The sequence below is a fragment of the Drosophila mauritiana genome, chromosome 2R (genome assembly GCF_004382145.1).
Source record: "Drosophila mauritiana strain mau12 chromosome 2R, ASM438214v1, whole genome shotgun sequence".
NCBI classification, from domain to species: domain Eukaryota; kingdom Metazoa; phylum Arthropoda; class Insecta; order Diptera; family Drosophilidae; genus Drosophila; species Drosophila mauritiana.
The window spans coordinates 23,385,125-23,529,303 of record NC_046668.1 but is presented as its reverse complement, the minus strand read 5'-3'; the positions used below and the strand labels follow the sequence as shown (position 1 = coordinate 23,529,303).

The following is a 144,179-nucleotide window of genomic DNA, read 5'->3' as shown; positions in this document are numbered from 1 at the left end:
GCGAGAGGAGTCCCAACATATTGTCATCTTCGAATTTTTGGCAACCCAAAATGGCGGCGGACGAACGAGATGACAATATATTCTGTAGTTACGCCCCGCGTTGATGACAATGAGAAGGAGGAGGAGTGCTACAGGCACACATATAAGCGATCAGTTGCACAAAATAGGCGCTCAAAAAATAGGCGGATCAATAGGTGTAAAAAGGGCGCTTGCAATGCTTGACAGCGAGAGCAAGAAAGATATTTAAATTGCCTCTAATTTTCTCTCCCATATTACCAAGAATGATCGCTTATGCGAGAGGAGTCCCAACATATTGTCATCTTCGAATTTTTGGCAACCCAAAATGGCGGCGGACGAACGAGATGACAATATATTCTGTAGTTACGCCCCGCGTTGATGACAATGAGAAGGAGGAGGAGTGCTACAGGCACACATATAAGCGATCAGTTGCACAAAATAGGCGCTCAAAAAATAGGCGGATCAATAGGTGTAAAAAGGGCGCTTGCAATGCTTGACAGCGAGAGCAAGAAAGATATTTAAATTGCCTCTAATTTTCTCTCCCATATTACCAAGAATGATCGCTTATGCGAGAGGAGTCCCAACATATTGTCATCTTCGAATTTTTGGCAACCCAAAATGGCGGCGGACGAACGAGATGACAATATATTCTGTAGTTACGCCCCGCGTTGATGACAATGAGAAGGAGGAGGAGTGCTACAGGCACACATATAAGCGATCAGTTGCACAAAATAGGCGCTCAAAAAATAGGCGGATCAATAGGTGTAAAAAGGGCGCTTGCAATGCTTGACAGCGAGAGCAAGAAAGATATTTAAATTGCCTCTAATTTTCTCTCCCATATTACCAAGAATGATCGCTTATGCGAGAGGAGTCCCAACATATTGTCATCTTCGAATTTTTGGCAACCCAAAATGGCGGCGGACGAACGAGATGACAATATATTCTGTAGTTACGCCCCGCGTTGATGACAATGAGAAGGAGGAGGAGTGCTACAGGCACACATATAAGCGATCAGTTGCACAAAATAGGCGCTCAAAAAATAGGCGGATCAATAGGTGTAAAAAGGGCGCTTGCAATGCTTGACAGCGAGAGCAAGAAAGATATTTAAATTGCCTCTAATTTTCTCTCCCATATTACCAAGAATGATCGCTTATGCGAGAGGAGTCCCAACATATTGTCATCTTCGAATTTTTGGCAACCCAAAATGGCGGCGGACGAACGAGATGACAATATATTCTGTAGTTACGCCCCGCGTTGATGACAATGAGAAGGAGGAGGAGTGCTACAGGCACACATATAAGCGATCAGTTGCACAAAATAGGCGCTCAAAAAATAGGCGGATCAATAGGTGTAAAAAGGGCGCTTGCAATGCTTGACAGCGAGAGCAAGAAAGATATTTAAATTGCCTCTAATTTTCTCTCCCATATTACCAAGAATGATCGCTTATGCGAGAGGAGTCCCAACATATTGTCATCTTCGAATTTTTGGCAACCCAAAATGGCGGCGGACGAACGAGATGACAATATATTCTGTAGTTACGCCCCGCGTTGATGACAATGAGAAGGAGGAGGAGTGCTACAGGCACACATATAAGCGATCAGTTGCACAAAATAGGCGCTCAAAAAATAGGCGGATCAATAGGTGTAAAAAGGGCGCTTGCAATGCTTGACAGCGAGAGCAAGAAAGATATTTAAATTGCCTCTAATTTTCTCTCCCATATTACCAAGAATGATCGCTTATGCGAGAGGAGTCCCAACATATTGTCATCTTCGAATTTTTGGCAACCCAAAATGGCGGCGGACGAACGAGATGACAATATATTCTGTAGTTACGCCCCGCGTTGATGACAATGAGAAGGAGGAGGAGTGCTACAGGCACACATATAAGCGATCAGTTGCACAAAATAGGCGCTCAAAAAATAGGCGGATCAATAGGTGTAAAAAGGGCGCTTGCAATGCTTGACAGCGAGAGCAAGAAAGATATTTAAATTGCCTCTAATTTTCTCTCCCATATTACCAAGAATGATCGCTTATGCGAGAGGAGTCCCAACATATTGTCATCTTCGAATTTTTGGCAACCCAAAATGGCGGCGGACGAACGAGATGACAATATATTCTGTAGTTACGCCCCGCGTTGATGACAATGAGAAGGAGGAGGAGTGCTACAGGCACACATATAAGCGATCAGTTGCACAAAATAGGCGCTCAAAAAATAGGCGGATCAATAGGTGTAAAAAGGGCGCTTGCAATGCTTGACAGCGAGAGCAAGAAAGATATTTAAATTGCCTCTAATTTTCTCTCCCATATTACCAAGAATGATCGCTTATGCGAGAGGAGTCCCAACATATTGTCATCTTCGAATTTTTGGCAACCCAAAATGGCGGCGGACGAACGAGATGACAATATATTCTGTAGTTACGCCCCGCGTTGATGACAATGAGAAGGAGGAGGAGTGCTACAGGCACACATATAAGCGATCAGTTGCACAAAATAGGCGCTCAAAAAATAGGCGGATCAATAGGTGTAAAAAGGGCGCTTGCAATGCTTGACAGCGAGAGCAAGAAAGATATTTAAATTGCCTCTAATTTTCTCTCCCATATTACCAAGAATGATCGCTTATGCGAGAGGAGTCCCAACATATTGTCATCTTCGAATTTTTGGCAACCCAAAATGGCGGCGGACGAACGAGATGACAATATATTCTGTAGTTACGCCCCGCGTTGATGACAATGAGAAGGAGGAGGAGTGCTACAGGCACACATATAAGCGATCAGTTGCACAAAATAGGCGCTCAAAAAATAGGCGGATCAATAGGTGTAAAAAGGGCGCTTGCAATGCTTGACAGCGAGAGCAAGAAAGATATTTAAATTGCCTCTAATTTTCTCTCCCATATTACCAAGAATGATCGCTTATGCGAGAGGAGTCCCAACATATTGTCATCTTCGAATTTTTGGCAACCCAAAATGGCGGCGGACGAACGAGATGACAATATATTCTGTAGTTACGCCCCGCGTTGATGACAATGAGAAGGAGGAGGAGTGCTACAGGCACACATATAAGCGATCAGTTGCACAAAATAGGCGCTCAAAAAATAGGCGGATCAATAGGTGTAAAAAGGGCGCTTGCAATGCTTGACAGCGAGAGCAAGAAAGATATTTAAATTGCCTCTAATTTTCTCTCCCATATTACCAAGAATGATCGCTTATGCGAGAGGAGTCCCAACATATTGTCATCTTCGAATTTTTGGCAACCCAAAATGGCGGCGGACGAACGAGATGACAATATATTCTGTAGTTACGCCCCGCGTTGATGACAATGAGAAGGAGGAGGAGTGCTACAGGCACACATATAAGCGATCAGTTGCACAAAATAGGCGCTCAAAAAATAGGCGGATCAATAGGTGTAAAAAGGGCGCTTGCAATGCTTGACAGCGAGAGCAAGAAAGATATTTAAATTGCCTCTAATTTTCTCTGAATGTTATTGGAACATATATTGGGAAATTCAAATTATTTGGTCTCATCTTGAACCAATCTTCTGTTTGATTAAAATCTAATTGACAATTGAATTTCTTTATGAAATCAATGCCTAATATTCTATCACATGGGATTAAGAAATGTGAATCTACTTTATGAAAATCGTGTGGAATTATGTAATTGTCTGTCTGTATCTCAATTGAAGTTAATCCTTTGAATTGAATAAATTCTTGTCCTATTCCTTGAATATTAGTTTTATTGTTTCCTTGAATATCATTAAAGATATCAGAATTTTTTTTAGAAGAGTAATATGTGCACCTGTGTCTATTAAAAAGATAAGTTTTTTATTTGTTTCTACATTGACAAAACTAACAAATATGTTTTGGATAAGATTAATTGTGTGAACATTGTAACTATTTATTGTTGAGCAGCTAAAGGTTGTTCGGAGTTTCCCAAGTTATTTTGGGCTACTCTTACATTTCCTTGATTATTGTTATTTTGGCCTGGGTTCGAGTTGCCACGGCCTCTAGAGTTTCCTCTATTATTATTATTATTGGAATTGTAATAACGATGACCGCCTCTGTAATAAGGGCGGCCCCTTGTATTATAACGACCGCGGTGTCGACCACGGAACACCGTTGGAATGTCTATTTGCTTCTGTGAAAATGTCTTTAAATTTAGATATGGCATCGTTCATGCTGTCGAACGTGCCTGCTTGCATGATAACTTTTACCTTATCAATCGAGCAATTTCTCGTTATTGCTTTGACGCCTTGGGTCGTGCTGTATTTGTTTGCAAGTTCTGGTTTCAAACCATCACTAATATAAGCACCTTCTAGACCTTTAGTTAATTGCTCCACCTCTTGCGTGTAGAGGTTGTCTGTTTGTTCTTTTGCTGCAGATTTAGCAATTTTGCAGAGAGTGCCTCAACAGATTTTCCCTTTACTGTTCGCGAGAGATTATCTTTAATTTCCTGTATTGTGTTTTCTGTGCTAATGAGATTCCTAGCATGAACTTTTAGTTTGGTCTTAATGACATTGACTGCTCAAGTCTCATGTTTTCCTTTTATCGAATCTAACAAGTTTAGAGTGTGTTTGAAACTCTGTAGGTTTTCGGCTTTGCCGTCGTACTCGATTAATAGAGACGAGGCTGTCTTTAGGAAATCTACTACTGATTGTGCCATCTTGTTTACTATCTTACTTTCTGTTGGCTTACTATTTCTTTCATCAGCAATTACGTCTAGTAATCAGCTGAGAAATTTAGTGTATTCAAAACAAGTACTTGTAACTTGTGTCTTTGTGACACATATAATATGTTCTCTTTTAATCGAGATATTATATATTTTACTTGTGTCTGCTGTAACAAAGATAGTTTCGTATTCTGGTCAAGTGTTATGACACGGGCCTCGTTTTATTTTCCTAATAGTCTCTCTAACTGTTTTATCTTTGTATCGTTACTTATTGGTGCACTCTTATTGAGGCACTTAAACGATCTATCAAAGTCTTCACGCAGTTTCTTGATTTTAGCTTTTATATTTAGGCAATCCATCAAGTTAGAAACTGGGGTGTTAATCAAAAGATTTATTTAATTATATTTTATATTCTGTTTTTATATTTATTTATATGTTCATAACTAGGGTTGTTTCTTGTTTTCTTTTTGAAGCTTTTGACATGGCAGTTTTATGCTTGCTTACTAGGGTTAAATTTTTGTTGTTTTGTTTTTCGTTTTATTTATTGCCTTGCAGCTATCAAACCCTGTCCAAGTCTTTAGCTCTGCTTATATATCTTTTCTTAAGGCATTTACTACGCATTTTGTATAGTTTATAACATATATTTATCAATATAATTATTGTCATAAGAATTAAACAAATTATTATGTAATCCAGGTTTTTTTTTGTTGTTGTTAAGACGCCTTGCGGCGTTGAGAAATTTAAAATTAATTCATCCGTATGAATTTACAGGTTTCCTACCTACATTTTCGTTTGGCTTTACAGGCCGAACTTCTCATCGGGCAGAAAAGGTTCCGCTCAATGTTACAATTGGTTTTTATAATTATTAAAAAAAATATGCATCGCAGTGCAATCAGAAAAAATGTTGCACATAGTGCTCTTACAAAAATTTGCGCTCTTTGAAGCGCTGTCGGTTCTCTCTTGTCAGTTGTAGTTGTTGCTGTTTATTAATTTACTTACTTATAATTTACTTAGAGTTGTTAAATGACATTTACTTATTGCTTATATATTAATTTTGTCTTTGATTCGCTTTTTTTTTAATTTTAAAATATCCAATTTGTTTTTTGTTGTTGTTAAGACGCCTTGCGGCGGTGAGAAATTTAAAATTAATTCATCCGTATGAATTTACAGGTTTCCTACCTAAATTTTTGTTTGGCTTTACAGGCCGAACTTCTCATCGGGCAGAAAAGGTTCCGCTCAATGTTACAATTGGTTTTTATAATTATTAAAAAAAATATGCATCGCAGTGCAATCAGAAAAAATTTTGCACACAGTGCTATTAAAAAAATTTGCGCTCTTTGAAGCGCTGACGGTTCTCTCTTGTCAGTTGTTGTTGTTGCTGTTGGAGATCATTGATTCACCGTTGTTGTTGTGAGCGGATAGCGCACCACAGTGTGAATACTATTCCCGCGTTGACGTAGTGGGCGGGCTGCACACCACGTTATCCTGTGTCAGCTGGGCGTCGCCGGTGTTGGCACGCTGACACTCCCTCGATGACGTAGTGAGCGGGCTGCTCACCACGATAATGATGTCTTCTTATTGGGGTTATGTTCCGGGCCTGCAATCCCTGCACGTATGTTCACAAAGTTTTTAAGATAGATAAACATATTTAGTTTAATTTGTCTTAAAAAATATCTTATATACAAGGTTTTGGCACCAAACAATACTTCAATAATTATTTTGTAAATTTTAGTATTAATCGTCACCTAATTTAATATTTAATAATTTTTCAGTTTAATTTGGTTGTTTTTGAACGGTTATATTCAATAAAAGTTCAAAAAAGATTTCCAGAAGGAATAAGTTAAAAAAACACAATTTATAATTACAATTAAATGACTTTTACTTACATTTAATTAATCAATTTCACCAAAATATATATGTACAGCACATACGCGTCGTTACATTTTCGCAATACTTTTTTTCCCGAAAAAAGACAGAGCTAATCAGCGCACTTCCGCCTCAGTCAAGAACCGAAAAACAATTGAAAGCCGATCAACTGGACTAAGTTCTACATCGCAAAAAGACGACAACGAGCTATGCCCGAAAGCAGGCAGAGAGAATCGTCAAGCACACAAATTTCTAAGAGCCCACATTCGTGATATACCGTTTGTTATTACTTGTTTTTCTTTGCGACTTCGGGTTCTACATCACAAAAAGACGACCACGAGCTTTGCCCGAGAGCAGGCAGAGAGAATCGTCAAGCACACAAATTTCTAAGAGCCCACATTCGTGATATACAGTTTGTTATTACTTGTTTTTCTTTGCGACTTCGTTTTGCACGAAGAGCAGGCCCGAGAGCAGGCAGAGAGAATCGTCAAGCACACAAATTTCTAAGAGCCCACATTCGTGATATACCGTTTGTTATTACTTGTTTCCCACATTCGTGATATACCGTTTGTTATTACTTGTTTTTCTTTGCGACTTCGTTTTGCACGATCTCAGAGAGCGTGCAACGACTTTTTGAATTACATTGCTAATTCTGCCTAAAAACAATGAGCGCATTATTTGATATTCGTTTTGTATTTTGCCATCAGCATATTGGGTGAAAAGCTTTGAACTCAGAAATATAACGCACAACGTAAGTCTCAAAACAAGGATGCCCGATTTATGAACTTATGTACAAACGTACATATAAAAATATGTGTGTATGCGAGGCCAACATGAAGAGTTAAGCAACTTCCATGGCTGAAATTGTATTTATTCTGGGAAAGGGGGACAATTTTGTTCGTGATTAGGGCGTTAGAGTGGGCGTGGCAAAACGTTTTTTGGCAAGTCGATAGAGATTTACAAGACTAGTAAAACTATTAAAAAATATCCAACAAGTTTTCAAAAATGTGGTTGTATCAGTTTCGGGCAGTTGTAGGGCGTTAGAGCAGGCGTGACGAAAAGTTTTTTGTATATCGAAAAAAAATTTACAAGACTAATAATACTATATAAAAATATCCAAACAGAATTTCAAAAACCAGTATTAATATGTTATTTCACAAATATTAATATATATATGTATATAATATATATATATATGTATATAAAGAAAATTAAATTTCTAGTTACTACGAAATTTTATTATGGAAATGTTGTTTATCTATAAATTTGTTATATTTTTTTCTATATAAATAATCGTTTTGTTTTTCCGGTGTATAAAAGAAAGAAATTGCGTTTGCTCTTTTGAATTTGTGTGTTTTCCTTTGCCTGCTTTTGGGCAGAGATCGTTGTCGTTTTTTTTTTAACTAGATCTTCGTCTAGTTGATCGGTTTTCAGTTTTTTTCGGTTCTTGACTGGGGCGGAAGCGTGAACGCTCAGCTCTGTTTTCTCGGGAAAAATTACAAGCGCGAACTCCGCGTCGTGTTAAGCACATCTATTTTTTTAATCTCATTGATCTTTTTTTGCTGTTCTTTGCTTGCGGTTCTTTTAGGAATTAATTGGATTGGAAGTGTGTGCGTTCGGTTCTCTGTTCTCAGTTTTGCGTTTTGTTTTCATTCTCTAGTTCTTTGCTGAGATTGGCAACAAGAACATATTGGACTTTACCGTTAGTTCTCTAACACCAATGTAATTTGTTTCTGGATGTTCATCAGTTCTACATTACAAAAAATATTTGTAAAAATTATTTATTTTTAAGAGTGGCCAAACGAAAAAAACTAATTTTAAAGGATGGGCAAACGTTAAAATCTAATTTTGAAGGATGGAAGCGTGAACGCTCAGCTCTGTTTTCTCGGGAAAAATTACAAGCGCAAACTCCGCGTCGTGTTAAGCACATCTATTTTTTTTAATCTCATTGATCTTTTTTTGCTGTTCTTTGCTTGCGGTTCTTTTAGGAATTAATTGGATTGGAAGTGTGTGCGTTCGGTTCTCTGTTCTCAGTTTTGCGTTTTGTTTTCATTCTCTAGTTCTTTGCTGAGATGGGCAACAAGAACATATTGGACTTTACCGTTAGTTCTCTAACACCAATGTAATTTGTTTCTGGATGTTCATTAGTTCTACATTACTAAAAATATTTGTAAAACTGCATTTACAACATTTTAATGCCATTATTAATATGTTCTCCTAGGAAGATTGCAAAATTTTGTTGCCATTATTAATATGTTATATCACAAATATTAATATATGTATTTATACATATATATATGTATATAAAGAAAATTTAATATCTAGTTACTACGAAATTTTTATTATGGAAATGTTGTTTATCTATAAATTTGTTATATTTTTTTCTATATAAATAATGGTTTTGTTTTTTCCGGTGTATAAAAGAAAGAAATGACGTTTGCTCTTTTGTATTTGTGTGTTTTCCTTTGCCTGCTTTTGGGCAGAGATCGTTGTCGTTTTTTTGTGAACTAGAACTTAGTCTAGTTGATCGGCTTTCAGTTTTTTTCGGTTCTTGACTTGGGCGGAGGTGTAAGCGCTCAGCTCTGTTTTTTCGGGAAAAATTACAAGCGCCAGCTCCGCGTCGTGTTAAACACAACACTTTTTTGGCGATGAGTGCCTATGTAATCTCGTTGATCTTTTTGTTTGCTGTTCTTTGCTTGCGGTTCTTTTAGGAATTAATTGGATTGGAAGTGTGTGCGTTTGGTTCTCTGTTCTTTTCGGTGTAAAAGTATTGCAAACTTATAACGACGCGTACGTGCTGTGCATATATATTTTGATGAAAATGTTTAATCATTAATTAAATGTAAGTGAAAGTCATATAGTTTTAAATTGGGTTTTTTCAAACATTATCCTTCTGGAAATCTTTCCTGAACTTTGATTGAATGTAATCATACAAAAACAACCAACAAAAAACTAAACTAAAATTTGAAATATTAAATTAGTAACGATTAATACTAGAATTTACAAAAAAAAATTGATGTATTTTTTTTGTTCAAAACCTTTGTTTATAAGATATTTCTAAGACAAATTAAATTCAAAATGCTTATACACTCAAATAACAATAAAATAATAAAATAATTAGTACATCGACAAGTTTTGCAAATTTAGGTTTTTTTTGTTTAACATTAAAGGTAATTGAACAAGCTTGTCATAAAATATATATTTTTATAAACAAAATGATTCTTTCAATCAGACTTTATTATACTTTTTTTCATTAGTATGTTGTTAATTAATAATTATCAAATTTAATTTTAACAATACTCGAATTTCAACAAACTTCTCTGTTTTTTTATCTATGTCTTTTCATGGCAACTCGATTTCCATAGCTCAAAGAAGCTGGGTTCGGAAAAATCGAATTTTTAAAATTTAAAAGCTGGAATCGTTTGCCCATTTTTTGCCCATGTTTGCCCACCAATTAGTTTTTTTTGCCCACGTCCAGTTTTTGAGATATGAATTTTCAAACAAGTTTTGTCGTTTACGTTTTAAAAAAAATTTTTTTTGTTTGCCCAATTAAAAATTTAAAAAATATTTTAAATTAGATTTTAACGTTTGCCCATCCTTCAAAATTAGATTTTAACGTTTGCCCATCCTTTAAAATTATTTTTTTTCGTTTGCACACTCTTAAAAATAAATAATTTCGTTTGCCCACCCTTTAAAATTAGATTTTAACGTTTGCCCATCCTTCAACACTAGATTTTAATGTTTGCCCATTTTTCTAATTTTACATTTATGTGAATTGGCGCCACAACTTACAGTTATTACATACATATGTACAAATTTAGTTTTAATAGGTGGAAAATCGAAATTATTTATTTTTAAGAGTGGCCAAACGAAAAAAACTAATTTTAAAGGATGGGCAAACGTTAAAATCTAATTTTGAAAGATGGGCAAACGTTAAAATTTAATTTTAAAGGGTGGGCAAACGAAATTTTTTTGTTTTAAGAGGTGGGCAATCGAAATTATTTATTTTTAAGAGTGGGCAAACGAAAAAAAATCATTTTAAAGGATGGGCAAACGTTATAATCTAATTTTGAAGGATGGGAAAACGTTAAAATCTAATTTTAAAGGGTGGGCAAACGAAATTTTTTAGTTTTAAGAGGAATTGGTTTTAAGAGTGGGCAACAAAAAAAAAAATTTTTAAAGGTATTTTTAAGGGTGGGCAAACGATAAAAACTAATAATAATGTTTGGGCAAACATTTTTTATGGATAATATTTTGTTTTAATAGATGGTCAAACGCTTTATTCTCTTAGTAGACCGAGGTAAACTTGAATGTCTTATATTTTTTAAAGTATAAATTTTTTCAACATTCTAAAGGGTGGGCAAACGATGTTATTGCGATTTAAAAATAAATAAATACTGGACGTGAGCAAAAAAAAAACTAATTGGTGGGCAAAAAATGGGCAAATGCTTCCAGCTTTTAATTTTCAAAAATACGATTTTTCCGAACCCAGCTTCTTGATGAGATGATTTCCAGCGCCCATAAGCCGCTCAAAATTGTCGCGCCCCGCTGTTATTTTATTATTTTGAATACCGAGTCTAGACTTTGGTGCTACATAGGAATAATTCATATTTACTGTCAATTAAAATCTGTTTAAATTGGTTTACTACTAAAACTTTAAAATCAAGGGTGCATGTCAAATTTGTGAACGCTTCACGTGTGTATGGAACCCAATGCTGACAATTTAGTTACCATTATTCCTTGCTTGTCATATAAGCTTTACTAGCTTATATGCCCGTTCATCGTAAAGAAAAGCGTATACTATATTCGTTAAAAGTATGTCACAGGCAGAAGGAACTGTTTTCGACCTTATAAAGTATATATATTTCTGATCCGGATCATTAGCCGAGTCGATCTGGCCATGTCTGTCCGTATGAACACCTCAATCTCAGGAACTATTTAAGCTAGGAAAATTAGACATGAATATTCCAGAAGCATAGGCGCAGCGTAAGTTTGTTTCTAAATCGCCCAAAAGTTCCACACCCACACTTTTTAAAAATGTGTTCATATTTTTCACATTCTTATTTTCCAAAAAATCTTTTTGCCACGCCCACTCTAACGCTCTAAAGCCGCCCAACACTAAAGTATTTAGATTTTTCTTCGTTTTATTGATTGTCTTGCCCATTTGTATCTGCATTCCAAAAACCCTGTGGCTACGCCCCGCCTTTCACCTTCATAACGACCAACCAGTCACGCCTACACTTTTAAACCAATTTTAATTTTTTTCATTTTGTTCCCTAATATCCCAGACAAATAATGAAAATTCGCGTTCCCATTCATACTTGCTGAGTAACGGGTATCTGATAGTCGGGGAACTCGACTATAGCATTCTCTCTTGTTTTATTTATTATTTATATTGTTAAAGCTGATAAGGATATACGGGATTGAAATATAGGATATTCTTAATTAATTTTAATCCATAATCTATAGTTTTTATGTTGGCTCTAATCTGAGGATTCCATTTTCAGTACAAATTTCTCCATTATCGCGTTAAGACGCTTACGTTCTTTTAACTGCTGCTGCATTAAATCGGCTATCTGCGTACTCAAAGCAAATAATGCTTCCGTGTTAGCTTTAGTTCGCTGGGCGTTTAAGCGGGATTGCCTATTTAAGTCACTAAGCTCCCTTGCTATATCCAAGAGGACCGGAACAGAAAGTTCCTGTTCAATTTCGAAAGTAGTTTCTTTAAACCGCTTTCTTTTTTTAGGAGTAGTCTGTGATGTGTTAGCGCTAGAACTATGCTCTAACTGACCACCCAAACGTCTAATATTGATGGAGCAATCCTCATCTTCATAGTCTTCTGAAAAATATTGGTGATAAAAAAAGACTTTATTATAACACTTCCTTACGATCTGTCACCGTGGAATCGTCTTGGTCAGTTTTTATGAATTTCAAAGAAACACCGTGGCTCATTTCAGCTTGATCCTTGGGGCAGCCCTCGGTGATGGTATCTGCCATATCGTACAGGTCGCAGATTACAGCAACTGCATCCTCCAGCGGAGTGAGAGTATCTTGGTATAACGATCCTTTGCCAGTAGCCTTAGAGTTCTCTAGCCGATTATTAGTAATTTTTTTTCGAATGCAACTTTTCCAGTCTTTCCAAACCTGTTAAAATCGTTTCAAAGGTGGTAGTCAGTTCCATGTATTTTGTTTAGTACCTACCCGCTTCCATTCGCAGACCTCCTTGATAGGCGGACCTACACTATTTAGCTCATTTGTCAATCTTTTCCAAGCTGCCTCCGCCGCTTGCTTGTCGCCTTTAAGATAATTTTTAGAGATGATTGGATGTCGTTCCATGAATGCTACGAAGATTGCATCCTGTTGGGCTGTTCTGTGCTTACCCCTGAAACAATCAAAAAAACACAAAAATTTAAGATTCAACACAGCAGATTTTCGCATCAAAGCTTTTCGCAGTTGAGCTACTGACATTTCACAGGGATTTTAATTTCAGACAAATAATGCCTTTCCTATTTTAGATGATAACAAATTTATTATATTATTTTATTTTATATTCCTTATTTTCTGTTGTCATTTGCGGCCGGTGTGGCTCTACCTCTGACAATACAAAAATACCACTAAAAATGTGTTTAAGATACTGAAATTGAATTATTGCGCGGACTTAAACCATTTTACAATTGTTTCGGAGACTCAAACCGTTAGAATGAAATTAGTGTTTTACTTATGAAACTGATTTTACGTAGAAGCCTTGAAACCCAAACCACATGTCATTTTATACCCTTCACACTTTATTGGTTGAAGAGTATGAAACAGGTAAAAAGAAGAGTTTCCAACCCTATTCGCATATATATTCTTTATCAGGATCTCTAGAAGAGTCCATCTATTCGTCCGTCTGTCTGTGTGAACGATTCGATTCTGCAAACTTTAACAGCTAGTTAAGATTAAGGTTGCAGATTCCAGAGTTATACCCACAGTGCAAGTTTGTTTTCAAATGTTGCGCAACAAACCGCCAAAAGATTGGCACGGCCACACTTTTAAAAAATATTGTAAAATGTTTTCATAATTTTATTCTATCGTTTTGCCAAACAAATTTTTGCCATGCCCACACGCGATAGAGTTAACGCCCAAAAACTACCACGCCCACACTTTTCTTCGTTTTATTGTTTGTCTTGTCCATTTTTATCTGTATACCAAAAACACTTTTGTCACGTTCCTCCTTTCACCTATAAAACGCCCATAACACCCACACTTTTAAATAATTTTTTAAATTTTTTCTCATTTTTTCCCTAATATCTATCAATATCCCAAAAAATGATTAAATTTCGCGTTCACATTCACACTACCTGAGTAACGGGTATCTGATAGTCGGGGAACTCTTGTTTGACTGTTTGTACGTGACCGTTTTGAGGAGTTTGTGGGCGTGTCAGCATCAGTAAACTGCTGCGCTGCGTCTATGACTCTAAAACCCTCATGCTTAATCTTAACATTATATCTTTTATAGTTCCTGAGATCTGTTCATACGGACATACGGACTGACATGTCCAGATCGTCTCGGCTCTTGATCCCGATCAAGAATATATATATAAAGAATTTTATATCATTTCTTCGCTGTGGGACGTGCAAGAAGTTTTCTCAGCAGAGCAAAGGGTTTCTAATTGGCGACATGCTTGACATATCATACATTGATCATACATATGTTAAAAATATAGGTTATACGTTCAAATACTACCTTGAGAATGAATAAGTATTTTACTGAACTTGGTACACGTGCCCTTGTATGTTCATCATCCTTATCTACATTTCTGATTCTCGTCATGTTGTGGTAAATCCATTTAAGTTTTTAAGTTGTGTTTTATGTACTTGAGCACAAATTTGATGCCCGCACGTAATGGGACGTTTTCCTCCCCGTTGGTTTTTCTTCTGGTACCTTCGAACTTTTGAGTTACACAGTCCGGCGGCCATCATTTTATTGCACTTGAAAACTTAATTAGGCCAAAATGCGGTGTGAAAGCCTATTGATGGAAGAGAGAACTTTCATTTCGACAGCTGTTATGGCTTTTTATTACACACATCAAATGTAATTCGTTACAAATTTGATGTGTTTCTATCCGTAAAACGGGAAAATATGATAATATATCCTGGGACTTGGTTGGTTTTAAATTAACCTCGTCTGTATATATTGTGTATGTATTTATCATTGAACTGTATTCGGCGGAAATATTTTAATCATTTCTTGTCCGGTAATCTAGTTTTTTTTTATGATTTGATAACTCAGTATGTTAATAATTTCTCAATTATTATTGCGAAACTTTCCACTAGAAGTGAATTTTTCAAGATAATTTTCTGTGCAAAAATAACTGCACCCGTTACTCGTAGACCAAAAGGGTGTACTAGAGTCGCTCATTCAGATTCGAGAGGCATAGACGCAGCGCATGTTTGTTGACTCATGTTGCCCACCACCTCCCACAAACGTCCCATTGTTTCGACGCTCACACTTTTGAAAAATGTGTTGATTTTTTAAAACTTTTCTAAATATCTATGGATTTGCCAAGAACATTTTTCAACGCTCACAAACATTTTAAAAATTAAATTAGTAAAAATAAATTTAATAAATTAAATATGTAGTATTTATTCCTAATTCCTATCGATATGCGAGAAAACTGTAGAAATTTCTCTTTGGCACTACCACTAGATATTTAACGGGCATACAATAGTCGGGGAACTCGAATCTTTTGTTATATATAGATTTTTTAAATAATTTGTTTTTAAATTTAAATTTTAATTTATACAGTTTATAAAATTTTAATGATTACTTTTGGTGACAGCATTCGAGATGGTTACATATTTTACAATAAATTGGTGGTAAGTTATTGGTAAAATGGTGACCAAAGTATAATGTTTATTTTATGTTTAGCTTGCTTCGTTAATAAATCTCCAATTTGCATTGCAAAAAAATAAACATTTTGTGTTTCCTGATTGGTGTTGATGTTATCCCCAATCTAGTTTGTCTTATCCTTACGCATACATTATAACTGTTGCGACGAGGTTGGCCCGTGGAGAATGCAGATAAATTTAATATTTAAATTTTCGTAGCTGATTTGGTTGCATTTGTTATTCAATGTTAAAACCATGAATTTGGCATTGTTTTAATTCACTTTAAACCACATAAATTCAACTTAACGTGCAAGGCGACAGCTCACGTGCGCCTGAGTGGCGTCAGTGGGCAACTGCGTAATCGTTGCCTTGTGCGTTTGTAAGTGTAAGCTGCTCGCTTATTGCTACGAAAATGTCGCGAGAGAGGGAGACTTTAGCTAAGCACGCTTAATTCAATCAAAACCACGATCTACTGCCTGTTGAATCGATAGTAGAGCTCTTGGCTGCAGCAACTACAGTTCATTCAAATCCAAAACATTGTATAATACCGCTCTAGAGATGATTTACTATAGGTGTTTTGAGAGTTTCGTATTATTGCTGGTGTGGTTATTGGTGCAGTGTCCTTTAATTATTGCAAAGCTGCGTAAGTATCCAATTGCACTTAGTGCAAAGGATTGTTTTGTAACGCTTTTTAATAACGTTTTTAAATGCATTGAACGTAAAATAGTAATTTTTTATTCCATATAAATATTTTTCTGTTAGCGTCCACAATTACACCATGCGCCCGCAATGAACCTCTTTTGGAGCGCTGTATCATTAACGCTGTGTACCAAATAAGGCCTTTACTAGTGCATGGCAACCTGGGGGATGGCTTCACAATACCTTCATTAGAACCGTTGTCCCTAGATAATATTGAATTCAGACTAAGTAGTCAATTTCAAGCTGTTTTCACGGATATTGAAGCCAACGGAGGGAGTAACTTTGTCATTGAACGCCTTATGTACTTAAGACTAAGCATTGTTAAAATGAAGATTCTATGATATTGTTTTTTGCATGAAGTGCCAAACCGTTAGACACATCGTACGATCTCTGGATTACACTTCCGCGCATAGACTTTAGAGGGAAGTACTCGCTGCATCTGAATTTGCTACTCCTAGACATAAAAGAAATAGGAAACATGCACGGAAATTGCGGTAGGTTTTAACTTAACATAAAAACTAAAACAAAACTCATTTGTTTAATATCAGAAAACGCAAAAGCATTCGTTAAAATACGTGGCTCTCGGTATCTGCGAAATGGCAAAGACTATGTGAAATTTACCAAGATGACCATGCGCATTGATTTTAAGACTTTTAAATTAAACCTGGCAAACCTGTTTACCGGCGATAGAGTTTTTGGTGACGTAGGAAATAGACTTATTAACAACAATCAAGAATTATATCTGAAAGAGATTGAGACAAGCATAGAGCACAGTCTTTCGAAAAAGTTTTTAGATGTGGCAAATAAAATCCTTGCCAGCGCCACATTCGATGAGATGTTCCCCCACGGAAAGACGTTTATCAATCCGATTACACACCCGCCCACATTACCATCATCGGGAGTCAGTCCAGCAATATTTGAAGTTCAAAATCCCGAAGGAAGTATTTCACATAAAGTGTCCTTTTAAAATGGATTTGAATTAAATACACATTTTCTAGGTCAATATTAGGGATAATCACACTCTATAAAAAAAAGATTGATAATTATAATGTGTTTATTGTGTTTTTAAATTGTATCAACTATTTCTAAGTTAGATGAAATTATGAAAAATACAACATATTTGTGAAATTATGAAATAATATGGTCAGAGCTATGAAAAAGTTTTAGATCCAGTTCCAAGTCTGTTTTTGAATTTACATATCAGGCTCGGACTTTTTAATATGTAAATTCACATCTAACTGCACAATGGGGACAGCTTGGAGAGGCACACATAGGATACACTCCCAGCAATACACCTTCATCAGGGTGCGCTGTACTATTTCTTGTGCTTCTTTTGCTTTTGATTAATCACCGGCCACGACAAAGATGAATTTACACAGATTTTTCCCGTAAAAGTTTTTACTTCCGTTTCAGGGAGGAGGGCAGTTAATTGCGTTGGATGGACCTTAGGTTGCCAAAAAGTGTTACTGCCCTCGTGATATTCAGCTGGCTATAATTAAATTCATGCGACGCAGCTGTCACTGGCAAGAAAAAGCATTATCGACTTTTAGGTGCTTAATATTTCAAATGAAAATGTTTTTGATGTAAACAGAGGGAAGCCAAAAAACCTTGGCTACATCTTCCACTTCCGTACTGACCAATGCCTTGCAAAGTGTCGTCGGCATTAATTTCATTTATTAATTTTTAACTACGCCCGCGCACCAAAATAAAAGGAACTTGATAAATGGAGAGCTTGCAGGAGAAGCATTACGTAGAGCGTGCGCTGGGAGGTGGTTTGAAATCTTTTTCTTTTCTTCCATTGTGCGAGTACCCATTTGTTGTTGCTTTTTTCCACTTCTTTTTTTCGACCTTTTTCTTGCTAATTTTTTTTTTAATTCTTTGCTTTTCACTTGAAAGCCGCTCAAAAACGTTGAGATGCTCCGAGGCCCGTTAATGTCCTTTCTTTTATCATTAAGTAGAAAACGTGGGTGTATTTTTTGGGGGTTGTGGGAGGGAGGGTGCTTCATCTGGGGCGTGGCAAGTCTGTTTTGTTGGAATAAATGGGGGTGATGGGATACACAGGTATTTTTGCTACCATTAGAAAAAGCCTCTCTGGCGGCTTAAGTTCTTGTTTAGTAAAAGAAAGAAAAAGAGCTAATTTATATAAAGCAAGTAAATAACATTTTAAAAATGAATAAGCAATTTATGTAAGGAGCTTACTGCTTTTTATATGTACATACATGAACTGCAACTATACCAATATTAATAATAATATTACAAATTGTTATCACATATAATTTTTTTTTAATATTGATTTTGCCAAATTTTAACAATCAACTTTGAAAAGTTTACGGTCAAAAAGTTATATCTGACTAATATTGGTTTCGTTTCTGGCAACATTTTCGCAGTCGCAAGTGCATCCAAACTCAGCTCTGGGGTAGAGGTCTACAATTGTTGGTGAAGCAAAGCGCTCTTCGCAGGACGCGTACTGTCGGTGATGGTGGATAAAGGCAAGACTGACCCTGTCATTGAATCTACGATGGGGCTTATTGCTAAAAGCTTTGTGCATTTGAAAAAGTTTTCGCATTATTTCGTTTGGGTACTTAAGATAGTTTCGTGGAATCGGATACGATGTTATTACAGTATTACAACGTATATTTGGTTCATCCTGTACCACCGACGTCTTTAAATTATCATTTTCCCACATCCCTTTTTGAATTTGTCCCGTGTGCATATGATAGAAAACACCCTCACCATTTTTGTATCCGCGTGCAAAGTGTCCTTCGTACCGGTTTCCATTAGCTGGTTTAAATTAAAATGTTAGTCGGGAAATTCTATTAACAATTATTATTTACAAACCATAAAACATTACCCCAAGTCCATGCCTGAAATCTGTTTCCCATTCGCCCGCATAAATATTCCCATCGTTGTACCACTGGATGCCCAAACCGTGCCGTCGATTTTTTATCCATTTTCCGAAGTAGACACATCCGTCGGAATAAAATTGCTTACCTTCTCCACATTTCATGTCATCGTACCATCTTCCCGAATATATCAGCTGTACCTCAGTTCCGCGTTTGCGTAGCATTGATCCGACTCCCTGCCGTTTGTTCATCACCCAGTCTCCCTCATAAATGAGCTGACCTTCAGGATGTTTTTTACCAAAAAAGTACTGGCAAGTTCTCTTTGCCGTCTTTTTGACGCCCCAGCCCTGGTGTTTGTTGCATAACCAGTAGCCCGAGTAGGACCCACCTCCAGGATAATAGAAAGTGGCTCTTCTGCCCGAGCTGCAGACTGGTTTGTTAGGACAGAAAAATCGTTTCAGGCAGGTACTCATACTTTCAAAAAAAACTTTGACCTGGACGCTTAAAGATATGCTAATGTGAGAGTTTGTATATGCATGACAATTGAAAATTGATTAAATTGATACAGAAAGAAATGTGATGTTAGCGAAGACTGGATTTATCTTTTATAATAACTCGACCCTTGAGCAACTTAACAAATGGACAGAAAACACCAAACGACAGGAGTACAATTTACAGGTTTTTCCGAACTACTTTACAATACATTTTAGGGTAAGTTTTATGTTTAGGATTTGCGTGTGAATAAACCGTATTTAATATGACTGGAAAGCGAAAAGGAAAATGATTGTGTACAAATTGTGGATATCGAATGGGTTTTTTTTTTGTGACACTTAAAGTTTTCGATGAATGTAAACTGATTTACCGATGGTTCAGAAAAAATACACTTGACTTAGAAAAGAAGATTATATTAAAATCAACCTTTTGGGACTTTGTAAACTTTCCTTAATTTTTCTGTAGATATAACGAATCATTTTAATTGTCAATATCTTTAAGAATACCTATATGTGTTCTTAGTTTATATAATTTATAAATTTTTGTATATGCTATTACAAAAAAAACTATAAGCTGACATTGGAATAATAGAAAAACACAAACATTCGTTGTTTTTCATAAAAAAGTGTTAAGCTGCGGTGTAATAAGCTTTTAAACTAAATACATATAATTTCAGTTTTAGTTTGATCAAAAATATCATATATCTGTCCTATGAGCAGTCATAAAGTATTGTTATTCAGTATACAAAAATGGTTCTATAGGCATATTGCCACGTCCACTTGTCCACAGTCCGCCAAAAACTGGAACGGTCACACCTTTAAAAAATGTTTTGGTACTTTTTAAAATATTTTGATTAGTTATTATCGTATTATCAATACAAATTTTTCACTCCCACTCTGACGCCTACAAAGCACCCAATACGACCACACTTTTAAACCATGTTTACCTTTTTTCTTATTTTAATCCCCAATATCTATAGATAGCCCGAGTTGGCATTCACACTAGCTGAGTAACGAGTATATGATAGTATATGACAGGAACGCGAATATAGCATTCTCTCTTGTTTGTTATTTAATTTATTGTTTGTGATAGCCTGTAAGTAGGTGGCTATAGAATAGAATATCCGTCGTATTGAGATTGTTTTAAACTATTAAACCAAACCTATTTCACTTCGACACTACACTAATCTATAGGGCTTTCTTGAGCACTGACATTCATAAATGCCAAGTTGCTAAAATTATTTCTTAGACTATTATTAATCAAAAGAAAAATGCGATTGCTTTCCGTGCAGTTTACTGAAGCGGTTGATCAGTTCGGGTAATTTCTTCTCTTTTGGGAGCAACAGAAAAGAAATCAACCTACGGGCTAAATAATTGCAAGTGACAGGAGCTTTAATTTTTCTTCCTGTTCGACAGCTTGTGCTTGGAATGTATATGATAAGCTTAATTAAGTTGGTTGGTTCTTATTTTTTTTTTTAGTGAAACTCCCAGTCAACGCAATCATTTGGTTTTCCATGTCGTCTTCCATCCCCTTGTATTGATAAACTTCAAATAAAGAAAACATTGACACAAAAGAAAAAAATATATAACTCAAACAAACAAGTAAACCTTTTTGGTTTTAGGTTGAGTGAAATGGAAAATTTTAATTGCTTTGCCCATACATGTATATCCATAACAGTTACAGCGGTTTTATTTAATAAACGTGTGCTACTTTTAAAGCAACTAAAAAGTGAAACATTTCTATGTTTATTAAGCAACAGACAATTAAATTATTAAATTATCATATATAATTGAAATGCATCGCGGGTTAATGTAGTTCAAATAGAAAATTTTAATCTCTGCAAGGACCCACAAAATTAGTTTAAAAAAAATCAAAAAAATGAACTATTATCCATTATTAAGACAAACAACAGGAAATTTTAATATTCCCAAAATAACCATTTAAAACCCGCTTTAGGACTACGAAAGATGAAACTGTCTGTATATCTTTCCGCAATTCGATCTGGTTCTTTGGAACACATCACTTATCCTCGTGACATTGTCTAAATCATGAGGGATGTTCAATTATAGCCATAAAACAAAGTGTATGAAAGAGTTAGGTCCGACGGCATAAAATACATATCATTTATGTAGGGTTGTTTTCTCGATTGTTGAGCTAGACATCGGGGTAGAAAGCTTTTTGTTTTAATTTAACCCTTTTATCCAACCTATGCCTAGTGGGCAGTGGCCAAACACCCAATAAGGGGTCACCACCTAATTAACCCCTTTTTCTTAATTAAGGGTGCGAACTACTACTGCCACACCCACTATAACCACCAACGTTGAGAGTATTTTAAATTTGAAAAATGTAAACATTTTATTTACGAAGTATTTTGTCTTTTGGTGTGGGTAGTCAAAACTTGAGTTTCTTTGATTTGCATGAGCTAAAGATTCTTCAACTGGAAAGAAAAACAGAAAACGAGCGCCAACAAAAATTTGAGCTTGAAACAAATTAACAGTCCAATGATTATTTTCAAAAGCAAACGACCAGAAAGGCAAAGTTGGGGTCTATGGTACTTATCATATCCCTCCCTCCTCCTTTCTGGGGCCAGTTCAAAAATTAGAAGAGGCCATAATTTTAATGAACTTTCTTTTGGAGTCGCGACCTCCAATCAAATAAATACTCCCTGGTATCCAAAGCAGCTGTCGAAAAAGGACTTATTATTTTTCATTCTGCTCTGCCCACTTGTCTTGGGTTTTGATCCAAGTTTTATCCAAGCCTTGATGAAAGTTTCTTTGCCAAAAGAATTTTTGTGAAGCAAAGATAGTATACAGCTATAATGTTTTAATATAGACAAGTTTACATAGTGAAACGAATAAAATCGACGGCCAGAGCATACGTTATTTATTAATTCGAGTTTTATCGCCTATTTAAATAAGTTGTCGGTTCCCTGCTCATTTAATCTGAAATCTTGACGAGCTGCGAACAATTTCGGAGACCCGCAATAGATTGCTCTTGAACAAAGGCTAGCAGTAACAACTCAAATCAAGACTCATATGTAAAAGCATGTATGTATAGTTCCATAATATCTGTACATAATAATAAATCGAAATTGCTTTGTGTTTCACAAAAAAATATTTTTTATTGGGCTTATAAAACAAAGAAAATTTTTCTTTAAAAGCTCCATATGTATTCAGCGATATTAACACTCACTTATTCTTCATTAGTAATTAATATGTTTTATCTACAGACCCAACGCCAAAATTATCATTACTATTTTTAATATCTCTGCGAAGCCCACAAACAAAAAAAGATAGATCTCTATTCTCGGAGGAGAGACAACCCCGAAATGATTGATTAAAGGCTTGGGGTTGGACAGTTAGGTAGCCATTTAAGACCTCAATGTGCTCCTAACTCAATCTTGCCTAATATTTTACGCTCATTTAGAGCATTACTGGAACAGACAGTGACGTACCCTCTTCTTTACAATAGACTTAACTCTTGAACGGGCCCAAAATGAATTGCAACTGTGGATCAAAGGATCACAATGAAGCGGATGGAAAAAATAAAACCAACGCCCGCTTGACATTTGGCTGCTAAACAAACAAATACTGCAAAAAATGAGAGATGCAAGGAAAAGAAAAGGAGAAAAACGGACAATCTGGCAAGTACCCATTCATTGCGGGGGTGATACTCAGGTCAATCAAAGGCTGGGATCTGACGTGTGCAGTTGCACTACGGTGTTGCCTTTCGTTTTGAGAAAGGGAATATGAGTCTACTTCCTTGTTAAAAAATGGAAACTGAAATTGAAATTGTGTCATTTCATGCCATGAAACTAATGGGGAGGGGCAATTCCAAAGGACACATATACACCTGGTCTTTACTACGTTTATGCCCTTTGTGTAGCCTTTTTCCTTTTAACTGACATTTTTAATTGTTTGCGTTTAACGGTTATCAGAAGAATAGCAAGGAATGCAAGCAATACTAAAATTTATAAAAATTTTTATTTTCCTTTGGGCTTTTTATGACCTAAACTCTTGTCTTGGCCAGTTACCATTAAGCTTAGAAGTATCTAAGTGTCATTCAGCCTAATTCTTCCCAACCTCTCCACGATTACTCCATAAAAGCGCTTTGCACTTCAAAAATTTGCGCATGCACAGCAATTTTTGCCTTGCTTTTCATTTTGATTCTCATTTTCATTTCCTTGCTTGCCTTCTCCTTATTTCAATCTTAATTTTTTTGTTGGTGCTTCTTTGGGGTTGAAAATAATTCATTTATGCAAATGAGGGGTGTTTAAAATTAAGCAAAGAGCACGTAGGCTAGCAAAAGCGGCACAAAAAACAACAACAAGAAGCGGCAGAAATAATGAAGGAGGTGACTAGCTAAGTGGAATGAAAAAGGGAACGAAAACGGCCCGTGCAAGGAGAGTAAGGCCTTTAAAAATGTTTAAAACAAAGGTTTTCCCTCCCTCTCTTTAGAACCACTCAAACCCCTGGGGTCCACTGTATCTCCCAGCTATTTTCCATATATTTTTTGTTAGGTATAAGTTACAAGTTTAAGGTTAATATCGGCTTTGGTCAAAAAATAGCGAAAAACTGCACGTAGCTTGAAATAGTGAATATATCAAAGCAGGATTAGCTTGAATATATCTGTTAGCTTAAGAAGAAGTTCGTTGTTTTTTACATTTAAATACAATTTGGTATACTTTTAAGTAAACAGCTTCTTTTTCCAGCCAAAAGGCGAGAATTGCCATGGATGCCCTCCCCCCCCCACTCCTTTTCAACACAAACTACAATGGAAATTCAAAGCACTGAAAGGAGTAGCTTAGACGTATCATAAAAAACATGACATTTATTACGGTCTATTAGCGATGAGAAACGAGTCGAAGAGGGGCTGGATAACTTGTATGTGTTGGAGGGAGGTCATGCGAATCCTTTAGTGTTTTGAGGGTGAAGCGTATGTGCGGTCGCAGAAGGTGAAAGGCAATGATTTGTAATGTTTTCTGTGTAAGATTTTTATGCAAATATAACACACATGTATATGGGCACGGAAGTAAGACGGGGAAGTCAGCACTAAATGCTTACGCGTGCCGCTTCTGTGGCCACATACGCATATGTGACGACTGAACGGAAAAAGAGAGCTAAAGTTCAAGCTAGAATTGGAGTAGGAGGGAGTGCTGTACCGAAGGGCTGTGCCCTCGCCTTAAGCGTTTGTGTATGGTTGTTTTTTTTTTTTCTGTTTCACCACGCTGAAAGGTTAAATGTTGCCACTAGGCACATAATTTTGTCAAGTGCTGTCAGGGTGCCTTACACTCCATCCTAAGCTCTCACTTATTTGTGTTGTTTCTGATTGTTACGTGCAGAGCGTATAGTGCCTAATAGGAAATTAACAACTTAATTAATTCCATTGCCATTTATCTTCAGTCTGGAAACATACCTATTCGCCACGAAAAACAACAAAATTCTATTGGTCAAACTTTAACGTGTTTGTATCGTATTTTTTCTAACTTTAACGCGATGTGGCATTATTTCAAATAAGATATATTTATGCGAAATTTTGGGCAAACCTCATATACGTTTGGCTGATCCGACTCACCTTCTGAGGCACTATGAAATATAACAAAAAATAACTCTTTTGCCAAAGTCACAACAAGTAGCTTTCAAAAGTTTTTTACATTGATAATCTAATTGTGTACACAATAAATTTAAAAGTATACGGTTAACCTTTAAAGAGTCTAAACTACGAGTAACGGGTATAAAAATGTCACATTTATATAGAAAACATTACTTTAGTAACACATATTTTTTGTGTCCTAATTAACGCAGTTCCCCCTTTGAATATGATTAAATACAATTTTTACATAATAATCGACTTTAAAAGCACCAAACATATAATTTGAGTAATGTTTTTTATAAGGAGGCGACAACTAACAAATTAAAGGAAGCTAACTTCGACCACCTTATAAAAAAAGTCAAAAATAGTCCCTTGTTGAGATTTTATTTCGAACATGTCAACAAGAGTTTCTTTATTATACCCGATACTCGCAGAGTATAGATCAGATTCCTTTAAAAACTCGACTTTACCGTTCAAATAAAATTTCAAAATAGTTTGTTTATATTTCATTTGACATTGATGAGCACACAAATTTCTTTTCATTAATTTCTATCGCAAAACCATGTTTCATGTTATGAACTGTAAAATATTCATATGTGTTTTTGTACCAAGAAAACACATTAACAAAATTTGCCTGCGTCAAGTGAAACGTTGTCAAATCTGAATTATTCCTTGAATTTTCGGGCACTCACCTAATTGCATTAAAAGAAATGTCTGTATCAGGGAATGTCCAAAGGGCACCCCAAGCCCGAGCGAAGAAATTTGCAGATCCTTGCTTACTAGGCATATGTTGCTTCATCTTTTCTGACCCCGCATCCCCTCTAAGGTTGTCTGTCGCCTGCTTTCAAATTTTATGACATTTTTACTCGATGTGGTTCGGAGAACACGAAGGAAGGCGAAATAGCAATGTACTTTTAGTGTTCTTTCCTTTTAAAACAAAAACATTCTTTATTATTTTCTTAATTCTTCGTGTTGGTGTTTTTATGCATTACCTTTTAAGTTTTTATCTCCGTAATAATAGGCGTAATTGTTTAGGTAGTTTCACTATAGGCAGTGTCTAAAAGCTTTTTATTGTACGTAGTCAACGAAGACCACTTCAATATTTGAAAGCACGTATTTTGTCATAAGTCACTACAGTATATTCAACCAAGTTAAATGCTGTTGCACTTCGAGATCTAAGGAACTAAAAGCTAGACGGTTGATATTGAGCATACAGATTCTAGAGTCATAGAGTGAAATTTCGCGTATACATTCACACTAGCTGAGTAACGGTTATCTGATAGTCCGGGAAGTCTACAATAGCATTCTCACTTGTTTTTAAACGAATAGTGCAAGAAAATATAACTTATAAATCACATAGCCAGAAAGGAAGTTATAGGTGCGGATCATGGAGAGATCCAAAGGGCTTCAAATAAATACAAGCCGCTCATACTTAACTCACAAACTTAACTCAACATCCTTGTCGAAAAATGTAAAGTCTTGCTTTATACCAATCTACGGTAACGACATTGAGTGCGGAAGTACAAGGAATAGAAACTTGCGAAAAAATAAAATTAAAATATCGATCAACTGTGGTGGTAACGAACTCCAACCCTTAGCTTTGAGAATAATCAAGTAAGGCAGCAGACGAAACGGCATTATTGACGAACTAACATTGAGGAATGGCAAAAAAAGATGTGAGACATTATGCGGTTTTGTAGTTAAAGGAACGTATGTGTCAATATCCGATATATTAGGCGTGTTTAAAATAAAGTAGGTAAGTTGCCTAAATGTTATAAACCCCTGGTGCCGAGATAAATTTTAAAAAAATCTTTTGTTATGTTTCCTGCTATTTCTGTTAAGTTTATTCACCCTTTACAAATGAGCTAGATACTTGGCTGAAATAAGTGGGAAGCATGGGCAAGAGCACAAGGAGAAAAACACAATTTTCCACATTATCTCCCGACGCTGACGAAGGCTGCGCACTCGAAGACGTCGTTGGCGCGAGCTCATTCAAATTTTCTACTCTTGCTTTACACGCGCGGTTTTCGTTGTTTTCGCTTTTATATTTTTAATAGGTATACAGTTTTTTTCCTACCCCAGCTTCGAGGGTGGCACCTTTTTTTCAATGTCCCCTTTTAAATGGCGGCTGTGCCAGCTACTTTTGGCTGTGTCGGTCCGGTTCTTAAAACGGTTGCCAGTAACTTTCTGTGTATGTCGTGAACGTTGCTTATTCCACACCCATTCTTGGTTCCTTACGCTGTCTTCCACTTCTGCGTATTCCCATCTGCACTTGCCGGTATTAAACCTAATGTTAATTGTGTAATATTATATTTGAAAGACAACAAAAATGTAGGGTTGTATTTGACTTTCTAATGGAAAGACAGTTTTTTCTTGATGGGCAGCTGTCGCTGATTTTTTTTTACTTAAAAGTAAGATCGAAGTTTGTTATTTATAATTTAATTAATAGGAAACACCGTTAAGTTTCTGGGAATTTATGTTGTTAGACTATTAAGATTATTTAGTTTAAAAATCAAAAAGACATAATGCATGCACTTTTTAAGATGATTCACAAAAAAAATGTTGTTTTCGAAGTTCTGCGGTATCTCTTTGATTAATTAATTAAAGACTGTGACACTCTAGTAAAGTTTAAACCCTTTTAGCTTTTAATAATTTTTTTAGTAAATCTGATATTCCAACATTATATTGATATGATATGATATGATATATGATATTTCGAACATTAAAACCATACCTCTTTACTCCAGGAGTAATGGGTATAATTACCGCATCGATTTTTTCTCTTTTGCCATTCCTTACTTGAAAATTGGATTTGACGCTTACTCCCAGAGAAGTTCCCCTCTCGTGACTTTTGCTGTCGTTTTTTTTGGCTAGATCCCGCAGCCACTAGACAAAAAACCTTTGACACAACTTTTTTCAGAATTTTTAGGGGTAGTTCTTATTTTCTTTCTTACCACCCCTTTCACATCCTTTCATTCCGGAGCTTTCCTAATAAAAAGCCACCGTCAATTACAAAAAAGTCACGCGACTAAAAAAATAAGTTAAATTACTTGAGATTTAAAAACAGAAAGAAAAAATTCCATAACCTATGTTAGGTTAAATCATGAGTAGGCAAACTCGAGGAGTGATACAAATCCTTTAATCATCATATGTTCAATTTTAATAAATAATTATTCATCCAAAGATATATTGGAAAAAAAGATATAATGAAAAATTGCAACGCCTGGACTTTAAAGCCTTATTTAACTTGCAGTTTTATTTTATGTTTTCGGTAAACATACATATATGTGTACATGAGTGCTGTTTTTGATCTTATAGCCAAACTAATGTATTAAATCTTAGATACTTAAGATCTACATGCGATACAATGTCAATGTATTAACAATTCAAACTATGTGTAACTGTGATCTAAGTTTTAAAATCTCTTAATGTGTAGCTCGCATTGTTAATTTGTTTTTGGTCTAAATTACGATAAGGCAGATTGGTTTATTGGTACAAAAATGAAAACTCGACAAAAAACAAGAGTGTCGAAAATAGGGAAAAATTTGAAGTGTATAAAAGTGTGGGCGCGCAGTTTTGGGCGGTTTGTGAGCGTGGCAAATCATTTTTTGGCAAATCGATAGAAATACACAAGCCTTTTAAAAATATGAAAAAATATCAAAATAGTTTCCAAAAGTGGAAGCGAGGAAGTTTTGGGAATTTTGTGGGCGGTGGTCATGGGTCAACAAGTTTGATTTGCGTTTATGTTTCTAGAATCTGTATGCTTAATCTGAACCGCCTAGCATTTATATTTACTCTCGACGGACGGACGGACAGATGAATGGACAGGGCCGGATCGACTCGCCTATTGAGCCTGATCAAGAATACGCTTTCTTCTACCTTTTACATACTTTTAAACGAATCTAGTATACCCTTATACTCTACGAGTAACGGGTATAATTACAAATATGTTCCATATATATTCATATATATTTTATGTATATTCATATTCTAGTGGTAGTACCTGGCCAGCATATGTAGCTTTATGTAGCTTTTGCTTGATATTGATCAAGACCATTTTTTGTGTTCCTGCTGTGCACGTGTGTTTGCCAGTTTTTCATATTTACCTGAAAAGATGTCACGGAAGCAAGCAGATTTCTTATACAAACTAAACTATTGGAGAAAAAATGGGGCCGAGGGTGTGTGTAAGCAAGTACAATTTTCGGCTTGTTTGAACATGTGTCCTTTCTTTACCGTTTGACCGTTCTATATGAAAAAGGTATTTGGATCAGGATATGCTTGAAGCTGGCAAGGGTCAGAAGGAGCAATAGCACCGCGGGACATGCCAACGTAAATGGCAGGGGAAACTGTCAATACCAGAATTTAAGCCCGCAAGCCTTTCTGTTTAACCTGGGCGAGCAGCTGTCTAAATTGCTAATAGGCGTAAATGAGACGCCCAATGAATGCCAAAGGAAAGTATAATTTTCCTTTCTTAGAAATACAGAAAAGAAAATGACGTGTGCCGGTCGCATTCTTTACGCAAAATCCGTTGTTGATCTTCATCTGCATGTGCTGCCCCTAAATCGGGATTAATGCGAATGCAAAAAAGGGAGAAGGGAAAACTATATGAAAATCGAAAACCGAAACCCTTTTAAAATTCCATAAATCCCTATTGTGAGGTACATGCCGAAATCTGTCTATACCGTTTTTTTTTTACCAGCAGCCGGAATTTGCATACCCAAAAAATTAAATATTCAAAAAAGTGAGGCTGTGCCTGGCATGGCACACGACAAAGCACCCCTCATAGAGATTTTTTCTGTTTGTTACCCAGGCAACATTGAAACTCCTATGGCTGGGATAGCGACAACCCTTTTTGCACTTTTTAAAAGGGGTTTCCACAACTTTTAATTTGCATTTTGTTGCTTTGTGTTTCTGTTAGGACTTGAAAATCAAGTTTTAACTTACCCCTAAAGCTGACGGCATCAGAATCTCCCCATAAAACACAAATGCCTCATTTTTTTGGTACAGTTTTTTTTTTTTTAATTTTACAAGTGAATATTCAAGTATGTTCTGTAAGGGTTAAATCCGAAAAAGTGCTTGGGCATTTCAATAAAAAAAACGTGGGTCCCTTAGCATGTGTTCAAGATGATAAAATTGGGCTGATGTGGTAAAAAGACCTTGTACTGATGAAAAATTTAAAAATATATATTACATTATTTTTTGTTATGGTAAACGAAATTAAAAAACCCTTTGCAGTACATATTTATAATATTGAAACTGTCAATTTGGTTAGATGATTCTAATAATGTTTTATATAATGTATACAGTATTAAGTGGAAAGACAAGCATTAAAATATTTTTTTAGTAAAACCATTAAGATCTTGAAATTAGAAAATAATATAACGGCAGTGCACTATGAAATTCAAAAGCATCAAAGGGGTACAAAATCGCTGCCTTGCACGCAAAACAAAAGTTAATCACAAAATACATTACGGTGGATATAAAAAATAAATGAGAAAAAAAATAAAGCAGACGTGGGGTCGTTTTTTTTCCTCCCTTGATAGGGGTTAATTTAAATTATGCGCAACTCCAAACTGAAAGCGTGTCAGCTCTGATGATTGCGGCAGTATATGCCATTCTGAAGCTGATAATAAAGTATGCACGCATAGAGAAATGCGTTTTTTTGTCGATTGTTTAATTTGCAAAATATGCCTTCGTCTATGAAACACGCAGCGCTCACGCGTATGTTGCATGCATCACTTCTGTTAAATGTATTGATTCATGCTCGTAGTGGGTGTGGGACGCATTTTATAATAAAGTATACTAAACGGAAATCATTTTTTGTGTAACTCTTTGATACCAAATATGATTCAATTAAATTTTGTAATAAACTGCATGCAGAAAAAATTCACAAGGTAGAAATTCGTTGTTAGGCGCACTAAAACTCCAATTAAAAATTATAAGCAGGAGTTCTTAAGAAAAATTTTACGCGCAGTATCTGTAATACCACTTTGATAAGAATTTGTACATTAAGAAAAACTGCGTGGCCACCTGCGAAACCCAGAGCCAAATGATGCCGTTAAGATGCTTATGGCAAACGAAGGGCGCCAACTAGGGACACAAATACTTCAAAAGGCGTTTAAAAAAAGGAACAAAATGAAAGCTATGATACCCCATGCCGCAAAGAGGGTGGCTTAGAAGGGGTGGCAAATTTAATTTTGTACTTCGCATAAACTTAATTACTCGTCTTGGGTGGCTGGATGAGACGGGTGGAGAGGGTCGTCCAGCTCTTCAATTTCCTTGGGAGAGTCTGCGCAGTTCAAGACCTGCCTTTGCTTCGTTCATTACTGGTCGCGCTTAATGGAAAATATTAAATTATGTCCGCGGCACTGTGCTTTTTCTGGCTTCGCTTTGGATCCTTTGCTAATTTAACCCTCAGCTAGCCAGGATGGTGAAAAGCAAAGCCTTTTGTCTCTCCACTAGGATGCCGGCTTTCATTTGAGTGTCAAACAAAGTCATTTCCACGTTAATTGCACGCCATTTTGTTGATAGGCTGATTATCCTTTCATTTATGCAAAGTCGTTGCTGTTGTTAATTCATTTATTCCTTGCCTACATCCTGGTTATGGGTTTGTCTATCTCTTAATTAATGTTTTCGTTGTTGTTGTGCTAGGGAGTCATCTGATTAAAAGGATATAACGTCAAGCCCTGCTTTGTGCCAGGCCACTTGGGCGGATGTAAAAGGTAATTAAAATTTGTTCTTTGGAATGTTTAATTGCGTTTTAAATATTTAGTGGTGAATACCTCAGACGATTAAATTAAGTGGGTTATATTGAGGGCATATATCTCTACATATTATGTAGCTCGATTGATTCGATTATGTGTCTTGCATCGATGTCGATTCAATGTAAATTATTTGTCAAAAAAAAAAAAAAAACAACTGACGAGCCTATTCCTAAATTCAAGCGTCCTGATATTAACGTTCTGATTTCGGGATTTAACGTTTATACATTTCCTATCATTTTTATAAAGGAAGCCGAATGGATTTAAATATTCCGTGATTTAGTTTTGTCCTGTTGTATAGGAGACGTCATCACAAAATCTTTTGTTTCTTTTTGACACTAAGATTACTGCTATACATAGTTCAAAGACTTCGACGAAAATGGCACAACCGAAGCTGGAACCTTTATTATATAAGCGAATTACAAATCCATTAGGACTGTCTAGCAATATCATACGAGTACGATGGGCATTCGTAACGAAGCTTAATGGAACAACATTTAATAAGTGTTCTTAGAAAATCCTTTTTGACCCAAACTATCCAAAGCCCACATATAGGTAAAGCTTTATAATTAAATTGTGAAACCCAACTGAAACCTTTTGTTCTCAAATTGTATCTCTCTCAAAATTGACCGTTTCCACTTACCTTCATTCAACTTGCTATGATACATCTGATATGTATGATTCAGTTTTCATAATTTGATTAAAGCCCCCGTTGAATATACAAGTCCGCGAAAAACCACACACAACAAATCGCTAAAGACGTATCAACAGTTTGCCAAAACGCCCTCGCCCACACACTCAAAAACACATTCAAGTGTGTGTAGTGAATGATAGGTCGTTGATAGCTCACTTTCCATGGAACACATAATGTCAACAAGCCACACTCCTCCCTGACACGTCAGAGAACCACACCACCCATATAATTTTCAAACCTTTTTCACTTGATTTTTTCTAAACAAATTTTGCAAAAAGTAAAAGGGGAAGAAAGGGTCCACAACCTTCCCAAGGGGGAATAGAAATGCTAAACCGCATGAAAATTGCGTGTGCAGTTCGTCGTCATTGTTGGAAAATTGGCATTTCCGCTGTCAAAGTCCTTGCGGATTTTGCATGTAAATTTGTCCAAAATTGCCGAAAATTTGCGGTAAATAAAAACATATGGGTTAGTGCGTAAGTAATTCACCGAATGTTTATGTATTTACCAGAACTTTTGGTTTACAATTGGCAGTAAGATTATTTTGCGGGGTTAATAAAATTTGTAAAAAGGAAATTCATGATTAAAGATAAGTTATGAAGGGTGAATAAAGAACGCTAAAGTTCATATGTGCGAAGGAAATATATTTCGAAATATATTCTATTGTTTGGAATTGCGTTTATAGTCAAAATTACCATCATTTTACTTATGGATATTTTATAGCCTTGGCAAGTACACTTCTAAAGTCGTTTGAACCAATGTTTTAAAATACCATGTAGAGTTACCCGTTTTTGCGCTTCTCCTCTCCTGCGTACGACGTTAATTCCATGAATAATATACGCTCATTTCTTAAGCTTTCACGCTGACGTTCTTTAATACTCACTTTCTTGGCTTCATTTGTTTCTTCGTTCCTTTGCATCTAATTCAAAAGGGGTTGTTCCTAATTTTCGTTAAGGAAAAATGTCGTTTTGCTTATACATAGCTTTTGCTGAATATCTGAGAGTCTAAAATGAAAAATATAAATGAGTCGAAGAAATCGCTGAGAGCCGTCGCTTGAAAAAGCTTTGCTGCACGGGGTGCTGGGCGATGGGAAGCAAAAATGGAAACGTCTCAATGAGTTTAACGCTCGCTGCTTGATAATGAGTAGCGAAGGAAGCGAGTAAGCAAGCTAACCAAAAGCCGGGAAGCTTTGCCCCATTCCAGGTCGACGCTTTTCTTGGCTCTAACTGCGTTATACCAGGATTAAACTCTTTGATATGAAGGCAAAGGTGCAACAGGGACGCACGCAGGCTACCCTCTCTTTCCGACGCAGGTGGCCTCTTGCCGCCATGCTTCAGAATGAAGAATTTGAGGGATTGGTAAGGAGAAAAAGCAAAAGCACTTCGTATGCAAATGAGTTTTTCGTTATCGTTGCTGCTGACGCCACGGCAGGCTTCGCAGTCGCTGCTGTCCTGTTTGAGAGGGTTGTTTTTCATTTTAACTTGCCGTAATTTTTTGTTCTTTCTTCGCTTCTTCTACGTGTACTTGAAGAAGGGCCAATCTCGAAAATTTCCAGCGTAATTAGTATGAGTAGAATTGTAAAATTATAATGAGTCTTTTTTCGCTTACACACTTTCTTGGTGTGTACCATTTTCAAGAGATGAGGTAATTTCTTCCTACCTATATTCTACCATTTTGCAAGAATTCGGTTGTAGGCAACGTCTCAGATAGTTAGTCTTGATCCCGATCCCTTGCTAATTGTGTTTGTCCAAATTTGCATGACCTGCGAAGGTCCCGCTGGCTTAGATTGACCCTTGTCGTTCGCATGTGTTTTTGTTTCTTTTTACTATTGTTTAAAATAATACTGTTTGTCCCTAGGTGGTAGACTTATGCTTCTGGTCTACAGAAATTTATTTTCTATGCTAAAGGATGAGCAAGATATATACAAATTTGTGGATAAGCCTAACCTTAAAACATAAGAAAGAAAACTGTATAACGAACTCTATTCATGTAAATTAAATTTTTTACAGAAGGAACCACAAAAATACTTGAAAGTTCAGTTATGCGTTTTATAACATGGCCAAAACGTTTTTCACATATCTTTAAAAATTAGTACAAATTTTATTTGTTACATGTGTTACCCATTTTTTAACGAAAATAGTATACCCCTTTTTCTCGAGTAACGGGTATAAAAAAATAGTTAACACTTAAGTTGTAAATTCAATTCATATGATTTTGACTTTGGGACTTATAGAACCATCGAGTTCGAAAAGTTTGAACTATGGAAGCTGACAAATAAAGGGAAGTATGAGGTGACCCCTCCCACACCCAATCCATATTTCATTCTATCCGTCCGTTTACTTTTAGGGAGCATATAATAATGTCTTCCTTGGATAGGCGTCAGTCGGAGAATTTGCGAGCAGAAGTCTGCGTCCTAATTCTTATTTTCGGACGTTGCAACCGAACCGCGTCGGCGGTTTTTATTTTTTCATTCCTTTGCGGATTGGGGGTTCAAAAAAGATATATGTACATGTACACCTCAAAACAGGTATTTACCAGTTTCTTCCCGTTTCTTATTTAAACTTATTTATAATAAGCTTTTATTAGTAAAATGGTGGGTAAACAGTTTTATCATACGTTTTATTTGTTTAACATTACGTTTCACTTTTTAATTATTGAATTGTTTTTATATACGTATACGCTCATAGAGTATGTTTACAGAAGTCTAAGCGAAGAAAGTCTAAAATGCTAATAAGCAGCACAAAACGTGAGCATTTGTCCTGCGTCTCACTCTTTTACACCGTTGTATATAAATGTGTAAGTACATAAGACGTTATTTATGTAATACTTGTACATACAATTTTATATATAGGGGGCTGACAGGATGAAGCCTTTTTTGGCTGTTGAAAGGGGCACAAAGAAGAGAAGGCGTCAGTTCCGCGGCATGGCTGAACGGGAGGCGATGGGTATGAGTGGGTGGTGTCGACTTTCTTTCATAGCATTGTAGATGTTTGCTCTCTCTCTCTCTCTCTCTCTCTGGAGATTAAATGGAAAAAACACTGTGACATTTTCTGACTGCGCGGCGCGATTTTTATATTCGTTTTTGCTCAGCTGCTGCCGTTGCCTGCAGACGTAAATTTAAATTCCAGTGAAGGGATGAATAAAGGGGCTGGGCGTGGGGAGGAACGTGGCGACGGTATTAGTGGGGCGTCTTGTGGCAAATGTAAAATAATGCGAAAGGGCTTCGTTTGCATAAATTAAAAATTTATGTAATGCTGCCCGTTTTCGCTTTTACGAAAAATCGAAGAAAGCTGTGGGTAATTTTCTATATCGGGGTTGCTTCTTTTCGAATAAATAAATTTTTTTGCTTTACACAATATTCCAATATGTATATATATTATATGTATTTCTTGTTGGGTTTTTCAGACCGCATTTTTAAATTTAACATAATATATTTTGGTTTTTAAGTAATACATAGTTAATCAGTATGCATACGTATGTATTTATTATTGAAGAAAGTAAAACATTAAATTAGAGAAGAAATAGTTATGACAAAAAGTAACAGTTTCGTTTACTTATTTTATGGTAGACTGTCATATCTAATGCAATCATGTACCATAATATACATTTTCTAGTTTATATTTCCTGACGTATTTTACAAGGTGTATGAGTGTATCATATGTCTTTAATGGGTTTAATATTAAAACCCCATAATTAACAGATAACTCTTATTTTTGGATACATTGCACATCCCTAGCCACAGTTAGGGTTATAATTTATTTACATAAAAATTGACTTGTGATTTTATATATTTAATTATATCTATCGGTTTAAACGTCGAATGTTGCTGTACACAATTAATATGATGTCTTTCGGGCGCTGACTTTCAAATGATTAGAAGTGCACTCTCTATTTTTGTTTATAGCTCTTGTATTCTTTTAATCTTGAGGAACTTGTATACCATACATTTGAATGAACAAAGAAAATTACATATTAATTTGTTACATTATTATGACTACAAAGTTTTTAAATAAAAGCAGTAAGATTATTGGCTTACCAATGAATAGAACCAAAAATTACACTAAAATTATTTCAAATTATTATTGTTATATACAACCTTAAATACTTTTACATCTAGTTTGAATTGGCCTAGTATTCAAAATTAATTTCTTACTTAGGTGCTTTTAAATATGCATCAAAATTGTAATACATATAAATTTTTTATGCTTCTTAGTTTATATTCCCAAGTGTTGTATATAAATTCAGTTGAATTGTACGATTGCCAAATTGTTGAATGTATATACTGTTTAGCTCACAACAATTTCGATACAGAGGTATTGGAGGTATTTGGTTATAGCAATTTCTTCCTGTGTATTTGGTTCAAGTCTTACAATTAAAACTAATAGTCACGAGTGTTAAGACAAGTGGGATTACTATACTTTCAATACTCATTGATCTACATAAGCTTATGATTTTGGAATATATATTAACGTTTCTTATAGTTTGCAACAAAAAAAAAAAAAAAACGATTTTCAAAAATGGATGCGTAAACGGTGTTTAAGTTTTTGAAATATCAAATAAAAACGGAATCAGTTAAATATAAACGTTACCATTGTTTTTCTTTTTTATTTATTGTTTATATATTAAGCAGCAACAATTAAACCAAATATTTATTGAAGTATAAATATAAAAGTGTATATTTAAAAATGAGCTTAAAAAAACAGGATTAACTCAGTTTTTATATCTAATAATAGTTTCAAATAGTAAATGCAAACAGAACAATTAGCGAACAAATGTTTTTTTATTATTTAACTTAAAGTTAGTTTTGATTTGAAGATTATTGGCATTGTTTTCTTAAAGAATTTGATTAAATTATAAAAAATTAAGCTAATAAATTAAATAAAATTATTTATAGATATCCTAATTAAACTTTGTGTCTTTTCATTTTCTGTTACAATGCATGTTTAGAGCGCCGATTACTTTACAATTGGCAGCTGCGTAAGCTGAATATGTACAATTTAAGATTCCGAACCTAATAATATAACTTAAATTTAAGGTAAAGAATGGCACGACATTTTCGATTTAATTTGGTGGGGTGTGGCGGTAACAAGCATATGGCATGGCTTACTTTGTACAATTTCAAGTTTTTTTGTATGTATTTCTTTTAACTTGTACTTATGATTAAATTCCTGTTGCAACAATTTTTACTTTCCACTTCGAAATAGCAAAATTTTCAATTTTGTTTTAATAATTGCCAGTCAATTTCATCAAATGAAAACTGATTAGGGCTATGTACAATTCGGTATGGTAATGGCCTAATGTTGTTGATGGCCCATATATGAAGCCGCGGCATCATCTAAATCATACAAGTCAATATCATCGGTTTGCTCGTGAGATCCGATAGAGCGAGGAGAGTGCATGCTCAAATCCTCCGGCTCGGTTTGCTCTGGCATATCACTGGGTACGTGAGGGATTTGCGGTGGAGGTAGCCGGAAAACCCGACGAATGTCCTGTGCCTTGCGCCGTGCTATGCTGCTGCAATGTCCATCCACAGAGCTGGCTCCATCTTCAGACAAATCCAATGGACCATCGTCCTCCGGTGTCGCTTTTTCCATGTCGACCGACTCATTCGAACCTCCGTAGGTGGCACACATTGCCGCAAATCTATTCGTGGATGCCTCGATTGCCATTGCGGAGATTGCCAAGGGGTAATCTCCACTCATGGCTGGTGAAAGCGCGGGAGTAGGCGGCGACTGAATGCCACACTTGTGATTCATTAGATGGTGGCGCCGTCGGAACTTCATGTGGCAGCGTTCGCACTCGAACGGCTTTTCGCCGTTGTGTACCAGCATGTGGGACTTAAGCTGATTGGAGTCACTGAATTTGCCATCGCAGATTTCACAAGTATAGGGACGCTCTCCAGTGTGGACACGCAAATGTCTTCTAAGATTGGCCACCTGAACGAATTGACGATCGCAGTGTGAGCAATGATATGGTTTTTCTCCAGTATGCAATCGCATGTGGGTTTTTAAGTGATGGTCACGAGTAAACCGCTTGTGGCACTCCGGGCATTCGAAAGGCTTCTCACCGGTGTGGGTGCGTTCGTGGTTCTGAAGCACGTGCTTATAGCCAAAGCTGCGTGAGCAGATTTTACAGGTGAAGCTTTTGTCGCGAGATGGATCCTTGGAGACAGCGACACATCCAGCATTTCCACCCGCTCCGTCGTGCGTCGAATTGGGAGAGCTGCCACTGGAAGGCGGAGATATTGGGCCTCCCGATGTATGGTACATATCGTTTACACTCATGCTGATCTCGGTCTGAAACTCCTTCTTAACCGACAATTTTCGAGCCTTCTTCGCTGGCTCATGGTGCTGGGGAGTGCTGTTGGGGGAAGTTAATGGGTGCTTGCCACTACCTAAAGGAGTGGACAGCGGCGAGTGCGGGCTGGCTGGCGGCGAATGTAAATGCGTGCCCTGGGGCGGGAGCGACTGTTGGGCAGCCCAAGCCCCAAACAAAGCCGCCGGATTGTGTGGAAAGAGAGTGTTGGCCAATGTGCTCATGGGCAGTTGGGCCATGAATGCGGCAGCCTGACGGTTTGCAGCCAGAAGTTGGGTAGGTGAGAGCATTCCAAAAGCTGAGGCTGCGGCCGCCTGTTGGAGACCCATAGCTGGGTAAATCGCAGCGGCGCTTGTTGCTGATGTGTTGGCCGACATGGGGGGCGATAGCGACATGGAACGGTCCAGATGAACGTCCTCTTGTTTTATGCCAGCTAATGCAGCAGCTAAGGCTAAAAAAAAAGCAAAAGTTAGTTGGGTTATCTTTTGGAAATGTCTAGTTACTGATGTGACCCTTTCCTAAGAGCAACGGTTTAAAAGAGAAAAAATGTTTACATATGATACATGTGTGAGAGAAAGTTTCGTACGGAGAGGACTCTTAATATATTCGCAGCTCTCTATTTTCGTCTAACTAGTTTTTGTTTTGGTTGATTACGAGTTAAGTGCCGGTTCCTGTCCAAACATGTAAACAAATTGTAACTTGTCTGTGTGTGTAGAAGTGTGTTTTGTATTTCTTAAATTTGTATTCGGTATACTAAAGATATCGGACTAAACTGTGTTTAATTATGAGAAAGTGATCGGGGACACTAGAACTTCCAGATAGTTTACAAATTTGGGAATCTTTTAATTTGGGCTAATACTTACTTCGCGTTTGTGCGTCTTGAAGCATTGATATGGATATCAACAAATTTTTCTTGTGCTTCTAATTTTGTGCTCGCGCAATGTTTTTCCCCACACAGCAAACACCTTTAATATTCTCCTTTGTAGTTTTGTAGCTTTAGTTTTTTAGACAACAAAATTTCATTTGAGCAATTTGTGCGCACTTTCAGGGATATGAATAATTTCTTTAACACTTTTGTACTTTGAGGTAGAGAGATTTCACTAAAATTTTCTTTTATAAAAATTCACCGATTTAGCAAAATGAGGTAGTTGAAGTTTGATTCGATTATATTACACGCGGTTGTGTGTGGCACAACAAATGGTTGTTCCTTTCGCTGACAGAGCCAAATCACGACTGATACAAATTCGCTGCGTGAGCTAACTATAAGTACGCTCTGTCTCGGCGAAAGATTCTCACTCACCCTCGTACGCACGCAGACCGGGACTCAATTGGCTCTCCCGCTCACACGCACGCAAATAAGCGTGCAAACAGGAAGGGAAATCATCACGGCGAAAGCGAAAAACGATCCCCAAGCCTGAGCAGGTAAAGTAAAAACTGGGTACTTCGCTGAGTTGAGTGAGTTGGTTTCATCGATTCCTTTTTATACCTAAAAGTGCTAATTTTTCATATGCAAATTGGTGCGAACGAGACAGCTAGAGGTTCCTTTCAATGCCATAGATATATAGTCAGCTAGAGTCAAATATGGACGATGTGGTTTTTTAACATAGGTTGTCGATGAGAATTATCTTCGCTGAGTAGAGGGTTTTATGACCTTTGCGTTTCTAGTCAGTCATAAAACATAAAAAATCAAAACTATGTGTTGACCATTAAAGGACATTTTTTAATGCTTATGACCACTTCCGCTTGTGTTTTTTAGAGCCTTCATAAAAACTGCACTTGCAGGAATATTACACCACATAAAGATCACATAGGAGTTTTTAGAGTTACTAAGGGACGCACAACAAAAACTCACTCAGATGTGCCTTGGTCATTTCCCCTTTTAACATTTGAGTTATAGGAAATAACTAAGATGTCTAAGAGGGATGAACGCCAATGGAGTTCTGGGCGAAAATGAAACAGCGAGAGCAAAAGAGCCAAAAGTCATGAAAAGAGATGTCGCGGACGGGGTTGAATTTCAAGCGTGCGCTGTACGAGTAAACAGGAAGTAAACAAAACATCGGCTTAAGGAGTGCAGAAAGTAAGAAAGAAGGTCGACTGTTTTTTTTACCAGCTAGACTGAGTGAGTTTTTCGTCTTCCTTGTAGCCTGTTGAGCAAAGTCACAAAGTGGAAGTTCAGTTTAATGGACAACTAATTATTGGCACACGTCTAAAAAAGAAATCGTAAAAAGAAACTAGTAAAAAACGGATTCAGGTAAAAAGAAAATATCATAAAAAACTGTTAGAGAGCTGCATCGTTGAAATTTTTTTTGCTTGCATGGACGTTTTCTGTGACTTTTGCGGATTGACTTTTAAATGGTTTTATGTAGATTTTTATGGCAAGGACATGCTATGTTAAATTTATGTTGAAAATGGGTGCAGATCGGTATTTTTGGTTTGGTAGGTAGGCCAAGGACGCTCAGAGCTCACCGGGTGGTAAATTTGAACTACCGTGGATTTTAAGAAAGTGAAACCAAAGAAAAGCAGAAAGGCACACACATATCCTTGCTCCGCATAATGTTACGTAAAATTAGGATGGTTTTGTCATCGAATGTTCGACTTCATCGAAAGACTTTCACCATAACAAAATTCGCAGAAGGCATTAAATAATATGCAAGCAAAGCGCTTAAAACTGACCCTATTGATAAGAAATTCTTTACTTTCGGGCTGAGCTGACCGGTTTTAGCAAATCTTCATACGATTCCTAGGTTTCGGTGATTAGTCAGAAATTTTTTTGGGTTGGTTGCGTGATAAGCAGCGGCTTTATATTGAATAATCCACTTAAGCTCAACTGATTTTAATAAGATCCGGGCCTTATCGTTAATGACTTTGTCGACAATCGCTAAACTAGAATATTATCAAAGCGAGTAAAAGAAAAGTAGACTAGATTTTGATTGGCAAAGCGAAATAAAGATTTCCGTGTGAATGGGGCAGTAGTGCGTAGTGAAGTGCGTATGGTCGAGGACGCCGATAAGGTCCGAAATAGGGGAACTTACCTGGGTCAACAAATTTAGTTTATTTTCCCTTTTTTTTATTATTCTTTAATATTATTGTGTAGTTTTATATTTTAAAATTAAAGTTTGTGAAGTTGCGTCAAACTAATAAAGGCGTTTAGCTTTATTTTAAAAGAAACCACGCGCTATGCTAAAACATTTTAAGCTTCATTATTTTTTAGCAAGAAGATATCAATCATTGAACAAATATATGAAGTGAAAACGAGGGTTGTCAACAAAAGGGAAATGGTTCAATAAAAAAAGGGGGAAAAGCGGAAAAAAGTTAAAAGTAAAGACCTAAAAAACGGGCTGCAGCGGTTGTAATATGAAGCATCCGTAGGGGTGCAGATAGGGTTTTTAATTGTTTGACAACCCATAAGTGTGCCCACAATTTTTTAGCAATTTGTAACACTCGATTGGGTTTCTGTTCTAATTTTTGAGGGTTTGGTTTTTTATTTATCGTCAGTGCATAGTAACGATAGTAACGTTAATGGCGGTTACCACATGTTCGCGAAGATTAAGCAAAACATAAGAAGGTATTATGAACCTCTGATTTAGTATAAATCCATTTACAAAGTATCGAGAACAGGATTGAATTCTGTTCTCGAACTTGTCTTTATCCAGTCGGTAATCGTTAGTCCTAATCCGCGCAACCTTAAGCTGTTATGGAACGGCTGAGATCTATTTAAATACCCCTTTCGAACGAACTCAAAAAGTATACTCGACCTCAGTTTTCTATATATTTTATGTTTACATATATAAATCACGAACAATTTATTCAGTTACCGATGTCACGCGATCCGAAAAATATCAAACAATGACGACTACATGTATTAAACCAATGCTTTTTTTGAATCCGGGTCTCAGCAAGGGCAAGGGTTAAGGGAAGGGAATAAATTAGCAGCTTGCGCATCTGGCCATGGTTGTATTTGTACATATAACAATATCCACGCTTTCTTGTTTCTGTTTAAGATTGGTCTGGTCTCAAATTCTATCAAATAAATTAAAAAACTTGTTTGTCATTATCGATTACAGGTAGATAATAAAATCGGACTTTAAAAAGCGGAAGTACACAAGGACTTCCTTTGCATTCGTAAAAAAGACAAGTCAATAATTTTAAAAAGTTATGCGAAAGAGTGAGATGGCTAATGACGCTGAGTTTCACGCGATGTGTCGGCTGCGTTTACGGTGCAGAAGTGACATGCAAATGATCAAATTTTATTGGCTGCCTAGTCATGTTTATGACGCAAGATCCCTAAGCCGGATTTAGTTCAGTTACACATATTTTTTGCATTGTTTTTACTTTGCAATTTTTTTTTGTTTTTAAGAGAAATTTGACTTCTTAATTGCCGACGAACTCAAGGCTGGTATACTGACTACCTGTGACTAAAGAGTCTCGGATTCAAGGGGCAAAGACAGAACCCACGCTTACAGGTAGATAAATACTATGCCGACTGTCCTTCTTAGTGTATTTAGGAATTCCATAATTATGATCCTCATTCGGTCCATAGACCTGCCTTCTTGCGAATCGAAGAAACTGAAAAAAAAAACAATGCAGGCGGAGTCGCGAAAAAACGCGTCGCGCTCTAAGCCGGAGATTAACAGAGGGATTTAAGGAAAATCCGTCAATATTACGCCCCTTGGTAGGGGATCAAGCTTAATCGCCATGCTTAAGGCTGGATTATTTGTCTGAAAAAATTTAATCCGTTTCTGAAGGTAGGCGTTACACTTTTTCTTTTCTGATCCAGATCCCAGCTGCTTAAAAGAAGTAAAAGCAAAAAATATAAATTGCTTTTTATGATCATGCATGTCGATTAAGTTAAAGCAGTTATCAGGATCGCTAGACATATTCAGGTAACTCCATATTTTCATCCCGGAAAATGCTACTTAGCTACTGATCCAGTGATTAAGCTGGGATTATAGTTAACTTAGGATCCCGATTTGACTTCATTCTCATAAGGCGCTAGGATACTTGGCGTGTGTGGTGCAATAGGAAAACCGCATTTCCGCGTATCTCGATTAACCCGAATAGCGATATTTGTTTTTTTCTAACTGTGTTATGTATTAAATACTTCTTATCCTACTAGTGCTGCTTCCTGCTTTTTACCATGAAAATTTGTCAAGTTGAAAACCTATTTTTCATGCGCACCACCCACCATTGTCAGTGCGCTGTTTTATCTCTAAATATGTAAATCCCAGATGTATAATTGGCAAATTGTGTTGTATATTTTTCGAAGCTGATTATCTTATTATATCAGAAACGTTTCCCACTGGACTTGACGCGCAACTTTTTGCTATGAGCGGGGTCTTATCTTTCGTTGTTTTATTCTTGCACTATGCTAAATTAAACGTCCTAGACAAAAATACGTACGAGTGCGAGTTGAAACGTAGAGTCAAGATCAAGGATTTTGCCATGCTTATCAGTAGGTCGTACAATGCACCCGGAGCGCATTTAGTCAACCAGTTTGTTATCAGCAACAAAGCTATTTATTTTTCAAATAACAAAGCCAGAAGCTCCAAAAGTTTTAAAAGAGAGGACAAAAATCGACATGGCAACAAATATCGCTAAAACAAATACGAAATTTAATGCGCCAATCTCACTAATGCTTAACTCAGACAAATATATCAGTTGTATTTGTTACCTTACATAATTGGTAAAATATATTATATTATCCGTTTTCAACATAATAATGTGAACTGAATATCGGTCGATATTGGCTAATTTGTGTTTCGCTCGTTTGTGGCAAGACGTGTTTTGAAATCAGTACCAGAAATGTAGAGGTGCGTTAAAGATGTTGATATGATGTCACTCAAATGTCCGCAAGTCAATCCAATTATACAAAACCTTACAGTAGAAACCGCAAAAAGTTGAGCCTTGACAGGATAATCAGGCGACGATTGTTTGGCAATTAGACAGAAGTGAAGTCGTAGAAATGTCAAATGACAAAAAAACTCATGACCAGTATAAAAAAAATATAAAAGTATCGCATTGCACATTGGCAGCTTTTCAAGTGAAAAGTTGGTGGTTGAATGTGTTCTTTGTTTGTCAGTGGTTGCCTGTCAGCGTTCTAACTCTTGGGAAATTTTTATAGTAAATTTGCAAAAATGAAGCTATAAATTGCATTGATATTCCGCTGACAGCTGGACGATTTTAGATATGATGAGGGGTAGGGCCACACGCAGTCAGTCAGTCCCTGAGTTGAAGCCAGTATTTGTAAGCATAGGTTGTCAACAAGCGCGGCAAATGACAATTTCTAACGGCCAACCCTTTTTAGGCTCTGGTCGGAATCAATTAATCAAATGTATTGCCACCTACATGAAATGAAGGAAGTCCTTAGGTGTCAATAAATCAACCTAAATGATTTATGGATGTTAAAGAAAGTAGCTCCTTCTTTTCTGGGGTCTGAAGAGTTACATATTTTACAAGGTTTTGATCTTTACTTTGGATCGGGAATCGAGTGAGAACCTTACAAGCCAGTTAGCTTATTATTATTGAAGCAGCTCCATTAATCATAATTTTTTTTCCAGGATATTTGATGTGGAAAAGTTTAAAGCATTTCTTAGACCTAAATGTGTTAAATATTCTAGTCATGCGTTGTTGTATTAGACGTCAACTTTTCTCCGTAAAATAAAGTGGAGCAACTCATGGTTCTGCATTTCTTTTAAAATTTAAAAAGCAGATGTGTTTATATTTGTTAGACCTAACCAAGCCCAATTTTCAATAGGTATTTAGGTATATTAAGTATACATTATTTTACTTCTTTACATTTTAATTGAGTATCGAAAATAGTTTAATGTATCTGACATTTTATTGCAAACCTCCATCAAGATTCTTGTGCACATATTTCCTGCAGACTGATTTGCAATATCCGACATTCAATTTGGGTAATTCCTTTCCACTTCGTGTGGACACGAACAGACAACTAATTGAGATGTCAGCACCTACATAAATTATCAGTTTATCGCTTTAAATTTACGTGATTGTATGTAAAATGATCAAACGTATATCAACGAATTTATCCTTTTGTTCTGATCTTATTATCCACTGTGTAAAGTATCTGATTTTTTTGGTGACATGTAACCCTAATAGGTCTTCGAATTCAAATCATCTTTGATCTGTACCGCAATCCTTTTTTTTGTTGAATGTGCACGTATCCTTATTTTTTGCATCGTGCAGGCATTCTAGACTGTCTTCAATCCAATTCAAGTTCGTCAGCACTTATTTATCCTTTATAAGCGTAGTATACACCACGGTAAATAAACTGACAGTGAATCGGAACGATTTGAGGGAGCAATAAGATAACCTAAGGTCAGTTTGGTCAGTGATTGTCAATGAAAACAAGTGCATTTCCGGATTTGTTTACTCCATTGAAATTTAATATACTGCCACAGACTACGTGACTGATAAGCAAAGAGCAATGTTAATAGTTTGAAGGGAACTAGACTGGTAGTTTATTTTGAAAATGTAGTTATTGAATAGGCAAATTAAACTGTTATTTCCCTCATTTGGGGGTAATTGACAATGGTTGGGTATCGTTTTAAAAGAACACCGAAAATGACTGGACATTTGGTTAGATTAAATGTTATTTACTACAAGCGCCAGTCTAAAGGGAAATAATTAACAAATGAATATCCCGCACACGAAATTACTGATTTGGCGTATATCTCTTCTTTGGAAGAGCGCACAACATTTGCAATTTCTCCAATACAAAATTCCATCTTCCTAAAAATGAAAATAAAATACAAAACTGACCCTAATCACAAATACTCAAGGTACCCACGCAAACTATGTTCAATCTTGCGCAAAGGGATAGTAAATTTTAAGCCCATCGAAGGACAGAATATCTCTTGCAGGCCTTCTGACCAGGGTGCCGTTGGTGAAAAACGAAGATGAAGAATGTGTGCACTGAAGCAGGCATGCAAAATGTGAGGACTGTCGTTTTTAACAAGGAAAACAAGTTCATGCGGTAGAAAACACATATGCCTCGTTGAGTTTTGTTTTTTCCACTTCTTGTTCCCTAAGTGAAGGTTCTCGTCTTTATCCCTGAAGCAGAAACCCGACACTTGGGTAACTAGGACATAAAACACAAATAAATCAGAGAGGCGCTCGATAAAAGTAAAAACCATTTCCGGTATCAGCGTGGAGTCCAGGCAACTTTCGATTTCGATTGTGTATTAAGGGCAGGGAGATTTTCTTTAATTTCCACGTCAAATCGGGCACAATAGCAGAGCGCGGCACGCCCCGTAAAGCATTCAAATTTCATTTCCGTGTAGTCAGTTCTCTGGGTCACTATTAAACGATCAAATTTGTGGTCTGAAAAACAAAATCGAAACTTCCTCCAATTTATTGTGCGGTCTTATAATTATAACTTATCATATTGCAAAAAAGGTGAAAAAAGGTATTATTAGAAAGGTATCTTAGGATTTATGGACATGTGTACTCAAATTTTGTTTGTTTAAATAAGAAGTAAAAATACCCGCATAAAAGCAAATTCTGTTTTAAACTAATCTAGCATATCCGTGGCCGTGGTGACAATTTCTTCACAGTATTTTTATCGTCATTCTTCCCTAAACGACTAACGATTTAATCTTAATAAATATTTCCGTTCATTGATGACCACTTATTTCTGTATTAACATTTTCCTCTAACTGTAAAAGTGTTAAATAATGTATTATTTGGGTTTTAATTTTCAATAATTAATCTTGGAGATAAAAACCGTCAGCGAAAAAACTGCAATTTCTTTTGGCCTTTTAAATATATATAACCAAATAACAGAAAAATTTATGAAATGGTCTTTAAAGATCACATATTACCATACATATTTTTTCCCATCTGAGTATAAAAAGAATTTCATATTTTTGGTTTCTGGTTGTTTTTAAGTCCGCCCTGTCAGTTTCTTATGTTTGCTTCTTCATTGTCCACAAAAATTGTTTAAGTGAGCACTCTGAACATTTGCAACATGATTCACATTATTGATGAAGATCCAGGAAGGGATCCCCTTTAGGATGTTGCATTGCACCACCACAATGACAACCTCATGACTGTTAACCATAGTAGATCGTTTAGCTTCCACATGTCCTTCCATAATAAATGATTGACCTACGCTGTTTTTGTGTCAATTTTTAAATGAGCTTACTTATTCAAGGTTAGAAAGGCTTACTGTGCTTCACTTTGTTACATAGAAAGGCTTACTGTGCCTCAATATGTTACATACTTAATCTAAAATGTTTTTATTTAAAATTCATTGTGATGCCTAATATATGTATAGGTGGGTGAATTGAATGCATTGCAATTGATTGCATACACTTTCCCATGACTTGTAAGAGCCCATATTCTGGCAACATTCTCTTCATTTTACATGTGTGGGAAACAAACACTTTCTCTATCCGCTGGTAGCTCCTTATTTGTCTCACATTACACATTCTACATCCTGCCGTAACGTTGCAAAGGATTGACGGCGACTTTCAGATGGCAAGTGTCAAGTGTACAAAAAAAAGACTGCTTCGCATAAGAAAAAAAAACAAAAGAGAGAATGCTATAGTCTAGTTTCCCGACTAACAGATACCCGTTACTGGTTGAATGAGATTGCGAAACTTCATAATTTTTATGGGATATCGATAGATACTAGGGAATAAAATGAGAAAAAATGTAATTGTTGTTCAAAAGTGTGGTAGTCACCGGTTTGGCGGTTTAAGGGCATTAGAGAAATTTAAACGGCTAATAAAATTATGAAATAATATCCCACAATTTTTCGAAAATGTGGGAGTGGCAGATTTGTGCGATTTTAAGACTTTTGAGTGGACGTGACACTCAAATCGATAGAAATTTACAAGACTAATAAAGCTATGAAAAAATATCCACACATTTTTTAAGAGTGTGGGCGTTACAGTGGGCGTGTTGACATGGGTCAACAAACTTGCGCTGCGTCGTTGTCTCTAGAATTTGTATGCTTAATCAGCTCAGCTATTGATCCTGATCAAGAGTATATATACTTTATATGGTCGAAAACGCTTCCTTCTCTGTTATATATCTTTCAACGAATCTAGTATACCCTTTTACTCTACGAGTACCGGGTATTATAAAAAAGGGAAACAACAGTAATATTTCTAAACTCGAAAAAGTCGAGGAAATAAGATCCAAGAAATATAACGAGTTATAAGTGGCCTCCAATCGTAAACCTGGCCGTTTAGGCAAAAAAAGCAAACTGCAGATCAAGCTGTGTTTCTAGTATGCAATTTATATTCGCCTAAAGTGAATAAAAAACATCTTATACGCCTTAAACAATAGTCTCGTTTGCAATCATTTGCAGACATCCGAAATAAAAATTTTTTGCTTACACGCGCAATGAGTAACGTTACTTTTACGCAGATGGGTCTTGGCACTAGTCTTTTTATGACGGCTCATTGACACACTTCTGTACTTGGGCACGAATTAGTTACCACCCTGCTATAAATGCCGGTCAAATTTGGTTCTTTAGCTCCATCTACCATTTTTCTAGTGTTCAATGTTTGTTCGTATCACGGCTAACATATATTACCTTAATTTATAAAATGTTTTCGAAAAAATTAAAGATTGGTTTTCCGATGGATTACATATGTATGTATGTAGTCGGAGACAATTTAACAATAATACAATTTAAGTGTGTTTTTGTTATCAAAATTTATGACATTCTTGGTGTCAATTTTGTCTCCTTTTAAGGATCTCGCTCTGTTGAAAATATTCTTGCTTCTAAATGAATGGCTCTATTTTTGTTGACAATTCATTTTTTTTCTGAGGGCCGGCCCCTCTCTAATAAATTAAAATTTGTATCCGGCAAGCGTGCTCAGCGCCTGCTGCATTTCAAATGTTAAAAAGTTCAAATATTTCCATAAGAAACCTCAAGCAAATGTCTCATTTCCTGCAACAATTGTCTCCATGTGCTGGCTACAATCTCCTATGATGCGCCATATGCATATGCTTCGCTCAGCATAATTTCACCTTTGTACAACCTTGAAAAAACATACTGGAAAAAACATACATAAGGGGAATAAGAAGGACTGGTAGTAAAAAATTAAAATCTTCTCACTTTATTTGTCATATTACAATTCCATTGTCTTAGGGATAACAATAAAAAAAACCATCATAGTCGAGTTTATCGAATATCAGAATACCCGTTAATTAGATAGTGAAAATGATAGGGAAAATTTATAATAAATGGTTTATAAATTCAAGAGGGATCTTTGGCTAAAAACATCAAATGGACTTCATATTATGAAAAATAATCTTTTGGAAGCTGGACAACAAACAAAAAAAAACCCCTGAACCAGAGAACACCTGTGAGAATATTAAACAAAGCGCAAAAGATGCGCAAAAATTGCATGAGTCTGAAACACCTTTAGCAAATACCAAGGTGGAGAATTTGAGAACACTTAACTCAAACAGAAAACCACATGTATTCTACCTACAAGAAGAACTCTATAAAGTGCATCCGCTTCTGTGTTTTCACTTTCACAATGAAAACCAAAACCACAAAAATAAAACACCGAATAGTATATGTATGCTCACAGGATGTGCGATTATTATGTCCTCGACCGAGTGTCCTAGATTTGATCGAAAAACAATTACCCGGACTCCGCTATCATATTGCAAAAACAGAAATTTTATGAGTAAAAAACACTTAAAACTCTTTAAAAAAAACCATACAAAAACTGGGAGCATAATATAAATATGTGTTTGAATTTAAATGAAAAATGAATATTTCATAGTTTGTCCTTCGATAAAGTTTACTCGCGCCTAGAAATTATACGCGTTTTATACTTCCAACGCATTAAACGCTCAACAACAGGAAACATTGTTTATATGGCAAGTAATGAAGCTTCCCACGTACTTCATTGCTGAGCTCCAACCCATAGCAGAGCAAAATGGCTGCCAAAACAGAGACGGAAAACAGCACGCATGTGCTCCAATTTAACACTTTCGCTCTCTTTCGTCCGCACGTGTCGTCCACTTTAACCCTTTTAATGCCGTCTCCGTCTGCATCACGTCTGTCGGCCATTGATGTGCGCTCTTTGGAACTGTGGGGCTCAATTTTCGGTTTCGACCAATATTCTCTTTTTATTACTCATCGCAAATCCGCGCTCTTCGCCGTAATACCTCTTCGCTCAGTAAAAGTAAAAAGGGGAAGCAACACTTGTTCTCTTACCCCTTCACAGCTCCATGCTCCTGCATACGTGTATGTATGCTCGTACATGGATGAACCGCTTGAGTGAGTTTTTTTTTTCGTTCTCTCTTCTCGTATGAATTTTTAGATGAAATCGAAAGGATTTTTCTACATCAAAAGGGTGAAAAGGGACTTTTGGGGTTGCTGCTTGTTTTTATCGATTTCAGAGTTTATATATTATTATATTAGGGTTGCGAATACCCACACACACACGAACAACTCTTTCATTGCCATTCGCTGTTTACCCTTTAACTCTTTATTTAGCGTTGGGAAATCTATTTATATTTCTGAAATACACACATGTGTGTATGTATGTATTTGTGTGTATACTGATATGAGTAAGAAAAAGGCGGAGTTTGATCAATATTACCTATGAAATGGCGTACTGCCTAATATAACATATTGCTGAGCTGTACATTATTTTCATGTGATCTAGTAACAGCTTTCCCATCCACATTATATTTTTTACCCTTAATATATGTAACAAGCTCGTTAATAACTAATATCCCAAAGCGACTGATAACATAAGCTTTGTGAAACCCCCTCACTATGTTGTTTTGTTTTTGGGTTTTAATTACATGAGAAGTGGGAGGTTGAGCTTAAATGACATGTGTGCAGATTTGTCTCAGTCTATACAAGTTTGAAATGAACACCGAAATAGGTTAGTTTTTCCCTGCGTAATTAATGAGTAACATATACACTCAAGAAGCAAAAAGAAACTTTATCAAGAAAATATACACTGCTAAAGAATAAACAGCCACGGATTTTGGAATCTGTAGTCTCGGAAGTGTGTTATATTGAAATAATGATTTGGTACAGTGCAATAAAGTTTTTCGTTGCTCAATCGGTCAAACTGTGCGAAATTGCCTTGTGGCAGCTAACAAGAAAATGATTTTAGCTTTGGTCCTTTTCACTTCTCTCATATTTCTCATTTACTCTATTTTTCGGTAGTATGCCACGGCTCACTTTCCGTACATCTTTTTTTCTTGACAAATCCAATGTGTTTTAAGAAAAATACCCGATTTGTTTCAACTAATTTATAAGAATTATATGAAATTTATTAAAAATAAAATAAAGTTATTTATATAAAAATCCTATTATCTAGCCCCTCTATTCAACGTGTTCGCCTAAATGTGAAGAGTTCATGCTCACATTTGCGTGTCCAGGCAGCGGTTATTCTTTGGCACCGTCTTGCATGATAAGTGATTAAGAACAAATTTTCATTGCTACATGACCGCACATGCCTCAAGTATAATCATATTCGACTACAGGAAGCGACAACGAATCATATGCAATCAACAATCCGTTGCTTTCGCAGCTCTGCTTTAATAATTCTTATTTATACGTTTTATCGTGGTATATTCAAAGTAAATTTTGTTTAATTCGTGTACAAAAGACGGATTAATTTTTTGTATTTTTGGCATCCATCTATCTATACAACGAATTGATATGCTGAAACTCTTATACAAGCATTTTTCTGGATAATGTCCCCCATTTGTGTCTTTTTTTTTGTAAGAATCTATTCTATCTATCTGTCATCTATTTTATTTATTAAATGTTTTTTTTTATCAAATATTACGAGTATTACTAGTAGCTTTAGTGTAGTGTAGTGTCTGCAAAAGGTATAAGACATAGCTTTAAATTAAATATGTGTAGCATTTTCGAACATAAAAGTTGGGTCGGTATGGTGGGTGAAGCTAACGAACTATGCAACTATTTAAGAGGAATGAATAAAAGTTTACGTATTGAAATTATATTGATATTAATGTTCGAACGAACACATCGATGATCAACACAGAAACAGGAAGTTCGATCAATGTATTAATTCGTTTTAGGAGGTACCCTGTGGGTAGCTAATTAGTTCTAGTTATTTGATTGAAATGCTCGCCCATTTTAAGTGGGGAACGCCTACAAGAATACAAAACGCAGCCAATTAATAGAGTCGCAAAACAAATTAACCCCAAAAAATCAACACGAAAGTTTTTCTGTGCGCGAGACTGACACACGTCAGAGCGTCAAGACGATAAACGCCATATGGTATTAGCCCCGGTCCCTCGAATAAAAAAAGTATAGCAAGCCGAAAATTCGGATCCGATACAGCGCACATGCCGAGATTTCTAGTTGAAATACCCGTGCGCTTGTGACCCTTTTATTATAGCATTGGAAGTTTAGGCAAACTAAACTGAAGTGGGAAAAAAATCCGGCGTTGATCACTAAATTAGGGGTAAAAGATCAAGACGAAGACGAAGAAATAAGAAAAGGCGAGAGAGTCAAAAAGGGGTGCCATGGATAGGAAACAAGGCCCAGGGATGCGATCCCGAATTACTTGATAATGTGTTCTCATTTCCTTGTCCTTTTTTTATTTGAAAACATTTCTAAGACGGGGTTAAAAATTCAAGTATGCGTATAGGATGCCCTGTGGCATTTTAATGTGGCTAATATGTCACCCATACTGCTGTAAAAAGAGTTGACAGGTAGAACCAGTTTGGGTGATCCTGAAGTGGTTTCTCAGTGTGCCTAAGTCGCTGAAATATCGTATTAATCATTTGCTTTAGGATTGGTTTTCATGATGGATGTTTGCTGTCAAAAGCAGATGACCATGTGTTTTAGATTATTTTAATCAAAATATGAATACATAATGTAGGGTTCAACGCTGAAATACACTGATGACGAATGCCTTGACAATCAAAAGCATTTACTCCACAAGCCAATTTTGAAATAAATACTTTAAGATCAGTGGTGAGCCTTGCTGTGTCTTGACAAATGCCACATTTCTAATTGGAAAACTTATTAAGATCAGATTTTGAACGTCCACCAATAAACTGTTTTTTATTTTCGAAACAATAATTATCGATAAGGTTTTATTGTTTAATTTTTTTTTTAGTAAGATCGCCCTTAAGAGATATTTTCGCTGTGTTTTTTCCCAGACGGAGTAACAGGCAAACATTACCTTGACACCGTTTCTTGGAAAACGCCTAAAATAAAATTTACGTAAGCCCCATCCTCTCGCTTTTTAAATGACTTCACCTGTATAAGACACACACTTGCATCCTGCAATAGCCAGAAACACAAAAGATTGTACGGTTCCGTGACCGAAACTTATCTTTAATTGAACCGTAGGTTTTATCAAAAATTACACAAAATTAATGCTAATGCAAATAGCAGACCAGTGAAGATGGTCCTAAGCAAATCGCACTTGGGTATTATTGTTATCAACCGCAGCATTGCGTTTTCGTGCAACCAGGACAAACATCCTTTTTTCTTTGTTGAACGACGCGCGACGGTCGTTATCCTTTTGTAAATATTAATGTCTAAGCGTGCTGAAGTGCTCATTGGAAATCCTTTCGTTGCGCGGTAATAGTCATTTGTAAGTCTGCCGGCATTCGCTTTTTCTTTCATGTGCGATATCTGTGTTAACCAACGACAAACTTTGTTCATTTGTAGATCAAGATACATGGGAATTATTGACCAATCAAATTTATTTGTGGTTTTCCGTCTGTATTTTGATGATAACCTATTTAAAATTGCAGCCTTTGTTTTTAGCAGATTTTAAAAGGTAATAAAGTGGCACGACTAGGACAAATGGTTTGTTGAAAATTTGCGTTGCCTTTTGGACAAAAATTTCAGTCGAGGTTGCAAGGCCTCATGTACTTAAGGTCCTCCTCGTTTTTATGCATTACCTGTTTAAAAGGATTTTTTTTGCTTTATTATTATACCCGTTACTCGTAAAGCAAGTTTGTTGACCCATGTTGCCATGCCCACTCTAACCCCCTAAAACCGCCGAAAACTGCAATGCCCACATTTTTGAAGTAGTCGGTTGTCGGGGTTTCTTTCAGGTTTCTTTCGTCTATAGCATTCTTTCTTGTTTAGTGTTTATTTTAATTTATTATTTTTCAGTACAATGCGTATACAAGATCAATTAAAATGTGTGTAACATGCAGCAGAGCTTTTATTGTAAAAAATTTGATATTATAGACATTCCTTAGTCCTTATGCATTTTATAATTCTATCATAAAATCTATCATAAAATTCTATCAAATTTAAGTATTTAATTCTAACCTGATAGTCCCGACATCTGTTATTTTTGACCAGAGAAAGTTGCAGTTGGTGAAATAGTATGCATGGGTAGCAAGTGTTACGGTCGATGCAAGTCGATGTAAAACCGGCGGCACTCGTTGAAGAATAGACCACAAGAAAGGGAAACTGAATGAACATATGTTTAAGTGCGTAGGTAACTCAGAAAGTGAAGGTCAGTAGCATGATGTCGAAATTGAAGCATTAAACGAAAATTTCTAAGCAAGGTTTTACAGACCTCTTTAGACTGAGTCCTTTTGCTTACTTTCATTTTCCTGCTAGCAGACTAACCACTTTCTTTAATGATTAGTGTGGCGCATCTAATTGAAGGCATGCGAGCCCTTTCAGGTTTCTATTTTAAGGGGTTGCATCAAATTTTTAGAATAAGGCACAAAACGCCAGTTGTTATGAAAAAAGAAAAATCTTTAACTCCGCCTTAGCAACAGGAACAATACCCATCAAAACGGTCATTAAAGAACATTTTTTTTCTGGGTCCAAGACCGCTAGCACACGTCATCAACAAAGCGTCGTTGATTCTAATTCCCGGTTAAACCTCAACTGAATTCCAATGGCCGAGTCATCAAGCTAGAGCCTAAGTGAAAGTAGTAAAATGTAGTTCAATACTAAGAAAATTGGTGTGTTGGCAAATTCCGATGACATTATTTTGTATGCCATAAGTTCCCTCCCGTAATCATTGTAGGAAATCATTGGCAACCCTTAAATCACAGTCCCGCAATTTTGTTAATAATCCTCAAGACAATTTCGAACGGTCATAACAATATCCATTTCATGATTGTTCGCTTGCTATCTTGCCAGCAAGGATATACGACCTTTACACATCTCACGCAAAGCTTTAATCAAACAAGACTGCTTATCTGCCTATTTCATTTTGACTCAAGCGGTTGATGTTTATTGGTTAGGTTAAGACGATAGGACATTGATTGACTTGGAAACCTTATGTATAATTTTTTGTCTTCAGTCTATAACAAAATTCAAAATAATTAAGATTGATTGTTGGCTATAAATTGTAACCTATTTTAAAATAGTTGTATTTTTTTCGAACTTTTTTGAAAGGAAAGAAAACTAATTGCCTATACCATTTTAGAAAGTATTCTATAAGTTTGTCGTGCTTTTGCTGGGAAACCTTAAATTCTATTTATGCCTAAACTGTACATAAAAGTAAAGAATGCGGAAAAATGAAGGAACTCAATGAAAATATTAAAGGTTTTAATACTCTGATGCAAATTGTTATATTATGCAAGAATGTGAGCTAAAAAGGACTCCCATGCCAAAATTTCCTTCGAAATGGACAGCCTAAAGGATTTTCTTGGACAAATATACATAAGTTGAAAAACGTTTTTTGTGTGCTACTTTTAACTTTATGATATACTGTACAGTGGACTTTTGCTTTTGTGGGTGCTCTAAACTGGCTTCTCAACCACTTTTTTTTTTCGTCCCGGACCTTTTTCAATAAAGTACATAGTTGACAATAAAAGATATAAACATTTTAGCTCACCCTGAGCCCAAAATGAAACTTAAATGGCTTCCATTACATGCTATTTAAAAATGTTGTAGATGGTCAATTGCTGTTTTGCCTATCATTTATATTAAATATATTTATATTCTACTAATATATAATCGTATGAATATTTGCAGTTGCTTAAAAGGTTCTTGGCTTCAATTGTTTGTAGTTTTCTTTTATTTTAAAACATCGGAATCAAAAGTGCACATCTCATTTCGGACGATTTACTTATCCCCGAAATGTGGTAACATAAAATTGAAAATTTAAGCCCACCATGATTAAATTATAAGGAAACTTTACCGTGCTCTATATATTACCTCCTTTGTCAAGCTTTTAATAATATCAAATAACAAAAACCTGTTACGTATTTGACATCTAAAATAATTAAGTTTGTCATAATGAAACTTCTTATTATAACCTCATGATTAAAACATAATGTGAAAATACAATAACCCTTAACTTAACGAATTTTATGTATGTACGTACACACATAAACCGTGATCTATATGTCAGCCAGTGCCAGGGAGTTTATCAAAAATCTAGCTTTTGGTAAATACAGGTTAAACGCACGCGGGGTATTTGTTTGTCATATGTATATAATAATGTATATATAATACTAATATATAATCGTATGAATATTTGCAGTTGCTTAAAAGGTTCTTGGCTTCAATTGTTTGTAGTTTTCTTTTATTTTAAAACATCGGAATCAAAAGTGCACATCTCATTTCGGACGATTTACTTATCCCCGAAATGTGGTAACATAAAATTAAAAATTTAAGCCCACCATGATTAAATTATAAGAAAACTTTACCGTTTTCTATATATTACCTCCTTTGTCAAGCTTTTAATAATATCAAATAACAAAAACCTGTTACGTATTTGACATCTAAAATAATTAAGTTTGTCATAATGAAACTTCTTATTATAACCTCATGATTAAAACATAATGTGAAAATACAATAACCCTTAACTTAACGAATTTTATGTATGTACGTACACACATAAACCGTGATCTATATGTCAGCCAGTGCCAGGGAGTTTATCAAAAATCTAGCTTTTGGTAAATACAGGTTAAACGCACGCGGGGTATTTGTTTGTCATATGTATATAATATTGTAATCCATTTTGGGTTTTGGCTATCAGTTACGCAACCCTTATAATAGTAAAGGGTTGGACAGAGTTCATATAAGTAAGGTAGCTAAAGGGTCTACTCACAGCAGGGAGGAAATTAGTATATAAATTCAAATAGCCAATGATATATGCCGTAAGCACATAATTTAAATAAATACCATGTTATTTAAGCGTGTATAAGCAAAGTTACCTTTTCTTTATAAAACAAGTAAAAATTATATATTGGTTACATCGAAGTAGCCATTGGCATAGGATAGGCGGCATAGGATAGACTAGCCTCTGCTAGTTTTTTTTTTTTTTTGCAATAATATTTCTTGTATATGTATATGTACAGAAGACATAAATAGGCGACCGCAATATAAAATAACCATTAAGTTAATTAATGTTCTTCAATTATGGTCAGTAAAAAACTTATGGAGGTTAAACTATAATTTTAATTCTATAAGTAGTGCTGCCATACATGTCACAGCGTGCCTTCTTAATGTGCTTTCTCTCACTACCAATTCTCCTTTATGTTGATGTTCTAAGAAATCTTACATCATAACAATTAGCTGCCCGCTGATTACTTTTGCAATAAAAATATCAACTGTATGGTCAAATACAAAACTAATTGAATTTTTTCTGAGCAGAACGTTAAAATTGCTAAATAAAAATTGCATTTCAAAAATATAATTAACAACCAAATTTTTGAAGATGTTCAGTTATTTGGTATTTAAAGGTTAGGTTAAAGCCTTTATAAGGCAGGTTTAAATGATCTAACTTCTCTTTAATAGTATGGTTCTTTTTGTTAGGGTTTAAGTATTAAGAAGGTAGTTTGCTTCTACTAAGCATTATTTTTAAACTGATTCCTAATTCTATTTTATCTTCCTATCTACAGAACGCAATTAATTAAAATTCTAATTGTCTAAGTTCAAACATCCTCTATAAACAACCTTTCTGGTGGAAAGAGCAAAGTCGTTGACGGTATGAAACGTTAGGAGACCAAGCCTACGGCGTGGGTAAGTAAAAAAGCGTTATCAATTGCGCGTTCTACACCGGGGATGTTTAGTCTTTAATTGCAAATTACATTTTAAGAAATTTTTGCTTCAAAGGCCTTCAACGATTAGCCAGTGCTAGTCTTAGCATTTCTCCACTTTTGCCTTCACCTCAATGTCCTCAAAAGACAAGCACCATTCCCTAAGCACAAAACAATTAATATGCTTTTGATCCTTTGTTTACTCCAACAACACTGAAAACGACAACGACAGCACACCCAGGCATCGTTAGCACTCACCCACGTCCAACTTTTTTTCTTTTTGAAGAATTTTTTAATTTTCAATAGCAAATTCTGAGTCATAAATACCAGCTCTCCTTGTGATTTTACTTTAGGTTGGTGATGATTTTTCATGCGGTTGCTTATTTCTCATATCCGTTTCAGAAAATGCCCCTAAGACGCTTGTCCGTGTCTCTACCTTTTCCTCAGTGTGCAGACCCGCGTTAATTTATATTGTGGGTGTTGAACTAAAATGGTGCAACTGGGTTTCGTGTAGCTAGTGAATATTAAATTTCCTATTAATAAGTGAGTTCAAGACTAAAACATCTTCACAATTTACAATGTGAACAATAGTGCCTAAATTTCAAATGGTCTAAAGAGGTTTATTAAAAACATATTATTATACAGCTACATATATGGATGGGTCTGACAATAATTTTCTAGATCACTAATCTACAGTTACAACATAAAAAACCGTCCATAAATAAAAAATATTTTCTTTGTTTCTAATCACCTACCTACAATTTCTTATTAAAATAAATCATTACATTACATTTTTAAATCCATATTCGACGAAATAACTAATATTACATAGTGAGTTAAAATTATAATTCAAGCTTTTGTGATAAATCGATAGTCTGCTTCATTTTTAGCAAATTTAGACATGTTACCCTCTTCTCCCACAAGTAACCCTTGTGGTGGTGCGAACCACACCAACCCTATGCTGCCAACCCATTTGCTTTTTCGTTGCTTTTCCCCTTATTTTTTTGACAGAAAAAGCAGCAGCAACCGAAGACGACATGTGGCCTAGAGCCGAAACTGGACTGGACCTGGCCAGACCGGTTAGTCTCGTCGAAGTTCAAGCAAATACACCAAGAGCGTTCTAAACGTTCCGGGGTGGGTTTTGCACAAAGTAAAATATAAAAATAAAAAGTTTTTATACGTCTTGCGAGGGTAGAGTGGTGTTACTCAACCAGCCAGCCTATATACACTTGAAGGGTACGGTTGTGGGACTTTTGTCACATGTGTCTCAATGTGTGTTGCCTTTCATGACCCTAACTGCCGTTTTATGTACATATACATGTTGGAACGCACAGTGAACTTGCGAAAGACTCTGGATTGCCTTTCACCCTTTTTATTGCGTCTTGAAGTTGTTTTATCTACCCTATGTATTGGTGATTCGTCTGTGTAACGTTTATATACAGATGTACATACATGCATATATAAAGCGTGCGTTGAATAACCGGAAATATGAGACATCAAGGCTTTTATAAATGGAGGCCGTATATGCTTTTTGTTGATGTATGATGGTTCTTTTGGTCAATGGGGGAGTTTGGGGTTCCGAACTTCAGCTGCGAGATTAGAAGCGGGAAGTCGATGTCCTCGACGCATGGGTTTGACAGGCCCATATAAGGGGTAAATTGAGTTTTAGAAGGGGCCAAGGCAAAAAGCAAATAACTAACAGTTTTCGGCTTGTTGGTTTGGACCAGCTAGAGTTGTAACTCGACTTATCAATTTAACAAAATATAAAAAAAAGTGGTATACGAACCGTTTTATTGAAACATTATTACAGCATTGTTCTATATGAACTGTGATATGTAATGTAAACATAGTAAACAAAAGAAAATTAATAATAAATTATTTTATAGTTTTTTTTGACTTTTTATCCTGAACATAAGTGCCAACATCTTACCCCTTACTACGCGATTTGTGGGAGCCTTTCGATGTGTGGATGCTATAGCTATTTGCCAACGGCTGCTAGGACTATCAAAAAATTATATTTCTGCATTCCCTTACTCTTAAACCATTTTTACGTATTACTCCGTGCCTCCTACATATAAAGAAAGCTGTATTTTAATTTGCTTTCCATATTGTTGGAATTCTATGTGTTCAGTGCGCCACATGTCACGAATGTAAAAGAGACACACAATATGGAAGAGCGTTGTGTGTTTTTTCAAAGTTGATTTCTTATCTGAATAATAGATCGTTGCGTATATTTTGAAATTTGATTGTCTTATCGAAATAACATCAATCCAAAGCTTTTGTCTGTTCTTTCGTAGCTATATATTTTTATTGAAATTTGTTTGTATTAAGTTTTTAATTATAACGTTGCCACGTCTTTTAAAATGTACACCTGGCACAGGTTTAACCATATTCAATAAAAGAAGGCACATTTACGAATTGGGCAACCAGTAAATTTCCATTGATAACAAGGTTCGTTGCCTTCAGAATAAGTTCGGTCTTTTTCTTTAATCACATTTAAAATGACATTTGAGGCACGACCACACAAAGTCCATAAAAAAGGAAACGAAAAACCTCGAAATAATTGGAACAATTTCCTATCAAATTTATGTGCCATAATCGGTAGCAGCAGGTTAAAAGATAAAAATCGAGCGCATTCCAATACAGAGTGGTCCGGGTCCTTGTGCACATGTTCGTAGGCTTGTAAGGACAGGTGAAAGTGGACGCGACAATACAAAGAATGTGAATACCTCGAGGGCATCGGAGTTGTTTTTATGACCACCAAATCGCTTTCTCAACAATGATTTTTTTGTATTTCACCGTTTGCCGCTATTTTGTGGTTAGCTCAACTCCTTACATCCTTTTCTGAACCTTGTTATCCTTCCCTTTAGTGCTTCCCTTTCTCTGCTTATCGCCTATGTACCATCTTGACGTAAAGGATACAGACGAGCGATGTAACCAATAACCGTCTCGTTTGATATTCTTTAAGATATGTCTCAATCGTGACTTCTGTAAATTGGCTCCAGCTAATAACCGAAAGTAGTAGCCCAAGAATAATAAAAGAGCCATCGTTGACATTATTCTCGACCATTTTAAATAATACTTGTGGCAAATTTTTTAAAAATGATTTTAATTTGTAATTTGTTTATACCTCGATGAAAAAAATATAATTTTTAATGTATAAGCCATAAAAGACAAGATTCTGCCAATAAAATTATAAAAAAATATACAACAAATTTTCAAAAATGTGAGCGGAGCAGTTTTGGCCGGTTTTAGGGAGGTAGAGTGGGCGTGGCAAAGAGTGTTTTTGCAAATCGATAGAAATTTAGATGACTAACAAAATTGGGAAAAAATATAACTACATTTTTCAAAAGTATGGGCCAGTTAGATACTTTTCAGCGAATCTAGTATATCCTTTTACTCTTCGAGTATCGGTTTAATTACTGACACACTTTAAAAATACTACTTTTAATATTGTTCCAAATTCAGATAGTTGTCTTTCGCCCTCTTTATATTTACACTTGAATCCATAACTGTCTGTCAATTGTATCTTATGGCTTCATGTTACATCTACCTGTCTGCTGCAGATGGGCACCGAATCTAATCTTATCATAATAGTGTTCGTCAGTGGACCATAGCTCACCGACATCAAGCAGGTGTAACTGCTCCATTTGTTACAATTATCCAAAACATGTATGCCGCCTACCCGCACAAGTGTTTAAATTTTCTTTAGATATTCAAGTACAACTTTTGCCGAGACGCAGATTAGATAGATGGCAGAATTGATGATCATGCCAAGCATAATACGGATCGGAAATGGTTGAAGCCAGACCCTTGTCGACTCGCCCGCTGTGAGTAGTCAAGTAGAAAACGAAGGTAAGGTCGGTAGAAAGCAGAACCCCATGTTATAATTCTAATACTTAAGAACTGACCCTTTAATGGACCGTTAAAGATAAGTTGATCAATTTTATAAAATAGTTTTCAAAATCAGCATCCTTGTTGTTCTCATGTTTTAACCTGTATATAAAAGGAATGAAAATGAATTGAAATTTTAAATGATAAATGATATATTCTGTTTGATCAAAAGTACCGTTCCTAAATCTTAACGCAAAAACCGTCAAAACATGTTCAATAACCCACTCAGTTTATCGTTCCGTCACATACTTACCAGTTTTAAACTTGTACTTATATATTTATCTCCTCATACTCCGTGCATTCTCTAATTACACTTTTCCGGCTTAGAAAATAAGCGAGGGCGGGCGACTTCGACAGTTTTCTCTTTCATTCGTTCTTTAGCAGCACAATTAGTGCCCCTTTGACAAAGGCTATCGAGCCCTTAAAAAAACAGCCAAATTTCGATTTTGCTTCGAAAGACGAAGACCTATAGTGGATTTTAATTGTATTGATACGAAAATTGGTTTACACCAAAGGAAGTCGGCTTGGCAGATGTCTTGCAGGGAACACCTACAGGACGCACTTGGGACTGCGTCTTCGTATACGTTTGTGGAAAGAGAAAGGCACGCGTTCACATCGAGAGTTGGTATCGCATTTGAATTTTTGGTCAGCTTTCACAGCAAAACATTTCAATTTTCTAGGCCAGTGGACAAGCTAGAATTCAGCTAGGAATTGAGATTCGTTGTCCTGGCTAGCGTAACCACAAAAAAAAAAAAAAAAAAAAAAAAAAACGATAGCATTGTCGCCCAAGGATTTGTTTGTCAGAAACAGACAGCAGTAACAGCAGCATAAGGGAATTCGTCTTGGTTCCTTTCTAAATAAGTTGGCAGTCAACTTTAAACTTCGTATATTTATTTTCTATGCTTACTTGTGTCTAAAGTTAACACATCAGAATATAACACTTACTCTTACACAAATGAATCCACATAATTTAATTTAGTTTAAGTGCATGTGGCTATTCTTGGTTTTATGTTGACAACGACAATATATCCTGTTGAAATCATTTTTGGAAAATGGGGGCTAACTACCCGTTATTCTCCTTGAGTATGTTTTAATGGGTTATTAAATATCACCCTTTTACGACGGTCAACAGAAAAGGGTTGCTTTATTTGATTGTGTCTGATGTTGATGACACCGCTAATTGTTGGCTAATTTGTCTATAAAGGGTTGAAATGTTTATATTGTCATGTCTTGTTGAAACCATTATATTATATTATACACCAGAGAAAAAAGGACGACTGTCGTATAAGTCGACAAGTACAAGTATTTATAGCTCAACGAACAAAATTTACAGGTCTCAAAAAGAAAGTGTTAAAATTGTTAAAAAATTGAAACAAACGAAAAATGATCAATCAGGACATTAAAACTTTTGTTTTGTGCAGTTTCAAAATTTTAAAGAATTTTTTTAATCAAGGTATTGTAAATTGACACTCATATCCGGTGCGATACCCCTCTACATAGACTGTCGTTCAAAGCAGGGCGGCTGCTTGTTAAATAGGATTTATTCGCGTGAACTCATGCAAAAATGTATTTTTTAAGACTGTAATTAAAATCAAAAACCAGCAATAATGGACCAGCAAGACAAAGTTTGCTGTGCAAATGACAGGACAATGAAAACTGTCTTCCCATCTAAATTTGCTTAACACATAATGGTCAGTGGCCAATTAAAATTATCTCAAAGTTAATGTCATTGAATAAATAAAAAACGAACCGACGTTACATGAATTGTAAAGTAAATATAGAAACGAGATAACAAAATTTGTAAACGGTGGTCAAACAATTTTTAAAGGCAAAAGAATCAAAAATATTTTTAAAGTATGAGTTGTATGCCTCAAAACTCAAAATTTAATGACAATACACAATTTAAAGAAATTTTGTTGGTAAACATCCCCTTTAAAAAGAAGTTAGCTGACTTTTTTTTAAATAAATTCCCAACATAATACAATGTTGTATCCTTGCTGATTTCTTTTTTATTTCGCCCTAACAGCACATTAACCTACCAAAAATGACCATAAAAAGTAGGCAACAGCAAAAAAAATTGGATGCGATTTTTTACGTGAGATGGTTCTCTTTGTTTTATTTCACTTTTTACTAATTTTTCACTTAAAATAAGCCGCCGGGCAGTCAAAGCATGTTCCAGAAGGAATAACTAAAAATGCCGTCGGTTTAATGCCACACGAACGTTAACGCCTAGCTTTCAATTTACGTAACTACGCCTAGCACATCCTTTACGAGGGTCCTTTGTTGAGAGTAGCTTAGACAACCGTTATATTTGAAACCTCTTGCTTTTCGACGTAAGCTGAATTTTCTATTAAAATTCCGTAATTTTTTTGCTGCAGTGGGACAAGGAACAGCGAACCTTAAATGTACAAACAAGCGTGGAATTTAGAAATTAAAGAAAACGCGCACAAATGAATCTAATTTTTTAAGAACTGAGAAGGACCGCAAAGCCTTGGTATCCAAACGTCCAGTGTAAACGACCTTCAGTAAGGAGAACGAGTAGCAGAAAGAGGAGTAAAAGCAAACTAAAACGTGGAGGGATTTAAATTAAATCTGTCAGCTGAGGGAAGTTGGGGTAAATGAAAAACTGTTTTGCTGGTACTTTTTTTTTAATGTTTTAAAATTTTTTTTAATTAGTTTTCCTTATTATCTACTACTTGGAAACGGCAAATTAAGTAGAATCTCTGAGTCTTATAATTTTTGAGCTGATGTTCATAAACATTTAAACTTTAAACTTTATTTTCCTTTAAACCTTATGTATTCACGTCAAATACATACATAAACCTTTGAGTGTTTGGGTGTGCAAATAATCAAGTGTGTCATATTAAGGACACGTTTGTCTTTCTCCTGTCATGTTCCCTTTATTCATTTACCTCGTTCAAAACACAAAAGAGAGCAAAATTAAAAAAAAATCCAAAAATCCGTTTTTCATGTCACGCACGGCAATGCAGCGCATAAAATGAAAACTGCCAAACACAACCCTGCCCCTTCATTAAATCGTCGGGCATAATCAACTTCTAGCACAACCACCAAGTCGGCGAGTTGGTGAAAAACAACTCGAAAATAAGCGAAAAAATTGCAAATTGATACGAAAAAAAAAATGCAATGACAGAAATACAAAGGAAACAGGGACTGTGATGGGTTGGAAAAGGGAGAGATGGCCCACGGCTGATTATAGGGTTGCGTTGAGAATTAGGCACGTGTACGGAAAAGGATTTAAAAGTGCTCAACGTTATTTAACAAAATTTTTATGTTTTTTCCAACATTTTTAGTTTACACAAGAGTTGGGTAAGAGTGCTTAGGGGGTGGAAGCAAAAGGGGCACATTTAACTGTGGTGCAACCAAACTGAAGCAGTAGTGCAAGTATCGTCAGATTACAACTACCCTTGACCACCATAGTCTAATGGATGCTATAAGTCTTACTAAAATTCTAACTGAATTCTGTATTCAATGCGGAATTGTTCATTTTAACCCCGAATTCTACGCCAAACTGACGTAAGGCCTTTTGGTAGTTCTGTTGGTCAGTCCTCTCTTTACCTTTTTGCATGACCAGCACATCTCTGGTCAACCCCTAAAATAGCAACAGAAGAACAGCTGGTCAATTCTACGTCATTTTAGGCCTGCAATTCCCGCCTAACAACAAAACATTTTTAAGAACTCAACATTTTTATTTTTGAAGTATTTATTGGTCTTCCTGGCCTACATATATACAATTTTTATTTTTTGTGTATCAGTATAGGCAAATTACAAGAAGTGTAAAGCATTTTAACCAAATGGCAAGATTTCTTAAAATGTATGTGAGATGTGCCATTCAAATTCAAATATAGAATTTTTTACCCTTCGAAGTATATGTATCCTCTTCGAAAAAGCTAGCATAATCGGTCTTACTATGTTGATTCCGTTTTAAAGTTAAGTTCCCCACAGCCTAAAAATTAGAAACGACAGCTGAGCTGCTGTGTTTCATAAAAGTGACCTCTGGCCTTAGTCTGGCACACACATTCACGAAAACAGATATACAGACTACCAGTATGGAGAAAAATGAACCCTGTGACTGTTGCTATTCAGGACAAAGGATAATATACAAAAGACCAAGCTGACGTAACAATGGCACACAATTTTAAAATCGTTTTTGTACAGTACTTCCAACGCCAGTTTAATTTTGTGTGGAAACTATAGAAAAACCAAAAAATACGTCGTCAGGACAGACACTGTTCTAAATGGCAAAAAACTGTGCTCAATATTATTCCTTATTTTATGTTTCTTTTAAACGCGGGAAGGGAATACTAGATTATATAGAAAGCATTTCAGCAAAGTACTTGATTAATATCGATGTCGAACTAGCCATAACTTTCGTTGCGATCACGGAGTCACCTTAACTATAAATACTTGGGAGAAGGTAGTCAACATATGATTCGAAAAAATTGTAAATGTGCCACGCCGACATACGACCAAACTAATAATTCAATAAACATTTTAGCATATTATTACTAAAAAATCTTAATGCAGACCATGTGGACATGTGGATGCACCAAAAATGTGTTTCTTTATCATTTCCAAGGGGATATTTAAATTTTTTAATCGTACCAACTGTGTCACTGATCAAATGTCAAATCAAACAAAAAATTGACATACGACCAAACTAATAATTCAATAAACATTTTTGCATATTATTACTAAAAAATCTTAATGCAGACCATGTGGACATGTGGATGCACCAAAAATGTGTTTCTTTATCATTTCCAAGGGGATATTTAAAATTTTTAATCGTACCAACTGTGTCACTGATCAAATGTCAAATCAAACAAAAAATTGACAGTAAAAATGGAGATAGCACAGAAATAGAATAGCAGTCCAAACTGTACGCTTGTGAGACAATTGGGGATCCGCTTGCAGACAAAACCGCTCCACTGTCAAACGAAGTGTGCAGCACATTAATCCTCTGTGGAGGATGTGGCCTCCACCCCGTCTCCTTAAGCAGCAATTAAAAGCCACAAGGCATGCGTTCCCCTTCAATGTTTTTTCCATCGCCTTGGCATGTTGACAATTTGGATATGTAAACGTGCGACTAATGAACACTTTAAAAAGTCTCCGCCCCACAGTGTGGAATGTGCCAGTCGCATGGCAGCTGTTTCTAAAAAAACCACGAGGGACTCAAAAGAAAACCAAATCGGGGAAGACAAAGTGCAGTAGCCGTCGAAGAGAGCGGAACCCAGGTATGTGAAGCGAGAAAAGTAAGGATCAAGATCGTCGCCACGTGCCACCCTCAAATGATCGGAGCACACTTTTTATGATCCTAAAAAGTTACAGCTTCCTTGCTCTATGCTCCTTGATCTCGTGCCTGGCAGACGATGCGCCTCTCGTCAGTTTCGTGCTCCCTATCATTTCTACCTCCAGAAGCCCATTTTTTTATACGTAAATCTCTGTGTGTCGCACTGTCGATCATAGGTTCTAGTTTATTTTGGTTGTTTTGTAAATTTCTGTGATTTGGTTCCTGGTCCCTATATTTTTTTCTTCTATTATATTTTGTATCCATCAGGGTATGTATGTATGTACAAATGTAAGAGCGTTATGTAATATATAATATATTTAAAATGCATGTCTATGAATCATAGACTATTCACTATTACTTTAATTTTATACACTCGAGGGCCAATTTAAATCCTTATTTTTTTAATTTGATCATCATTTTATTTTGAACATTTTGAATGAATTAAAAAAAAATTGTTTGAAGTATTCCATTTAAAAATGTTTTTCCTGTAATAATATACATATGTAGATATACCTTATATATATTACTTAAAATTTGTATATTATATATATATTATTTATTTTTATAGAATCTTAGCTGTGGTACTTTGCAAATTTTACATTGTAAAACCGTGGTAAAACCATTACCTTTATGCAAAAATAATGCTTATAGGGCGCAAATTCTTTTTTTTTTTGATATCATCTATGTATACGTGTGTAAACGGTCTTCCTTTTCCAAGTGGTCAACCCTTACGGATAGCTTTATGCATATTGCCCTCCCTCTTAGACAGTATACATATATGCATAATGTCCACCCCTTTTCGGCATCAAGCCACCCCGTTAAAATAAAAATGGCGTACTTTTCTTTTTAGAGAATTATATTCAGGCAGGCCGTCAAGGGTGCAGGATTTGGCATGCAGCATATCAACTTACGCAACATATGCAGATACCATTGGTACGGGGGGAGGGGTGCGCGCGCGAGAATTGAACAAATAAGATCGAGCAGAGAGGCTGATGCCACGCTAAATACTTGGCACACTCCCAAAACCTATTTCTTAAATACAAATCGTCGCGTGCCAGAAGCATCCTACTCGAATCCTCTTTTGCGTGGTATCAGATAAAAAATAGATTAAAAAATCGTGCCAAAAATTTCAGCATTCAAAACAAAAAAATAAAAGAATGTGAAAATGTCCAAAAAGCGGGCAAAATGTGTATATGTGAGTGAGTTGCATCCCTTGTCAACAATGGCAGGAAAATCCCGTTGCTGACCTTACGATGACCCCAAACGAAGGTCTATAGTCCTCTTTCCGTCCTTGATGATTTTGTGTTCCCTTCGGCTTCATTCAATCTGCAAACAAAAGACCGGCATTTCTGTGACTGATTACACGTAACGGCAGCATATTCTTGCATGTATTTAGTTATGTGTGAGAGAATCTGGCGCTTCCTCCAAACAATGATTTTTCAGAACAACATTTTTCTCTTTTAGGTACGCCATTTGCATGTTCCCATTTTTATTTTAAAATGTATAGAAAATTATAAATAAGGGGTTCTTATATTACAATTGCAAGCGCCCTGACATTAATAGTTAAAAAGGAAATAATAAACTGTTGCAAATTTTAACTATAGGCAAAATAAAATGATGGTTTTTAATACATACTTAAATAATTACGTAACAATTCGTACAGTAATGGTTCCAAAAGAGAAGTAAACTGAAAAAATCGCACTGAAATTGGAGGAAAGTCAACAATTTAATAAAAACACCTGGACCCGATGGCGGTACATATTGAAAAATCTAGGAGTCTGTTAATGTTGCTGATAATAGTTTTATTGTACACCCTTATTATTTTATACATTTTGCTTCCTTGGCTGATACCTGATATCAAGTTCAAAAGAATATATTCTTTAGAGCTTGTATAAACAGTTGTTTGCATATAGTAAAAAACTTTTACTTTAATACTCCTGCACAGGGTGTTTTCATTTTACTTAGATTGGCACTATAGTTGGGACAAAGACATTAGAGAATTCAAAATATTATTTCTTAGTTATACCCGTAGAGAAAACGATACGTTGAAAAATATGTAACAGGCAGAAGAAACCGTTTTCGACCATATAAAGTATATATATTCTTGATCAGAATCAATAGCCGAGTTGTACTCGCCATGCTCGTCTGTCCGTCCGTACAAATGTCGAGATCTCAGGAACTATAAAAGCTAGAAGGTTGAGATTAAGCATACAGATTCTAGTGACATAGACGCAGCGCAAACCGCCACGCCCACAAGCCGCCCAGAACTCGCCTCGCCTACACTTTTTCAAAATGATTTGTTATTTGATCATATTTTATTTAGTTTTGTAAAATTCTATCGATTAGGCAAAAATCTTTTTTTCACGCCCACTCTAAAGCCTACAAATCCAATATCTATCGATGAATTTTGTGTTCGCATTTCAAAGCAAAGTAACGGGTATTTGATAGTCGGGGTACTCGACTATAGCATTCTCTCTTGTTTTTTATTAAATACATTGACGGAAAGGCACAGAAATTTCAGTTTCGCATTTTGGCCTCACTTTTTATATATCACCCATGTTGTGCGTAAGATGTTCAGATAAACGCATTAGAGCGAAACTTTGGTTAGTAGTATTTGGCATATAAGTCAATTACATGGATCATTTATTACATGGCTAAAGAGACCTTTGTATCTGTCCTTGGCTGTTGATGGTGCCGTGTGTTTGTTATGTAATTTTTTTCTTTGATAGTCTCCTTGTCTGAATTTTTTCATGAGGATTACGTTATCCCAACATATTATCGATGACAGTCCGGGACCAGGGAACGGCAAGTCAATCTTTTTTTACACGCGACGAAAGTTATATTAAGACATTATTACATGAAAATATTTAATGTTTCTAAAATTTTATTGAAATATTAACACCACACATTTTACTTTATCTCGGAGTTTTAAGTAAATCATCTTGGGTGATCTCAAAATATTGTTGTCTTTATGCTTCTAATTTGAATGCAACATTAGAAAAGCTATTGTAAATTTTCTCAGTACTACTATAACAAAAATAGCTACTAAAATGGCAAAGAGGAAGATTTCCAACTATTAAACATGTGGCTTAGATAATTCTCAATTTTCTCAGTTTGTTCGGTGTAACCCGAATGTCCATTTTTTGCGTAAGTTACAAAGCGAATGGTAAATATCTGCCACTAAAAAGATACTGATACCCTTGTTGTGACTGCCATCTTACTGGAATTGAGTGCCATGCTCCCGTGAGATTGTTTGATTAATGGCCCACACGACTTTTTTGTTTTTCTAGTTCGTAAGGAAACTGTTAACGGACATGTGGGCTGGACCCTATTAACTTTCCCCGCAACATAAACAGAGCAATTTTTACCTAAACAAAAAGTTCACTGTTTATAACGCAAAATCATCAAGTTAACATTTATATATGATTTATAGCACATTCATACGACATAGGGCCTCCAAATTGTATTGGTTCCGTTCAAATTTACAGCACGATACGGGGAAACCAATCAAAAACTACATGGCGCTGACAGTTTACGTTAGTCACGCGAAGACATTTAATCGTTATTGTGCTTGGCGTTATTATGTAAATATAGTTTTTATCATGACCCTATTGCAACATTTAACGAAGGCTAACATTTTCTCACTTAGTATACACAAGATTCAAAAAATAAAATCCATTTGGAAGCGTTTACAGAATTTCGAAACATTTAATAATTAGTTCTTACTTAAATATTTAGACAATTACATAATATATTACATATACTTGACCGATTAATCGTGATTATAAAGTTTGGCGGACACACAGATATCGCGGATACGATATACACATAAAGGGTCCTAAAGTTTTATTTTATTCAAATATATCTATATATATAGATATAATATATATTGTATATCTTATTATTTATATAACTGATACAAATAAGATAAAAGTTACAATTTTGAATTTCCTTTCGACTATGATGATGCCAGTGGTATTAATCTATCAGTATCGAGCTACTTAAAAATACTTAAATAATCAACAACAACTGTGTATATCCGGCAGATGTACAGCATGCAAGTACAGAAAGTACGCCGATATGCATAATCCTTATACACACATTTTACTTAGACAATGGTAAGATTTGATTAAGGATGCCGGGTGTTGAAAATATACGGCCATACATTCTTTCATACATTGATGGTATCGAAATTGAAAGGCCCGGACAGCTGGTTAGCCTTATTTGTCGTATGCAAAGTAAAATTTCCTGATTATTTCTAGCTCTGGATAAGTGTTAGAGAGGTATTTGTTAATTTTTCAAAATGAAAAGGTTAAGCACTTAATCTTAATAATCAAAGTTTAACAAAAAAGTACACATATATATATATATATATATTAGTTAATAAAAAATATTAGTTAATAATATCACATGTTTTAACGTTAAGTATTTGAAATTCTAAGTCACTTGTTTTGTTTTAAAGTTATGATTACAACTCCCATGAAAAATATACTAGCAGGACGAGGTAATTTTTTTTTTGTTAACTTTCCAATTAGCGTAACCTTTTATCGTTTTTCTACGTTTTTATCTATTGGCTTTACTCGATGACTCACCTTTTTCGTAGGCGGAAGCAAGCAACCTTACAAGAAAATACAGACTTTTTTTTATTTAATCTTAGTCACTTTCTTCGATTTGCAAAGTGTTCTCATGGAAGAGTATACCTGAGTGATCGGCCCTAGCTATTTTAAATGAGCACAGAGGACGTATAAGACCTATGGCATTTTTCTTTGGTAATGAGGTTGCTTAGGCTAAACCATTAAGATGTGAACAATGTTATTTCTAAGAAGAAAATTGTACAAATGGTTAATCGGATTGATATACGCGAATGTCACATAATGCAATATATGTATATTTGTGTTGACCTCATTCACTGAGCTCTAACGAAATATAACCAACTATTTCAAAAGCAAGCATCGGCATTTTCGTACCATAAAAGTAAGTCCGGAAAATTGACAATTTTGTCACAATGCCCTACACATTCAATTAATATATGTAGAAACAGCATGGACTTGTTAAGCCCAAACTATAAACCCCGCCAATAATTTTTAATGTCCGCAGAGCACTGGTAGAGGAAGCTTGAGTTCTCTCATGGAAATTTGTTAAGGAACTTAAGCTAGGCATAAAATACTGGAACTTTTTATACTCAAGCTATACGCTTCTGTCAGTTGTTATAAAGGACACATGTCCATATTCTGTCTCCTGTCAGCCAACAGTGCTTACGCATAAATTTTTTATTCAAACCCACACACACCAGAAATGATTTTGTGAGCTGTGACATAGACACACCTTTCGCAGTGCGATGAAGTCGTGTTTAGGTAGGCGTACAGGCGAAGTAAAATATCGAAAATACAATACATCAAATTTTCAACGTATAATTTTTTTAATTGATCACGAATTTATTTTGGTCTGTTCACAATGGCGATAAATTCTTGGATCCAAAGAAAAGTTATATAGTTTGAATGTTGCAAAGTATGCAATTCTACCTGTTACACCTTTTAATAAATCTAGAGTACACTTTTACTTTACGAGAATAGAAATACAGAACAAGAAAAAGTCACTAAGCGTAAAGAAGATGAAAAAGGACACTGAACTGGACTCTCTTGCGTGGGAAAGGCAAACTGGTTTGCTTAGAGCGAAAATACAATAAATTATGTGTGGTCACAAAGGGTACCAGACAGTACAATGAAAAACAATTATAGATTGTGAGGAAGAGCGTTTGAGTTACACAGAAATTGGGCAAATTCGAAGTGAGGGGTATAAAAGTGTTGCCAAAGGATTGTATATTCTGCTGGCCGTTGTGTAATTTACGGACTCTGACGGATCGGCATCTTGCTGACCATTTTTAAACAGCTGCACTTGGATTCACAGCATGCCAGCATTGAAGCCCCTGCACGTGGCCTGTGTATATTTTGGATATAATTTAACCTAATGTTCCGAAGTAACAGTTTAGGGTGTATACAAAATAAGTCAAGCTTTCTGTCTTTTGTAATTCTACTTTTTTTTATTTTGGTTTACATTGCAGGTAAACATTATAACAAGCTTTACCAATGGAAAGATGAGCTATATTATCAATTTTTTTTATATGTAATTAAATTTAAAAATAATATACGCTGAGCACAGCACTATTAAAACACAATAAACATAAATTGAAACTGCTATATGACAATTTGGGTATTAATTGAAAGATCATTTTTCCTCCGATTGAATGATGAAAAACTACGCTCACCAATTGAGTCTCCACTAAACAACTATTTTTTGAAATCTATTTCTGGGACCTAACCCCTATTTTTTTTTTATGCAAATTAAAAAAATGGAAAAATTACTAAGCCGTGTTTATCCTCTCTGAAAACAGAATTTTTTAAAATAGAAATAAAGGAAATTTAGTTTTAGAAAATGGATGACGGACTAATGGGGGAAAGGATGTATGGTCAAGGTTGATCTACCCGACTTTCGGTGCTGATACAAAAGAATAAAGCATTTATTTTAGTTTAAGTTTAAGCTTAAAAATAAAAACGGTTTGTATATGCCTGGGAATACAGAGTAGCATTCATATACAATTTTTTTTTTTTTTTAATAAAACTTTCTATAGAATACATTTCTATATGAGCTCAGTCAGCAATACACTCTGTCCTTAGGCAATATATGTGTTCAGATTTGATTCCTTTTTGACCCACACACTTTTTTTGGCAACAAAATTTTAAGCTACGACGTAGTGTTTTTTGCAGGACATTCTCAGCTTTTGACATCCTTCATTTTATCCTCCAGCGGAATCGTCGCTAGGATACCCTTTGCTTCTTTGGGCACAGCCTCCCGTTATTTGATGCCTTGTTAACTTTCATCTGCGGAAATTCGAAGGCAAGAATTTTTCTTGTTTTATTTGGTTTTTTATAAGATAGAACTTAATGTGGAAGTGGCGGCCGATGGCGAAGCTGTTTTTATTTTTGTGTTAACGATAAGAACTACGCCTTCGTTGTACACATTTTTTTAACATTTCTTTTAAGCTTGTTTTTGTTATTTTGGGATAGCATTATATCCACTGCCATTTATTTCTATGTAGTAACTGCCAATTTATAAGCTATCCTTAAGGTAAAAATTGTAGCGGCTTTATGTTACCGAAGCGGCGAGTTGCTGAACCACCACCTATTTTGTTTGGACTTAAAATTAAGTCAAAGCATAAATAATTTAAATTTTAAGATAGAAAAAAATTTGAAATAACCTGACTAACTTAAATCGGTGGTATGGAATCGACCATCTATTTATTAACTTAGTGTATTACAAAAGCCCTTATTCACAGGAAATAAATCCGTGTGTTTGATTGTTTAGATACAGGACTTAATTTTTTTTATTATCTATGAGGATTCTCGAAAGTTATGAAATGAGCTTCATTAGCTGCACACTTTCTATATTGTTTATTTGTGTACTTACTCATTTAGCTGAAACTTAAACCGGAATTATCTACATTTTAGGTCAGAGAAAAAATAATAAAATGTGAGGTTTGAACAGAGGATTTTGTAGAGGTACCCTTGCTTTGACTGAATTAAAAACCCATGCTTATTACAGAGCACCCCTGGTTAATAGTGACCAACTGCAGGCTTATCAACATGTAGAAGGTAATAAAAGTTCCTAGGGAAATTTTTAATCAACCAAGTTCGAAACCCCCCTGCGAACAATTTTAGTATTTTTGGGTGCATATAGTATTTTTACGGATTTCAGCTTACACGGTATACATTCGTAAGTTACAGAGTGTTTGAAAACGGTCAACTCAGGAGATTCTGCAGCTGAATTCTGCCTGTGCACGAGCACAACAAATAAACCATGCACGTTTTGTCTCACTTGAGAATGTTAGTTTGTTTTTCTCCCGTTTGGCTTTTGGTGAACTGTTCTCATTTGATCTGTCCCAAAACATCCAGTAGAAAAGAAAAAACACCAAAGGCAAACTCACCTCGTAACACATATGTAGAAAAGTATTAAGTATTATATAAATATATATAAGTATTATTTAAAAAAAACCCACGAAGCAACCGAGCCTATACCAAAAAAAAATTCAAAGAAAAGTTTTAGACTCCCAACGATGGCGGGGACCTTTGAAAAAAGTATTGTTTTTTTTATTAGAAGCTTAAAATGTGTATATGTATATTACATAGGTAATCCTGATTATTTTAGCAGAGTTCTGAACACTGAAAACTACAAGTAAGGAAGTTCTTACATATACCTGTTACTCGTAGAGTAAAAAGGTATACTAGATTCGTTGATTTGGCTTAGTCTGTTTTACTTACCTTCAAGCTCAGCAAGGGTACGAAGATTTCATATTGTTCAAATCCAATTTTCGAACCCACATTGTTTGCTTTTATTTATATTTGCGCCACGATTTCAAACATTCCTCTTAAAATTCACGATTTATTAAAAAAATAAGTTTAATAAAATTATTTAAATAATAAATAACTTTAAAAACTACAATTTTATTAAATTAAAATTAAGTATGCTAAGTATTAAGTATTGGTGATTTTATCTGGTAAACTTCCGTCAATATTCAATTGATCCGTAAAACTCCTTAAAACTATACATTCTTCGATGTTGGAGAGGTGCTCTTGCTTTGACTGAATTAAAAACCCATACTTGTTAGAGAGAACCACCCCTGGTGAATAGTGATCTACTGCAGGTTTATCAACATGTAGAAGGTAATAAAAGTTCCTAGGGAAATTTTTAATCAACCAAGTTCGAAACCCCCTTGTAAGCAATTTTAGTATTTTTGGGTGCAGATAGTGTTTTTACAGATTTTAGTTTACACGGTATACATTTGTAAGTTACAGAGTGGTTGAAAACGGTCAACTAAGGAGATTCTGCAGCTGAAACCATGCACGTTTAGTCTCACTTGAGAATGTTAGTTTGTTTTTCTCCCGTTTGGGTTTGGTGAACTGTTCTCATCTGATCTGTCCCAAAACATCCAGTAGTAAAGTAGTAGTAGTATAAACACATATGTAGAAAAGTATTAAGTATTATATAAATATATAGGTATTCATTAAAGAAAAAAAGCCCACAAAGCAACCGAACTTATACCAAACAAATTCAAAGAAAAGTTTCAGACCCCCAACAATGGCGGGGAACTTTGAAAAAATATTGTATTTTTTATTAGATACTTAAAATGTGTACATGTATATGACATTGTTAATCCTGATTATTTAAGCAGAGTTCTGAATACTGAAACCTACAAGGCATTTTGTAAAATGACCAGTCTGATGTCTTCACTAGTGAGGAAATTCTTACATATACCTGTTACCTGTTACCCGTAGAGTAAAAGGGTAGACTATATTCGTTGAAAAGTATGAAACAGGTATAAGGAAGCGTTTCCGACAGCAGCTTTCATAGAAATAGACACAGCGCAAGTTTGTTTCCAAATGTTGCCCTTTCTAACGCTTACAAACCGCCAGAAACTGTTACGCCCACACTTTTGGAAAATGTTTTGATATATTTTATGGAAAAGTTTTTTTTTTTTCGTTTTATTTTTTTTGTCTTGCCAATTTCTACGGTATACCAAAACCACTTTGGCCATGCCTATTCTAATGCCTTCAAACCGCCGACCACTGTCACGCACACACTTTTGAACAATTCTTTAATTTTTTCTTTTTTTTTTTTTTTCTTTTTATTCCTCAATATCCATCGATATGCCAGAAAAATTAACAGGAGTAACGGGTATCTGATAGTCTAGGAACTCTACCATAGATTCTCTCTTGCTTTATTAATAAAAATATATTTTTTACTATTAAATTATTACGTTTCGCTATTGGCTTCACCACTGTGTCTGTCTTTCTATGTGCTTAATCTTATCGTTTTTACTGATAAACATTGCTTAAAAGATAAAAGTGATTGCTCATGGGCGAGGCACAGGTGTAGTTGGTCAGAAAATGAAACACTCAGTTCAAGCGAGACAGCTGGTAAAACAAGGTAGTGTGGTTAGTGGATGTGGTAGGAAGCGGTAGTGAAAATATAAAATCTTAAGCAAGTTATCAACTGGTTAATTAGAAAATTACTTGGTGAATTAAAATTTCGGTTTTCCATTTTTGTACTCAATAATGAACTTACGTTATAAATAATTCAAGATCATGCTTTGAGATACGCAAAACTTCATATCTAATCGCCGGGACTTAAACTATGTTAGCTTAAGCAAGTTTAAAAATTGGGGCGCGGGTCCACAATGTTCTTATGTGTAACTTACACCTGACTCATTTTTGTATGTATCACCGATTGCAAAGTTTCACAATTATCAGTCGTACAGTATTTCCAATCTATATAGGACAAACTACACCAGTAGTCTGAGGATCTCATAAAATGTGATAGCGATATCATTGAATACATATGTATATATGTATATATGTATATATGTCATATGTATATGTACATAGCGGACCTGACTCATGTTTTCATATTAATACGCACATTGCACATCCAATGTTTAGTCCGATTTCATATGTAAAATATAATAATATTTGTTGCAATTAAATTTTTAGTTACCACGACGAAAACGAGTAACCTAACCATGAAATTGCAACAACTTTTGGCAGCAGCTTTCTGTCTAGCTGCTGCCCTTATCCTGAAAACTAAGGCACAGGAAAATGCTATGTTGCAAATTCCGCCCTCATTGGTGGAATGCTATAATACGTCATATTTTATGAATCGGGATAATCGTCTACCAGCCAACATGGACACGCTCATTTCTCTTATCGAAAAAGTAGAAAACAGCTACGCAGCTAGTTCCGGAGTACAAGCCGATATTCGAACCGTGTCGGTAGCCTTGCTGCATCGTTTCCGTCAAGATGGCATTAAGAAGGCTGCGGGAATAAATGCGGCTGACGGGGTAATACCGTACAGTCCAACAGGCTTTCAGTTTCCAAAGTTAAAAATTTTGCTCTCACGTCTTATTCCGGGAAATGCCAATACCTTTCCTAACAGTTCATTAACGAGAGTGGAGCGGTGCTCCCTCCATTTTATGGTATCAAGCACCTTCGACGCGAGAACGCGCGGCGATGAAAACAATGTGTGCAATCAACTCTCTCAGTATCGAGCCCAGCGACTGCCGAGATCATTGAAGAAGGAGCATGACAATAATTTTATAAGCGCTTCGGAATGGCTGGAGGCACGCTCAAAACGAGGACGATCTTCCGACTCCGTATCAAAATACGAACAATTGGGAGAATTAGACTACGAATCTGACTGGGCTTATGCCGGCCCTGAGACTAGTCAATGCCCTGTCGAGGATGGCTTAGTACGAACACGATGGGGAACGATATCCGGAGGCACTCTGATCGCCGGCATTGCAGCTGGTGTCCAGCAGCAGACTGTGCAACTTAATACGCTATTGACCCTAGCTCCCCAGAGACGCTCTCGTGGTCGCAGTCAGTCCCAGACAAGCAATACAATTGACAACAGGTGGGCGGCAACTTTGGCTGGGGAGTTGGCGGAAGTCACGTTGGTCCAACTACCAGTGTCGAATGGCAATCCCGCTTCCGTTGGGGCTACCGGTGGATGGAATGACACAGTTCTACCCCATTGGTACTTCCTATCGCAGCGCAACAACCTCGAGGCAACCGATGCGGAGATTCGCGGTGGCCTTGATGGTTTGATTTTGGCTAAAAATGTAGCCAGTTGGAGGACTCAAGCATCAAGTCTTAAACTTTCTCAACTGCTGCGCATGTATTACTCAACAAATGGTGTCCTTAGTTCAGGAATCAATGCCTGCAGTAGGCAAAATCAATTCACAAATGTGGCTCCGTCGCAGGAAATGGAGGATCAGACAAATGCATTTGCTCTAATATTAGATCGTGAGATGCAGCTGCGTGTCACCCTCCAGCCTTCCCTTATTTCCCAATTTGCTGGTAACGCCACCGCATCTCTGGTGACGTATGTGCGTAAGTAATAATAAATCAATATTGTCGCGGAACCACCTTGCTCTTACTTAGATATCCACAATATAAGAAAGTTTTGTAATTATGTTTAACTTTTGAAATACATCTATATTGTTTCCGTGTGCATTACGGCTTGCGTTTCCCTTAAACAGCACAATCGTTAAACGATGTATCTTGTATGGCCACTAGTAATCTTGACTTGACTGATGCCATAACTCCAATGACTAACCTGTATCTTTTCTTGGATACTTCTTGGCAATACAGCACCATTGTTGACTATGTAGCGTAAGTTGGTCCTCTCGAAGTATTGCAGACACCATGTTATCCATAACATATAATTTGTTTAATTATTTCTAGTTATGTTATTCAGCAGCTTAATATTCACCCGTATGCCAGCACAATCACAATGCTTTCAGCACAAGATGGATCGATTATCGTAAACACCACAAACTATATTACGGATGTCTATCAACAATGGAATGCAACTACACAGGCACTTTGTAAGCTCCTTTTGCGAGATATATGCTTTTGATTTAACGATTCTTTCACAGATACTCAGGGATTCAACCTTCCTAATGTTCTGCGTACAATTCAAAACCTAACCCAGTACTTAATGAATGAAGAAAGGACTAATTCGAGCTTAAGTGGTCACTCACTAGTAGCTCTAATCATTCCGAATCAGCAAACGGTTAATGATGGGGACTCCAGTTATGCCACTACTGAAATTCAGTACATTCAGGAACAAATTCCAGACCTGCGCTTTATATACTATGGTGGTGGAAGCATTCAGCGGTTTTCAAGCTTTGTCCGAGATCCCACTCAAGACCTTTTCTCCCTCTCGTTGGGAAGTACACCGGCGACTTCAGCGGGACCTGTAGCAAAGCGCATTGTCCAAAGTATGTCAACTTACTTTATTTATTTCATTTATTTAAAGGCTTTTTGTCCTTGCAGTTCCCCGTCGCGTTATTAATCCACGTTGTGGATCAACTTGGTACACAAATAGCTGGGGTATTATTATTATTATTAAATATTTATCATTTTTATATTTACTATTTTAAATACTTACCAGGTACTGATCAAACAGCCCAATATGTAGGGCCTGGAAAGGTGAACTTTTATCGAGTTTCTTCTAACTATTTCTTTGGAGCTGGTGCGAATCGGTATTTGACCATTCAATCACAGAATGGAGGAACTTATACCATATGTACTTCACGCACATATGCATGGCCGCAACAGAACTCAACTACTCTTTCTATGACAAACTCGATAGATCAGAGTTGCACACAAATAAGTGGAAATAGTTATAGCTACGATCTTTCAAATGCCTGTGAGGGCTACTATACTATCACCCAGTGCCCAGACTTGTATTTGTCAGTCCAAGCTACATCAAACACCACGTCCTGTATACAGGATGCTTGCCAGACCCCTGACCAATGGCGTTATATAATGTCAATGGTCAACATGGGATGCTACAGCGGTGTCTCTGGTATAGCAGCCAGCTTGCTAATAATTGTATTCACAATATTAGCTCTGAGGCTAATTCAATGATTGGGAACTAGTGTGTGGTAATATTAGGATACTGCCGCAGATTTTAAATCTTAAGTCTCCTTACAAAAACAACTATTTTTTCGTTTTACTTTTATTTTTCGTAATTAATGATATGATTTAATAAATAATCCTACATCAATTTCCTAAATATAACTAATCTGGCTATTTTTATTTGATGGTGGTTCCGATAGGCTTTCTATAAAAAAGACAAACTTATACCAATTTCTCATTTTGTTGTTCTGTTTTCAGGAAATATGGATTACTTTCCGTCTCCGCAATGGTCTGAAATATCCAATCTAGCCACAATAATGACTGATATATATGTGTTTGTCGACACCTACTGGCCCTTTGGCTGGGTTATTGATTACGTAACGTAAGTTTGCTAAACGAGATATTCAGTATGCAATTTTAAAATCTATAAATATGTTTTTGCAGTTATGTGCTGCAGGGCCTTAACATTCATCCTTACGCAAGTAAGGTTACCCTTTTTGCAGCTTTTGATACGAAAGTCATTGTTCATACCACCGACTACATAATCAACGTCTATGAAAACTGGAACTCAACTTCACACTCTTGGCGTAAGAATAAACTGAACTAATTGGTATTTCAATAATTGATTCCATTCCAGATCCACCTGGTTTTAATCTTCCACTTATCCTTAACACTCTGAATACAAGAGTTGACGACTTGCTTGAAACAGATCGTGCTACCGATAATCTGGGAGGACGATCATTAGTTGCACTATTAATACCCAGTCCGCTGTCTTACGTGGATGAGGAGGACTATGATTATTGCCAGCAATATTTGGAAAGAATGCGTGTTCATTTGCCCAGCTTGCACTTTATTTATTATGGAGGGGGAGCGTTGGTAAGGTTCCACGACTTTGTCCGCGATCCAAGTAAAAATTTGTACCTTTTGGACACTGAAAAGCCACCCGACATTTGCGGTGCTCCCGTTATTAAACGAATTCGGCAAGGTAATGACCTAATATTTATACCATCAATTAAAATTTATCTCCAGCTTTCTTTTAGTGCCCCGTCGAATTTCAAATCCACGTTGCTATGTAAAAGGCGCTATAAGCGAGTTTGGGACCAATTCTTTGCCACAATTTGTGAGTTTGGGCAGTATTAATTTCTACAAACTGGATTCACAATATCTACCAGCTAGACAAAGTATGCGTTATCTTAAAATTTCCCCCATAAGTCAAATTACTTTTACTGTTTGCACCTCTCGAAGCATCGAACGACCATTTAGGAATTTAAGTGCCCCATTAAGGGCGGAAGAGAACTGCGAATCTACAGCATTGGGATCATTTAGCTTTGATCTTACTGATGCGTGTGTTGGTTTTACCTTTTTGGCTTGTCCTCCTCTATTTTTCTCAGTGCAGGCTCAAAGCTTTGGCGAGGTTTCATGTATAGTTGAAGCTTGTCAAACTCCAAATGAGGCGCAGTATGTCATTAGTTTAAATAATCTTGGCTGTAACAGTTCTACCGCCGCAACAATTAATGTGTCCTTAGCTTCTGTGGTTTGTCTACTATCATTTTTCCGCATTATAAAAAAATCGGATACCTAATGAAGAATTCTATGAATTTTCCTGTATAAATAGTGCCGTGTAAATGTAAGTGTACTTAAAATTAAATACATTATATAAAAAAAATACGTAAAAACTGCGTCTATTATTGTTTTTCCCTAATATTGTCATGTTTTATTGTTTTTAAAATAAACTAAAAATTGCATTCACATTTAAAAAAATGTAGCAAAGCCCAAAACTAAAATATCCTATAAAAATTATAAAATTAAAATTTTCTGATTTTCCCTCAAAAATAATTACTTTTACGTGTAAACATCGACTCTACAAGATGAAAATATTTTAACAAGTACATATATGCAACAATTTATTTAATTTAGCCAATACACCCTCCACGCTAGCGAGGGCACCATCCTACTCAGGCCAAAATAAGATAGGGAATTTAGCGACATCTAGATTTGGAAAAAGGTAAAGGGTAAGAAAATGAAAAGAGCCTGTATATAACACTCGTAAATGTAGGCTCGTTTACTATACATTTGTATTTACACCACAATCACATAATAAGTTAGAAAATATTTTTATACCCTTGTTGTGGGTATATTGGTTCCAGTCCAAAGTAAGCCAAGACATTTGCGACCACATAGCCATATTCTCCTGTTTGTTGGTCCCTGCTTTATCAACCCTACTGTTCTAATGATGTATAAAATAATGAAAACATTAAATACTTTCCAAAACGTTACGTCAAAATACCGACGATACTGTGTACTTAGCTTTCTTGTCATTTCTTTAATCATAATATAATAGTTCAAATAGTTAGAATGAGTGGAAGATACTTTAATTCGTTAAATGACAAATATGCAAGTATACTACAAACATCTCTCAATTGTTTCGTTTAAACAATCTAAATCCTTCTGATCGGTTCGATCACTATACTTTTAAAAATAGAAAGAACACCAATATAAATATTTATTTTTTATTTTGTGTCTCATTAGCTATTAAATTTAGAGTATTTATTTACATGTATTGCTTATGAATATAGTTATTTTGTTATTGATTTTAGTTTTTCATCCTGGCCATGAGATTGTCGACCAACGAATTGAACTTATAACAAAAAGCAAACGAACAAATAAACACTCCAAAGTTGGATAATGTGCACCTGAAGATAATAGGTAAGTTCAAATCTTGCAAGTTAGCCCAAAGGCGGTATTTAAAATCGTTGACCAAGTTTGTTTTAAATGTTCTTTATTATAAGTAAAAATAATTTCCATCCATGGGAGGCACACCAGCTTAATCAGAACGACCGCAGTCCAACTCATTTTTAATATTTTGGTATACGACAAACACACAGAACATCAAGTTTCTATATGCACTTGACCTACGTTTTTAAGGGCTCAAGAAAGCCACCGGCTGTGACCGCAAAACAGGCCCGAGACCCACACTTTTGAAGTTAAGAATGTGTCTTAGAAAATATTATTGCTGACTGTGCATCGGCAGCTGATGAAATACTGAAATATCTTAAGATACATGTACATAGCAAATGGGCTGAGTCGCATATCAGTGTCCTGACAGGCGAACTCGGAATTTGCAAGGGACAAATCCAGGGCGACCGCAAATCAAACTTGCTGCTAAAGTTTCTGGCCAAGGGCAATGGGTAACATGTGATAAGTTTATTGTCTTGCCGGATGGCGTAAAACTGAAATAGGAGTGAAAAAAGGATCGAGAACCAATATCACATTTCATAAGGGAAATATGCTTTCTTTGTAAATAAATTAAGTTGTCTCGCCCACAAATATTAATTGCTTAATTAGCATATGCGTCTGGCATGGACGAAGGAACTCGAACACAATTTTAGTTTAAAAGTTGGTTGGGGTCGACAGCCCAGCCCGCCTAAGGAAAAGTTTTGTATAACTGACGTAAACCCACAACATGTTTGCTTAACAGGACACGTGCTCTTTCGTCATTAGAGGACTAATTTAAGGAAGGAACATAAACGAATATCAAATAAAAATTATGTTGGCCAATCTTTTTTTCCTTTAATTTTTGGAAATATTTTTTTTTTCATTACTTAGCAATTGCTATCGTGCGGCTGTGTAACTCTTCATCCTAGTGTCCTTCATCCTAGTGTCCTAATGACAATTGCAAAGTATACTTTTGGAATAATGTAATGCTCCCTGACTTTCTATTACAACAGGGTATGAAAACATGCCGCGCATGAAAATTTCTACACCCGAAATGGAGGGTTGTTATTTAATTTTGGATTTTAATTATTGTTGATTCTGCTTCGTACATCAGGTAATGTCCCTCATGGTATTTGTTGTTGCTTTAAATATAGGTTATCGATTTTTCTCTTTTTCTAATTAATACTGTGCATAATCTTAATACACTTCATTAATATGTTGATTAAGCAAATTTGTTCCTCTTAAGAAAAACCCCTGGACTGTTCTTGGCAGGTTCTGGAAATAAAATTTTGTTGTTTAACTTGAAACGAGACGACACATTGCAGACACCAAGGAAACCGCAAGCTGACTATCCGTTTACTTTTTGGCCACTCAGCTGGTAAAACAAAAGAAAATTATGCAGTTGCTTCTCACGCCAGAGAGAACTTATCATATTTTATGTGTTCTTTATTTTTTTTCTGCAACTGTAGTGGGCTCTTCATAAGCAGCAGTAACAAACATACACCCAAATAATGAAGAATAAAAGACTAGGGAACTACAGGCAGTCATACGCGTATATTTTTGTTTGTTTATAATAAGCTTGGATTGTTGTTTTCACTTGAGTCAAAGCAATAATTATACCAGTTACTTTTCGAGTTTGTTTCAGAACAACAGAAAAACGAATCGATTTGGAACAGAAAAAATTTCATCTAGATATTTGCATAGATCCGTGACATAATCATCTATAGCAATTCGTCTATTTCCGCTTATCCGTAGCGTATCCATATTTCGCGCCAGCATACGGTAAATGCTGTTACGGTCAACAACCTCAAGTCAACCCTTCCAGCTTTGTTTCAGACCGACCTTTAAAAATTTGTAGCTCGAATAAACATCTGTATAGCAAAAATGCAAAGGATCTGTGTTGTAAATGTAAGCACGAAAGCGAAATAATATTTCTTGATTACAAGGGTTAGAAATCCTGAAAGGATTCTGTGCGGTTTCTTAAAGCGATACGAATACGTTTACCCAATTTTCAATTAAGCGATAAGGATCTAATAAAACTTGCCTTACTCGAAAATGTCCTTAACCGCAAGACATGTGCCTGGACTTCTGTGATTAACGAAGTGTTGACCAAGTCAAAAATGAATGTTGAACTTTGACGCTGATAAGAAAGCTGACCGATATAACCTCCCTTCTTTTAAGTGAACATGTGTGCGACCGCCCAGAGAAGTTAAGGATGTGAGCAGTTGGGGCTAGGATTTTGTAGTCCGCATACCAGACCATGTGCTAAGTGGCATGTGGTCGAATTGATGCAAGTTTTGGGTCCATGGTCAAGAATAGTTTCAATTTACGCCTTATGAGCAAACATTTATCAAATCTATTTTAGAAATTGTGAATGTCAAAAACCCTCTCACGCTCCCCCGCAAAGCCCTTTTCACAGCTGTGAGTTCAACCCTTATCGATGTCGAAATGGGTTAACTGTCCGGTTTGAGAGTTTGAGTGTCCGGTCATGGAATAATTAATCACACACTTGCATGCGATTTGTAAAGTTAATTACCGTGGCGAAAGCCCATATTGGGAGCGGGTTCTGTTTCATACTGTTTACAAATCATAAGTGGTAGGTGTGAGATCGCCGTGTATGTCTAAGTGCTCGGCTTGCCGACAATTTTTGACACTTTAGCACATATTCTAACTGCACAGAGCCAGCGCATTTATTATTCATGCCTGACCATTTTCCATCGCAGCTCCGACAGGATAAACATTTGCCACTGACAGCGTCGTTAAGTGTACTTGGAGTTTAGCGTTATTCATGGAATGGTTTTGTTGTAGTGATGCTGATGAGGTTTCGGTGCTACATACTACATACTCGTTTAAGAATTTCTAGTGCACTCGTATAAAACTTTTTTATTTAAACGAACATGTACAAAATTCATATTAAATGTTTTACAAATGTATGTAGTTCGAGTTGTACCCATGACTTTAAATAAAACAGTGGACAGAAAAGTAAGACATTTATTAATTTTCCTTACTCCTCATATATATTTCTTTATTAGTACCACAGGCAAGTCGATCTGGTCAGGTCCGTTTGCCGGTGCGTATGAATGTCGACAACTAGGGAACTATAAAAGCAAGAAAGTTCAGAATAAGCATGCAGATTCTTTTTATGCCCAAGCTGCGCAAGATTCTTTCAAAACATTGGCAAGTTTAATGGGCCGCGCCCAATTTTTATCGATACCCAATTACAGTTTGGTCACACCCACTAACTAAGTTCCGGCTAACTAGCTGTTGAGAAATTCGGCTAAAGCGTTCTTTCTTGTTGTTTTAATTTTATTTTCAAAATAGTTCGAGTTGTTCGCAAGGCGGCAATATGAGTGTAATCTAGTCCGCAATTAACGGACGCGAAATTTTATCATTTTATGTATATACATATACTTTATATGGTCGGTAATGCTTCCTTCTGCCTGTTAAATACTTTTAACGAATATACCCTTTTCTCTACATAAAAACTATATTGCTTTTAAAAAAATGTTGATAAAAATGTTATAAAAGAAATGTTGTTAAAAAATGTACAGTTCCATTAAATTTCCTGTTTCAATCGACAATTAACAATAATGAATAAAATTACTAAATTGGTCATATAAACCTGCAACCTTTTCGAGCGACACGCAATTCTGATCCATTAAATACAAAAAACAAAGAAGTTCACACGAAAACTCATTAATTATTAATCAAACATATTTTATCCTCACAAGGTAAGGTTAAAGGAAAATGGGTAAAAGGTTGCCGCCTGCACGCGACAATTGACCCTTTTATTAATTAAATTTGATAGGTAATGAACGGACTTTTTCGTGTATTCAAACAAGGAAACAAATTGGCTTGCCGAGGGAGTGAAATGTTTACCTTTATTATATAAATAGTTGCGTCTGTTTTGATAATCAAGGTCGTCTTTATAAATTTACGAAAAGTGGAGTTGTCTAGCTATTATCAACGGATGTGCATATGTCTCTCTGTAGTCGAAAATCATTGAAATATGCCTAATTCATTTATTCATTTTTTTGTTAAACTAGGAAAAGGGGTTGTCAAGCTTAGCGGGAAGTGACACCCTTGCAACTCTTCAAACAGAAGCTACAGTAGATTAAAATTCAGATAGGTAGACCAACAGGATATGTATTCCAAGTATATGATGTTTATCTTTTGGTCTATTAGCGCATATAAATTATGTAGACTTTTGTGCATGCAGTCTATTAGCACTTAAAGACTCGAATTATATGTATTGCGTGTGCCCGTTTAATGTCTTTTGCATGTTTGGTTCACTTGATAAAACTTACCTTGACACGCATTCTCGCGCTTTGATCACCATCCTGGCAGGAGACGAAAATGGGTTGACATCTATGATATATGGTATAGGTGAAGCCAAATATTAGGTCCGTTTCAATTAGTTGAATGGACGGGGCCGTTTGGGAGCTTAGAACCCGAATTACCACTACTATACAATTGATTTTAAGATGACATATTTTCCTTAAATTCTTTACAAAGTGGTTTGAAATCCATTAAGGTTTAATAACACAAAATTTTTACTGGATACAGAAAAATAATTTTTTTAATGTGAAGGTGAATTATTTTGGCTAGATGTAATCCTCTGTGTGCAACAAAACAAATAAAATTGAAAATATAACAACGGTGAGGTCGATGAGGGATGGTGTAGATTTTAGACATTGGAAAGACACAACGAAAACACAGATTTCTGGACGACAATCCTTGTTACTAAAAACATTTGTAAATAATTAAACCTATTACCGGCGCATATAAGAGTGAAAAACTTGAAGGACGACACATCCAGTCACCCTTCAAGGAAAAACTTAAAGGACGACACATACGGTCCCTCTTAAAGGAATTCAATTTTGGGGTCATAATGAAAGGTGCCTGCACTTACCAAAAGGGCGATAGAACCTTGAAATGATTTTTGCATTGTTTGCATCTGGAATAAGTTTTTCGCATGCCATTCTTTTCTTCAAAGACAGAGCGTCAAACAAATAAAAGCTACTTATTTTCATTCGTTCACAACGATTGGGTGTTTTATGTTTTCTGTTTCGAAGGTAACATTTTCTTTAAGCAAACTACATTCAGATTTTGATTAGCACACATATGTATAGATTTGTATGTAGACATATACATAGCTTAGACCTTTTTTTTTATGAAATCTCAAATGGTTTTATTTTAAAAAATTTAAGGTGCTTTGCTTCCGATTCTCTAAATTTTTTTTAGCGCCCAAAGTTATAGTGTTAATCTAAGCAATTCTCTTAATTTCGATTTATCTTGACAATTCCCTACGGTAGTATAAACTGACATTTATAGTGCCTTTGAACCCTCAAGTCTACTTTTGCATAAAATTTCCAATTTACATTATAATTATCACCTTAAATCACTATATAAAGCAGATCTTGAAAGGCATAACATCAGTTGTAAAGAGCATTTGCTATGGTGCGACAATTGGTAAAGGCCTATATATAATGCTTAGTCACGAACAATTCTTAGTCTTACTGACCTATTGCAGATACTCGTCCTTTCTCTGATTCTCTTCTGCGGCAGCTCACATGCTGTTTTCAGTGAGTTGGCCCGTCAGAGCGAGTCTGCCATCCAGGGCTTGGCAGACATAAAGATGGCGCCGCTACGTTATTTAGATGTTCTCTTTGGTGGAAATCCCGGAGGACTTCGGGGCCTAGACGGAAGAAATTCTGCATCTCTATCAACTGCCGCCACCTTACAAGCAGCTAAAGTAGCAAATATATTGGCAAGAGCCAACATATTGGCAGGAGGTGATGTCTCCAGTTCCGGATATAGTAAAATTTCAGCTGGTGTGGGCAAGGGAAGCGACCTAATCACTATAATTAAGAACACACGATCCTACGATCCGTACCTTATTCCACCAGGTATTCCTGGCTATAATTATCCACTTGGATGGCATCTTCGTTATCCATTAGGTCCTTATGGGCCTAATCGGCCACCATGGCCACCAATTAATTCTCCACCGATACGTCCAGGTGGACTTTTCCCTGATGGACCTTCCCCTGGTGGACCTTCCCCTGGTGGACCTTTCCCTGGTGGACCTTCTCCTGGTGAACCTTCCCCTGGTGGACCTTCCCCTGGTGGACCTTCCCCTGGTGGTCCTTCCCCTGGTGGTCCTTCCCCTGGTGGACCTTCCCCTGATGCACCTTTCCATGGTGGATCTCTACCTTCACCAGGCGGACCACTTGGACCATGGCTATTTCCATGGATACACCTACCTCGGCTTAACCTTCCAGGAAGACCTATCCCTGGCCAAGACGGTTCGGAAGGTCCAAGTAGTGTGCTAAATGTTGCTGGCGGAATCCTTGGAAACGGTGGACTGTTCGGTACGGGAATTTTCGGAGAACATGGACTTTTCGGAACTGGATTTCTTAGTGGACCTTCATTAGACCCCTTTGGCATTTTTACTCCAATCGGAAATTTCTTTGGATCACTAGGAAACTTATTCGGATTTAGTTCACCTAGTCAAGTTATTCCAATCTTTGGTGGGAAATTTGGGCGCGGATTGCAGGGGTCTATCACCTTGGATGTCGGCGGCACAGTGCCATCGGCAAAAGGCATATTAGGACAACTTTTGCATCCTTTCCTGGGATTTTTGGGATAGTATCGAGAAATCGTGTCCTGAAATAAACAATGGACCTGGCGGCTTAACGCTTAGTTTTAACATTTAGTATTAAGATACGACAAGTGTCGGGGTTAAATAAACATTTGTCTAGGCCAAGCTTTGTAAATTTAAAACCAACCAATAAAAGTAAGCAGCATTCCAATTTTAAATCCTTTAAACTGAATTGGGAACAATTTTATAAATTGTGTCATCCCGAAAAATGGTGTATAAATATTTTCTTTGAATATAAGAAAATATAAAAAATGGTACTCAAATAAAGGTGAATTTATCAATAGTACTATACAAATATTCATAAAATGCGCCGGGACTAAAGGTGTAGTACTTTATAAATTTGATCGATTTTTAAAAGTCAAACATATAAGAGTTTTTTATGGTATATTAACAATGCATTCGAGCTTTTAATAAACAAGCTTACACCATGGCGTTTGTTTCATTTGTAGCGTAGAAGGGTATCAATAGCTTAGTGAATCTGGTCATTCCCATCTATGTATTCGATTAAACGCTGTGATATGCGAAGCTGTATTAGATTGAAATTTGCGATTAAGCATGCAGATTCTAGTAATGTTAGTTTCTATCGATATGGCAGAGGAATTTTTAGTTCTCTCGAACTACAACCATCTTAGTAACGGGTATATGATGGTCAAGGATCTCGATTCAACCTTTCTCTTTTGATTGTAGACTAGTGACTTGTGAAAAAGTTTATAAGGTGGTATGAAGTTTTATATACATATATTCTTGAGTGTAATAACTAGGCGAGTTGATTTGGCCATGTCCCTCTGTGCGTCCGACTGTTCGTCAGTACTGTGGCACTCGTGGCAGATCTGGGAAAAAGTCGCAATGTGAAAGTTTTCCTTGTTCATAAATTGGTGGGTAAGAGACAACTTATCTACCTAATAGTAGTTTCGAATGTCTTGCTAAATCGATCTACTCGTTTGTTAATAGATATTACCAATATATAGTTAAGATAATACAATATTATAAAGTTCACAATAGCATGCTGAACCACCTCAAAAAAATTATAGTCAATTTATGGTTGAGGAAATGAATGCAGTCAGTAAAATCGAATTAACCTTGATACATTTTATGACTCGTTTTAACATATTTTGAATATGCATTTAAATTGTAAAAATATTGCTATATAAACCCGATTCAAGACTTACTCGCCATCAACTAGGAAATATTTTCAGTAAGACACTTGAGTTCAGTTTACATCATGATTCGAATTTTGGTAAGTATACTCGGTTAATTAAAACTGCGCACTCCTTATCATGACTTACCTCACAGGTTTTAATGATTACATTCACTCTAATGACTGGTAGCGCTCTTTGTTCTATCGAGCAACTTATGCGGGTCTTTGGCGGTGGATCTGTTGGAGGAGGTTCTAGGCTAGACATCAACAGAAGGGTAACTATAGTTCCACCCGAAGGCGACTTCTCCTTTGGATATGGCTTTCGTCCTGGATTCTATTGATTTGGTCTGCATCTATTTTATTTGTTTTGTGTTGAGGGCAGCTGGTTTCATATACAGCGTATACGCTTTGTAATATTTAAATATACTATTTATCCAATGCTACAAATACAATCAATTTTGTCACATTAAGATTATTGACTACTATTTTTTTTAACTACTATATATTATATATTTGTGGTTCCACGCTGCCAGAGATCTGGTGTAATGTCAACAAAGATCGCTTAGGTCGTATAGCTCAATAAACGTAACATTCGTCTTTTAAAATAAGAAGGAATGAAATAGATGTGTCTTATGAAATGATAATAATAATGATTGTAATGTATAAACTTTAAATTTTGAAGTCACCACGTTTTTTGGATACACAGACGATTCGACTTTGGCAAGACAAAATATTTCCCTACGTTAAACGAGTTTCTGGTGAATCGGAAATTACTTTAAAACATTGTTTTAAAACAACCGATATGCCTAAAACATATTGGCCATATCTCCCTCTCCCGGTAATGGCTGTCTGAAGCCGACTCTATTTCTAGCAACATTTCTACTCCATACGTTTTACATTTTTACCTATATTAAATTCAGTTTAAAATAATTAACACTTTTTGTGGAAATAATAATGGGTATTTAATAGCCGAGTCACTCCATTTTAGCTTTTTATCTTTGTATACCCGTTACTCGTAGAGTAAAAGGGTATACTAGATTCGTTGAAAAATGTGTAACAGGCAGAAGGAAGCGTTTCCGACCATATAAAGTATGTACATATATTCTTGATCAGGATCAATAGCCGAGTCGATCTGGCCATGTCCGTCTGTCCGGATGTCCGTATGAACATCTCGATCTCAAGAACTATAAAAGCTAGAAGGTTAAGATTAAGCATACAGGAGTTCAAAACTGCCACGCCCACACTTTTGAAAAATGTTTTGATATTTGTACATAATTTTATTAGTCTTGCAAATTTATATTGATTTGCCAAAAAACTTTTTGTCACGCCCACTCTAACGCCGTAAAGCATTTATACTCCTTTAATATAGGAATTTGGCTTAGCATTATAAGTCATCTGCTATTTAAATGAACGACAGACAGTTCGAAACCTTATTAAAATTTCTTTTTATGAGAGTAATAAAATTAAAATTAACTTTTAGTCCGTCCCCATGAAATTGAAAGCTTTATACATTTTATGGTGTATATTAGCATATTTCCAATTAAAAAGTTTTACAGATTTTGCTATATAAACAAGAATCGAAATAAATGTGCTATCATTTGTTTAACTATTATCAAAGAAGCTTTGCTACCAAATTCTGCGCAATGTCTCGCCTTTTTGTAAGTTTTTTTTTTAGAAAAAGTGCTTTGCAAACTATAAAAGTGTCTTTTTAGATTCTAGCACTTATTCTATCCATCCTAGCCGACAGTGCTTTTGGAAATATTGAAGAGCTTTTACGAAGCATTGACAGGGCACTTGGTGGAGCCTTGGGTATAAATTCTGGTATGGCAAGGTCTGGATTTGGCATAAGAACACCCAATAGCGAATTTTCGATTGGATATGGTGGCTGAGTTCTCCGAATTTCGATGAAGATCATCCTGAAATATCTTTTCGTTTATAAAAGAAAACGTTTCATTAAATTGCAATTTTTAATTGGGAGCAGCACGTGGAATAAGAAGGATAACAGTGGATTTAAATTAAGCAGGGTTAAACAATTTAAAACGATTCGGATTTAATGAGTTACGATTTTATTCGCTGTTCGTAGCCATTTTAATTTGTTGGCCGCAAAACCGTCTCTCCAGTCGTTTACTGCTTCACCCAGTTGTACGTAAATGACTTTGTTGCTTCTTTGGCATCTCAAGTAATTCCTGCGACAGTCTGGCAACGCCGATATTACAAACGCACATATACCAGCGGCTCACGCATGTTTTCTCTTTTAGAAAGGCACTGATTTTAACCCTTTGAAAGCATTGCTACCCCAAATATTAAAAGGTTCGTGTCTTCTATTATGTATTATTTTATATACTGCCAACGAAGGGGAAATTTTCAACTTATCATGCTTAAAAAGTTCGTCTATTTACGAGACCAATTTTCTGTGTATATTTATGTATATATTGCATTTGTAATGAAGTTCGTTCGTTTTTGTGCTTATCCTTTCAATACTGTTTGTCGTATTTACTCTGAAGCGTTCCTTAAGAAAAGCTAGAAAATAAATTGTCGCAATTTTCTCAAATCTTGGCATAACTTCGCATTAGTAACACAGTTATTTGCTTCGCATTAAATACATACATAGTTACACTTAATTTCCGTGGTATACAAAAATTTATTGGAGAATAGTTGCTTGATTTTTGTTTAAGTCTCTTCAATAAAAACTAAACTAATGGTTTGAGTTTAGAAATTTTAACAGTATTTATAGTAGATCATCCTTTTCCGTTAAAAACTCCAAGGCCCTAATTCCACTCCTTTATTTGCTCTAAGCAACATACGTAAATATAAAATGTTAAAAGAAATTAAACCCCAAGGACACCGTCCCTGTCTATGCGGACTTTTTACCATTTCTATATTCTGCTTTGATTAACATTCGTTTGTAGGTTGAGGTAGCCACCGTCTTCGTCTGGGTCCAACGACTGAGAGTTTTAATTACTTTTGGGGGTAGTTTTACTGCTTTCATTTTTTCTTTGTCGTGGAAAGAAGAAAAAGTCTGAGAATCATCATAAAGAAAATGAAATGTTCGTGTGCAGACAGGCATACGTGTCTCAATAATGTGTATGCATACATCAATTGCTTCGCATGTTTCCACACCCTCGATTTCGTAAATTCATTCCTCATTGATTCAAACTTCCCAGGAAACATATTCTTTTCCATTACCATGTATCTATTTATTTTACATACCGTGATCAAAAAGGGCAAATATATAATATTCAATCCGGCTTACTGCCGTGGGTAATTTTGCCACGGATCTAACTACTTGACCGTGATAAAAATATTTATCCCCCGTTGACCACATGAAACCGGAAATGTATACTTTATTGACCCCAGGGAACGGACAAACACGGGGAAAAGGTGATATTGCGGAAAATCGCATCAACTGACCAAAGCCCTGAGTGATTCGTTTCCATACCTGTTGCGCTGGGTAACAGACAATCAACAACCAACAAAGAGGGTCGTCATGTCCAACCAGTAACCCCTCTTCTTTTTGTTTCCCTTGTGGGTCAGTATCTTTTATGCAGAATGGTTTGAAGGGCTGGTCAGTGGGAAGGTCAATTTCATGTGTGTGTCGCGTGCCCTCAGTGTAAACAAATCAATTAGAGGCGCTAAATACGCTTCATGACCACTCGGTTACATTTGCATTTTAAATTAAACTTGTTTTTCTTGGGAGGGATTGGTACCCAGCCTAAAGTCTCACCTTTAATGAAATGACCAGGGGCTGTTTGATTGTTATTTAATTGTTTATAAATTATTGTTAAGGGGCTTTAATAAGTCAACAGAAAAATATCGTGATTAATAATCTTATATAAATATGGACCTATAAATAACCACCTAAAAATATGCTAACAAAGGTACTCAAGTTATTAAGATGCAATAAGTGGTTTGTTCATTTTGTTTTAAATTATTTTATTGGCACAGCTTTTGAATGCATAACCCCATTCCATATTCTCATATGCTGTGAAAAAACGCTTTTATTGCACACCACTTGACTGAAGCTCGACTGGCATTCAGAGCAGTCAAGTGCGAAATAAAACCCTACCCGTACTCTTTGTACTGGCTTTCGGTTGTCCTGTTGCTACAGCTTGCACTGCGTACTGCATCCTTGCAGTCTTAAAGTCCTTTATTTCAGTCAACTGCGAGTCAAACGATGTGCAACAGTCAACGTGCTTGTGCATATGCATTTAAATGCCCTGTTCGTTCTCCTCGACGTGTGGCTCATGCGGTGTTGATGCAGTCTAAGGTTGCATTTTTATGTTGAATTGGTTTCTCGTGTTAATTTCCCCTTTTATGTTGTGCTCCGGCGGGTTGAAGCAGAACACGTCATTTTGCAGTTTTCGCACTTCAGCCACGAAAGGTATCATTCCTACAGGTGGGACTTTATTCAAAAAATGTTGCACATCTGATTTATGTATAAAAAGGGTTTTACTTTATAAAATGATTTAGTGATTCCTTTTGAAATAAATAATATTTAAAATTAATAAGTAAATCTAGGCATCATTTATATTTATTTGACCATCGTTTCTGCCAAACTGCGAACTACGTTCTCATCGTAGTCCTCAATATCATCGTCTCCATCATCAATATCGACATCGTTAGGCCTCACAGGATAACCCTGCTCTGGAGGAACAATTTTAACTCCGTGATCTCCAAACAAGAGACAGTCAAAGTTTCTGAATTCAAAAAAAGTCGGTTTTATGCTCTTATTCATTATAAAGACTCTCAGCGTTTCAGATCTTACCTTTCAAACAACTCAAAGCCCTGAAACTCCCCTGACATATACATGCAAACATGCATATTACGACCGACAAACCAAATATCATGAAATTGAATACAGGCTTTAGCAAAATTAAAACGTGGCGGCCGGAAGCAGAATGGAGGGGGATTCTGTCCCGAGACCTTTTGTCGGAACCAAATATTGTTGTTAACGCGCATTCGCAACTCGAACGAAAATTCTTCAGGTCGATATGCCACTTCTGTGCAACTGTTCATGCCAATAACTGAAAGGAAACCTAGGAGCAGACAATTGAGTTTCGTTTGTGTTAAGGTTTATTGACACGATAAATTTGACTTACCAGCACAGCACTTGCACAGGCCATTGTCACAACTACAGGGTATGCGGTTCACGATGTTCCCCAGGGTTATGTTTGGTAAACTTAATTGCCTGGATTCTTCTTCGTGGCTTAGTAAATTAAGACGATGGTTTAGTAAGCCTAGCTGTATAGCTGCGTCGTAGGCCAAATCTTCAGTTGGTGGTTGCAATGGTACTAAAAGAGTTCGAATTAAACAGCGGAACTAGAAACATTCAGGCGTTACGCCTTCAACCTTTCAAATTTGATATAATTTTGAATATACATACACAGATTAAACGTAAAATTACTTTCCCATTTTATTTCGGTTTTTGAATACTGATAATTAGCTTATTTCCCTGACTTTAAAAAAAGCATTAGAGTAACTGACAAAACATAAACAAACGCATTGTGCCTAACCATTCAAAACAAACTTCCGTGTATAATGTTAATTAGTTCCGCATCAAGCCAACTGACGTAGCCGGCAAGCCACAGCGGTCGCCTAACAGTTTCAACTATTAACCTTGAATGGACAAACGAGTTACCTGAGTGGAAGATACGAGCCGAATTTGATGTCAATGAAACCAAGCAGCTCTAAAGATTTGAGCGTTATGTGGTCAAGATCATGGACAGCAATACGTAGGTAGCAATATATAACTAAAATAGTACACGGAAAAGTTATGCAAAGTAAAGCCTCTCTTTAGATCGATTTCATTTGATAATAGGTTGCTAAACAAGCTTTGCAAGATCTTCAGTTATTTTTAGGGTCTTTTGGGACCCTAAGCATAAATATCAGATCGAAATTCCATGCCAAATAGGTAATAATAATATTAACACAGTGGTTAGTAATTAGATTATACACATATGTAAATAAAACACCACAACAAATGATACATAAAGTAATGTTTTTATTATGCAATTAAAGTAAAATCGTTCCTAAAGTTTATTATCACAAATATTTTCAAAAGCAAGTGATACATATTTACAAGTTTAGGCACTTTCACATACCGGATACATTTGTGGACTAACTTAAAATGTACTTATAAACAAATAAACAATTTAATTTTCTGTACATTGCATTAGGCAAGACAAATATTTACAAATCGATAAAATATCGGCATTGCGAACGGATTTATAAAGTTAATAACCAAATAGTAAAAGTATGAAATAAAGTAAGAGTTCTTTGTACTACCGGCATCCGACTTGGAAACGGCTAGGAGTGAGGCAGCGCACAGCAAATAGAAGAACAGACGTGAATGTGAGCTGGCTTCTGGCATCTTTGCACGACAATCAGAACGAAAATTGAAGCTAAGGTTGCTGTTGACCCGCTTTATGGTCGTTGATTTTACACGCTTTTTTGTTTTTGTTGCTTTTAAAAAATATATATGCTTTTGTTCACAGTGCTTCTTCTTTATTTTGTTGATAAGTACTTTGTTTCGTCAGCACAAAGAAACAAACTTCTTTAAAAACCCAACTTTCGCGCGAAATCCGAGGAAAGTTTGTTAGGCACCAACTTTAAGAAAAGTTTATATAAAGTAAGGTTGAGTTTACTCATATGTGTTTCACACTAGTCTCAAAGCGCGGGCGCAACTCCGTACGTGCTAATGGCCAAAATACAACTGGGGAAGAAAACAGTAGCGCATGCGCATGCTAAGCAGCAGATGCCAAGCAATCAAGTATGGTACATCCATGGACAGGTCCATAGCTCTACTACAACACAAAATACAAAACACATGGAAAACGAAGTCGGGCCTCAGTCGACGATGAATACAAAGCGCGTGGAAGTCGTCTGCCTTTTGTGTCTATTTAAAACGACATTTATACTCTTCTAAAGATAATGTTGATAATGATGACATTTTATAGCTGTCACTAATAATTGTTACAAAACACAGAGGTTATCATATTGGATTTAACACCTAACAAACAACACACAAATTACCTTATAAGCCTTATGTATTTATAAGCTCAATTTGTTTTGGCCTAGGGTATAAAATGTTCGGTTTCCTATATTTAAGCTTTAACCCGAGGGAAAAAACCAGTATTTTGTGCATATACATATATCTTAACCGTTGCCACTTCTTTCAATCTCTACATCTCTGATATATTTTCTCTCGTATCAGTTTTTTATTTGCTTACATTAATGACTCTCACTTTTTACCGTCGGGATCGGCGGTGCTCGGCATGAAATTTATAAAATTTTAATTGAGATGTTACTCTAATGTTGCTCTTATTACATTTATACTATATTATATATATATTTTAAATAATTTAAATTAAATCTAATATAGCAACAAAAACGTAAGCTTGGTTCCACATACTTATGGAATACATCTATGAATGTGACACACTTTCATTGCCTGAAGATATTTCTCACTAGTTACCAACTTGTTTACACAGCAAAAATATTTCAGGTTTTACTTTAGCTGTCCTACTGAGTTTGTTCTTGTGAATTGGTTTTGTGACTCGCCAGATTTTAATTGTATGCATAACTTGTAGTGGAGGGGGTAAAGAAGACGCACCGCTACAGACGAAAAGAACTACCATGCCCCCACGCCCCACGTGCACATTTTGTGACAAAAGTATTAGCTATTATCCAAATGTGGTATTGGGAAAGTAATTTATATCTAAAAAATATTTTCCAATCAGAAGCGGTTGAATTTATTAGCATCATGGGCTCTAATAATACCGTGTTTACTCATGACATCATATCAATCAGTTAAAACTCGTAGTGCCTTGGGATGAGTGAAGGGCCGTTGCACACGCAGGGTTGACTTTGTGATTCGCGTATGAAAATTTGATAACTTTTGCTGTTTGGGTCTGAGCCTGATATCAAATGAGCAAAATATGTAGAATATATAATATATGTGTTACTCAACACATAATAACATAATATAAACCCTGCTATATATGCATTCCCACTATCTTATTTCTCGTATAAAATGTGTTCGTTCAATTTAATATAAGGCAAATTTATGAATTTCTTAGAAGGTTTTGGCTTAGTTTGCATTTCTTTTAAATTCGACACCAACAATGGTATATACTTGCAGGATATATTGTATTTGCTCTAAAGTATGTAACAAGTATAATATCAGCATTAAATTTAAATATTTTAATTTAATTTTAAAGGTTGAACACACTACTTCTCCCTACGACCACGATTTTCGTTCAGCTTGTTTTTTCTTGGTCTTTCTCTGAATAAAATATCCTCTTCAACTCAGCTTGAACCGTCCTTCGTTAGAAAGCTTTGGGGGTCATAATTAACCCTTTTGCATGAGCAACATGTAAAAGGTTATTTAGCCGTATCCCCTTTACCATGCCAACCACTTCATCGCGTACTTTTGAAAACGAAAAATATGAGAATATCAAGCCGGAAGAACAAAAATTAGTTTGTTCTTTTTTGGATGAAACTGCCGAAAAATGAAAGAATTGCAATATGCACCCACATATTCTCTAAGGACACTTGACTTTCGTCTTCTTGTGCCTTTTGGAGCTTCAGCCGAAAAAAAGGGCAGGGCTTTACATTGCCTGTTGACAGCTCCCTTGCTTTAGCGTCCTGCATCATAGACTTTTTATTAACGTTTGGCGGTGCCAATTAATTAAGCGAAATAAAAGCCAAACAAGCGGCAACGGGAGTAGGAAACGTTCATTAGTAGCTGCAGAGGGCGGTAGTAGGAGTGGGTGAGCCCTTGAAAGGTGCACGAATTGCACAAATTCTGAAATTCGATTTAAAACTCATGCAATTTGATTCGCTGAGCTTTAATTCGCAATTAGCGCAATTCAATCAGCGTAACGCTGCCTTGGAGAGATGCGTTCGGGTGTTTGCAAATGCCTGGCCATAATCGTAGACGCGCTAAGGCTATTCAGGACGCCTTTTACCACCTGCGGCTAGCGGTGATTACGAGCAACATGAGCATAAAAATTGCTTACGCTATGTAGACAAAATCTTGGACCCTAGTAGGCGGGCGTCTGCCGCTGGCTTGTTTCGGTTGCTTCGTTAATGGAAATCAGAAAACAGAAACTGTGTCTACATCTGCATCTTGAATCAGCGCCTCAGAGATGCCGTGTTCTTCCACCAATCGATGGAAGCGTGAAAATCCCTCGAAATACATACGTATATCCTAGTCTGATTGCAAAGCTGAAGACCTATAAGTTACATCTCCATACTGCAAATATATACATAGTGTCACGCGCACATCGCTAGATGGGCCTTAACTTTTGTCGGTGCTTTGCAACTTGCTTATGACACATGATGCAGTTGATGGAGATTGCCGCTCGAGCCGCTATCGACAGACTTATGAGGGACAGAAACTGGTGCTTAATTTAGATTAAAAGACTTAGTGTACAAAATTTATTGTCGTTAACTTTGATTGAACTACAGCAAATGGGAGAAAAATAGATATATTTAGATGGTCAGTACTTGCTATGTATTGCTATTGTTTTGGTGCCATCATGTTTGTGTTTCAAGCAGAAGAAAAGTTAGTTTTGCCTTCTTCTGTAGGAGCAAGAACCATGCCACCTGTTGATCTTCTAGGAAGGTCAGGCCAATGGGGCGCCTTGTGATATTCTCCCTTTAGCATGTTGCTGTTAGTCCGTTTGCATTTATATTTTGTAATTTTTTTAATCCCAAGTTATCTTATTAGATCTTTAAATTGCATTTGTTTAAACACGCATTAAAGATTTCCGGGGTCAAATATTCAAACCAATAAGTTGATTACGCTTATCAATATGTGAGAACTGGGACCACCTAATTTCCATGCGAATTCAATACGTATTCTGGTTCAGATATCCGAATACTTGAACGCAGTCACGTCCCATATGATGACGATGAAGTCAGAATATGGCAAATCACAGATGGAAGAAAAGCAATCATATCTGCAACTGGTGAAGGGATTAGATGGCTGAAAAGCAGTACACAGCAATCAATCACGTATGTAATTCCCATGAAAAATTTTTACAGGGGCTGTATTAATGTCGACGAAGATTCTGGAGATGGCAAATACTTAAAACGGGAGCCAAATTGTTGAAGGCGGACTAATAACATCGAGTAGTTGAGCAGCTCGTGAGTTACATAGTTTCGGTTGGAAGTGTAGCCAATCGATTCGCCAAACGCATTGCACATGATGAAGTGCACCAGTTTTAATACATTTGGACCTATCTGAATGCATTAGGCTGTGTAAGTTCAAACTTGAGTTCAGCTCAATTTGCGGCAGAGCAGAAATGCTATCTGCACGATCTGGGCAATCGATCGGGCACCGATTGCTGCCCTCGGTGCGTTGTTGTGGCAACACGTAGAGACCCAATTTTGTAGCATTTCGCCAGCTACTTGTTACGGGTCAGGCGGGGAGCTTCATCATCAATTTCCCAGAGGCCTTGCAGTCTCATAATCCCATGTTTGTTTGCATTAGCCACCGCAGACAGGCTGCAATTATGTCGTTTGGGGTCTGATGGCAACCGGCTCTGTGACTGGGACTTTCTGGCTTGTGAGAGCAGCTTTAGTTGTTTTCGCTGGCAAGCAATGCTCCCAAGCCGTACCCTCACAGATAGAAAATTCATAAGCCTTAAAATTGAGAATTCGAAATCAGTACAGACATAGGTCTTAGTTTAGAAAGGGTATACCATGTTTCATCACGCTGACTGTTTATTGCCATTTTGATTGCTCCAGACTTTGTGGCGTATATGAATTATGGGTTCAGTTTATGTTTTAAGCCAGCAGTCGAGTCACATTCCTTTAGTCTGCACTTTGGCTTTGTGATTCGTCAGTATTCTGGGTTGCATTCAATATTTCTATTGCCGGTTAGTAGACCATGGGAAGTTGTGTCCTCTACGTCAGAGGTACCTAGCGTTAAAACGCGTGCGATGCGCTTGAAGGCAGTCAACGAACCGCACGCTTCGTTGCCTATCTGTCTGTCAATTTTTTTCGTCTGTTTTTTTGTATTCTGCACATTTCTCAAAATTAACACTTCGCCCCACCCTAGATTTTACCCACTCCTGCCATTTTCATAAATGCGCATAAATTATGCCAAAAACACAAGCCAACCCTGTGGTGGGTTGTGCGTTTTTCGTTGTGTTTAAATTTTACTGAGTGAAAAATAATGTTCAACATTTAATGCACATGTCAACTCAAAGTATATTTTTTAACTATATCTTATATTCGAATATAAATGAACCATTAATTTAAAAAGTAAATAATTCTGCACAGGTACAAACTAGTTATTATGTCTCCATTCTGAGTTTTTTTTTGATTCAGGTCCTGCAAAAACATAAACTTAGGTAAAAAAAACATCGAAGTTACCTTCAAGTCTCCATGGACACATTTAAATTAAGTGATAAAGAAAGTAATAAACAAAATTCGCAGGGCTAAAGCACCAGCGCAACCAACCCAATATTGCCAAGGCTCGTCTAGGTTCAAGAGGGAAAACGCTCGCCAAAATCGTCTACGAAAATCATTAAATAAAACTTTGGGGCGTTGGGAGAAGGCTTCCAATGCTTTTGCCTGACTGATTTGGTAATTTTGCGTTTGTATCGAGTTTAAATAAAGTTCTCTTAGCCGCATGAGAAAGTTTTTGATATTCACAAGCAAATGAGTTTGCAATTTATTTTTCGAGTTTTCTTATCTTTACTCTGTTCTTTTTCTAGCATTGCAAATAATTTGCAATGAATTGACAAAATTCGACTGGTATAGGAAAAAGCCACTCTTACTTACCTACGTATTTAATACGATTTTAATGAGAAATTCAGTGTTGGGTTTTGGCTTCATGCAAACAAGTCCTTCGGGTATACCAAAGCACAGTCCGCGACCCGTCAATTAAATTAAATGCTGTATTTCACTTGAGTTTAAGAGTTTGTTTAATTTCCATTACGCACTTTTTTTGGTGCGTGGTATGGCCTCCTGTATTCAGCAGAGTCATGCGATGACAATTCTAGATTACGAGGGACACGCCACTCGATGGGTTGAATGGAAATTGGTTCCTCGGACCAAGTTTAATTACTTTCTTCCATGCACCGCGCATCTGTGCGTCGTTCATCGAAAAAACTAATGCTTTTTGTTGGATGCTTTTAGGCGGAGTTAAAGTTGGTTAAAACCTAAACAGCACGAACACTGTTAGTTTAAAGCTGTCTTGAGTTTTATAATAGGTTTCATTTTTGGCTTTTGTGCCTCATCGTGAAGAAAAATATTACAAGAAGAAAAACTTTATTGTTCGGTGCCGTGGTACTCGAAGTTAGCTCCGAAAACAAAAGTAAAAAATTATCGCCCTGCCCAAGAGCCGAAGGCAGATGAAAGCATACTCAAGTAGTCTCGGTGCTTTCTAGTGTTTGCATGGCTTATTCAACTTTACCCCGTTCCAAAAAGAAAGAACAGAAAAGCAGGCACAAGTGTCTATGTGAGATTCGAAACGGTTGTAGGCTGAGCGGCCCACTCAGGCGTCTAGAAATCTCAAAAATGTGCACAGACTCAGCTTCATCCGCTTCCGCCCGCTTATCCTCAATGAAACCCAACTACAACAGCCGGGCAGCCCCAATGTGAGCTCTTCCGACAATGTCTGGCAAGGCGATTTAGCAAATTAAAAGGTTTTTAATGCATGGAGTGCTCTCCTACTTACTTCATAATTTGATGCCAACTGCGCCAGGGAAATGCGAGAAACAGGACGAGCAAGGATCCGAAATCCGCAATTTGCTTCAGTGGGCTGTATTTTTTTTACCCATTATTTTTTGCTTTTATACATGGATTTTGCACATCGAGTTTCGGGGAGGCCCTGCGTAATTTCCTCTTTACCTATTGCAGTCGATAAATTTATAGGTGGTATGGTAAAAGGATGCTAGAATTTGTTTTATATTAAAAATTAATGGAAATAACAAAAATTGCCTTTCTCTATGTAACAAACTAGGTCTGTTTCGCGAGAGATAATTAAAAAGGTAATTTCCTTACTGAATAAACACATTGCAAAAATTAACATCCGGCCTAATGCCATTGTACTCACACTTCCGACTTTCACCCACGCTTGGTTCAACCAAATCTAAATGAAGTAATATATTTAAACCCTCTTAAAAAGCAACCACAAATTATACACTTAACAGCGACACATCGCGAAAAAGTGGGAAATGCAAAACCAAGCCTTATTTTGCAAGCGCACACACAGGACAACTGTCACGTGTCTCATTGAGTGCTTTGTTCTGGAAAATTTCGCAGGTCGGAAAATTCGCATGCCCGTGGGGAGGGCTGCTTACACCCTAAGCATACTTCCCTCCAATTTCCGTAATATTGGGTTATTGGGTTGTGTACTTTTGCGGGTTTCGGCGGTAATGGAGATCTGGTTATAAGTAAATTTTGTGCCAGAATTAAAGCTTATGAATGTTCAATTGCCTTGCAAAAGCATTTAAATTCTCTTTGCGATTGGCAAAATGACAGTTGAATTTTTGATAAATGTCGACGCGTGTGTATGGTGTGTAGTATATCACGCTGTGCTTGAGATGCAGGGGTGTTCGTTGTACAGATTTTATTGCTTGGAAAATGGCATGCGAGTGAAGGCTGTGTCATTATTGCTTTGGGCCTTTTAATGTAAGTTAAGGGCGCTACTTTCAACAAATTAAGCCAATTTTAAATTAATGGGTTGAATTATTTGGTGTGTTGGACAGGCACATTCAGTAGAAAACCAGTAAGGATAACTATTATTATAAATTCATTACAAATAAATTTGAAATACAATTTCCTGGTATTTATTTTGAATCCTTTCCGAGCCAAGCAAAAGTTTATCTGAAAGGCAAACTTTGAGGGCCATAAGAAAAGGATGTCTATACAGGGTAAAAACCTTAAGGAACAACCAAAAATTCCTAAACCAGCAAATAATAATAGTTAGATAAAAACCATGGACTCGACCACCTCTTCCCTTCACCTATTCTCGGAGGTCAGTCTACGTCTTTGTTTACGACGCAGAATTATTGAAATCAGGATAATTGTGTAAAAGGATGCGAAGAAAAAACCGCAAATATTTTAGGTTCAGGGCGAAGCACCAGTCCCAAGTAGTCATTCATTCCATAACGATGATATCTCAAGAGCAGTTTCAGTGCGACAAAACTGAAAACGGGAGGGCTGTGGGCGACATTGGACGGCGAAGGCTGAAGTGGAGTGAAAAACTCTACCATGCAGAAAGTGGTCAACATTTTTGCCACTGCCATGGGCAAGAATAATAGACGTCTTCCACCAAATGCAAAACGAATGCAGCTAAAAGGTAGCAATCATGGTGCCGAGTAGTCGTCGAATAATAAAATCCATCCTATTTTCTGTTGTATACTGCTAAGCAGTGGGAATTCTTGCGGCAATAAACCATAAGACATTTCCTATGGCATATTTTCAAAAATTTCGGAGTAAAGGCCATTAGAATGAGCATTCAGATCCACAATTCATTTTCTTTATCATTTTCCGAATTCTACATAATAATTCTGCTGGAAAAATATATAAAAAAAATATTCAAAACATTTAATAAACTTTTTTAAAATAACGTCCATTGGATACAGCTTATAGCTTTGACCCAACATTGGTGGCTTTCCATTCCCAATCAAAAATAAAAACAGCTTTAGGTCGAAAATCATAAACTTTCCGTCATCATTATTTAAATTCCAAATATAAACTTAAATTAGCATTTATAATTCATTTCTGTTAAACAGAACTGCGGTCGTCATTTTAAGCGCATCTCAGAGAACGTTCTTTTATAATTAATTCTAACTCAAATGAATGTTCAAAGATATTTTCCCACTTGCATCGCCTACTTATTTTTGAAAAAATTTTGCTTGTAAAGCAACGTCCTAAGCAGCGAGAGCACAAAACAAAAATCAAATTTAGGCAAAGTAAAACATGCGTAGCTCTTCAATTTGACTGTTCTATTTTGTTGAATTTTTTACATGCAAATTTTCCTTGGATCGTATATAGGACTAGCTTCTACAGTTTTTGGACTGTTTAACTGCGGCGCATTGGCTCTGCTCCTATGATTTATAAACTCACGGCGTGCGCGTATTTATCAAACTCTAATTAATCGGTGATAAACCGATCAAGACGCTAAATGCTGCACTACACGAAGCCGCCAAGAAACCCAAGACTTTCTGCAAACCCTCACAGGGGATCTGCACTTTGCGCCTGCAAACCGGTTTGGAAGACCTCTTTACGAAACTTGGCTTCGATTGCATTTTTATTTCTGGTTTCAGTTTCGTAGTCCACCGATTACCATGTGATTTCCTACACCGCAACCCACCCCACCCATCAACATCATCCTCCACATCTCAAGCCCCTTTCGGGAGTACGAGTATTTGTTGAAGCAATTTGCTTTCTTGCATCTTGTGGCTGACCAAGGCGACTGCGATGCAATCAATATATGCTCGTGTCCAGCAAATAATAGACTTCAAACTGGCATTTTAAAAGTTTTTTTTTTCATAGCCAAAGTCTCAGTACGAAGTGCGACTGAGCCTGGAAGGAGTCCGCCAAGCGTTTTGGGTCTACAATTCATTGCTCTTACCGAGGGCAGAACACTTTTCCCCCAAATGCTCACATAGTTAAACTTATGAACAGTTCGCTTTGGTGTTGCAATAACAGGGGCCTCCAACGAGGGCCAGCTCACTATCCCCTAAAGACAGCAACAGCGAAGATCACTACTTAGCAGTACAGCTAGAACATCCTGTATATGTCATAGCAATGAACTCTAATCCACTCTAGCAAATCAATTTATTAGCCACGTATGACTTATGCCTTTTTAAATAAACGCTTGCATGCGTTCTCTAGTTTAAGTTTAAGGTTGAGCGATTATAGATTGGCCATCCCTCAAGGGCGGGGCGAGTCGCAGGATACTCTTAAGCAGATATTTATGTTAACATGCCACGCGTAGTAATTTGGCATTGTTGAGGTATCACGATTACGATACGACTTTAATTATAGTAAAATACGAGCAATCGTATATGTGCTTTGCAATAATAGCTTCGGTGCAAGCCATGATTATCTCTACTTTAAGAGATCTGTGCAAAGAATATACAGTTATTTGAAAACGTTTAGCATCAATAGTAAGCGTGGAAAACGAGCTAGGCGAGTAATGTGTGCTCGTTATCCGCATGTGAGTTCATTTATGGGTGCGTTTTGGTGACTTCAACAAACGGAGAAATATCAACTACATAGCTATGCAAAACCCGCTGCCAAAAAAATGTGGTCAAAAATGTTTAGCTTATCTTGCTTAACTTTTTGTACAGCGTTTGCCTTTTACGAGTATGCACACAAACGTTGAGGATAAATTGAAAAAGCCATTTTGCTGCCAATTTAGCAAACACTTAAACCAATTTTGCACTTCAATCCACCGACGCACACAAAAAGGGAGTGTCTCACACCTATACAGTTCCTATTCAGCTGAAGCCACACACTTGCACTTCCCGGATCCCATGCGAATCCATGGAGCCTGCATCGACGCTGGCTTTGACGCGGTAACAAGGACGACCCAAAAGTCTGTTTCTGTGCCCCACAGGGAGGAAAGTGTAGGAAGCTTCCAAAACGTTGCCAACAAAGTGTGAAAATGTCAAGTCGTAAAGTGTCCACTGGATGAGGGGACGCAGCGAGCGGTAGATGGGTGCAGTCTGTAAAGTGAAATATTTAAAAGATAGTTTGCTGCCCTGACACCCATATCTGTTCGGGCAGTTTAAGTCAGCTTTGAGAGGAGTATCAACATTTAAAATAGGATGACACTCGGTTGCGTTTTGTGAGAGAAACTAGTTACCTCTGTATTGAAAATCAGGTGCAATTTATGTTTTAAAAAACTTTCACATTTATCGAATAATGTCCTGTATTTGCCAATTCCATGATCTCGAGGACATTGCCACCAGAGACCTAGTAGCGTTTCCTTTGCCTGCAAGTGACGACATGAGCGCTTTCGACGAGTGAGTGATAATTTAATTATTTAATCTTTGGTTACCACTGGACTTTTCTTAGGGTGGATAAAGAATCATTGGGACATAATGCTCCTGAGATTAGATTGTCCGCTTCAAATCTATCAGACTGCCGTGCAGAGAACTGGCTTCTTAAAAAGAAGTTACGCGAATACGAGGTTACAATTGAGAACCTTGAGCAGTTGGTGACTACTATAGTTGAGAAGCAGCATCAAATTTTGAGCGAAATGTTTTCCTTACGCAAACAAAACCGGGAGCTGCAATCCGAGTGTCATCTTCAACGCGAGTATCACTCATTGGAAAGAAATGCCTTGATGAGGGAGCTGCATGACGCTCAAATCTTGTGTAGAAGTCGAAATCTGGATACGGTAAGTGCAAACTTAAAGAAACTAAGAGTGCATTTCTAAATGGGAAAGGCAGGGATGTCGATCAGATGAACATCAAGGTAGTTTGCCACCTGGGGACACGCTTATTAACTCTGAATCCTCTTATGATGATTTCGAAGAGGAAGACATGAGTGAATTGGACGACGGATATCAGTGCAATAACAAAGAGGATTATGAGCCTTCAGAACTTAGTTCAGGTCAAAATTCTGGTAGGACATCACCGTCCTTATCAAGCTCAGTAACAGAGGACTCGGAATCGGCTGACGAAAGATTTCTTAATTACATAAGCATTAATCAGAGCCATACTAGTGATAGCGATTCGGACTAACCAGACACGAATATTTATTTTTTATATATTTTCATCAATATAAAATACAAATTATTTATAGACCAAACTTTCTACCATGACTTTAAATTGTCATTTATGGCATTAAATAATCAAAACAAAAACGTGACAATCGCACAAACCAAATCAACAATAAGTTTGACATAACGTGACGGTATCAGATTGTGTACAGACATGGCACTGCAAAGAAAAAACACATCAATTGAGAAAAATAAAAGAATACCGGTGCCAAAGTATTTGCATATCAAAACGCCAAAGGGCTGCAGAGAACCCGTTGCTAAAGTGCTCTCCTCGCCGCCACACAAATATGATTGAATGGTAAGTAAATATATGGTTGTCAAAAGGGGAGTATTTAAATTACTGGCAAAAACGTGTTAAGTGTTTATCTATCGAAAAAGTTCAGGCCAAAACAGCTGCCAGACCTTTTGCAGCTTCTGGCTTGACTATATATGGTTTGGGATTGGCCCCACACAAAGTTGTAAGAGAAGCGAGAATGTGTGCTTGTATTATGGGCAATTTATCAAACAGAAAGTTTTCAGCACAAATGAGTCGTGGCAAGGCAGCCGAAGGGCACCCGGGCACCCGTTTGCCACCAGGATTAATGAGTCTCGTGTGCTGCCTGTCCTATCCTACATCCTTGAAAACCGTCTCGCAGCACGTACCCATAATCTATCATGAGCCCTCTTCGAGTGGCAACTTGTTTAAGTTTTCGGGGTCTTTCCAAGATCGCTTGTCTTGGCTACGTTTTATGTGAAGATTTTTGATACTATATATGGGTGATAATAAGAGACGTTATGTTATTTTATCTCAGAACCAGCAACCACAGTTTTTCTGTTAGTATGAACAAAAGAGCATATTGCAATGCAATGTCAAAAACCCTGCGTTGTTCGTTGCTTGCTCTCAAGGACTTACACAAAAATAATTAATGACCAACGGCCTCGACTCAATGTAAATCGAGTCCGAAACTGTTTGCAATATCATTTATCAATTCAGAATTTTGTTTAGAAACTTGTTGCGCACAAAAAAGCTTTTCATGTACACGTGAGAAGGTACGAGGACTACCGCGGCAAAAAATTGATGGGATACGAGATGTGAAACCAAACAAGGCATTAAAGAAACCCGCAAACTTAAATATGCAAAACTTATTAAAATGCAACGCCGTCTTGGCAACTATAAACGCATTGCGAAGCGCATCTTGATAGCTCCTGCATCAGAATCTCCTACGCCCCAAACAAGTAGCTTGAAATTGCGCGTGAGTGAACATGGGTGCGTTCGTGAACTTTTGGTTCAGGCTACATCAAGACATATGAACCCAAAAAGGTGCTAAGTAGTGGACGGTTAACTTTGTGAATATAGTTATTTTAGATAGTTATGAACAAGCGACCAACGCGGTCTTTATGTTATGTTGTAGCAGGCTGCCTCCATCCAACGAAAATCGAATTTTCTGGATCAACGCCTACCTCTACTTACTCAACCGTAAAAATACATAAAACTTTTGCAAAAAAAAAAAACAAAGAATAACCGTATTTGCGTGTTCTAAGCAATTTCAAACCAATAATCGTTGGGTGTCTTTTAAATTAAGTAACCAGAGCCATGCAAGCCAAATAAATATATATTGACATGTCTATCAATGCTAATACGATGGTTTTGATGGGATGAGGGCAAGGACTTTTTGTTATTTTTTAATTTAACTAATCTAAAATTGGAATCATTTTATACTCAGCCCACAGGAAGTGGTAACGGAAATAAAAGAAACCAATGAGTGATACATTGCGATTAATACAGTAGAGTACTATCCAATAAAGCAAGGCAGACCACATTTCATTTCTATTATACCGCGCTTTCCATATATGTATACATTTTACTTGGTTTAACACAAAAACCTGGCTGGCAACTTTCTCCAAATTCCTGGGTGGGGTAAATGTTCAAAGGGGGTAAAATTGTCTTCATACACCTTAATACATTCACATTACGTTCATTTTATAGGGTTTCTCATGCATATTTATGTAACTTAATTTTTCAGAAAAGTATTTGTTTGAACAAATGTGTGTATGTACATTTGATTTTCTGGAGCCTGAACCCCTTTGGCGTAACTCGAAAACCATAATATTGTATTAATGTCAGGATACCATTTTGTCTTATGCATATTTATGAGTATAGATTTAATAATCATTTGTATTTATCATTGTATTAAAGTTACCGATTGGTTTACGTGAATAACCAAATAGTTTTGTTGCTACGAGAAGCATTAATTAGGCACAATGAATGGCCTAGGAGCTACAAGGAAGGAAAAATTTCTTTCGCTGAATTCCCTTCACAAACATTACTCCTTACCAAATAGAGTCAATTGTTCTAAGTACTCCGACCGCAGTAGTAAAAATCGAAAATATAAAGCGTGTTATAAGAGAAAAAATAGAATCATACTTATTTGTGTGCAAAAATCCATTTTCTAAAGTAGAGAAAATAATATGGCACACAAAACAGCAAGGTGAACGATGAGCCGCGGAAAGTGCAACATGTGTTGCAGCCAAAGGAACGGAACGATTACGATCGTTATCACCAAATCAGCGACCTGGGTTAATAGTAGATCATGACGGTGCGCGGAGAAGGCTATCCAAGTTAACGAGCGGCAAGCACGAAACAAGCACACATATCCTCCACATTGGCCTTGCAGCCTCCAGGAAAGGGAATGAGCCCAGATGCAGCTGCGTGGAGTGGGCCACATTATTTGCGAATCTAGCACCTCAACTACTACCGCTACCAGCGACTGGAAAGTGATTATGCTGATGTTAGTTTGCACTTGACCACACTTATACATCTTCCTCGTAAAATGTTGTTAAAAAGCTTTCGAACGGCAAGCTGGAAAGATCGAAATCAGCGTTTGATCGCCAATTCGCTGGGCCATACTTCGATTACAGTTAAGTAGACAGCGAGCTACTTAACCTCCAGCTAAAGCGGTTGACTTTGACCATCTGCTCTTAGTGGAAGGATAAGGAAGAGTCGACTGCCGACTATCTTGTTTTGGCGGGGCGTCATTTTTTTGTAAATTACTTTAATAGTATAAACATAATCATTGGTACTGTGGCTGCTGCTAAGCAACCAACTCCCCAAGACAACCAAGTGCGCAGCACCATACAACAAGTAGGTACTTGCATTTTGCATTGCGGAGAGCAACGAACTGACTGGGATCTGGTGGTAACTTCATTCTAGCTGTGATTGACCGGCTCACAGTTATCTTGATAACAGTGAAAAATTCAAATTATAGATGCGTACGATCCATATTCTATATTGCCAGCATTATCGCATATAGTGCTGGAAATATTAAACTATAGGTCGCAAGACGAACTATTGATTCGAAGGATGTGAACGTGTTTTTTGGCTTTTATAAATTTGTCCTGCCCCAAAAGTGTTTACGCTTGGCCCTACGAGTTCAAGAGGTGAATTCAATTAAGCTGAAACCTACGATCCACAAATTCGAGGATTCAAAACGCAGCTGTCAATGTTTTCTCCCTTTTCAACAAAAAGGTGTCCCCTGGCAAGAGCCTTATTTAAATTTTTAATCAATCTTATTTGCATACGCACACTGATGTGTGCATACGTATATCGTTTACCTGAGTATACAATATCGGTAGACAAAGATACCCGAGGATCGCCCGAAAAGGGATTAATTCAAGCAGCTGGATGCTGCGATAGCGCTGAAAGGGTTGAAACTCCCTCTCCGTCTTTTCTAAACCTAAAACCGTTGCGCGTACAGTTTTTTTCTTATAAGTATAAAATGCACAGCAATTTGAATAAAATAGCAAGTAAAGTGTAGCATAAAGAAAAAGAAACAACTAAAAAACGCGAAAACCACGAAAATTTGTGCATAATTTATTGAAATTTCGTGCCACAGACAAAAGAGTCAAGGCAGTGGAAAAACCATGAGCCAAGCTTCGTAGTCCGAAATTGTATGAAATGTGCTTGTATTTTCACACTGCGTTGTGGTTCTCAGTGCTGCATTATCCTGTTTGGCTTGTGTGCATTTATTTTTCATTTGCATGAATTTTTCATTGTTTTCCCAGACACGAAAGGAGCTGCCGCTGGGATGCACTTAACGCTCCATGGGATCAAGGACAAACACGCGATATTTGTCCGCGGGAAATCAACCAGCAAATCGAGCTCAACTTCGTTGGACTCTCGGTAGATACTAGGTGATACATATATAGACATTCATCCTTTTGATAAACTTCCGAGCAGCATAAGCAAATATTTTTCTTTTTAATGTGCAAAATCTATATTTTCTTGTAGCCTCCGACAGCACTGCGGGATCAACGCAAACAGATTTTACACAATTTGTTGCACTTGCTTTAAAAAGTGTTTTTAAGAACAGGAGGAACAAATAGGTACTGGTACTTATATTCATGGGTCAAAAGATCTAAGTTAGTCGTTCTTGTATATAAGCATTGAGCATTTAATAAATTTGAGCAGCCACGGATGACATGCAGCCATTTTCCAAGAGTTCGGGGGTGTAGAGACTTAGATTTAATCGAAAGCTAAATCCTTTACACGAGTGTGTCCATATCCTAACAACAACAATGTAAACGCATGTTCACCCCATCTGAAGCATTGCAATTGTCTAGGCGGAGGGTGGCAGCGTAGGTTGGTGGTGGAATTTTTGGCGTCGGTGGTTGATAAATGCAATTTATCATAAAAAGAAAAAAAGCTTGAAATTGAAGCAGACGACCCCTTCCAAGAAGGGGTGGCGTAAGAGTCAAACTTGGTTGTGGAAGGAGGGGAAATAAGAGGACTAACATGGCACACATAAAAACACCCACAGTCAGCTCATCTAATAAGGCGCATTTAGCGTCTGTCAGTCTAGAGTGTGGAACAGAGAAGACCAAGAAAAAAGGCAAATAGGAATAAGTTATGGAGCTGTAAAAAATTGGATTAGTTCGAGAAGTACCGCCATTTTGCCATTCCCGCTAAAACTTACGAGCTCACAAATAAATCTGGAGAGAGAGAAAAACTTAAATATACATTTTCCCAGTCGCATCCTTTCTTCATTTGGAAGGGATTAGCGGGAACTACAGGGGGTTAGGAAAGGTGGTAGCGTCTGAAGCACAGGAGGCAGAACAGCTCTCGAGGGCGCCACTTTCATTGAAAGGCCTCGTCATCTATCTGACTCTAGGCTACGTGCCAAAACAAAATCAGATTTATATTTTTCGTTCCTGGAGTTCACTTAAATTTGCATATGAAAGCGATTAATTTATCCCTTTGTTCCCCCTAATATTTGGCACCTTTACATTTTTGATTGTTAAGTAATTGAATTTTACGTTTTCGTTCTCAAATTGTCTTTTATTTTACCCGTTATTTCCTTTGGCAGCATCTATTCTCAGCTTTCCTATTCCGCCTCATAGTATATATATGCTAGTTGCCAACGCATTTCAATACTATCATCGAAGTGATGTTTGATCAATGCAGCTGCCTTCCAGCCCGATCCTTTTTTTTGAAGAGAGAGAATCAGTTACCTGTTACTAAGCTAGTGGGAATGCGAAGGCGAAATTTTTTTCTGGAATATCGATAGATATTGGGCAATAAAATGAGAAAAAAATCTTAGGGACAAAATCGTTCCTAGGTAAAAATATAAAATCATTAAGGATAAATCTCTTTTAAAACAATCAAGAGGGAAGGCTATTGTCGACTTTTATCAAGTGGGAGTGCGAACGATAAATTTTAAAATGTTTCTGGCATTTCGATATAAATTGGGAAAAAATAATAAAACAATTTAGGGATATTTGTGAGGCGTAAAAGGCCAAAATGTTTTTGGTTTACCGATTGAAATTAACCTGTCAAATAATACAATAACAAAATAACGAAACATTTTTTATTTTTTTTTGTGGATTGTTTGCGTTATACCTTATACCATATTCTTTATTTTGTTTTCTCATTTTAATTTATTTAACTACCTTGCTTCTAAGAACACGCTAACCCACATATCAAAGCTTCGTTTGCCATCAAATGGATTTCATTTTGAAATCCAATAACTGTCAAAGGGAAACATTTTCAAGCTGGGACAACCCTTTCAGTTACCATCTACTAGTAAAGCCATGGTATATATATCGTAAAATGAAACATTTTCTGTGTACATAATGTAAGAAGCTGATTGTGTGTGTGTAAGTACTCGTATACGTACGCAGTGTATTTTGCACTTTACGCAATTTTCCCCGCCAGCGCAAAAAGGGTTGAAAGTGCGTTTGGAAGGACAACACCCCAGCACACGCACATGCTCTGTGGCGTTGCCAGACTGTCATCGCTTTTAGCATCTTCATCGGCTTCCCTGAAACCCTCTCTCTAACGGACTTTGTTCTCAGTTGGAGGCCATTATTATTTTGCTTTCCAGTCCTTGTACTTAGTTTGGACCTGCCACTCCCCATCAGTCCTGACTTCCCCGTCGTTTTCATCGACGGTCTTGTAATTTTCTTAAAAATATTTTGGACGTAAACTTTCTAGATTTAAGCCCTTCCCGGTAGCTTTTCTCTCCTTCCCAACCAACCGCCCTCTGGTTTTGGGAAACCATTCCCGAGGTTTTGTGGTTTGCATGGCTTTACGGCAGCTTCTAGTGAACTCTTCTACAGCTTCTTTGCCTCTTAACAGCGGCCAGAGAACTCGCGTTTTAATCTCATTTTATGAAATTAAAAATTTTTAATTTTTCGACAAAAGATAAACTTTTTCTACTTGAATGCATAATTACTTGGCTATGGAATAAAAACGCTGTGCATTTTCTTTGGGTTCTTTTTTTTTCTGTTGGTAACCATTGCCGATGGTGTTGCTGCCGCCCCAGCTGCGGTACTCGTTAATGCTTCCACTGTTGGCGTTGATTTCTACAATGGCGGGCGATAGAAATATATTTGTTAAGATTATTAAATCTAGCTAAAGTACCGCCTGACTTATGATGTGGGTCATCGTGCACTAAAGGAGAAATGATACTAACACACTATTATATCACGCTTAACGAGAACCTAATTTTTTTTTTAAAGAACAATTACCACTGTTTGAGTATTTTTACATTATTCAAAATGAAAAATCTTTTATAAACCGATAAAAATACAAAAATCATTATCATCTCTTGAAGAAATGTTTGATCGGAATTTCATTAGTAATTGAAGCACCCTGCTTATAAAAACCGGAAAAGCAGAAAAATGTAAAAAACCCAAAAAAAGAAAATAAAAACAAAACAGAAAACAAAGTAGTCTGAAGGTGGTAAACCTTTTTCCCCAACTTTTAATGAGCAAACATGGATACACACACGTTACGTCGGAAAACGCATAAAAAGCGTTAAGGGCGCGTTGCCAAGAGACTATAAGAAGAATTAAAATTTCTTGGCATAAGCGACCCACAACTACAGGCGCAGAACTCGCTCAAATACATATGTATGTACAGAGATTCTAAAAAAAAAGAAGTGGAGTTCCCCGACTATCAGATACCCGTTACTCAGCTAGTGTGAATGAAAACGCCAAATTTCATAATTTTTCCGAGATATCGATAGTTTATACGTCCGACGTTCATACGGTCATCCGGGCAGTCTGACAGATGGACATGGCTAGACCACCTCGGCTATTGCTCCTGATTACATACTTGCCTGTTACATACTTTTCAACGAATCCTGTATACCCTTTTACTTTACGAGTAACGGGTATAAAAAACCAAGTCAATTTTTAATGATTCGGATTTGGGGGAGCTCGAAGAATCTTAAATATAATAGCTTTGGGGGTTGATTTTTGAAATTCGAAATACGTAACTCTCGACCAAAAACTATAAGATTCCGCAAACTTTATGTAGGTATTGATGGATTCACTTCCATGAATCCATTTGAAGGAGGTATCAAATGGATTCACTCGCAGTCGTCACAATATTTGTCAAAATAGCTTTTATGATTCAAAAAATTAATAAATAGCTTAATTAGCTACTACTACTAAAACTAAAATAAATTTATACGATTTTCAAATTTTATATTAACTATGAACATTTTTACGAAATTACATAGAGCCTACAATTTGTTTTTAAATTATTAAGTAAAATATTCCTTATTAATTTTGGTAATCACATTTTGTTTAAATGCTTTCCTTACAAATTTATGTACTTAAATACCGTTTATTTTATTTACCAGGTTATTACATTAAATTTCCTATGTTCAAAAAGTAAAATTAATAAGTTTGTCTAAAAGCTCATTGTGTTCATAATTTTTATGAAATCATTACGAGTATTTGCTATCATTTTTTAATATCTTTGGTGCTACTCATCACACGTCGATATTGCGTTTTATTCTACACTGCTATAAATCCTACTGCTAAACATCCCATGATCTTACTCTGACTCACAGTCACACTCAATGGCATAAATTATTTAAGCTCATTTAATGTGGCCCTTCTGAGGAATCTCTTTTTACGGTATACAATTTTTATTTTCGGTTTTATTTTATCACCCTTCAAATGCTGTTCTCTTTTCGCGTTCATTTGTTAGTTTTTTTTTTTGGGTATAAGAAAATAATTTTGGTGGAAAATTAAAATAATGTGCCCGCTGTCGTCGCCAGACACGACCCTCGGTCTCGGTGGGATATGGATGTTGTGGACTTTACGTATGGAATACAAGCGAGCGACTTTCAGAAAGATAACTTACATTTAAATTTTTAAAGTGTTCCCGCTAGTCGGTAAATCGTTAAATCTTAGCAAAGCCAATGGTCAAGTATAATAGCCTTTAACCCCTTTCCACAATCTAAAGCCAATTAACGCTACTTGAATTGATAATGAGTCTCATGTCATGTTTGCTTTGTCACAACCCCTAATAACACGCTCCTTAATTCGTGTTCACACTGACCACACAGTAATCAAACTAGGGGACGAAAAGTAAAACGGGAAGTGACCAGGCGAGACAAGCCCAATATGAAGCGGTCAGTTCGGTCAACTGGTTTATAACTGACCCGCTGACTTCTGAAGTGTTGGTCCTGCCTAATAAACTATTTTGCTTTTGCTTTGGGCTGCGCATAAATTAGCACTAACAATATACACCAAGGGAACTTTACATAGGGGGATTTTATAGCAGTCATTGGGCAATTACGAGCGTAATTGATGGTCTAAAAGAGCGATAATGGACAGGAATCTAGTTCCTGTAATAAAAAAGACTTGGAAAGTCAAACACCTTTTATTGCGTCTTGATCTTGTTTTCAAGACGAATAGGCCATGTTAAAAAATAATTGTCTTCAAAAAGTTTTGGTTACGGAGTACCAAAATTAACAAGACGGTCCGCAGCTGCTGCAACATCCGCCCCCGCAGCAAGGTCCACATGGTCCACTATAGAATCCGCATCGTGGTCCAAAACAGCGGCCACTAAAGCAGGGGCTACAGCAAGGGTAGTAGCAAGTTCCACAGCAGGGTCCGCAACACATCACGAGTCTATGTGAGTTCTAAACACATATACGTTAAAAGGTATAAATAGGAAAATATATTTCTTTTAGCTTACTTCCAAAACAAATCTCCAAGAATTTTAACAATTAACAATAAATTTTGATGTTGTCGTGTTGAAGGCCAGGGTAAGACTAAATATATCTCGGCAGTAGAGCCTGTTCCCAATTTTGACAGACTTCAGAAACACGATCATGGCTAATGTGATCTGAATAACTGTTTGGAATTGTCGTTTTATTGATATGAATGAAAATGCATGTGTTTCGCAATTCAGTTTATTAATAAACAATTAGAGTATGGTATTTCAATTTTTCAAGAAAGTTCTATTTTTTTCGCAACCAGAACCTCTTTGCATTCGGTTACACCAATGCAAATAAACGGCACTATTAAATTATAACAAAAATAGGAACAAACTCTTGGGTAATTAACAACGTTAAATTAGTTTATCCTGGTACTGGATGAACTTTGTCCCGAACTCATGTGGTAAATGTAAGTGGCCACCACTTACCATTTAGGTTACACGCACACGGCACGCGTTCTGTGGTCGCAAATATCATAGCAAGCCTAATGACCATTACGCATTTCCGCCTGTGCCTCGTGGAACATATATTAATATACTAAATATTCCAAATGTTCTTACCCAACGCAATCACCAAAGTGTGTGGTATATTAAAAACTAATTTGCCAGCAAATGAGTTAACATTTTTTCCTTTTGCTGGTTCGACACAAAAAAGGACTCAGCAGGAACCAAAGAAGACGGAAACACATGCTGTTTGACATGAGCTTGACCGGAACTACCATACGTGCCGGAATTGCGTGATACTTGCCCAAGTAGAGCATAATTTTGGGTCGATATGTAAAAGCTCAGCATTATATTTAAAAATGCTAATATCTTGAAACCAACCCGATGTCATATTTTAACTGAAACAGAACTTAGAATTAATGACGGTAGTATTTTTTGAATTATAGTAATTTTGTCTCTTGATTTATTGTTTTAATTCTTTGTGTAAAATTTATTGTTTGAATGATTCTCTTACTTTTGACGAGTTCAACCGTCTTAGATTACACATACCCAAAACTGTGGTTAGCATCACCTCGGGATCGATTCGTTATTTCTTTTGGCTTGGAGTTCTGATTGTGTTTGTTGTTCGGGCTTGTCATCTGGCTAAGCTCTAAAAATTAATGATGCGCGGCACATTCGAGAGTCCCCTGCTGTCATTGGCTGGTTGGATACCCAAAAAATATGTAGATGTGCAAAAAAAAATTAAAATCGAAATTCACATCCGCCGCTTTAAGCTGCGGCTTAGATTCGCTTGCTCATTGATGGAAATTAATGAGTGTGCGTGTTGTGTTCGGTAAATATTCAGAAGGAATATTTTCAGAGATTCTGTACTTATTTCCAGCCCCAGGACCTTGCTCTGTCTCAGCTATGGCGCATTTCCCTACAGCGAACTACAGACTCAGGACTAATTTGCATAATTACAGCCCGTAATTTTTTTTCGTTTTTTTACGCAGCAAGAAGAATACACACGAATTGATTGTGTGCGCCCTTTAGCAAAGGGACGCAATTTCCTTTTTTGTGTTTGGCTCTTTTTTACTTGATATTTGTTTATTACGCAACCATATACGCACTCACATATTCGCTGGTTCTGAATATTCAATGAACAACGTCCCATAATGCATTTGTTAGAAAAAAATTAAAATACTAAGAGTATGACAATATCGTTGACACTCATATTTTGGCTGCTATTATATATTTTTCGGCTGCTTAGTATGTATGTGCAAGACACTTTTACTTATTTACCTATAATCTAAGCTGAATAACTTAACTGAGTTGCTGTTGTTTTACAAAATATGATAGAAAATATCAAATATCATGCCGTTGCAAACCTCTTAAAGTCTAAGGTTTAAATATATATATTTAAATATATATATCAAAAAAATTTTAGTAATGAGCCAATAGTCCTCGAAAATCTCATTATAATGTCGCGCTCCCTCATTTCTAGCTATATAAAAATGCAACCCTCAAAGCTATTTTCCTTCTTTCGGTGTACATATACGGATTTTTAAACTAACTTCATGTCGCCCTCTCCTCTCATTTATTTGCGTTTTTCTCTCAATTCAAGAATAGAATCCTCGGACTCGCGACAAACCAGATTGTGAGTTCATTCCACTCATTAGCATGTGCTCAGCGTAAAAGAAAATTGTGAAGGGGAAAGCGGTAGTTTTTCAAGTCTGCCTTCTTTCTTTCTTTCTTTAAATTTATCGATTATCCTAGATGGGTCGCACAGTTCTTTACCGTTACTAGCTAATGAGGTGCACTTGTGTCCCGTTTTGCTCGGACTTCACCTTTACTAGCTTCAGTGATTATAATCAGCATAATATGTACTCTCTTACACTTCAACGGCTCACTCCACGGATCAGTAAAGCACAGCTCGTCCTGACCGGATCCATCCCTCTCCTGCGGCTTCAATGCGTAGTGAGAATGGATAGTCGGAGCGACCAGACTAGCGTTTCTCTGCCATTTTTTATAGGCTGTAATGACTGTAATCAGGTTTACGTTAACGTTCAGTTTACCTACTGATTTGCTGGCACTTGGCAGTCACTCCTTTTCCTATTCCAGATCCAGGCACTGCATCTCCTCAGTGAATGTGTGAACATTGAGAGCCTAGTTTCTGGAAAGCCCCTTTAAGTTTAAGAATACCCCGCAGGTAATTTTACAGAAGATTTTAGAAGCTTGATTTTAATCAAAACGGCGAGGCATCCAGGTTAAGGCAAGATCGTGGTAGTTATTTGCTGTTTTTTTGACCGTCCAAAAAGGCCTTTCTCCCGCACGTTAGCTCTTTATATAATTATGATATTTGATTTAATGACGACTTGCTTCCGAAACAATCCAATCAAAAAATTTGATTGAAGTGGGCGTCGCAGCAGCAAAACAGGAAAGTAACTTCTGCTGCCTGACAGGCGTGATACTATTCAAAAGGTCAGGCATCTTTAAGAGTTTCTTACACTTGCTAATGGTAAGACAGCTATGAAAACTGTTTAAACTGTATTATTGTAACAGCCGGCTATAAACGGCTATGACTGCTTAACATTGGAGCAGTAATAGCCGTTTATAACTACTTGATCAACCTACACACTCACACGCTAACCCGATCCCTGTATTTTAAATTCCTAATTTGCAATCATTAGCAGCCACAGAGGATAAGGCAAGTATGTAGAGGTCCGATATACACATCTCAGTTATTTAATTCTCGGCTGGCTAACAGAGCAACTGCGGCAGGAAGCCGTTCGTTCACTGTACTTTGCCAAGAGCAAAATCAAGGCGGCAAAATTTAATACCCATATATCGTTACCAAGCTGCTTCACAGCACACACGTCCTGGCCACAAAGATCTGAGATACAAGATCCGATCATCGTGCACCTCCTGCCTGCCTTTGATTTTTAAATTGAAAATAATAATTTTGCGCACTCAATTTTTAGCGATTTGTCAAAACATTGTTTATTGTCGAAGCCAAGTCCCGATTCTCCAACATCCAAGTCCGACTTCATATCGCCTTGGCGCTGTTCTGTGTACTCTTCTCCACAGCGGCGGCGCACTTTAAGTTAATTGAAATATTTCAATGATTTTCGCCCTGTGGTTTCTTCTACCTGCCGACGCGTCGTGTGTTCTTCTTTGGGATCAAAGGGGATTCCTCTCTGCATGCGCGGCTGCGATCAAAGATCTTTTTGCATATTCTCGGTGTACTTCTCTGGCTGCCTTTTAATAGAATTGAACGCTCATTTCTATCTCAATTGATTTATTTCCTACAATTTTTCGTTCACGAGTCTAAGCCTTTCGCCATTTGTTATATGAGGACTTCTACATTGATTCGTATTGCATTTTGACCGCTAGGCGCCATTACGCTTTTAAATTGAGTGATTATAGTTCGTGGAATAGTGAGCCAGTACTGACATAGGGATTAATTATAGGTAAATATTAAATTTCGATTTATTTTATTTGAAAGAATCGTGAGCAACGATAGATTAGATTTAGCTGATTTTAAGGGTTAATGCTTAAAATTTCTTTTCATATTTGGAATGCATTTTTTTATATTAATACAAAATGCAGACGTATATATAGATGTGTTAGTGTTGAGTTATAAACAAAAATTCTTGGTCTTTCTTTTTTTTTCAAGCTCACTTGAAATGATTAACTGCTTCATAAGCTAGAAACCAATGTCTGCAAAGTATCTAGTGACTTGCCCATAGGCCTGCTGAGCACTTCTAAGGTAATCCTGGGCTTTGTAGCACACAAATTTGGGGCTTGTTAGTTCTCCCAGACTGCACCTCATTTCACCAATACTTTAGCATACCCAATGGTTGCGCATAGGCAAAAGGCGTTCTTTCTGTGAGTGTATAACTGTCATATGCTATTACCACTGAGAAGTCCAGCTAAAAAATTGTATACAACGTCAAGCAGCCAACGCCCCAAAAGTTTTAAGGCCGTCGGAAGGCAGCGCGTAAATCTTTTGCATAATTCAGTGCCTGCTTTTTCTTGTGCCTCTTCAGGCCCACTTCAGGGGCCACTTCCATCTCCTATCCCAGCGCTGGCTGCCACACCAATGACTCATTCCACCCTCACGCACTGTCCCCCGCAGTCCTTGTTTGTGTCCATCCACTCGCAATGGCGAAGAGCCCTCTGTCTGTTCCCATTCTCTGACAGCATCTTGGTGGGTGCCCGATGTAAAGCCACTGTGGTCCTTCATTCGCGCCCAACCCACCCTTGGCCTCATCCTGGTCGCGTGCGTTTTATAGTTAAACATGCCACCCATTTAATAATCATCCCTCCGCGTTCCTGTAATGTCGCAGCCACATGTAAATGATTTCATCTTCGCCCCTCTTGTCTAACGCAGCTCCACGCTTTGCTACTTTCTCGGGTTCTGTTCAAACACACTCTAAACGTCCCCCTGCTTGTGTAGATAAATGTATATACACTTTTTAAAACTTATTCCAGAACTCCTGTTGGGAGTGAGCTCAGAACCACGGGATTTCTCCTTAGTCTCTCGGGGCGTCATTTGTAAAAAGCGAAGGTGAAGGATTTTTCAATTCCCGTTCCTTCCCCTCACTGACGTGTTCAGTTTCTTTGTCTCTGTTATGCCACTGTGGATTGAGTTGCTCAGTGAAGGCGGTATTGTCTATTATTTGATAACGTTTCAGTGTATGCCCCACTGTTGTAACTGACAATTTATTTTCATCTTCGCACTTCGATTTTACTTCATACACCCTAATTATATGCGCTTAAGCAAAAGGTTAAAACGGTGTAGCAGTCTGCCTTTGCAAACTCGGTGTTGCATTTTGTTGATTTTCTCTGTTTATAAGGAAGTTGGTACTTCTGTATCACGGTGGAAGAATTAGGTGCAACAAATTATTTTCAATCGAATGTTGGTCACCGTAAACAATGAAGCACATTCGGTATAAGAGTCATTTTATCAAGAGATCTCACGTGCAATTTAACGAATTTGCCAAGACACTAAACCCACGGCCAATCTCTGGACGATAGGCGCACAACCGTGGCTACGCAATAATGCCCTAACTCCAAGGCGAGTTTTTCTCCCACCCACCTGTAACTCCCATAGCTTTGGCAGTGGAGGTTGCCCACGCGGAGTTGGCGTTCTGCGACGATGATATCATAGCGCAGGCTTCAATGCCTGCCTGACACGAAACATAAGCTAGCAGGCCGTAAATGTAATATTTGTATGCGTTATGGGTATATGCGGTTGCAAGGGAATCCTAGGTAAGGTGCTGGGCCGAGTTGCAGGAAGCAGTCGCAGAAAGTCTTGTTAGTGTAGACTATACTGTGGACCGTGACTGTAGCCACCATCGCCATTATCGTCGCGGCTTTAGCAGGCATTGAGCTGTGATGGCTAGTTTCTCTGGTCCATCCTGTGATGGCTTGGCTTTGGAAAGGGGAACCCTAAGGTCATTTAGTTTCTAAAGCGCGGTATTCGGCAACACTTTGCTAGTGATTCGAGCACTACAAGCTTCTTCGTAAGTTCTTCGTAAAATCTTTGCTGACAGGGTTTTATTGTTTGGCCGTAGTACATAATTTAAAATTTAGTTCAGTAATTTTAATGGTATATTACGATATATTTTGTTTCTTTTTCTTCTTTACTGAATTAACAAACGCTTAAATAATTGGTTATATAGTGGTAATGTGTATTTGATTTTGTATCTATAGTATGTTTAGTAAAAAAATATATTTACATTTATCGCCATATTAATTATAACAGCGCTGAATGTGGATATGCATATATTGTGTATACATTCATTCATACAGACATTCCCTTAAGTTTAACCATATATGAAATTTACACGAACCAATATCGTGTTCAATAAAATTGTATGTCGTTACGCATTTATTATGCTATTACATTAAATATACATTTGCGTCCATCAAAAACTCGTGCAACTTAGTCCACCAAAAACTCCTGCAACTACAGGTACGAGTATATACAGATGATCGCTGATCGCCTGAAGCATAACCCCAGTTATAATAATTAATTTTAAAACAAAGTTTAAGTATTGGGATTCCTTAACATCTTTTAAAACAGTTTGGCTAGCTCTTGCAGGCTTTTGTGCTGTTTAGATTTTTGAAGTTTTCGAAACCCCCACGATCTCCGATGGACCAAACACTCGAGTCAACGAAATGATTTATTTAAGCACGTGCACTTGGATGTTTGTGCTTTCAGTGGCCAATTAATCCCAATGTTTTGTAATTACAGGAATTTGAAATTTGTGAATAGTAGAAATAGCATTGTGTTATTCGGATCTTTAAATTTTAATCCTAAAATACTATTATGTTCTAAAAACTTCTTAGGAAGCGCGTTTTTTTTCTGTATGACTGATCATGACTCACCTCAGAATGTCATAAGCCAATGAAATTATTTCATTTATTTCTTGTATTGGTCCGCATTTGAACATCCCTGCTAATTTTAACAATACTTTATAAACGAAATAGAATTGAAATCGTGCCATGAAAGTAAAAGCAACCACCTCCACAACTCCCAACTAGCATTGCCTCCAGCACAAAGATAAATAGCGGCAATTGACTTCATTAGCAGTAAATGTCAAGCAATGCATCGCAAAGAGTGCGTGTGTAATTCTGTATAACAACAAACAAAACCCCAGAATTTCCTCCTACCCACCCGCCAACACCCACCCACCGTTAAGTGGCACATCTCCACCCCACTCCCTGCGGCACTTGCCAAACTTCCGCAAGAGTCAGTTCAAAATTTGCATACGCATTTCGCTTGCATCGTTGCGTGAAGGCAGCCAAAGGAAGCTGGCCGCAGTGACTCCATTGCTGCGGACCCCGGGACAGACAATGAAACCATCAAAATCCAATGAAATAAAATAAAATTCCAATAAAAACATTTTGGCAAAGGGCAGACAGGGGAGAGTTCCGCGGCCTTTGCACTGATTCTTGGCTACGGTTTCTGTTGATATAAAAGGGAAGAAAGTGTGTGCGTGCAGCCAACCAAAATCTGCACATATACAAGCCACCACCACCCATCTTCGTTCCTACCCCCGCCACGACCCCACCGACGTGTGCTTGGGATTTTGCAAATTTTCGCAATGTCGTGGAAAAACCACTGGAAAAACATTTTCTCTGGGCTGATGCTATGCTGGTGTTTGCCTTTACCCTTGTTAGCGGTTTCTACCAAGCGACTCTGCTAAACTGTCAAATGTCAACATGGCACTTGGTGGGTCTCGTCAAGCATTGGGCGTGGGCAGAGAGCAAGAAGGTATGAAAAAAACTCCGATAAATTCTACCGGAATGCAAATAATATAATATTTGCTGCTTTAAGCATCGCGCCATTTCCTATTAGCTTTAGACGTGCTGTCCATTTTCACGATCTATTAAAAATTTGAGCGAATTCGATGCGTACTCAGATGAAATTACGGAGTCTTGCAGGCAAAGAAACCGTGGCAAGTCCTACAGTCACACAATCACAGCCTGATACAGATACGCTCAAATTCACAACATGCAATTACCGACATGCATATGTATGCCACATATATCCACGAGCAGCAAAAAACAGCAAAGTAATGCACTTTGGCTATCCAGTTGGTCAACTCAGTGTCGGGTCTGGAGGCCGCTCTTTGAGCCGCACAATTTACGATGCATTTTTGGATCAGGCAAAACTCTACGGTGAAATCGTTCCTCAGACGTTTTTTGCACGTTTCGCAGATTGGAACAAAGCCATGCTGTTGATGGGCAATGAATTTTTTCTGAGAGCCCTCTGCCGGCATTTACATCAACATCACCGTAATCACATTAAGCTTTTTTCTAATTTGTTGTGCATTTGTCTCTAATGGCGACAAACCCTTGAGACTAGTGCAGATGGTAAATTGAAAAATGTTCCTTTTTTTCCGAAGTAGTCATATGTTGCATACAGTGTCAATGGCCTTTTTTAATTTTCGGCTACATCCAATATATCACAGTTTCTCTGTAAAACCGGTCTGGAAGGCCAGTTTTCTATCCCTTCCTAAACTCTTTTATTTCGTTTACAAATTACAACTTAATCAGGAATTGACCCACAATTCGAGTGCGATTCAAAAGAAGCAGAGGGCAGCGTGGTGGGCAAACAAACAGGGGAAACGGCAACAAGCAAAGGTCACCGAGCGTCCATGACGAGGACGGATTTTGGGCTGCCGACGTGCGACAACAGACTGACCGCACGAACAAATAAATGGACATGGGTCGGCGCAGAGGTCAGTTTCAGTTTTGGTAGCAGCAACAAAAGGTGGGCAATCATAATAAAAATAATTTTAAAAGGAGTGTCGATTATACGAAGGGGTGAGTGGTGCTCACAAAGGGCGGTAGGCCAAAGTCTACTTAAAGTTATTGTGCTGTTGTTATTTCGGCTGTTTCTAGCAAAAGCCGCAAATCAATTAGGGCGGCAAGACTTATTGCAACGCGCCAAGCCGGTTTTTGCATATCCTAAATTTCTTGCCTTTTTATTTTTAGCAGGTCAACCGAATCAGCACAGCCATTAAAATAAGCATCCGGAAATAAGCGGATATACTTAAAAACAACAAGAAATTTTCAGATCAACTGGGGATAAACAGCAGTAAAAATCTTTACTGCTTTGCCATAGACCAGTACCGGCTGTAATTTTTTGTAGCCCTCAACATTGCACTTCCAATTGTTGAGTTTCCCACTAAAATTCGTATTTGTACTTATTTGTAAAATAATAATAAATAAGTACGAGCGAAATAAAGAAAGGTTAAAATATTACACGCTCCAGAACGTGACCAATTCAAATGCATATGATTCGAGGGGTACGGGGAGAAAGTCAACTTAATTGAACTTTGCAGCTCAACGTGTTGCTTCTGCAGACGAGGACTGCGCAAGGCCTTTGCCTTCATGTAGATCATCTGTGCAGCGAAATAAACTGGCCCTATACTGTGGCGCGCTCGCGTGTGCATCACCGCTGGAGGATCAGCAGTGGCAGGAGTCGAGGTATGGAATTATCGGTCACGTAGTAAAACAAACATTTTCATAGGAATGCCATACGTAGCCTTTTGCGCATTCGGGAAAAAAGAGAGGCGAGGCCTCGCCATGGAAAATACTCATAATGGATGATAATCGTTTATGTAAAGCGGGGAAACCAGCGACCTCGGTCTGAGCATTTGGACAATGCCAGTGAAGCGCCACTTGTCCGTAGTTCTTGGATTGCATACTTGATCGCGTTTCTTTAAACGGTCTGGAAAGCAGTGTGACAAACATGCTTTCGGCACTATGTTGTTCTTTACGAAAATAAAATAACAGGACATATTATTAAGGGGTATATTTATCTAATACATTTTAATTCTTGTCCAATTTTCCACCAGAAGAATTAAAACCCAACCAAAGGCCCTCAGCAGATACGGATTGTATGACAATCAGATAATAATACCTCTGAGATGCAAGGCAATTCCCTTTATAACCATGAGCCGTTGACAGGCGCCGCATGCTGCCCCCAAGGGGCGGAGTGGGCGGAGTTAAGGAAGAGAGCTCTCAACTTTGTCGGTGTGCAAATTTATTCTGGGAACCAAAATTTATGACACGCAACTTCGCACACCCGCTGCACGTAAACAAACATACACCCTCACCCTCTTAAAAGGCAGCCAATAAACTAAACGACGGCCCATCCTCCTCTTGAATTTCCCCTCTCAGTGGCCCTTCAACGTTTGCAAAAAGCAGGGAAGGAAAGAATCAGGCTTACCCTAATTTAGTTTGGCTTTCACTTTCATATTCTCGGTTTTGGCACATGCCGAACGACTGCAGAGTAGGACTTTCTCTAACATCCCTTCAATGACAAAGTGAGCATCTACCCCTGCGACTATGGGTTTTCTATTTCACGTCATCGCTTTGATTGCAATTCAATTGCAAAATTGGCAAAAACATCAATTTCATGCCGCCGCAGAACAATCATCAAGTGCCAAACCATTACGTAATCAGCAGCAACAATGGCGGGGTGGAGGCGGGGATCGCAAAACGATGAAGAGGGGTGTGTCCCAACAAGTATTGGCAAACATGTTACCCATATCCTAATCCTGTGCCCTGCTCAGCGAACCCCATAAAGGATACTTAACTCGACTTTACACAATCTGATTTCCGGCTTGCAAATTTTTCCTTCTGCGTCACGCATTTTCCTGAGCTTGCCAATTTCCTATCTCTTTCCTTGTAAGGGTGAGGGTGTCTTGTTGTGGTTGTTGATTTAGTGGTGTTGTGATTTCGTGGCTCTGCCTTTGTTGTACTCGGGCCTTTTGTTGTTATTGTAGTTCTTGGCGTTCAATGTAACCAGGAAATATTTGATAAACGGTTCAATCGCATTTGCATTAGAATAAGTAACGAAAATGTCTACCTTCGCCGAAAGCAATAAAAGAATTCTAAAAAGGGATGTTCACTTTGTGCGAATTTCGGTCAAATTAGCGGCAAAGGCTGCTTTACTGTCATGGAAACGAAATTACCTAAGATAAAGGCTGGTGCATCTAATTTAATTAAAAAAATTTACATAAAGATTGACCTCCTTTAAAAAACAACAATCGGCAGTCATTAGTATATAGATCTAGAAAGGGGTCTTCCAACGTGCCACTGACTATTACGTCAACTACCAATCGGTTGAAGTGATTCTGTCTCGGGAATTGCTTTAGTTCTCTTCAGTATTTGGCTTAACTTAACTATACGCCGACAGTAAGGCAAATCAAAACCCATAGGACCATATGTAGCAACCATTCTCAACCATCGTTACACAGACGATTGAAAATGCTAATGCCACCAAGCAGCCTGAATCGGCCGGCTGTCGCTCAAAAGCTTTATGCCACCAAATCCAATTGATTTCAACCAATTTCTCAAACCCCTCTTCGTAGTAAGAAAGAAACGGCAAATAAAAGGAATACGTGCCATCGGAAAAGAGAAAAAAAAAGTAGCGAAAAATCAATTGAAAAAACTTTTTATATTTCCTAGTCCCAGCGGAAAAAACTCTCACGCCCACGACCCACCATCCCTCGAAGCAATAAGCCCCCAAGCAGCACAAGTCCAAGCACTTGTGACTCCACTGGGTCCATACTTGGGCGTCGCATGAGTGACAAAGAAATGGGAAAAATTGAGAACTAAATCCGGCCGTGCGACGAGTCCTTCGACAGCACCGAGGATTCCCATTGGCCGTTGTGCAACACATTGTCAACGGAATTGCGTATCCAAATGGGCAGCCTACATATATACAAGAGGAAATATATATATATTGCTGTCTATCCTGGAAGGAATATATCGCAGTTGAGACTGCTCGAATTGTAGCAAATAAAATGCAAAAGATGCCAAATAAAAAATGACATTTGGATACAAATCGAAATCGGAAGGCGGGCGGGAAAAGGAAGTACGAAGAAAACTTAAATTGAATGGCAGTCAACTGCTGCTCAGCTGGCCTGTGCACTGGGGTGTACTTCTAATTCGGTACATTAGCGGTTAGAACATTCTTTGATAATCGATAAAAATTATTTCCACTTGTACTGACATATTTAGTTACACTGAAAAACTGGATTTTGAGAGGTTGTAAAATCATATATTTTTATAACGTCACCTTTATTAATACTCATTAAGACAGGATCATTTCAATAATTAGTCAAGATTTCTACTAATATCAAATACCAATATTCGCAATCGATTGCCATTCAAAAGTGAAACATTTACGTTTTACACAGATTTCGCACACTTACACTTATATCCAAAAAAAATAAATTCATGGAAATTGACCTTTGTTTGGGTTGTCAGCTGCACAAAGCAGTAGCTCATTTGGCTGTGTGAACTACTTCGAGTGAGTTGCACTAAAAAAGCAAACAACGGTGTACTCAGTTTTGCCACAACAAATAATTTTCCATTCAAAATCGGAATATTAAATATTTACTAATTTTCCCAATTTTTTTAAATAGAAAAACAGATATTTTACCGGAACTTAAGTTTCAAAAACGTCCTAAAAGTAATAGGGATCATTGGTTGGGTTTGTCAGCTGCTGGTTATTTTGTTGTTCTGCTTATTTGGACCATGTAACAGGTAAAAGCAGGGCAAAAAATAAATATTGTCGAATAGTACTTTTAAGGCTGAAAACGCTTTCGTCTAACTGTACATACTTTTTACCGAATCTAGTAAACCGCTTGACCATATACCAGTAATACAGCAAATTAAAGTTTGAAAATCAATAAAATCTAAAACTGTTATCTACTGATTTCCTTTTGCAAACCTCTGTCAACACTTGTCCGGAAATTGTTCATTATGTGCAACATCTCCAGTAAACTTAACATGACTTTTGGTCATTATGGCCGAGCACAGAGTAAAGAATAAAACGAAAAATGTAAAAAACCTTGAGAAAACTTGCGGTTTTTTCCAGGACTCCATTGTGCTTGGTCAAGACTGCGAGGTGGAGAGAGAAAGAAAGAAAAAAACCATCCAGGCGAACTGTTGTTCAAAGTCAAGGAAAAATCTTAAAGTAATAAAGTAGCCGCCATCGCGAGGTCAGCGCCGGGCCGGACCTGGTCCGAAGTGTGAATGACCTTAAAATGACCCGCTTTCCGTCTCTTGCTGCCCTTCTGCGATTCAACTTCCGCGATGTAGTCCACCCTCTGCCGTTTTGGACTTGGCCTTGACTTGAATGAAATTAAACTTTCTTTTGGTCTATTTTAAAAATCTTTACTTGCTATTCCTCGATTTTTCAACCTTTGCCTTTTTAAAGTCGGGTACTCTACTCATTTAAATTAACCCGTTGGGATACCTGGTAATGGAAACCGATGCAAGAGTAGATCTCCAAAGTATAGTTCTGACCAGCTTAAACCGGCAATTAATCGAATTTCCAGGAGTTTATTTAAATTATTTTTTTTCCATAGCACATAGCATTCGTTGACTGTGCCCAACATAAATATGTTAACATTGACTTGAACCATCTTGTCGAATACGTAATTTGTCATACGTCCTGTTCTCTCTCCCCGTCCTAGGAAACCAAGCCATTTGAGTCAATGGCATGCAAGAATTCAAAAGCATTGCACTACAATATAGGGTATAGGGTAGTATATAGGGAATGTGGGAGGTTAAAGTGCAAGTACATATTTACATAAATTTTGACTCGTATGTATGATTTAGTGTTCTAAATAAACCTAAACATGTTTCCAAGCTGAATTCATTCGTTTCCCATTCGTCGTTTTGCTGGGAGACCCAACTGCACATCAAGTTAAAGACGAATGGATGAGAGTTAAAATGAGCCAAACACACACAAAGCAAGTGAGCATAAGTACGCAACGAGTACAGAAAATAAATCACACGATGCGAATGGAACGAAACGAAACCGAAGCACACTGGTACAAACATTCACTCTTTCACCAGGCAGCCTCTGCCTCACCGCCTAACACCCCTGCCACCCATTTTAGCCTTCTAGTACAAGCAGACGCCGCTTAAAAATCCCACAACAGTAGAAAGTGCGGGGCCGAAGGAGGTTCTGCCGCTGAAAATGGTGAGGGAAATGGTGGCAGAGACACACAACCAGAGACATGCAGACGACAAAAAAGGCGGAGTCTAAAAACTGGGGAGCAAAACAACAGCAGCAACAAAAACAGCAGCAGCGTCAACTGAAAAAGGAAATAAAAATCATGTAAGAGTCAGACACACACCCACACATACACACTCATATACCGCTATATGTATTAAAGCGCCAACTCGTGTGCAGCAAATAACAACAACAACTGTGTGCTTTGTATGTGTATATATATGTGTGAACTGTTCTCTCTTTCTGCCCTAGCGTTCGCTCTTTCTTTCGGTTGGAGCTTGGAACGAAAAAAGCGTGGAGCAAAAAAAATATTAGGCGAATACCGAGTAGACGCCGAGCTGCGCAGCCGGCAGCGCTGCTGGCGCCTCAGTTGCAGTCAACGTCAACGCAGCGTGTATGACGAATACAACTCGCATTGCACACTCTCATACGTGAAAGCTGGAAAGGAGTGGAAACGGGACGGACCCGGAAGGGGAGCTCGGATCCGGAGAGGGGACGGAGATGATGGCGATGCCTGATTCGTACATGGGTAAATATGCTTACATACGAATGTACCTTTGCGAGCGTGTGTGTGCGAGCATGTATATGCTCATATATCTTAGGCGGGACCATGAGTTTTTCAATTTATTTCTTCCAAAAGAGATTGGGGAGCACGGGTGGGCCGATACATGACGGAAAAGAAAGCACACCGAAGCATACGGGCAGCGACTTTCACGAAGGGTAATTTTAAATGAAATTATTTAGGTTACTCTTATGGTTTTTCTTAAGTTAAAGACCAGTTGATGCAGGTATCTGAATCTGTAATCAATTTCCTTCAACAATCAAGGAATGATTTTTTTGATTACCACAAAGCTAGAGAACTCAAATGTAAAGTATATTACAAGCTCAAAAGTTAGTTAAACGCCTTCACAGGACCTAGCTTTAGATAAGACGTCATAATGTGCGTAACCATATTTTCAAAATAAGAAAATCATATGCAGAACTAAAGCCCAAACTCATAAATTTGTCGTGTTCTTGGTTCTTCCTGTGCAGATTTGGGCGACTAACGCGGCTAAAAACAAATTGCGCAAATACAAAACGGAAATGTTTCCATCAGCAAACGAGACGGGGTGGCCAAGCCGAAAAGAGCCCGTTTTACCCAGGCAAGAAAAGCCGGAGAGAAAATAAATTAAAAATCTGACTTTATAGGCAAAAAAAAGAATGTCGAAAATCTGTGCATTTGTAAGAAGAAACAAAATATTCCCAAACAAATTTTGCCATTGGAACGGGAAAGCACTCAAAACACCTTCCAGTAGTTTTGGAATGGAAGCCACTGTCGTCGCTTTGTCTGTTAGGAAAAGCGCTCAAGCTGTCTGAGACCAGCAAAGAGAGAGAGACAGAGAGAGAGAGAGCGCAAGTGGGCATGAGTTATTTTTTGAGCGCATTTTTGGCTGCTTCCAAAATTTTCCCGGTGATACTCAGCTTATATTATTTATCTGTTGACTCCTTATATACCGAGACATATAGTGAAAGGGTTAAAAACCTGTGATAATTTCGTACAGCACCACTGAATGTCCCCTTTCTTATGACGCAGTTAAGTGTGGAACTTTTCTTGTCTGAATTATTGATTTTTATTTGCGTCCACTTAATTAAATGCTTTGGTAAAAACTATTCTGAAAACTGTATATGGAACTCTGTCCCGTTGTAAACGTTTTCGCACCTTTAAAATACCATATTCGACCTTAACAATTACTTCAGTTAAAAATTTAAACAATCTCAACAGCATTCACTCCTAATTTCTGATAAATACACCTGGGACGTGGAGTCATTTCAGTCCTCCGTATAAAATATTTATCTTTGTTTCCCACTTGGGGCTTTGAATGATTCTATGCTATTTTTCAATTGCTCCAACCTTTAAAACCTAATTAATATTTTTACTTTACTAAAATCATCGTCATGCTCTTTCTCGTTGGAGGACAGCTCCTGTGTTGTGCAAATCAGACAGAGTGGCATTTGGGAAAATTAATTTCCTTCCATTTTCTCTCCTCCAAAAACTTTTGGTCATTATTTGGAAAAGGGCTACACAGTTAACCTGTACTTGAAGTATTCGCTGATGCATTGGTTAAATTAACGATCCTTTTCGATCTTTGGTATTCAGGTAGACATTATAAATGTCTAATTATTAAGCATAAAAAAACTTACTTTCAACCAATTAAATTATTTTAGACAGGGTTCCAGCTCAAGAATGAGCTCCTTTACGTAATGAACCATATCGCTCCAACAGTAAGTAATACTGACCGCCCACACCAATAGGAGCCTTAAACGTGCCTCTGATCGCGACGATTGATCATTTAGCAAGGGGTAACACCTACTTTGGCTGGTACTGCATTTTTCACCTTTTGTGCTTCCAGGCATATCGAGGTGTTTTCTTATACACCAACGAGCAATTTGTTGCCATCATCCTTTGTATACTCTTGCAAAGGGTAAATACTATTTAACCTGCTACACATGTACGCAGTTGTTGAATGCTTCACAAGAAACACTTCTTTCTGATTAATTACATTGTCCTACAACGAGCCGTTATCAGAACCACAGGACCCTCGGTTAACATGCATGTCAGGGTATATTTGCTTTCGTCGTGCACAAAAACCAAAACCAATTTTTTGCTTTGGAGCTTTGCGTTGTAGGTCTATCCCATGTTCACGTCAAATGCTTTATTTATGACTTGAGTGATAATAGGCATTTTTTAGATTGATCAAATTATTCATAAGCAAAAGAAACTGTTTCGCTGTAGGTTTGGGACACTTCCTTTCCTCTTTAAGAGCGAATTGGACAGAAAAAAGTGCAGCCTCCTTTGATATTGAAGTCACAGCTAGTTACTATGTACTCATTTACTCATTACGTTATCAAGCCTGCATACGCCAATAACGAGAAAAAGTCATCTCATAAGTATTGCGAAATATTAACAGTAGACAGAGTATAAAGTCTAGCGGCTCTAAAACACATAGTCGAAAGCCGCAGAAGAATAGTGAGATGCGAATGAAGTAGGGATATGGGTAGAGACCTAAGATCCGCGTGCTTGGAGATCAGAGCTTGCAAAATCAAATTTGGCACCAGAGAGCGGTAAGGCATCTTCGGCGCTCCAGCATCGCTTCGTTAACCGAGTTAAATGGCTGTTGTCTTGGGAAATCTTGTCCAGACGGCAAATTTAGCTGTAAAATGTCATTTCGTGCAGACAAGTTAACAAGGCAAATAATAATGTTGACGGGTTGCATGGTCGAAATCCCAATAACCGAAATCCAAGTCGGCTCAGTGAACTGGCTTACTGGGTCATTTGATTAGTTTCAAGAGTCCAGCTTGTCTGCAACCAGCCAGTGTCGAAATTTATTCGCCCTACAATAAATCATCGTTGTCGGTTATGAGTTCCTTTTCTGTCTGCTTTGCTGAACTATCTGTTGGCATTTGAATTGTCTAATTACCGTCTAAAGGTTAAGCCAAGTCCAATGACAGATCAATAGTATGCACGCCACAGATTTGTCGATACCAGTCAGCAGTTCACTTTCAAATTCGTTCACACAAAGTTCTCAAAACTTTCTCACACTCCAACCCCAGCAACTACAATGGGGGAAAATATAATATAGACATTATAGCCTCAGACAAATACCCAAACTACAATTCGTCAATTGTATTCAAATTCATGCAAATAGGCAGCGCTTGAAATGAAGATCTGGAAGAAGTTATTCCCCCGTCCTTATTTCATCTGACCACCAGTACCCAATAACGTGCCATGAAATTGATCTTCACACTTGAAACAATTTGAAAGCGCTCACATGCTGTGCCCTGAGCAGCTCGGCCGTTGTATTCTCAGCCCAGGCGTTTAAAAAAACCGTTTCGGGGGACTGGGATCGTTTTCAGTGGTTTATTCAGTTTGCACTGGTGCCTGGTGCTTGATCCGCTGATCTTCTGTTAATCTCGATTAGTTTCTGCTGAGCTTTGATCAGCGCATATGTCTGACGAGAGACGTCTGGCCTTTGTCTTTATTTGAGTGGTTGCGGTCTTGAGCCGCTAATCACGCGTGCACCATGCCGCAAATCCAAAAAAAAAAAAAACAAAGGGATCAGCGTTGGCCTGTTGCCCGATGGTCTGGACCTTTGTTCGCTGGAGTTTCGAATGGCGTGAAATGTGTGTCAGCAATGCTCCTATGAAAAAGCTGTTGAGTAGCGAACGGAGTTCCTGAGACAGAGGAGTTTCAGCTGATCTGATCTGAAATCAAGTTATTTAGTAATGATTTTAAAGTATCGACCGATAAGTGCGTTAAAGTTCTCGCAATGAATGCATTTGATGTTGATGCGCTGATAAAACGAATCAAATACCCAAGTAAAGCGTCATATTTGACAGGGTTTGAAATATAGCAAAACATATGGCTATTGCAGGGACTTAGAGGGCTTACTAAATACAGAAGACGTTCTCGCGCCTCAATGTGCTGAAATGATGCTACCAAGTCATGAACTTGACTAGTGAATTCCTCCGCCGACAATTAGAATCAAATTTTGTTCTGCGCTCTTATTCGCCTGGATAAAAATTCAAATGCCCGTGACCACATTGTGCGTCACGATGCGGCCTAACAATCGAGATCTTGGACTCCACGGCCGAGTCGGCCTACTCACACACGTAAAATCTTGGGCTCTCCTATACTGCCTTTCGTTTTGATCCGTACGGCGTGGCCGATGATGCTGCTGATTTGGATCTTCTAGTTTCTATGTTCTGATCTTGATTTCGATTTCAACGACATGCATTGTTGGTGGGTTCTGTTTGTGTTGCTGCTGTTGCTGTAGCGCGCCGGCGACGACTCCCCGGTGCGGCAGCTGCAGCTTCAACTCTGAACTTGCAACAAATTCAAGCGCCAAATTTGAATGCCCCACCACGACGATGAAGATGATGGGGGTGATTGGGTGCGGGCGAAGGGATCTGCGGCAGGAACGTGTTGTGTATGCGATCAGTTGGATCCGCGATCTACCCCCAGAGAAAGACTTGGTCTGGCTCCCTTCCTTCACTGTGCTATTTTTCTTTTCGTATGACACGACCAACATGATCTTGTTGCGGCAGTTGTTGTTGTTGTGGCTGTTTCTGTTAGTAGATCACTTCGCTCTTTGTGTGGCTTTATCAGTCGACACAAGCGCTACGTTTATTGCTGCAAGAGTTACGAAGGAGTTGAGCTTAATGCAGTTCCAGGTTCTCGCGGACTCTGCTAGCAACTCCACCTACACCAGAGAACCGTCGCTCTGGGCTGGCCCTCTTGACCACGTGATCACGATTTATTTGCTCGCCTTGCATTGTTGCGGGATTGTGTTGCTGTTGTTGCTGTTTGTTTGGGCCTAAATACCCCGCGTGTTGCTGCTGCTGTGGAAGCAGCCACTGCAACTATTGCCGTTGCCGTTACCGCTCCCGTTGCTGCTGGAGCTTCGTTGTCTGAAACAGTTCTCCGTCGCTGCCGGATAACGTTGCGCATTTGCCTGATCGAATTATAAGCCCCTAACTTCATTTAAATTAAACCCACTGAATTAAGTATTGTATTTTACAGCAAGCTCTGATAATGTTCAGGCATCAATTGCGAACATACAGAAGAACAATATACATATTATCTCATTACAATTACTTTAATTCAAAATTAAATAAAACTTTTCTCGCTCAATTTCAGCCTTGTCAATAAAAATCCCATACTGAGCAACCTTTTCGCATCATTGCTCATCCAAAACCAAACGCAATTAGCGCCCAGCCTCCTTATAGCATATTCCTCAATTAAAAGACAAAAACAGAAAAAGCTTTAAGCTGACCATTAACTGCGACAAAAAAAAAACTAGTCCAATGTTGCGCCGAACTCCATGGTACGCCACGCGATCCGTTTGTGCAAATGTCGGTCATAATATATTTCTGACCAATTAGAATAAAAACTAATTGCTCAAGAGCCGACGGGGAAGACTGTTGACCAATTAGTCAGACCAACAAAACATAATCCACAACTTCAATCAAGGCAGCACAAAAGAATGAGCACCTTTGTGGCCGAAACCAGTTCCGAAACCCTCTGGATGTTGGTCAACCAACCAGGGGACTCGAAAAGCGCTCAACATTACAAGCCGCCCGAAAAGCCTCGGTTCCAGCTTAAGCCGAACTTATTGAGTGGCTCTCCCCGATCTTGGACCATTCAAGCTTTGCCAGTTGCGGGCCAAACGCGAAGTGAACCTGACGCGCAAGCGCACAAGACAGTGCAATTGAAATTACAAGAATATACCGTAAAACGAGCAAATACCGTGAGAGCATCCAAGGTGTTCGCGCCGTCGGTAAATCCATTGCTAATTGATCGGAAAACAGTTTAAATAAATTGAAAAAATTTAACGTTAATGAGGCTAATTTACGCAAAAATACCATGCCCCAAGTTTAATTAACTCCAATCTCACGCGAATGCAAATGTAAAGTTTTTAGCAAAGTTAATTTGGATGGAAATGCATTTGCATACATGAAATGCTAATATCTATAATTGAATTAGCATTTCTCATTCTATAAGTTGCGATTTGATTTAAAGTGAGCAACAAGTATTTGAGAAAAAAATCTTGGAAATTCCATATGTCTTTGTGAGGGCCATTTGCCTAGGTTCACATCGCAAATAAATAACAATAAATCGCGAGTATTTTTTCATACCCAAAGCATATTTTTAAATATTTCTTAATTGAATTTAAATGGGCACTGGCAAACTCCCGTGTCGATGTTTCAATGACAACCTTCAACTTGGCCAATTCTTGAATATTCTATGCGGCTTTAACTTGAAGGTAAGTTCAATTAGTTTTATCCAAGAGGTTAAGAGTTCAGGCTTCTCTTGGCTTTGTCTTTGACAGTAAACTTTTGCCGTTAAATATGCCTAACACGCAAGGCAGTCTAAAATATTTGAGTATAGTTGGCAATTGATTTAATGCTGTAGGTTCTTAGTCATTACACCATCCTTGGATTTTTAATTTTTTGGTAGTTTTATAGCTAAATTCAAAGAACTTGTAAATATTGAATTCCCTTGTGATTCAACCAGTATGTGATAAAAAAGAGAGGTTCCGAATATTTGGCGAAAACTGATACAGGCACGCCAGGTGCGACCAAAAATACATTTTTGGCTGCCATGACAGCAAATGTCGAAGTCCAGAAATAACGTAAACCTAGAAGAGAACAGATAAAGGGCCGGTGGTGGTAAGATATCCAAGCTGAACAATGCGAAATGAGTGAGCCAGACATGGATAGCATGAAACGTCATATCCGCAGGGAACTGGCAACAATTACTAATAACAAAACAATATAAACCAACAACAAAATACAGAAAGGTTATCAAACTGCTGAAATCAAAACAAATCGCAAACCAAAATGAAGCAATAAAAGCCAAAGCGCAGGCATTCGGTTCGGTTTCTGCTTTAGTCGCCGCTTTTGTAGCCCAGGGATATGCCAAGGATACGATATGTTGATAGTGGGTTTGGTTCGGGCTCTCATCTGCTTGTCCACTTGAGAGCTCCTCGTGGTCGGCCAGACGGCAGCCGAGTTGGGAGCCGGCAAAAACAGTAGCCATCCTCTGATGTGAGTGGCAGATTTATTCCAGATACGTGTTGATGGGACCATCCGAAGGGGCGTGCATAAATTTATTCCAGTGAAAGTGCTACAATATCGGAATGGTCGTGTCCTGTTCACTGTGTTGGCTGTGTTTAAAATAATGGAAGGATTCGTTTTCGTTGTTATACTTAAATTTTGTTAAAAAGAGTCGTTATGTTTGGGTGTCATTAAATATTGCTGGTTGATCCCAATCGGCGCAGACAACTTATCTCCCTTGCCTAATTTCGATGATTATCCAGAGTTTTTAAAACAGAAGCACTTTCCTTAATTTCTGCTCGGACTTCTGCAAGGGCTCCGACTGACCTAATTTTTGATGAGTGTGGGGATTAGTCGCGCCTGTCTTGTGGTCACTAATAGTGTTCTGTCGCTCCTCAGAAGAAAACTCGGAAACAAATTCAGCAGAGGCGACTTTGCCTGCCCGTGGCTAGACGATGGTAATCTTAACTTTTGCATACTCTTATGCTGCTAATGTTTATTTGATTTTACCATTGTCTGGCCTGCATTAGGAACTGGGACAACGAACGCCCAGGTCACGACGCGGGCCGGCTAATCCTGGCGCTAGGATTATCCTCTATTTAGACGTGGCTCAGTCACAAGTCTAGACAATGGTCAGCGCCAGGCATCTCGATAAGCGTAATACTTTTCCAATTGAAATTAACCATAAGCATGAGGACGCTATGAGGTATTTGTCAGAAAGCTCATGCCACATGTGCTTAATGTAGAAGCCATGTTCCCGCCACAATCTAAGTCAACAAAAGCCTTTCCCGCCAAAGGCGCAGAATACGAACAATGGACCACACCACGGCAACGAAAGATTCGCATCACTTGATCGCCATGTTGCCGACGTAGTCAGTCCCCACTCTCGGTGCGGCTAGAGATGAACTCGTGATTTTATCGTAATGCTATAAGCCAGATTCTAACACTTGCAATTACTAAATGTATCGAATGTTTCGGCAGAAGGAGCTAGCGAGCCACACAATCGCGTACCGTCCCATATTCGAAGACATGGGCATCATTAAAGATTGCAGTTGATTATTCACGTTACTCCTAGAGGAAGAGGGTATACTAGATTATTTAAAAAGAAGAAAGCATAACCGACCATAAAGAGTACATATATTATTGATCAGGAGTAGCAGAGCCGATCTGACCCTGTCCGTTTGTCGGTCCGTCCGCATGAATGTCGATATCTCAGGAAGTATAGAAGGAAGAAGGTTGGGATTAAGCATACAGATTCTTGAGACATAGACGCAAGATTGTTGACTCATGCTGCCACGTCCACTCTAACGCCCACAAACCGACCAATACAACAATTTGTTTAATTATTTTCATTTTATTTCAAAATTTTTATTAAAATGTCTCAAAAATGAGGACCTCGACTATATCAATCTCCCTTGTTTTTATATTGACGCCATGCAGCTGCTTGCACACTGCTTGCACATGAATTCAAACAATAAAACCTTTTTATGGGCTATAAATGAATATATTTTTTCAATTTATCAATTATACTAGTACGACTAACCCGCGCTTGGCATTTACATAGGTCGTCTTTGTTTGCTAAGAGAGCCATCAATTGTCCAACTCTGGTAAGTTAGGATCCGCTTGGGATCAACCCATTGTTCGAGGCTAGCCGCGCATGTTGCAAAAAACTCAAGCTCCGTCTCATATGTTCTGGGGTGTGGCAACTTCTGATACTAATAGTGGAACCCCAACAGCCTTGGCACAAAAAATAAAAAAATAAGGCGGCGCCACGGCTTGAAGGTTGAGAGGAAAACGCCAAAATAACTGCTATTGAGCAGATCTCGACAATCGAATTGTGAACCAAAATACAGTAATTACATTGTAGAGATTTCCTTTAAATATTAAAGTTGAACTATTTATTTATCCGTTGTGGATATTTTGATCTTTAAAATCGCTTTGAAATTTTCGAAAATTATAAAAAATTATAAGTACAAATATGAATTCATTAATTTCCATACGTTGTTTAGGTATGTCCAGTAGTTTCGCAATGGTAATGATAAATGTTGTTTTCTATTCTCTTCTAAATTCTAAACTGTGAAATCTTTAGTGCAAGTGCGATAATGTACACAAAAGGCGACTTCAGAAGGCGTAACTTGAGTTGCAATTAAAGACAATGAGTGACCATTGTTCAAAAGAAAAGAAACAAGATTGGAGCACCAAACTACAAGCAGCTACGCAGCAGCTAACGCACATAAGGAGGAAACATTTTCGAAATATGAGGCCCAAGAACTTCACCTTTAAATAATGTTAAGCGAAATTTGAGCGGGCAGGGGTTCTCCCGGGAAACTGGGCACTGATAATATCACTTTAAGGTGATTCCCAGCGCATATTATGACGGAGATAAACATCGCTTAAAGCGGGAGACGGCGACACCGTCGACGAATGACCATCTTTAAAGGCCACTCTCAGTACTCGCAGAATGTAAATTTACCCTGGAACAATTTTCGTCCACCAAAAGAAAGTCAAAAAGAGTGCAAGAAAATGGTGGAAACGAAAAGAAAATACCAGAGTAATAAGAAGAACAACTTTCGGACAATAAAGGTTACCTTAGGAAAGTTGTCCGACGCCTGGCTGAGCAGTTGGAGGTGGTGCCGACGACCGCGTGAATCGATTTTTATCTTTGCGATAAGAGAGCAGTTGGGGGCGCCAAGGGAAGGCCCGGAACACGGAACTATGTGCCCAACTTAATGAGGCAGCGCTCAAGTCACGGCCTGGTCAACTTTCTTAAAGAAAAGAAGAAAATTTAAATTAGCCCAGGCAGCAGTTTTGTTGACTTCAGCCCACATCCACCACGAAATATATGCTCATGTGTAAGCATATAGTGGGGTTGAATTCGGCGAGCTGGCCGAAATAAGAAACTAACTGGAATTATAATTTAAGCGTGAGAAAAACCCACTGTGAATTGTGTGAAAAAACCTTAAGATTTCCTTTTGTAATTCTTAAATGTGTTCACATTTGAGTTCGCATTGGGTTGCACACTCAACTGGACTAGTAATCGGTGAATAATGTGGGACGATGGGAATGTGTAGTTAGTGTATGAGTAATGAACGAGTTTAAAAGCGTGAACGCATTTGGTCTATATTTTGTGTATTAATTTAAATATTACAATAAGACTATAGGAAAAGGATGCATGTAAGCATTTTATTTCATATAGGGTAGGGTATTTCATATGAGTAATCTAAAAATACATTTTCCGCAAAAAAAAAATTAATATCAATACTCCCGATACAATTAACGATGCTCTCGAGCCAAGTAGCCCGGACTTAATTGGAGGAGCAGGTACATAATAAGATGTACATATATATGTATGAGCAAAGAAAAAATCACCGTCAG

General features: G+C 37.2%; 11 protein-coding genes across 13 annotated transcripts; 6 read left to right on the top strand and 5 right to left on the bottom strand.

Moving 5' to 3' along the window:
* Nucleotides 1-11,880: 11,880 nt before the first annotated feature.
* On the bottom strand, nt 11,881-13,147 carry LOC117138693. 2 transcript variants are annotated; one of them, XM_033300953.1, is made up of 4 exons: nt 13,011-13,147; nt 12,746-12,926; nt 12,433-12,688; nt 11,881-12,380 (listed from the first exon to the last, which is right to left on the bottom strand). In XM_033300953.1, coding segments are annotated over exons 1-4 (792 nt in total). In that variant the 5' UTR covers nt 13,013-13,147; the 3' UTR covers nt 11,881-12,027. The 2 variants fall into 2 exon arrangements, with proteins under 2 accessions (XP_033156844.1, XP_033156843.1); XM_033300952.1 differs by having other exon boundaries at nt 11,990-12,383; nt 13,011-13,146.
* A 1,208-nt stretch (nt 13,148-14,355) lies between these two features.
* On the top strand, nt 14,356-17,097 carry LOC117138660. Its single transcript, XM_033300893.1, is given in 6 exon segments — nt 14,356-14,363; nt 15,730-15,786; nt 16,143-16,390; nt 16,528-16,608; nt 16,663-17,032; nt 17,034-17,097. Coding segments are annotated over 6 exon segments (828 nt in total).
* A 1,289-nt stretch (nt 17,098-18,386) lies between these two features.
* Nucleotides 18,387-19,639, bottom strand: LOC117138692 (MORN repeat-containing protein 3). Its single transcript, XM_033300951.1, has 2 exons — nt 18,953-19,639; nt 18,387-18,895 (listed from the first exon to the last, which is right to left on the bottom strand). Exons 1-2 carry the CDS (start codon nt 19,428-19,430, stop codon nt 18,456-18,458), a joined length of 918 nt encoding a protein of 305 aa, XP_033156842.1. The 5' UTR covers nt 19,431-19,639; the 3' UTR covers nt 18,387-18,455.
* Nucleotides 19,640-37,204: 17,565 nt separating this feature from the next.
* LOC117138690 (protein krueppel) lies at nt 37,205-40,034 on the bottom strand. The gene is made up of 2 exons (XM_033300948.1): nt 39,672-40,034; nt 37,205-39,259 (listed from the first exon to the last, which is right to left on the bottom strand). The coding sequence occupies exons 1-2, from the start codon at nt 39,694-39,696 to the stop codon at nt 37,788-37,790; spliced, it is 1,497 nt and encodes a 498-aa protein (XP_033156839.1). The 5' UTR covers nt 39,697-40,034; the 3' UTR covers nt 37,205-37,787.
* An 18,608-nt stretch (nt 40,035-58,642) lies between these two features.
* Nucleotides 58,643-81,596, top strand: LOC117138689. 2 transcript variants are annotated; one of them, XM_033300947.1, is made up of 7 exons: nt 58,643-58,762; nt 78,526-79,923; nt 80,073-80,205; nt 80,278-80,420; nt 80,472-80,816; nt 80,872-80,928; nt 80,990-81,596. In XM_033300947.1, the coding sequence occupies exons 2-7, from the start codon at nt 78,555-78,557 to the stop codon at nt 81,466-81,468; spliced, it is 2,526 nt and encodes an 841-aa protein (XP_033156838.1). In that variant the 5' UTR covers nt 58,643-58,762; nt 78,526-78,554; the 3' UTR covers nt 81,469-81,596. The 2 variants fall into 2 exon arrangements, with proteins under 2 accessions (XP_033156838.1, XP_033156837.1); XM_033300946.1 differs by lacking the exon at nt 58,643-58,762 and having other exon boundaries at nt 78,451-79,923.
* Nucleotides 81,597-89,608: 8,012 nt separating this feature from the next.
* Nucleotides 89,609-90,993, top strand: LOC117138691 (ejaculatory bulb-specific protein 1). The gene is made up of 2 exons (XM_033300950.1): nt 89,609-89,646; nt 89,708-90,993. The coding sequence occupies exons 1-2, from the start codon at nt 89,632-89,634 to the stop codon at nt 90,821-90,823; spliced, it is 1,131 nt and encodes a 376-aa protein (XP_033156841.1). The 5' UTR covers nt 89,609-89,631; the 3' UTR covers nt 90,824-90,993.
* A 1,013-nt stretch (nt 90,994-92,006) lies between these two features.
* On the top strand, nt 92,007-92,443 carry LOC117138697 (ejaculatory bulb-specific protein 2). The gene is made up of 2 exons (XM_033300957.1): nt 92,007-92,072; nt 92,129-92,443. The coding sequence occupies exons 1-2, from the start codon at nt 92,058-92,060 to the stop codon at nt 92,312-92,314; spliced, it is 201 nt and encodes a 66-aa protein (XP_033156848.1). The 5' UTR covers nt 92,007-92,057; the 3' UTR covers nt 92,315-92,443.
* A 1,079-nt stretch (nt 92,444-93,522) lies between these two features.
* LOC117138696 lies at nt 93,523-93,950 on the top strand. The gene is made up of 2 exons (XM_033300956.1): nt 93,523-93,631; nt 93,686-93,950. The coding sequence occupies exons 1-2, from the start codon at nt 93,560-93,562 to the stop codon at nt 93,860-93,862; spliced, it is 249 nt and encodes an 82-aa protein (XP_033156847.1). The 5' UTR covers nt 93,523-93,559; the 3' UTR covers nt 93,863-93,950.
* Nucleotides 93,951-96,323: 2,373 nt separating this feature from the next.
* LOC117138695 lies at nt 96,324-98,747 on the bottom strand. Its single transcript, XM_033300955.1, has 4 exons — nt 98,259-98,747; nt 97,073-97,264; nt 96,739-97,009; nt 96,324-96,670 (listed from the first exon to the last, which is right to left on the bottom strand). Exons 1-4 carry the CDS (start codon nt 98,341-98,343, stop codon nt 96,505-96,507), a joined length of 714 nt encoding a protein of 237 aa, XP_033156846.1. The 5' UTR covers nt 98,344-98,747; the 3' UTR covers nt 96,324-96,504.
* Nucleotides 98,748-108,767: 10,020 nt separating this feature from the next.
* Nucleotides 108,768-109,738, top strand: LOC117138694. The gene is made up of 3 exons (XM_033300954.1): nt 108,768-108,970; nt 109,023-109,347; nt 109,400-109,738. The coding sequence occupies exons 1-3, from the start codon at nt 108,870-108,872 to the stop codon at nt 109,691-109,693; spliced, it is 720 nt and encodes a 239-aa protein (XP_033156845.1). The 5' UTR covers nt 108,768-108,869; the 3' UTR covers nt 109,694-109,738.
* Nucleotides 109,739-118,872: 9,134 nt separating this feature from the next.
* LOC117138699 (male-specific sperm protein Mst84Dc) lies at nt 118,873-119,315 on the bottom strand. Its single transcript, XM_033300958.1, has 2 exons — nt 119,207-119,315; nt 118,873-119,150 (listed from the first exon to the last, which is right to left on the bottom strand). The coding sequence occupies exon 2, from the start codon at nt 119,130-119,132 to the stop codon at nt 118,977-118,979; it is 156 nt and encodes a 51-aa protein (XP_033156849.1). The 5' UTR covers nt 119,133-119,150; nt 119,207-119,315; the 3' UTR covers nt 118,873-118,976.
* Nucleotides 119,316-144,179: the final 24,864 nt, after the last annotated feature.

What these genes read in the sequence shown, in the direction of transcription:
- LOC117138693 (XM_033300952.1), bottom strand. An exon ending in AGGTCTGCGAATGGAAGCGG is followed by an intron (nt 12,689 to 12,745) that starts GTAGGTACTAAA and finishes CGATTTTAACAG; the next exon opens with GTTTGGAAAGACTGGAAAAG. An exon ending in CGATTCCACGGTGACAGATC is followed by an intron (nt 12,384 to 12,432) that starts GTAAGGAAGTGT and finishes AATATTTTTCAG; the next exon opens with AAGACTATGAAGATGAGGAT.
- LOC117138692 (XM_033300951.1), bottom strand. Translation starts at nt 19,430, where the DNA reads ATGAGTACCTGCCTGAAACGATTTTTCTGTCCTAACAAACCAGTCTGC. An exon ending in ACTTGGGGTAATGTTTTATG is followed by an intron (nt 18,896 to 18,952) that starts GTTTGTAAATAA and finishes AATTTAAACCAG; the next exon opens with CTAATGGAAACCGGTACGAA.
- LOC117138690 (XM_033300948.1), bottom strand. Translation starts at nt 39,696, where the DNA reads ATGCTTCAAGACGCACAAACGCGAA. An exon ending in TCAAGACGCACAAACGCGAA is followed by an intron (nt 39,260 to 39,671) that starts GTAAGTATTAGC and finishes CTTTTTTTTTAG; the next exon opens with CCTTAGCTGCTGCATTAGCT.
- LOC117138689 (XM_033300947.1), top strand. Translation starts at nt 78,555, where the DNA reads ATGAAATTGCAACAACTTTTGGCAGCAGCTTTCTGTCTAGCTGCTGCC. An exon ending in TGCAACTACACAGGCACTTT is followed by an intron (nt 80,421 to 80,471) that starts GTAAGCTCCTTT and finishes ATTCTTTCACAG; the next exon opens with ATACTCAGGGATTCAACCTT. An exon ending in TTGGTACACAAATAGCTGGG is followed by an intron (nt 80,929 to 80,989) that starts GTATTATTATTA and finishes AATACTTACCAG; the next exon opens with GTACTGATCAAACAGCCCAA.
- LOC117138696 (XM_033300956.1), top strand. Translation starts at nt 93,560, where the DNA reads ATGTGCTATCATTTGTTTAACTATTATCAAAGAAGCTTTGCTACCAAA. An exon ending in GCGCAATGTCTCGCCTTTTT is followed by an intron (nt 93,632 to 93,685) that starts GTAAGTTTTTTT and finishes GTGTCTTTTTAG; the next exon opens with ATTCTAGCACTTATTCTATC.
- LOC117138695 (XM_033300955.1), bottom strand. Translation starts at nt 98,343, where the DNA reads ATGCCAGAAGCCAGCTCACATTCACGTCTGTTCTTCTATTTGCTGTGC. An exon ending in CCTGTGCAAGTGCTGTGCTG is followed by an intron (nt 97,010 to 97,072) that starts GTAAGTCAAATT and finishes GTCTGCTCCTAG; the next exon opens with GTTTCCTTTCAGTTATTGGC. An exon ending in GGCTTTGAGTTGTTTGAAAG is followed by an intron (nt 96,671 to 96,738) that starts GTAAGATCTGAA and finishes TTTTGAATTCAG; the next exon opens with AAACTTTGACTGTCTCTTGT.
- LOC117138694 (XM_033300954.1), top strand. Translation starts at nt 108,870, where the DNA reads ATGTCCTGTATTTGCCAATTCCATGATCTCGAGGACATTGCCACCAGA. An exon ending in GACATGAGCGCTTTCGACGA is followed by an intron (nt 108,971 to 109,022) that starts GTGAGTGATAAT and finishes GACTTTTCTTAG; the next exon opens with GGTGGATAAAGAATCATTGG. An exon ending in GAAGTCGAAATCTGGATACG is followed by an intron (nt 109,348 to 109,399) that starts GTAAGTGCAAAC and finishes TGGGAAAGGCAG; the next exon opens with GGATGTCGATCAGATGAACA.
- LOC117138699 (XM_033300958.1), bottom strand. Translation starts at nt 119,132, where the DNA reads ATGTGTTGCGGACCCTGCTGTGGAACTTGCTACTACCCTTGCTGTAGC.